The following is a 144179-nucleotide window of genomic DNA, read 5'->3' as shown; positions in this document are numbered from 1 at the left end:
TAGCCTATTATAAATAAGGTTTTTGGGGTACTTCTAGAAATTATCTTTTGGGCTTTCATATTGTGGCCTTTCTAGAGTTACGGATTATAGCCGGCTCTTTGTATCTCTTCTTCACGTTGGTTAGTGAATCCTCTCTCTCCTCGCCCGTGGACGTACCCATCTTGGGGAACCACGTACATCTTGTGTCTTTGTGATTTCTTGTTTAGTTTTCAATTTCTCGTTCTTAGCTTGCATTCATAGCGTTCGTTACAACAACTTTTCTTTCTATCTTGGAAAAGCAACAAAATCATTAACAGATTAAGGAGGGGTGCAGATAATTTATAATTAAAAAAAAAAAAGAGTAAGGAAGGGTACACAGAAAGAGGTAAGACAACCAGTAGTCATAGCATGATTGACTGCAAAAGACACTTCAAAGTACCCCAATGCACAACCACAGTTGATCATGTTCTTACTTAAACTTGCCGTGACCCCAAATAGCAAAAAAATAGTCGAGCAAGAAGGTCCGTAGACCCTATTTGAGGAAATATAACCATTGGCATGACCCTAGATAGCCAAAAAAGAGTCAGGCAAGAAGGTCTGTAGACCCCATTTGACAAAATACAACCAACTTAGTAGGTAGAAATCAGAGAGGAGAATTTGAGGGAATGTTACCTCAAGGTGGAACTTGTACTTTATAGGTATGACTTTTTCGTTGGCCAACAGCACAAGATTAATCATTTCAGACACTTTCATGAAACAAATTTGTTCATCTACTTTAGAACTATACACAACAAAAATTGATTATGGCAAACGTATCAATTTTCTCATTCAACTGGTTTTTCCAAGTACTTAGACAAATTAGAATCCAACCATACGAAGAGGATAATTTCGTTTATGAAAAGTAGGTAGAAAACCGTCCATTACACTACCACCCTTCCACCACCATTTCAACCACCACACCCCTCCACCAGCATCAGTACTTCACCACCTAGACTGCAATCACTTGACCTCCATTACCACCACACTTTCTTTCAACCACCACCTTTGCCACCAAACGTCAACCTTACCTCTTTTGATCTGATTTAAAATGAGGGTGATACGAGGAGTTTCCAAAAATGATTTGTTTCTCGACCTTTTGAGGGTAAAATTGTCATGTCTTCTAATATATATAAAAAAAAATTTGATGCAAACCACTTGGGTTATAAATTAGGTTCAACAAGCTTTCCAACGGTTCAAACCATGCACAAATCGAACTCAAGGAATGCTCATGGCGAGTCCACGAAGTTTGACTTAATGTGCAGCTTTTTAGTGCGCCTCGGGCGCAATTCCATGCGCTCCGGGCGGATACTTGAAATTTCAAACTTCGCGGGCTTGCTCCGGTAACTCCCGAACTCGGATTTGCGGGAGATTTGAACCGTTAGAAAGCTTGTTGAATCTACTTTTTAACCCAATTACTTTTTCAAAACCACCCATCCAAGGAGTGGTCCAACTATATGAAATTCCAAGTTGCTTCAAAGAAGAAGAATTGGATTGATGGCCGGCATCTGCAGTTGATAAGAAGTCCAGTCTGGTTGAAGAAGCTCTCTGGATGACCCGGATGGGATCCCCAGGCTCAGGGCTGAAGGCTCTATCTTTCGTTTCCTTCCAAATGAACCAGCCAATGGTGGCTGCTCTACTCAGAAAATCATAATTTTCCCATTGCCCAACTGACTTAACTTTCAGGGTTAATGTTCAAATTGAAGTCCCTTCCGGACCAAGCCGCATTTCTTTGTTCACATCCATTTTCGTGTTTCAATCGAACATTTACGTTCCATATATTTGGATTATTCGCAAAAAAGATGTCTTTCTCGATCAATCCCATTGTCTCTCGTTCTCCAGGAATCAAAATTGCCTCTTTGAAGTTGAAATTAGAATAGGGGTTACATAAGATAGTGAATCAACCTCTTTCGTGTCAAAAAAAAAAAAAATCAACCTCTTTTTCTCTTTGGTGGCTAGTTCATGCCGTGTTTTGCTTTTTTAACAAGTGAAAGCTCCATTGTTGATGTACTCTTTTTGTCATTGTTTGAGCGATGGGCACCGGACCAAGTTTTACCATTCTAAAGGAGTAGCAAAAGGTTTCTTCCTTAGATCAAGTACCTGTATAAAAACATTCAGGTGCTACTTTATCACTTCAAACACAGACTGATTAACTACCCTATAAATCCATCACTAGCAACTTGAACCTCGTTCGCAATAACCAGCACCCAACAGCAGCACTGAGAAATGGCCAGTGATGTACCGAAGAAGCAGAGATATTATTTGTAGCAGTAGCACTCAGCACAGCCTGAGAACCCTTGAACTAGTGCTCCATAGCACTTGAGAACTTGTTTCCTCCCTTGGTGGCACCAGCAACATCAATACCATCAGTATTTTTTGCATAGCATCCACACACAAGTGCTCACTCAGCACTCCACACGCGCTCACAAACCCATACCATGAAAACACACTCACATGCGCCCACACACACTTGCAGCAGAAATTGTCCAGAAGTTTCCAAAGACCAAACCGGATCCATCTGCTACATATGACCGAATATTAATTAGAGTGCATCAACGTCATAATGCAACATCCAGCCACAGAAGCAGAAAGTATGACTGACACTTCTTCTATACCAGCATCAAGCAGCGTTACCATGAAGCATCCAACTGTACAATGTACAACTGTAGCTTCCCAAACTAAACTTGCACCCCAATCTCAAACCTCCTTTGCATACTCATATTTTAAATCTGAACCGCCGGCCATTTCCTGTTAGTATTTGGACCTTAGCCAAACCGGCATACCCATACCAACTCAAGCCAGCATCCCATTAGTTTACTACTTTCAATAACCTAGGTTTTTATTGATGTATAAAATAGGCTTTGATCCTATTTAACATGATGGTGATGCGAGGATTTTCCAAAAATGATTTGTTTTTGGACCAATTGAGGGTGAAACTGTCATATCTTCTAACCTATAAACATTTTTTGATGCAAACCACTTGGATTATAAAGTAGGCTCAACAAGCTTTTCAACGGTTCAAACTATGCATAAATCGGAATTCGGGAGTGCTTGTGGCGAGCCTACGAAATTTGACTTATCGTGTTGCTTTTTAGTCCGGCGCCTCAGGCGCAAATGCCTGCGCCCCGGGCGCAATGCAATGCGCCCTGCAGCATCCTTGAAATTTCATCACAAGCCAAACTTTACGGGCATGCCCCGGTCACTCCCGAACTCGGATTTGCGCGTAGTTTGAACCATTAGAAAGCTTGTTGAATCTAATTTTTAACCCAATTAGTTAGGATGGAAAAATATTTGTTCGTTAAAATATATACTACTTTACCCTCAGTGGGAAGAAAAATTAATCATTTCGGTAAAACACTCGAACATGCTCATTTTAAATCAGACCGAGATCTGTTATATATCAATAAAAAGGTTTTTCCAAGTACTTAGAGAAATTAGAATCCAACCATACAAAGAGGATAATTTCATTTACGAAAAGTCGGCAGAAAACCGTCCATTACATTTCCACACCTTCACCACCATTGGTACGACCACACCCCTCCTCCAGCATCCCTTCACTGCCTAGACTGCTATCACTTGACCGCCATTACCACCACACTTTCTCTCTACAACAACCTTTGCCGCCAAACCTCAACTTTACCTCTTTTGATCTGATTTAAAATGAGGGTGATACAAGGAGTTTCCAAAAATGAAAAAAATTTTTTTTTTGGCCTGTTGAGGGTAAAATTTTCATATCTTCTAAACTATAAAAAAAAAAAAAAATTGGTGCAAACCACTTGGTTTATAAAGTAGGCTCAACAAGCTTTCCAACGGTTCAAATCATGCACAAATCGGACTTTGGAAGTATTTGTGGCAAGTCCGCGAAGTTTGACTTAATGTGCAGCAATTTCTTGCTCCTCGGGCGCAATTCCATGCGCCCCGGTGCATCCTTGAAATTTCAAACTTTGCTGGCTTGCTCCGGTCACTCCCGAACTCGGATTTGCGCGAGGTTAGAACGGTTAGAAAGCTTGTTGAATCTACTTTTTAACCCAATTACATTTTAAAACCACCCATCCAAGGAGTGGTTCAACTAGATGAAATTCCAAGCTACTTCAAACAAGAAGAATTGGATTGATGGCCGCATCTGCAGTCGATAAGAAGTCCAATCTAGTTGAAGAAGCTCTATGGATGACCCGGATGGGATCCCCAGGCTCATGGTTAAAGACTCTTTCGTTTCCTTTCAAATGAACCAGCCAATGGTGGCTGCTCTACTCAGAAAATCATAATTTTCCCATTGCCTAACTGAGTATGAACTTTGAGGGTTAACGTTCAAATTTAAGTCCATTCCGGAACAAGCCGCATTGGTTGTTCACATCCATTTTCATGTTTCAATCGAACATTTACGCATTGGTTTTTCCAAGTACTTAGACAAATTAGAATCCAACAATACAAAGATGATAATTTCATTTATGAAAAGAAGGTAGAAAACCGTCCATTACACTACCACCCTTCCACCACCATTGCACCCACCACAACCTTCCACCAGCATCAGTACTTCACCACCTAGACTGCTATCACTTGACATCCATTACCACCACATTTTCTTTCAACCACCACCTTTGCCACCAAACGTCAACCTTACCACTTTTGATCTGATTTAAAACGAGGGTGATACGAGGAGTTTCCAAAAATGATTTGTTTTTCAACATTTTGAGGGTAAAATTGTCATGTCTTCTAATCTATAATTTTTTTTTTGATGCAAACCACTTGGGTTATAAATTAGGTTCAACAAGCTTTCCAACGGTACAAACCATGCACAAATCGAACTCCAGGAGTGCTTGTGGCGAGTCCGCAAAGTTTGACTTAATGTGCAGCTTTTTAGTGCGCCTCTGGCCCAATTTCTTGCTCCTCGGGCGCAATTTCATGCGCTCCAGGCGCATCCTTGAAATTTCAAATTTTGCGGGCTTGCTCCGGTCACTTCTGAACTCGGATTTGCACGAGGTTAGAACCGTTAGAAAGCTTGTTGAATATACTTTTTAACCCAATTACTTTCCCAAACCACCCATCCAAGGAGTGGTCCAACTAGATGAAATTACAAGATGCTTCGAAAAAGAAGAATTGGATTGATGGCCGGCATCTGCAGTGGATAAGAAGTCCAGTCTAGTTGAAGAAGCTCTCTGGATGACCTGGATGGGATCCCCAGTCTCATGGCTGAAGACTCTATTTTTCGTTTCCTTCCAAATGAACCAGCCAATGGTGGCTGCTCTACTCAGAAAATCATAATTTCCCATTGCCTAACCGACTGTGAACTTTGAGGGTTAACGTTAAAATTGAAGTCCCTTCCGGACCAAGCCGCATTGGTTGTTCACATCCATTTTCATGTTTCAATCGAACATTTACGTTCCATATATTTGGATTATTAGCAAAAAAGAAAAGTATGCACTTTACCAAATAAGCCTGGATCCAATTACGATCTTGTTATAACAAGATGAGGTCTTTCTTGATCAATCCCGTTGCCTCTCGTTCTCCAGGAATTAGAATACCTCTTTGATGTTGAAATTAGAATATGGGTTACTTAAGATAGTGCATCAACCTCTTTTTCTCTTTGGTGGCTAGTTCACGCCATGTTTTGCTTTTTTAACAGGTGAAAGCTCCATTGTTGATGCACTCTTTTCGTCATTGTATGAGCGATGGGCACCGGACCAAGTTTTATCATTCTAGAGGAGTAGGAAAAGGTTTCTTCCGTAGATCAAGTACCTATATAAAAACATTAAGGTGCTACTTTATCACCGAGAACAAAGATTGATTAACTACCCTATAAATCCATCACCAGAAACTTGAACCTTGTCTGCAATAACCAGCACCCAACATCATCACCGAGAAATGGCCAGTGATGTACCGAAGAAGCAGAGATATTATTCGTAGCTGCAGCACTCAGCACAGCTTGAGAACCCCTGAACTAGTGCTCTTGAGAACCCCTGAACTAGTGCTCCATAGCACTTGAGCACTTGTTTCCTCCCTTGGTGGCACCGGCAACATCAATACCATCAGTAATTTTTGCATGGCATCCACACACAGGCGCTCACTCAACACTCCACAAGCGCTCACAAACCCATACCATGAAAACACACTCACCTGCAGCAGAAGTTTCTAAAGACCAAACCGGATCCATTTGCAACATATGACCAAATATTAATTAGAGTGCATCAACGTCATAATGCAGCATCTAGTCACAGAAGCAGAAAGTATGAGAGACATTTCTTCTATACCAGCATCAAACAACGTTACCACCAAGCATCCAATTGTACAAACATTAACTGCAGCTTCCCAAACTATACTTGCACCCCAATCTAAAACCTCCACTGCATACTCATATTTTAATTCTGAATTGCCGGCCATTTCCTGTTAGTAGTTGGACCTTACCCAAACCTGCATACCCATACCAACTCAAGCCTGCATCCTATTAGTTTACTACTTTCAAAAGCCTCTTTACTGATGCTTATACCCTATTTAACATGAGGGTGATGCAAGAATTTTCCAGAAATGATTTGTTTTTGGACCTATTGAGGGTGAAATTGTCATTTCTTCTAACCTATAAACATTTTTTGATGCAAACCACTTGGGTTATAAAGTAGGCTCAACAAGCTTTTCAACGGTTCAAACTATGTATAAATCGGAGTTCGGGAGTGCTTGTGGCAAACCCGCAAAGTTTGACTATCGCGTTGCTTTTTGGTCAGGCGCCTCAGGCGCAATTGCCTGCGCCCTGCTGCATCCTTGAAATTTCATCACAAGCCAAACTTTGCGGGCTTGCCCCGGTCACTCCCGAACTCGGATTTGAGTGTAGTTTGAACCGTTAGAAAGCTTGTTGAATCTAATTTTTAACCCAATTAGTTAGGATGAAAAAAAAATTGTACGTCAAAAGATATGACTCCTTTACCCTCAGTGAGATGAAAAATAAATCATTTCGGTAAAACACTCGCAACATGCTCATTTTAAATCAGACCGAGATCTATTATATATCAATAAAAAGGTTTTTCCAAGTACTTAGAGAAATTAGAATCCAACCATACAAAGAGGATAATTTTGTTTACGAAAAGTAGGTAGAAAACCATCCATTTACACTACCACCCCTCCACCACCATTGCTACCACCACACCCCTCCTCCAGCATCACTTCACCACCTAGACTGCTATCACTTGACTGCCATTACCACCACACTTTCTCTCAACAACAACCTTTGCCACCAAACCTCTACTTTACCTCTTTTGATCTGATTTTGAAATGAGGGTGATACAAGGAGTTTCCAAAAATGAATTTTTTTTTTTGGCTCAACAGGGTAAAATTTTCATGTCTTCTAATCTATAAAAAAAAAAAATTGATGCAAACCACTTCGGTTATAAAGTAGGTTCAACAAGCTTTCCAACGGTTCAAATCATGCACAAATCGGACTTCGGGAGTGTTTGTGGCGAGTCCGCGGAGTTTGACTTAATATGCAGCAATTTCTTGTGCCTCGGGCTCATTTCCATGCGCCCCGGCGCATCCTTGAAATTTCAAACTTTACTGGCTTGCTCCGGTCACTCCCGAACTCGGATTTGCGCAAGGTTTGATCTGTTAGATAGCTTGTTGAATCTACTTTTTAACCCAATTACATTTTCAAAACCACCCATCCAAGGAGTGGTTCAACTAGATGAAATTCAAAGCTGCTTCAAAGAAGAAGAATTGGATTGATGGCCGGCATCTGCAGTCGATAAGAAGTCCAATCTAGTTGAAGAAGCTCTCTGGATGACCCGGATGGGATCCCCAGGCTCATGGTTGAAGACTCTATCTTTCATTTCCTTCCAAATGAACCAGCCAATGGTGGCTGCTCTACTCAGAAAATCATAATTTTCCCATTGCCTAACTGACTGTGAACTTTGAGGGTTAACGTTCAAATTTAAGTCCATTCCAGACCAAGCCGCATTGGTCTGTTCACATCCATTTTCATGTTTCAATAGAACATGCACGTTCCATATATTTGGATTATTCACAAAAAAGAAAAGAATGCACTTTACCAAACATGCCTGGATCCTATCACGATCTTGTTATAACAAGAAGAGGTCTTTCTCCATCAATCTCGTTGCCTCTCGTTCTCCAGGAATTAGAATACCCTTTTTGAAGTTGAAATTAGAATATGGGTTACTTAAGATAGCGAATCAACCTCTTTTTCTCTTTGGTGGCTAGTTCACGCCATGTTTTGCTTTTTTAACAAGTGAAAGCTCCATTGTTGATGTACACTTTTCGTCATTGTTGGAGTGATGGGCACTGGACCAAGTTTAATCATTCCAGAGGAGTAGCAAAAGGTTTCTTCCGTAGATTAAGTACCCATATAAAAACATTCAGGTGCTACGTTATCACTGCAAACACAGACTGATTAACTACCCTATAAATCCATCACCAGCAACTTGAACCTCGTCTGCAATAACCAGTACCCAACAGCAGCACCGAGAAATGGCCAGTTATGTACCGAAGAAGCAGAGATATTTTTTGTAGCAGCAGCACTCAGCACAGCCTGAGAACCCCTGAACTAGCGCTCCATAGCACTTGAGCACTTGTTTCCTCCCTTGGTGGCACCGGCAAGATCAATACCATCAGTAATTTTGCATAGCATCCACACACAGGCACTCACTCAGCACTCCACACCCGCTCACAAACCCATACCATGAAAACACACTCACATGCGCGCACGCACACACCTGGAGCAGAAATTGTCCAGAAGTTTCCAAAGACCAAACCGGATCCATCTGCAACATATGACCGAATATTAGAGTGCATCAACGTCATAATGCAGCATCCAGTCACAATAGCAGAAAGTATGAGTGACGCTTCTTCTATACCAGCATCAAACAGCGTTACCATCAAGCATCCAACTGTACAAACATTAACTGCAGCTTCCCAAACTAAATTTGCACCCCAATCTCAAACCTTCACTGCATACTCGTATTTTAAATCTGAATCACCGGTCATTTCCTGTTAGTAGCTGGACCTTACCTAAACCTGCGTACCCATACCAACTCAAGCCTACATCCTATTAGTTTACTACTTTCAAAAATAGGCTTTGATCCTATTTAACATGAGGGTGATGCAAGAATTTTCCAAAAATGATTTGTTTTTGGACCTATTGAGGGTGAAATTGTCATTTCTTCTAACCTATAAACATTTTTTGATGCAAACCACTTGGGTTATAAAGTAGGTTCAACAAGCTTTTCATCGGTTCAAACTATACACAAATCAGAGTTCGAAAGTGCTTGTGGCGAGTCCGCGAAGTTTGACTTATGGTGTAGCTTTTTAGTGCGGCGCCTCGGGAGCAATTTCCTACACCCCGGGCACAACTCAATGCGCCCTGGCGCATCCTTGAAATTTCACCACGTGCCAAACTTTGCGGGCTTGCCCTAGTTGCTCCCAAACTCGGATTTGCTCGTGGTTTGAACCATTAGAAAGCTTGTTGAATATACTTCTTAATCCAATTAGTTTGGATGACAAATTATTTGTACATCAAACTGTATGACTATTTTACCCCTCAGTGGGTCGAAAAATAAATCATTTCGGTAAAACGCTTGCAACACACTCATTTTAAATCAAACCGAGATCTGTTATTTATCAATAAAAAGGTTTTTCCAAGTATTTAGAGAAATTAGAATCCAACCATACAATGAGCATAATTTCGTTTATGAAAAGTAGGTAGAAATCCGTCCCTACCACCCCTCCACCACCATTGCAACCATTTAACCACCTAGACTGCTATCACTTGACCACCATTACCACCACACTTTCACTCTACCACCACCTTTAATTTGCCACCAAACCTCAATCCCACAACTATCACATGATCGCCGTGTTGAAAGTCTCCATGTTTCGCAATCCGACAAGACAATTAACTTTATATTTTTGATCCAAGAAAATTTGAAAGACCATATAATTGGCGAAATTTGTAGGCGCCACCCAAAGAAATGGACATCGCCTATGCTTAGAGCATGTCTTTCTTGGAGCAATTAACCACCAACATTCTACTACTATGCCAATAAAACAACGTATCTTATAATCCTTTTAGACATTTTCATTACTACATGCATGCGTATTTTAGTTTCGTAAAACAATCTTATTCACACTCTTTAAGCCAATCGTAGAAGAACCGATTACTGCAAACAGATCATTTTCCTCATTTAGGGAATCATCTTGTTTTCTTTTTTCCACTCTGTCCCGAAGAATGAAGGGCTGAGCCAGTCCATGATCTCATTCTCATTTGTGGGCACCATTTGAAACCATCGTTTCCACTCGTTTTAGTTTTCAACTGTTTACGACAAATTGTTTTCATCAGTTGGGTGAGATGATCACTCAAAGATTAAGCATGAAATAAAACCAGCAAATTAAAAGCTAACATAAATCAAAATTCCGTCCATCCGTCCAGCATGATCCATATTTTTTAAAACCTTGTACAGTATTATGAAACCTACTGAAAATATGAAAACAATTTAATCCAATCTAAAACATATTTAGGATTACAAAAGGCCGGGCATCGAATAAGCCTAGCTAAAACTGCGACTTCTTGATGTCATTTCGGTCATCTTCTCATCGATCAACGATGTTACATTTGATTTCCTGCCCATTGTTACAGTCTTCTCACAGTACTTAGAAATTTATTTGCTCTTTGTACCAACTCGTTTTGGGGGACGAATGTGAGCAAATCCCCATAAAAGAGAGTCCAGAGAGGTTCAACCAAATAAAACCTTCATTCAAACCATGTTTTTCTTTCTCAACAGGTGAAAACTCCATTATGTAGGCATATCTTCTCTCCACCATTAGTAGGCAATGGGCACCACTCCAAGCTTCCTTGTTCCAGACAATTAGCACAAGGTTTCTTTTGTAGAATCCTTTCCCTGTAAATGCAGGGACTGCTTCCCATAACTGCAACTATCAACACACACGCATGCGCGCGAGCACACACACACAGAGAGAGAGAGAGAGAGAGAGAGAGAGAGAGAGAGAGAGAGAGAGAGAGAGAGAGAGAGAGAGAGAGAGAGAGAGAGATTCAAATTCCATCCATTGTTTCACCCGGGGAGCTAGCTCAACTGTTTCAATACATTTCGAGGAATATACATACATTCAATGTATTTCCTTGGAAGCAGAAGCTGGGAAAACCACTACTACATTGCATTTTTTCTTGAATTCTACAAAATTCTATGGCGAGTTAAATCTATAACAAAATCGCAGACGATTAATAAGAAACACGTTTACTGCCAGTCCACCATCAACACGTTGTGTTTGGCCAAGGGCATTCTTCCGTGTTTCGCTTTAAGGTCCCATACCGTGATAGATTTTGGGACTAATTTCCGACTCACGATGATTGGTCAATAAACATTATGTCTTCTTTTGATATAAGCATCTTGCCTTTGTCTCGTCTACCATTTACACGTGTCTGCTCAGGTTGGCCTCGCTGCAAGAAATGTACAATTTTCACCCGTAAGCTCACATGAATTAAATACACACTTGTTTCACACACCAATACGACATCCGGAATTCCACAATAACAGGGATGCAGTGTTTACCTTCCTCAATACAAATGATAGATACAGATAAGCTACTTCCCACTCATCCGGTGATAATGTACCTGGATATTGCAAGGCAAAACCAATAATATATGTTTCAAGTCTCAAGCACAAGACGCAAAATCCAAAGATAGTATGGCTTGAAAGTTGAAACAAAAAATCAGTATGAAGCTGGTACACGTGGCGCATGATACTAAAACCCAGAAGGAAGAAGGGAATTCAGTATTAAAATAAATTATTGGTCGTTAGTTTCTGAAGTTTACACGATTCCCAGCAACATAAAAGTTGAATTACAGAGACCGAAATCTCAAGACACTGAAAAAGGGAAGAGGAAAAAAGAAAAAGAACGAGAAACAAAGAGCATGTCAGACTTACTCGGGTCTTTGTTTCCATCTCCCAAGGCCCCAAGTCTCCGCATGAGCTCAACAAATTCTGGTCTCTTCAAGTATTCATCAACAAATTCATGCGAGTTTTTCACTAAAACTAGCTCCAAATCGTACTGCATAACTCAAAACAAGCAAACCTGCATCAACATTCTTACTATGCATCTTAATGCTAAAAATCAGAGACAATATCTTCAGTTATTCTTTCAAAGCAGGAACACATCTAAATAGTTCGAGAGAGTATGGAATGATAAAAATGGTGCATATAATAACACCTTAAGTTTCCTAATTCAAGTAGCGTTCAAGATTGCACTTCTGGCCTCACTGTGTGACTGACTGGAGTCCCTTTTTGTCCTTTCTAGAAGCATTGGGTAAGGCAGCCATCCAAAGGCAAAAGAACAAAACTAGTGCCTTTAGATTTCTCCAATCCCAAGTACACCCATTTTCCAACAGTAATTTCTTTGTTTAGAAGCAAGAGATGGGTGTTTAAGAAGACAGAAGGAATAGACTAACACAAATGAACAAGTGGGGTATTATGTTCAGCAGCCAGGATAGGGCAAAATGAAGCAAACATATTCATACCTCTTCTGCCAATGATTTGAAGATGTGAAATGGAACAATCCACTCCGGACAATCAACAGCATCCTACAAAAAAGGTTAACTGTTTCAATATATTTGTAGAACAACCAAACATAGATCGATACTTAATGTAGCAATAAAATGAATGGTCGAATGACAATAATATCCTGTAACATGGAGAGAAACCACAGATCTTGCAATAGAGTTGAGGGATAAAAACCTTTCTACTTTTCTTTCTATCTTGGAAAAGCAACAAAATCATTAACATATTAAGGAGGGGTGCAGATAATTTATAATTAAAAAAAAAAAAAAGAGTAAGGAAGGGTACACAGAAAGAAGTAAGACAACCAGTAGTCATAGCATGATTGACTGCAAAAGACACTTTAAAGTACCCAATGCACAACCGCAGTTGATCATGTTCTTACTTAAACTTGCTGTGACCCCAGATGGCTAAAAAAAAGTCGAGCAAGAAGGTCCGTAGACCCTATTTGAGAAAATATAACCATTGCCATGACCCCAGATAGCCAAAAAAGAGTCAAGCAAGGTCTGTAGACCCCATTTGACAAAATACAACCAACTTAGTAGGTAGAAATCAGAGAAGAGAATTTGAGGGAATGTTACCTCAAGATGGAACTTGTACTTTATACCAAAGGGACTTGAAGACTTAAATTTCTGAACCAGGAAACAAAAATAAATTCTATCATGTACAGTACCCGACAGCAGAAAATGAAAATGGTAATTTACTAGCGCCCAAATACCATATCACTACATCTATGAGAATATCACCTTGTCAGAAAATTCTTCATCAAAACGTATCCAGTAGACACTATTACCAAAAACCAGTCCTTCAGCTGCATATTCACAAGTGAAAGTAACACCCATCACAAATTGAAAAACCAGGAATTTCAATGCTTATGTAGAAATCAACAAAAGGCCTTTTGTCTCACACATGCATATTATTCTGTTCCAAGAACAAAAAGTTCATAAGCATTACACATTTTCAAAATTAACTCTGATTGTTAAGGCAATCACCATGACTAATGGGGTTTCTTTTCCAGGTCAGAAGTCACTCGGGTAGAGCAACTGCCAACAATTCACATCATGCCAAAAACCAGAAGGAAAAAGAGACTGGGGTTTCTCGCATAAAGCAACTGACCAATGGAGTTTCTTTTCCAGGCTCAGATCATGCTACATAGTCCAACGAAACAAAGAGGAGTGACTACATTAAGACTAGCTGCAGAGAGCAACTGCCAACAATTCACCATATATACCACTCAAATATTTAGACTCTTTTTCATTGCAGTAAATACTGGAAGGAAAAAGAGAGAACCAGAACAAAAAAAACACCTTCTCTTAGTTTTTTGATGATAACATTGGCATCAGGCATAGTTCCTATAAAAATGCCTCCTGGACGAAGCAATGCTGATACATTGGCCAAGGCCCGACGCGCACGTGCCTCAGTAGACCACGAGTAATGCATGGCAAACTGCAAAATTTCAAGTTTCCATAAATCTACTGGAGGCCAATTAACCATCGATAATCCATTAAACTCAAAAACTAAGAAAACAAAATGCAGAACTTGCATAATTGACTAGAGATATGGCATTAATTTCCAAGCACAAACAAACAAGGAATCTGATCTGTCAAATTGTTTGCAGAGAGATCATTTCCTGAAATTATTCCTAAAGTAAAAGCAAATGTATAACCCAAAAAGAAACAAACAATAGAAATTTTTAAAAAAAAAATCAATTTATCTTACATAACAACAAACGAATAGCTCACCTGGCAACTACATATATCAAATGGTGCATCTTCTTCCAAAACATTGTCCAGACGGATCTGATAACCAGAGAAAAATATCATAAATGAGATTGTATTATTCTCTCTTCCTCTTTCGCCAAGAGGAATCCAGCCTTCATATTACTAAGGTGCTGGTTCAGCACCATAAAGCAAAGCAGCTCGTAAGGCCACTAATTTTGGAGGTAAAGTTCACCAGCCAAGTGACTCCCGGAGTTCAACCTTAAAATTCTGTTAATCAATATCCCAAACACTTAGCTGGGCCATTCATCCCACGAAGTAGCACAAAGTTACCTCAAAACAATCTCCACACATAAGACGTGCAGGGAATGTGAACTTTTTACGACGTTGATGATGTTCTGCATCACCATTGTAGCGGGTACGGCAATCTTCTATCTGTCCACAATTGTTGAACATGATTTTTCATTTGTGAGCAAAATTGATCAAAATGATGGGTTGAAAACCTCATTCAATACTTCCCAAAAAAAAAAAAAGATGACAGAAAATGTATTCCCACAAACAAGTTATCAAAACTAATTCTATTTGTGGGATCTACCAGAACACAATGTGAATTTTTTCGAAGATGATGGTGTTATTACAAGTCCATCTATGTGCTTTTTTCCTTTTACCAGTAATCGGCCAGCTAAAAACTCACTGAGAGAAGACACAAAAAAGTAGCAAGTAATTCATGGCCAAGGAAAGCTTTCGCATTTTCCACTCCACGCTGGACCCCAAAGAAATGCACACAGGTCCAACTTGGTTAAATTTAATACCATAACAAGCTTCACTATCCACTGTCCGCTTAAGTAGAGTAACAAATGGAAAAACAGACATCGAAAGTTAATATCTTACCGAGCCTTCAGCTATATCAATGCCAACGTAATATCCAATATTTGCTTTGTCCCATTTGATTAGATCTCCACCCTAGCAAATGTTTACGAAGTCCAAGGGCCATGATTTCAAATACGTGCACAAAACACCTAGGTAGCTAAATATCAACAAGGATTTCTACAATGCAAGGGACTTGTGGTACCTTGCCACAAGCAAGATCAAGAACTGCGTCTCCACGGTGTGCATACAGTTGAATTAGGACACTTTTAATCTGTTTACCGAAACAGAAAATAGAACAGCCTTAATAGATAATAAATCAATCTACCATTGGTTTCAAAGAGAAAAATGTGTTCCACAAGATAGCATGCAGTACCCAGTTGTTAAGTTTCTTCAAATGAATAATAGGACTAGCTTCTCGCTCTTCTAGAGTTTGATTTGTCCGTGCACTATAATGGTCTGCCACTTTCCTGGCAAATATCTTTGTACTCTCATCCTCCAAAAACTGTGAATCGCCTGACCATCACACAAAAAACATTTCTTTACAAAAATTCAACAACTCTGTTTGCCTGCTAATCTATATCAAAAAGTCTAACTGTTGGAATAATGTTATCTATTGCTATTTGATACATTACAGTCAGAAACATTGGTCCATTAGCTAAAGGTAAGGAAAGAGAGGGATTCGAACCCTCGGTAAACAAAAGCCTACATAACAGTTCCAATGCTATGCCTTGAACCACTCGGCCATCTCTCCTACATAATGATTATGACCCAGAAACGGAGTGAATAGCGAGTCATTCCAATTATATTATTATTGGACAGGTATAACCAATCAATTCGAACTAGAAAGAAAGTTTTCATTAAAGTAAGAAAATGTAGCAAGATAATAGAACGTCAATTCTCCACCTTAGCTTAAATTTTAAATCACTCTTTCGTAAAAGCTTCCTCAAAGTGGAAACCCTGAACATAGTTGAGATTCAAACTTTCTTTAAAGTGGAAACCCTGAACATAGTTGAGATTCAAACTTTCTTTCAGTTTCTTCTGCTTTATTCTTAACATCCAAACGGACGGCAATCAAACTCAGATAACACTATCTTGGGCTTCCTAAAGCCTGATGATTCAATTTGGGCCGCGCTTCGTTGACTACTCGGGGTTCGACCCGGTCAGCTCACGGGAGTCGGAGGCGTGATGTGAAGTCTAGGTTATAAATACTTGCTATACACAACACCCGATGTATCTTTACACTTCACTTGTTTCATAGCAGACTGGTGTAAGCTGTGCATATACTCAACTTTTTAGTCGGGAATTGCATAAGAAAAAATCTGCCTTGCATTCTTAGTTTCTGTTCTTGTTTGTTGGTATGGCCGATTTCTCAACAGAATAACCAAAATTATCAAATAATACGTCTCCTAAAACCCTCAAATCAAAAATCATGGATAAAAAATGGACCGTAGATTACAAATCGAGAAATATACCATCTGGGTTGGGTCTGAATTTGGATTGAGGCGGTCCGAGAGAGGCCGATGATGAAGACTCTTCGTATCCTCTCTTCATCTCCGAATGACAGTAATAAAAAACGACCCCTTTTCAATCTACAGTAATAGAAGTCTGTGATTCAATCTGGATTGAATGTTTTTGGGTTTGATATTGGAGGGAAAATTATGAGGGAGGCTGAACCGAAGGGGCGAAAAAGTGCTCGGTGAATTCTCTGTGAGCATATATATACCGGAGCGTGATGAAAACGGAGTGAATTCCTTCCGCACTAAGATGGGCTTGATCCAGTGTAGCCAATTCTATTTTCAGGAAAATAAATTCACACTGATCACCTCCGATCAGGTACCGATCCGCATTCGATTAACGTGATATTCGACAGGGTTTATCTTCTTGACAATCTCTACAACTTGATCAGTTTGGATCAAGAAATAAATTCGGAATGAGATCACGATTTGACTAATTAAGCATCGCAGTTCCTATAATGAGAGCTTATGAGCTCGGTTTTTTATCAAGTGTGGTCAGTTCTATTTTTGGGAAAAAAAATTCACATAAATCATCTCCGATTATGTATTGATCGCTAATAGAATAACATGATCTTTAAAAAAGTTTATGTTATTGACAAGATCTACAACTTGGAAATTTTGGATTGAAGAATAAACCCTAAATGAGTTCCCAATTTACTAATTACAGGGTGCCACTTCATTTTAATGGACTTCTCATATTGAAGATGAGAAGTCTCTGCGAATACAGACCGACGCCGTTTTGATAAACCTTCCCGAAATATTCAGCCATGAGACATCGTTATTTCTATGTCCGACGCTTTCTTCCTCGCCCAAAGGTAAACAGTCGTCGTCTCCATATCTCTCTCTCTCTCTCTCTCTCTCTCTCTCTCTCTCTCTCTCTATATATATATATATATATATGTGTGTGTGTGTGTGTGTGTACATATTTTATCTCACTACATGTCTACATCCCTCGCATTTCAGGTATCGATTTGTACATTAAGCCGTCGATTTCATCATTCCATGTTACCTAATTTAATTCAGGTCGATCTTCTTTGTCGGTTTTGTCGGTGCTTGGATTTTTTGTTTTAATTTGGCGTTTATTGTTATTATTGCCGGTCTTTATCGCGAAAACTATCATTTTCCATTTCTTTAAGATGTACTTGTATGTGAATTTCGAAGTGTAAAAGCCCCTTGTTGATTATCTGGTGGAACATTGGCTGTGGCGCCAATTCTCTCATAACGGAGCTGGATGAAAATGTAGTTAACGGAGCTGGATGAGGTAGCCGCGTGAATTCAGATGGGTTTCCTTCAAATTTAAGACTAATCACCCCAAATCCTTTATTCAGTATGTCCAACATTAGTGTTCTACCAGTTTCCAAATTTTTGAGACTCAAGAATTGATGCAAGAATTTTTTATCCTCGTGTAAGAATTCTTTCTGTTAATTTTAAAACTCTCCGTTAACTACATTTTCTTTGCAATTTGTATTGGTTGTATGTACATTTACCTCCTTTAACGCCAAATCCTGTGTCCGTCCTTGGTTGTGTCTTTTTGTGCTTGGATTGAATTCGTTTTATGGAATTCTAGGTATATGAGTGACTTGGCAAATCTCTCTCTAAAGATAGATATCATGTTTCGTCTTGAGACAAACAGAAGCATTTGAGTCCTGGAATGATTTGGGAATGTGATTTTTATTCTTCATTATGTGGTAGTTGATGGTACTTTATGGCATTTTTATTCAAATTTTGTAATTAACTCTGTTTGTTATTCAGTTGCAAAAGAAGCAGCGACGCCAGATTCTGCTTTGAAGTTGCCATTGACTGCAGAAAATGTGGAGGGTGTGCTGGATGAAATCGACCCTATCTCATTGCAGACGGTGGTAAAGTGGCACTACATGAAATTGAGGGAAATGTTGTGAGGTTGAACCTACGAGGAGCATGTGGCTCCTGTCCAAGTTCTGTGACGACTATGAAGATGGGTATCGAGATTCAAGCGTCGTTTAATGGGAAAAAAATCCCTGAAATATATAGTTGCTTTGGAATCAATAGCATGAGGAAACTACATAGAGAAGGTAATAGTACATGTGCATTTGTCATTGTCCGATAAGTACTAATGCATCTGCATTGGTTTCATATAAAATGATATGGCTCGTGCTGACTGCTGAGTCTGCCCCTTTAGATAGAGACGTGAACGAACATAGTATAACTGGGGGAAATGGTGAGTGTAGACATGACACTAGCTGGGAATTGATATTCATTCCTAGCTATTCCTTAATCCTAGCTAGCAGCAAAAGCTTAGTCTGATTCGAAGTTTAATCCGGTCAAACGAATGGAGCCTCATTGATAATCTGGAAGAGTCACAAATACTTCTAGATATATGTGGTTCCATCATTTATTTTTTCGAATAATAGGGAGTAGTTTTTTGACTGATTTTACTTACTGATATGAGTCTTGATTTCTTCATGCGCGGGAGTAGAAAACTCGAGTCGTTGGTCCGCGGCGTCTGCCAGACCCACTGATTGGATTTCGATCATTGTATCTTGGGGATAGACGTCTAAAGATTCCGTTAGCACCGCAGCAGTGACAAATCTATTTTAGACAGTGTCAACCTAGTCTTGATCATTTTTATGTGGTTTTCAGATTCTGTTTTTCTTCGATTTTGCCGATTATGATTTCATTATTTTAGTATTATGGTAACACAAAAACTATACATCTTTTGCTAACAATTTGTGTGTGTGTGTTGTACCTGCATGAGAACATGACAAAAGGACAGTGTCACAGTGGTTGATTACCATCTTCCTTTGATCGCTTCCATGGTCTTGGAGTCTTCCCAGGGTCCGTAGGTAGCTCACAAAGGTCACCATTAAATGTTTTAGTTGTCACAGAAGTCACCATTCCTTAGCCCCTCATCGGTTGTTAGGCATTTGCACTTCTTCTATTTCATTTCCATGGCGCTTCACTGAACAGAGAAAAGCAACTAGAACAGAGCTAGTATCCGACCTAAAGCTCTTGAACTAGAGGAGGGGACTAGCATACTGAAAATAAATGTATCTATAAGCCTCATTTTAGTTTTTAGTACTACAAAAGCCAGCTTAAATGTCAAATGAATCACTTTTTTCATTCCCTAGTTAATAAACATCTAATATGCAATTTTGAATCTGGTTTTACTTTTGTCTATAACACACCCTTAACAAACATTTTTCAAAGAATCAGATCCTCTAAGATCTTTAACTTTAGTAGGAACCATGGGAAGGATGATAAGAATATGCTGAGTAATTTATAGACCCCCACCGGTCTAGAGGGCCTTGAGATAGATACAAATGCTTACATGGAGGGGCAGCTCTAGAATTTCAGTTCAACGGTGACAAAATCGTATAGAAATTTTTACAATGCAAAACTCTATATAAAACAAAGTTTTTCTTTGGTTAAAATTTTAATGGGTCCAAACGAATACCAACACACAGTTGGGGGTACAGTTGGGGGTGGGTTCGGTGGCTTTTCAGCAATGGTCCCTGCTGGTGGGGGTATGATAAAATTAAATTTGATGTGGGGGTTGCTGCTCGCAGCCGTCAAGGAGGAGTGGGGTTGGCAGGGAGAGATTCGGATGGGCGCTTTGTAGCTGCTCGATTTATGGCGCTGAATGAGATCTCTGCCCCATTAGTTGCTGAAGCATTCGCAGCTAGGGATTACGAGAACTCAATTTGAACATTATTCCGATGATCAAGGGGAAATTGGCTATTCATAGAGATATTGAAGTTATTGTGGAGGATATTAGGAGATTGGCATGTGACTTTCGGGTGTGTGAGTTTAGTTTTGTTAAACGTAGTGGAAATGGTGTGACTCACTATTTAGCTAGTAGGGGTTATGGTTGTGTAGGTGTTTCCACATGGGAGTCCTATCCACCAGATTGGCTATATCTACGCCTTTGTCTAAGGATGGATACGCCCTTTGATGTTTTTCTTCCTACCGTTTATCTATGACATTATCACGGAGCCAACCAAAAGAGGGCTAGAAACCCATGACTGAGGTGATTTATTCTGGTCAGAAGATTTTGCAAACAAGTTGGCCGCCTCGTTTGCCTTCCTAGAACACCAGGAAAATGAAAGAGATATCTCCATACCCGTGGCATGAATATCTGAAAACAATGGAAGCACATTCGCAAGGAGCTAGGCTCAGCTTCTATGACGCAAAATAACTTAACAACTTGTTTGTTGTCTCCTTGAACCTCAATGCTTGATAAGTTCATTGCCTTAGCACCTGCAAAATTGAAGAGACATGGGTTTCTTCGCAAAGCTCTAATCATGCAAAAAATCGCTCTTAAAGATGCATCACGGTTGATCTTAAAACCAGCCCTTCTTAGGAGTGGTCCAACTAGATGAACTTCCAAGCTGTTTCAAAGAAGAAGAATTGGATTGATGGCCAGCATCTGGAGTCAATAAGAAGTCCAATCTAGTTGGATTGCTCCAAAAATGATTCGTTTTTGTTTTTCGACCTGTGGAGGGTAAAATTGTCATGTCTTTTAATCCATAAACAATTTTTTATGCAAACCACTTGGGTTATAAAGTTGGCTCAACAAACTTTTCAACGGTTCGAAATATGTACAAATTGGAGTTCAGGAGTGTTTTTGGCAAGCCTGCGAAGTTTGACTTATTGTGCAACTTTTTAGGGCGCCTCAGGCGCAATTCAATGCACCCCGGGCTCATCCTTGAAATTTCACCACATGCCAAACTTTGCGGGCTTGCCCCGATCACTCCCAAACTCATATTTGAGCATGGTTTGAACTGTTAGAAAGTTTGTTGAATTTACTTTTTAACCCAATTAGTTTGGATGAAAAGTTATTTGTACGTCAAAATGATATGACTATTTTATCCTCAATGGGTTAAAATATAAATTATTTGGGTAAAACAATCGCAACATGCTCATTTTAAATCAAACGGAGATCTGTTATATATCAATAAAAAGGTTTTTCCAAGTATTTTGAGAAATTGGAATCCAACCATACAAAGAGCATGATTTCATTTATGAAAAGTAGGTAGAAAACCCGTCCATTACAAAGATTGTGGAAGTACTACCTCCCCTCCACCACCATTGCAACCACCACACCCCTACACCACCATCACTTCACCTCCTAGACTGCTATCACTTGACCACCATTACCACCTCACTATCTATCCACCACCAACTTTGCCACCAAACCTTAACCTTGCCTATTTTGATCTAATTTAAAATGAGGGTGATGCGAGGAGTTTCCAGAAATGATTTGTTTTTCGACCTGTTGGGGGTAAAATTGTCATGTCTTCTAATCTATAAACAATTTTTGATGCAAATCACTTGGGTTATAAATTAGGCTCAACAAACTTTTCAACGGTTTAAACCATGCACAAATCGGAATTCGGGAGTGTTTGTGGCGAGCCCGCGAAATTTTACTTATTGTTCAGCTTTTGAGTGCGCGCAATTTCCTGCTCCTCGGGCGCAATTCCACGAGCCTCAGGCGAATCCTTGAAATTTCACCACAAGCGAAACTTTGCGGGCTTGCTCCGGTCACTCCCAAACTCCGATTTGCACGTGGTTTGAACCGTTAGAAAGCTAGTTGAATCTACTTTTTAACCCATTTACTTTTTCAAAACCACCCATCCAAGGAGTGGTCCAACTAGATGAAATTCCAAGCTGTTCAAAGAAGAAGAATTGGATTGATGGCCAGCATCTGGAGTCGATAAGAAGTCCATTCTAGTTGAAGAAGCTCTCTGGATGACCCGGATGGCATCCCCAGGCTCATGGTTGAAAGACTGTATCTTTTGTTTCCTTCCAAATGAACCAGCCAATCATAATTTTCCCATTGCCTAACTGACTGTGAACTTTGAGGGTTAGCGTTCAAATTTCAGTGCCTTCCGGACCAAGCTGCATTGGCCTATTCACATCCATTTTCATGTTTCAATTGAACATGCACGTTCCATACATTTTGATTATTTGTAAAAAAGAATAGTATTCACTTCACTAAACATGCCTGGATCCAATCACGATCTTGTTATAACAAGAAGAGGTCTTTCTTGAGCAATCCTGTTGCCTCTCGTTCTCTAGTAATCAGAATACCCTCTTTGAAGTTGAAATTAGAATATGGGTTACTTAAGATAGTGAATCTCAACAGGCTACTTAATATGGGTTACTTAAGCTAGTTCATGCCATGTTTTTCTTTGAGCAATGGCCACCGCACCAAGTTTTATCATTCTAGAGGAGTAGAAAAAGGTTTCTTCCATAGATTAAGAAACCGTAAAAAAATTCAGGTGCTACATTATCACTGCAAACCCAGACTGATTAAGTACCCTATAAAGCCATCACCAACAAATTGAATCTCATCTGCAGTAATCGCCACCCAACAGCAGCACCGAGAAATGGCCACTGATGTACCGAAGAAGCAGAGATATTAGCTGTAGCAGCATCACTCAACACAACCTGAGAACCCCTGTACTAGAGCTCCAAAGCACTTGATCACTTGTTTCCTCCTTAGTGGCACCGGCGACATCAATACCATAAGTAATTTTTGCATAGCATGCACACATAGGCGCTCACTAAGCACTGGGAGTGTACACACTCGAGCACACAGACACACACCTGCAGCAGAAATTGTCCAGAAGTTTCCAAATACCAAACCGGATCTATCTGCAACATAAGACCGAATATTAGGGGAAATCTATAGAGGATAGTAAAGAGTTTTTTTTTTTTTTTTTTGGGGGGCGTGGGGGGAGGGGGAAAATTGCGCATTTTATACCAACCAACATAGAAATAAGGGGAGATGAACGCACTGTACAAAATCTTTACAAAGGAAACTCATCACTACTATCTGCCAAAAAAACTACTCCCTCCGTCCCTTTTTAAGTGTCCTGCTTCATAACTCCAACTTATTAAAAATACATCATCATTATACCTTTAACATCAACTTTTTCCTTCACTTTCCCTACTTACCCATCATCATTACACTTTTACTCACTAACTTTTCAAAATGGAATCTACTTTTAGGGACAAAATAGACAAATGCACCAACTTTTACCCATTAACTTTACAAAATGGACACTTATTAAGGGACAGCCCAAAATGAAATACTGGACTTTAAATAAGAGACGGAGGGAGTACAAAATTAAGTACCAAAAACTTTGCTTGAAATATTCCAGAGACAACATAGTCATTGGTTCTCAAGGGAGTGGGGGAAATACTCCCAAGTACACACACGAAGTCTGACATTATCCTCAATACAAGCAAGCACTGCATCAGCCCTTCATCTTCTACCAGCAAAAAACTTGAGAGTTCCTTTCCATCCATAGATGGTAGACCCCAACCGCCAAGACAAGCTTGAACAAAAAAGAACAGAAGCTCGTACCCTTACAATGATCGATAGCCCACTTAACAAGCTTTCTAACGGTTCAAACCTTGCGAAAATCGGAGTTCGAGAGTGTCCGAAGCAAGACTGGAAAGTTTGAGAAATTATGGAGTTCGAGGGAGCTGCGCCTAGGCGCCATTTCTTGAGCCCCGGGCGCAAGGAAATGCGCCTCAGGCGCATTGAAGAGCAGAAATTTGTCAAATTTTGCGGGCTTCTCCCGAACACCTCCGAACTCCGATTTTCGCAAAGTTTGAACCATTAGAAAGCTTGTTGAGTCTACTTTTTAACCCAAGTAGTTCGGATCCAATATTGTTTGTATACCAAATGATATGACTATTTTACCCTTAGTGAGTTGAAAAATAATCGTTCCGATAATTAATGCTGGCATCACCTTCATTTTAAAAGGGATAATGACCTGTTATATATCGATAAAGAGGGTATTCAAAGTACTAAAAGATAGTAGAATTCAGCCATAAAAATAATGAAGTTTTAGTTTATGAAAAATTGGTAGAAAACAGACCACTAAAAGGATCATGGGAGCACTACCGCCCCTCCGCCACCAACAATGTTGCCGTAGCACAATCCTTCCACCACCATGATCACTTGACCACCTACACCACCATCACTTCACCACCTCTACCACCACAATTCCACTCTGCAATAATGGTGGCCAACTGTGATGATCTCAAAAACATCCTAAAATATCTCAATAGTTAAGAAACGTATCTTCTTGTTCTTTTCATCCCAAGAAACAGCCCTACAAGCTAGACACACATAATACATCTAATTTTTTTTGTTATTAAGTCTAGATTATCCACTACCTAATGAGTTGAGGTTAGCAAAAATGATATACATAAATTAAAAGCTATAATGCATAACCAGAAAAAGCATTTGAACAGCTCATTGTTGCATCTATTGTTGTTCATTTCTTCTTCACTCAATTCCTATTCTTTTTTTAACATGAGATGGTGGAATCCACAACCCAAATGTGGAAATTGGTGGACTACATGTATGCAATTCATGTGCTATAGGATTCAGGAAATATTCACCATCCATTATTTCATTTGCTTTTTTGTTGCATGTTACTACTTGAGAAGTTATTATCGAAGGTGTGTAAAAAAATCCGGGTAAAAAAAGAAAATCTTTTTAGAAGAGGTTGTGGGCGGTTGGCTTTGTGCCTAGTTTGTAATGGAGCTTCAGAATTGATTGAGCATTTGCTTTTTCATTGTTTGTGGGTGAGAGCGGTGTGGTTTGGTTCCCATGTGAATCTTGATCGTTGAAGGGGGCCTCCTACCCTTAAATGGACATCCCAAGTGATTGCCTAGGGGAAATCTATAAAGGATAGTAAAGAGGTTTTTTTTTTTTTGTGGGAAGTTGCGCATTTTATACCAACCAACACAAAAACAATGAGAGATCAACCCACTGTACAAAATCTTTACAAAGGAAACTCCTCATTACAATCTGCCAAAAAAACTACAAAATTGAGATGGATGAGAGCTAGGCACTACATCTGTTCTACAGCCATATTTGCTTCCTTTCATATAAGTTCTAACGGCTGAATACAATTGAAAGAAACAACTCACAAATCTTACAGTTTGTCTCTACGTTACACTATCGGTGGAAAACATGGATGCCAAGTATGAATTGAATTGCCCGTATAAAATAAAGGAGATAGAGAAGAGAGAACTTAAAATACATTAAAACCAATGTGGATGGTCCTCTATTATTTATTGAAATCCAAAAATATTTTCCCAAGAGTCATGCCCGCAAAATAGTGGTGGTATGGACACCAAAATTTGGGGTTTTAAATGTACAAGCCCTGTCAAGCGTACTTCTTTGGATTATCCCGATGATTAAGCAGTTTTTATGTGCTTCGAAGAATTGTGGAAAGCCTTATGAATTCTCTAGACTCTTAAGAAATAAAAGAGTACCCTAGAACTGGAATGGAAGTATCGAATGCAAATTAGAATGAGCTGAGAGGCGTGAAAAAAAAATTTAGCCTCAGTGGCTCCCACAATATTTGAATTAGTCTACTTTCGAAAAAAAATTTATAAACTAAAATGTATTACTTTTATGATTCGATACAACCATATTTTTAATACGTCGAATACCCTCTTTATCGATCTAAAATAGGTTTCGGTCTGGTTTAAAATATAGTAGATACAAATGTTTTACAGAGAATGATTTATTTTTTTAGTCACTGAAGGTAAAATAGTCACATCTTTTTAGGTAAAAAAAAACATTGGATCAAAACTATTTGGATTAGAAAATAGACTTAACAAGCTTTCTAACGGTTGAAACCTTGCGAAAATCGGAGTTCGAGAGTGTCCGGAGCAAGACTGGAAAGTTTGAGAAATTATGGAGTTCGAGGGAGCTGCGCCTAGGCGCCATTTCTTGAGCCCCGGGCGCAAGGAGATGCGCCTCAGGCGCATTGATCATGAAGAGCAGAAATTTGTCAAATTTTGCGGGCTTCTCCGGAACACTTCCGAACTCCGATTTTCGCAAAGTTTGAACTGTTAGAAGCTTGTTGAGTCTACTTTTTAACCCAAGTAGTTTGGATCCAATATTGTTTGTATACCAAATGATATGACTATTTTACCCTTCGTGAGTCGAAAAATAATCGTTCCGGTAATTAATGCTAGCATCACCTTCATTTTAAAATGGATAATGACCTGTTATATATCGATAAAGAGGGTTTTCAAAGTACTAAAAGATAGTAGAATTCAGCCATAAAAATAATGAAGTTTTAGTTTATGAAAAATTGGTAGAAAACAGACCACTAAAAGGATCATGGGAACACTACCGCCCCTCCGCCACCAACAATGTTACCGTAGCACAATCCTTCTACCACCATGATCACTTGACCACCTACTCCACCATCACTTCACCACCTCTACCACCACACTTCCACTCTGCGATAATGGTGGCCAACTGTAATGATCTCAAAACATCCCAAAATATCTCAATAGTTAAGAAACGTATCTTCTTGTTCTTTTCATCCCAAGAAATAGCCCCACAAGCTAGACACACATAATACATCTAATTTTTTTTGTTATTAAGTCTAGATTATCCACTACCAAATGAGTTGAGGTTAGCAAAAATGATATACATAAATTAAAAGCTATAATGCATAACTAGAAAAAGTATTTGAACAGCTCATTGTTGCATCTATTGGTGTTCATTTCTTCTTCACTCGATTCCTATTCTTTTTTTAGCATGAGATGGTGGAATCCACAACCCAAATGTGGAAATTGGTGGATTACATGTATGCAATTCGTGTGCTATAGGATTCAAGAAATATTCACCATCCATTATTTTATTTGCTTTTTTATTGCATGTTACTACTTGAGAAGTTATGATCGTAGGTGTGTAAAAAAATCTAGGTAAAAAAGGAAAATCTTTTTAGAATAGGTTGTGGGCGATCGGCTTTGTGCCTAGTTTGTAATGGAGCTTCAGAATTGATTGAGCATTTCCTTTTTCATTGTTTGTGGGCGAGAGCGGTGTGGTTTGGTTCCCATGTGAATCTTGATCGTTGAAGGGGGCCTCCTACCCTTAAATGGACATCCCAAGTGATTGCCTAGGGGAAATCTGTAAAGGATAGTAAAGAGTTTTTTTTTTTTGGGCAAGTTGCGCATTTTATACCAACCAACACAAAAACAATGAGAGATCAACCCACTGTACAAAATCTTTACTAAGGAAACTCCTCACTACAATCTGCCAAAAAAACTATAAAATTGAGATGGATGAGAGCTAGGCACTACATCTGTCCTACAACCATATTTGCTTCCTTTCGTATAAGTTCTAACGGCTGAAGACAATTGAAAGAAACAACTCACAAATCTTACAGTTTGTCTCTACGTTACACTATCGGTGGAAAACATGGATGCCAAGTATGAACAGAATTGGCCGTATAAAATAAAGCAGATAGAGAAGAGAGAACTTAAAATGCATTAAAACCAAAGTGGATGGTCCTCTATTATTTATTGAAATCCAAAAACATTTTCCCAAGAGTCATACCCGCAAAACAGTGGTGGTATGGAGACACCAAAATTTGGGGTTTTAAATGTATAAGCACTGTCAAGCGTACTTCTTTGGATTAGCCCGATGATTAAGCAGTTTTGATGTGCTTCGATGAATTGTGGAAAGCCGTATGAATTCTCTAGACTCTTATGAAATAAAAGAGTATCCTAGAGCTGGAATGGAAGTATCGAATGCAACTTAGAATGAGTTGAGAGGCGTGAAAATTTGTTTTAGCCTCAGTGGCTCCAACAATCTTTGATTTAGTCTGCTTTCGACTAACTTTTTATAAACTAAAATCTATTACTTTTATAGTTCGATACAACCATATTTTTAATACGTCGAATACCCTCTTTATTGATATAAAATAGGTTTCGGTCTGGTTTATAATAAAGAGGATACAAATGTTTTACATAGAATGATTTATTTTTTTAGTCACTGACGGTAAAATAGTCACTTCTTTTTAGGTAAAAAAAAAAAATTGGATCAAAACTATATGTGTTAGAAAATAGACTTAACAAGCTTTCTAACGGTTCAAACCTTGCGAAAATCGGAGTTCAAGAGTGTCCGGAGCAAGACTGGAAAGTTTGAAAAATTATGGAGTTCGAGGGAGCTGCGCCTAGGCGCCATTTCGTGCGCCCCGTGCGCAATGTAGATGCTCCTCAGGTGCATTGAAGAGCACAAATTTGTTAAATTTTGCGGGCTTCTCCGGAACACTTCCGAAATCCGATTTTCGCAAAGTTTGAACCGTTAGAAGCTTGTTGAGTCTACTTTTTAACCCAAGTAATTCGGATCCAATATTGTTTGTATACCAAATGGTATGACTATTTTACCCTTAGTGAGTCGAAAAATAATCGTTCCGGTAATTAATGCTGGCATCACCTTCATTTTAAAATGGATAAAGACCTGTTATATATCGATAAAGAGGGTTTTCAAAGTACAAAAAGATAGTAGAATTCAGCCACAAAAATAATGAAGTTTTAGTTTATGAAAAATTGGCAGAAAATAGACCGCTAAAAAGATCATGGGTGCACTACCACCCCTCCGCCTCCAATAATGTTGCCGTAGCACAATCCATACACCACCATGATCACTTGACCACCTACACCACCATCACTTCACCACCTCTACCACCACACTTCCACTCTGTGATAATGGTGGCCAACTGTGATGATCTCAAAACATCCCAAAATATCTCAATAGTTAAGAAACGTATCTTACTTCTTGTTCTTTTCATCCAAAGAAACAACCCCACAAGCTAGACACACACAATACATCTAATTTTTTTGTTATTAAGTCTAGATTATCCACTACCTAGTGAGTTGAGGTTAGCAATACATAAATTAAAAGCTATAATGCATAACCAGAAAAAGCATTTGAATAGCTCATTGTTGCATCTATTGTTGTTCATTTCTTCTTCCCTTGATTCCTATTCTTTTTTGAGCTTGAGGTAGTGGAATCTGCAACCCAAATGTGGAAATTGATGGACTACATGCATGCAATGGGATTCAGGAAATATTCAACATCCATTATTTCATTTGCTTTTTTATTGCATGTTACTACTTGAGAAGTTATGATCGAAGGTGTGTAAAAAAAATCCGGGTAACAAAAGAAAAACTTTTTATAAGAGGTTGTGGGCGGTTGGCTTTGTGCCTAGCTTGTAATGGTTCTTCAAAATCGTTTGATCATTTGCTTTTTGATTTTTTGTGGGCGAGAGCGGTGTGGTTTGGTTCCCATGTGAATCTTGATCGTTGAAGGGGGCCTCCTGCCCTTAAATGGACATCCCAAGTGATTGCCCAAGGGAAATCTGTAAAGGATAGTAAAGAGTTTTATTTTACTTTTTTGGAAAGTTGAGCATTTTAGAGATCAACCCACTGTACAAAATCTGTAAAGACCCTTAAATTTTCTTATTTATTTTTAATGTTAATAAAAGAAAAGGGAAAGAGGTGAAAATGACATAAAAATTAGAGTTGAGGGTCAATGTGAGAGAAGGTGGAAAATCAGGGGTTTTTGTGCGATTTGTGCATGTGTGTGACGTGTGTATACCAGGGGGAGTTTTCTTTTTTTGTTCCATTTTCTAAATCTCATCTCTCTCCCGACTCACTCTCTCCTCTCTCGGTCTCTCTCACTCTTTCACCCAAAAACTCACCCAATCACTCAAAACCCATATCAATCAACTCCCAAACCATCTTTAATTTGCATATTCGGGTTCGTATCCCGTTGGGCAAAGCTTGGTTCGGTGTATTTTGTTCGATTTGGACTCCGGAAGCTAGGGCTTGCACAATCTTTTTGATTTCGGTTTGGATACTCGAGGTAGGGAATTCTACCTCTCTTTATATGTTAGTTGAGTTCTCCTATGTCTTATTGAGCATTTCCATGCTTTGTTTGAGCTTGTATTGATTGTTGTTTGGCCTGGATCAAAATCTGTTATCTGATGAAAAATCGCCAAATTCCGGATTCCTACCGGTAGGCCCGTCCTTTCTACCGGTAGAACGTTGTTGCGTTGTCAAAAAATTTAGCTTCCTACCGGTATAACTTTTCTCCTACCGGTAGGTTGTCTCAAATTTTCATCGTGCAAAAATGGTGGCCTTTCTGTTTCGTATCTGTACCGGTAGGACTTGATCCCTACCGGTAGAAGCAAAAAAATTTCCAAATCTCTACCGGTATCACCCAGTTCCCTACCGGTAGACACCAGTAAAAAGGCCAAATTTTCCTGTGCCGTTCTGCTTTTATTTTTCCAAGCCTTAAGCCTTTTCCATGAGTTCAAATGATTATTTTATTATATATGATTAAGGCTTGGGGCAATCATGCATGATGTCAGGATCATTGAGTTATCCAACTTGGATATGTCCGAATTTGTGAAATTTTTGAAATGGTAAATATGGGCCTCTTGCACAATATTTGTACGAACGATACACTTGAACTTGTGAACGACGCGCAAACATTCAGGGCCCATCGACGGGTGGGTGCCTGGCAGGGGATTTCAGGGTCCCATAATTAGCCTGGCAGGAGCTTATGCTCATAATAATTTTTCAAGGCCTAACCTTCAAGGTGGGTGCTTGGCAGGGGATATCGGGGTCCCAAAATTAGCCCGGCAGGAGCTTCGGCTCAGACACATAAATGACACGACATGCTGAGACACGATTTGAACGGATATGATTTATGGGTTGAATAAAAGAAAATTTGGAGATTTTGGGACACTTGTTCATGAAAGTTGTGCTTCCTCCGTTGTCTTGTGATCTTTTATCATTTGTTCATTCGTCTCGCTCATTTGCATATAGAGTTTGCGTAGACTTTTCTACTGGGCTAGTGTAGCTCAAGCCTTATATTATTTTCAGGTGCTAACCCGGAACCCTAGCTTGCATTGCTTGGCGTGCTTGGAGTGTGGTCATTATTTTTGAAAGCTAACCGAAGGAGTTACTTATTCATCGTTGTAAATTTATTTTGAAAGATGTATTCGTAACTTAAATTGTAATTCTTTTGATTTGGAATATTGTAACCCTTAATCCTCTTTCGACATTTGATACTTATGTTGATTTGGGGCCGTTGAGCCTATATTGTAATATTTTGGAAACTTTGTGAATTTGGAAGCTTAACTAAGGAAATGAGAACACAGTGATCTTTTGGGTACCGTACGGATATTTGTGAGTATTTTTATTATGTAAATCATTTATAATTATGTTTAAAATCGAGGACGTGACAACTTGGTATCAGAGCATAGGTTTAGAACACCTAGAGACCGTGGGGAGACGTTTTGTCTCATGGGTTCAAAATGTCGCGCCTTCTAACATAACTTGTGCATGCTTGTGTGACTAACATTCATGTGATTACGTGGCATTGCATTTTTCATTATCGTAGAGTGGTGTAGAGCTATTAACCCGTGTTGCGAAGTTGAGGGCTTCAACCCCGTAGTTTTAATGTTGTGGTTAATAGTTTCTTTTGTATATCATGTAGTAAGATGCCTCCGAAGACCCGTGTCAGACGAGTTGGGGCTGGGACCCGGGGTGGTCGAGGCCGTGGTCGTGGCCGTGGGGTACCTCTTGAGGACGAGGTTAGTCAGCATGGGGAGAACCCAGGTGGGAATTTGGGGGCTGGGATCGGTCGAGGTGCAGGAGTACCTCAAGCTCAAAATCAGTTTGCTAGGGATCTCGTCGCAGCACTTACAGCTGCAAATCTTCTAAACCAAGCACCTAGGGAGAATGTTGAGGATCGAGCTATCGTGGCGATGCGAGAGTTTAGCCGTAGAAACCCTCCAGTGTTCGATGGGACTAGTAGCGACCCTTTGGTGGCGGACCATTGGCTAGCTCAGATTCGTAAGCTTTTTAGAGCTCTCAATATCACAGAAGATAACATTAGGGTAGGTATCGTGGCGGTGCAACTAGTTGGGGAGGCCGGTGAATGGTGGGAATCCGTTCTTGAAAGTAGGAAAGATGCAAGGAGAGCGGCAAGGACCGCAGCTCAAATAGATGAGCCAGATGTTGAGAATTTGACATGGGCTGAATTTGAGGCGTTATTTGAGGAGCAGTATTTTCCAGAAACTAGCCGTGACCAATTGAGGGACCAATTCGAAAAGTTAGAGCAAGGAAGCATGACCGTGTCGGAGTACGCACAAAAATTCCAATCTTTATCTCGCTTTGCGCCAGAGTTGGTGGCGACGGAAGAGAGGAAATGTAGACGCTTTGAGAAAGGACTGCACAACACCGTAAGGAGGATGGTAATGGTACAACGCAAGACAAAATACGCCGAGGTAGTTGAGTGTGCGAGGAGCATTGAGATACCGAAAGAGGCGCAACGTAATAGAGGGGTTTGGGAACCACGACAACCAACCGTGAACACGAGTTCTTCATCGGGGAGCTTTGGAAGCCAAGGGAGGAAAAGGGCAAGGGAACCATCTCAGACACCGCAGGGTAGTTCGTCGAACTTTAGGCCGCCTTCTTCTTTGGGGGCTCGGGGTGTTCTGTCTAAGCCTTTGCCTGTGTGTTTTAAGTGTAATCAACCTGGACACGTTCGTGCTCAGTGTCCACGCCTCGGGGAAACTTGTTATATTTGTGGTAAAACGGATCATTTCGCAAGGAGTTGTCCTCAAGGGTCGGGAGCGCGCAGTGAGTCAGGTTCTGTGCAGCAGCCGGGAACGGGGCGTAATGTGGGCCAGCCGTTTAGGGGTACTCAGAGGCAGCAGCAGCCTTACTTTCGTCAGACTACGTCAGCTCAGAGTTCCGGGGTTGACAAGGGAGCGAGTTCTTCCGCGCCTGCTCAGGGTTCTGGTCAGAGAGGGGGTTTTGTGCAGGGTCAGGGTACCCAGGGGCGAGTTTTCAACATCACTTCTGCTATCCCACCTACCACTTCTCAGGTTCCGGAAACTTCTGTTGTGAGGGGTACTTTTCTTTTGTTCAACTCATTTGCTAAAGTACTCTTTGATTCTGGAGCATCGCATTCTTTCATTGCTGCATCATTTGTGTGTACTTTGGAATTGGAATCGGAAACTATTAGTCCTCCTTTGTTTGTCGAAACACCTCTAGGGGGTAGAACACCTCTTGACCGTATTTGTCGAGATTGTGAGTTGGTTATCCGTGATTGTCGTTTCATGTTCGACTTCATCATTTTAGGAATGTCGGGGTTTGATCTTATCTTGGGAATGGATTGGCTATCCAAATTTCATGCTACCATCGATTGTTTTAAGCGTCGAGTTCGTATTTGTCCACCCAAAGGTCCTTGTTTTGAATTCTTTGGGGAGCGTCGAGAACCATTGGAACCTTATTTATGTGGGCCTCGTGAGCTAGGGTCGGTTTATTCATTCTTGGCGAGTTTGACGTTAGATGAGGATGCCTTCATGCGTGGGGAGTTACCCTTAGTGGTTTGCGACTTTCCGGATGTATTCCCGGAAGAGTTACCTGGTTTACCTCCCGAGCGAGAGATTGAGTTCACCATTGATCTACTTCCCGGTACCGCTCCTATCTCCGTACCTCCGTATCGTTTCGCACCCGCCGAATTGAGAGAGCTAAAGACTCAGTTACAAGAACTGGAGAACCTAGGATTCATTCGTCCAAGTACGTCTCCGTGGGGAGCACCGGCTCTTTTTGCGCAAAAGAAGGATGGTTCACTCCGTTTGTGTATTGACTACCGTAAGCTAAACCGAGTCACCATTAAGAACAAGTATCCCATGCCTAGAATCGATGATTTGTTCGACCAACTTCGGGGTGCCACTTGTTTTTCTAAAATCGACTTGAGGTCCGGTTATCACCAATTGAGGGTTCGTAGAGAGGACATCCCTAAAACCGCTTTCCGCACTCGTTATGGCCATTATGAGTTCGTTGTTATGCCTTTCGGACTAACGAACGCTCCAGCTACATTCATGGACTTGATGAATCGTATTTTCCGTGCTTATCTTGATCGCTTCGTCGTCGTCTTTGTGGATGATATTTTGATCTATTCGCCTACGGAGGAGGAACACCAAGCCCATCTCACCATCGTTCTTGAACTCTTGAGAGAGCACCAGCTATACGCTAAACTTAGTAAGTGTGAGTTTTGGTTATCCGAAGTTAAATTCTTAGGCCACGTGGTTTCGAAGGGTGGAGTGTCTGTTGATCCCGGAAAGATAGAGTCGATTATGAATTGGCAGCGACCAAAGAACGTATTCGAGATTCGAAGCTTCTTGGGTTTGGCTGGGTACTACCGCCGTTTCGTTTTAGACTTCTCTCGTTTAGCGGCACCACTGACTAGATTGACACGTAAGGGGACCCGATTCGTTTGGAGTGACTCGTGTGAGACAGCCTTTGAGGAGTTAAAGAAGCGATTGACTACCGCGCCGGTTTTGATTGTGCCCGACCGTGGAGTTGGCTACTCTGTGTATTGTGACGCGTCTAAGGAAGGGTTGGGATGCGTGTTGATGCAGGCGGGACGAGTGGTAGCGTATGGGTCACGACAGTTGAAAACACATGAGCGGAATTACCCGACACACGATCTAGAACTTGCAGCCGTCGTATTTGCTTTGAAAAGTTGGCGTCATTACTTGTATGGTGAGAAGTTTGAAGTCTTTTCCGATCATAAAAGTTTGAAATATTTATTCTCTCAAAAGGAACTTAACCTTCGTCAACGCCGTTGGATGGAGCATTTGGAGGATTATGACTTTGAATTACAATACCACCCGGGGAAAGCGAACGTTGTGGCTGACGCATTGAGTAGAAAACCGACACATCTAGCGAGCCTAGCGATTCATGAGTGGAAAGCAATGAACGACTTGGGCTCCTACGCCATGCACTTTGAGGAAGTTCGGGAAGGGGTCACATTGTGTAACCTGACGGTACAATCGACTTTATCGACGAGAGTGATTGAGGCCCAGCAACATGATGAGGAAGCAGAGGAACTCCGTACTAGATTCCTTAGTGGAAACGCTCAAGAAGGGTGGATGATTCACGCCGACCGAAGCTTGCGCTATCAAGGAAAGTTGTTCGTACCCATTTCGTGTCGGGAAGAAATCTTACGAGAGTTTCATCATTCTCCGTTAGCCGTTCACCCGGGAGGAACGAAAATGTATCATGATTTGCGTAGACAATTTTGGTGGTCCGGAATGAAGAGGGACGTTGTGATTTTCGTGTCCAAGTGTCTCACGTGCCAACAAGTGAAAGCCGAACATCAACGACCCGCGGGGGAATTGCAACCATTACCAGTGGCCGAGTGGAAGTGGGAGCATGTGACCATGGATTTCGTTACAGGTTTACCGAGATCGCCAAGGGGGCATGATGCTATTTGGGTAGTTGTGGACCGTTTGACTAAAACCGCTCATTTCCTACCCATTCAGGTCACCGATTCCGTTGATGCGCTTAGCCGTTTGTATATTCGAGAGATCATTCGACTTCATGGGATTCCCGTGTCCATCGTGTCCGATCGAGATCCGAGATTTACCGCACGTTTTTGGCAGAGTTTACAAGCTGCTTTGGGCACTAATCTTCTATTTAGTACCGCGTATCATCCTCAAACCGATGGGCAATCCGAGAGAACGATTCAGATTTTGGAAGACATGCTTCGGGCTTGCGTGATGGATTTCCGGGGTAGTTGGGAGGACCACTTGCCATTAATCGAGTTCGCGTACAACAATAGCTATCAATCTAGTATCGAAATGGCACCGTATGAGGCTTTGTATGGAAGACCGTGTCGATCGCCTGTGTGTTGGACCGAATTGGGAGAGGCTACGCTTGTAGGACCGGATATGGTTAAGGAGACCTCCGAGAGCTTGAAAGTAATTCGTCGGCGCCTTAAAGAAGCTCAAGAGAGAACGACCGAACAAGTTAAGGTGATTCGCCAAAGATTGTTAACCGCGCAAAGCCGACAAAAGAATTATGCCGATCGTCGTCGTCGCCCGTTGTCTTTTGAAGAAGGGGTTCACGTATTCCTTAAAGTATCGCCGCGTAGAGGTTTGTCTCGTTTTGGGAAAAAGGGAAAGCTTTCGCCGCGTTATATCGGGCCGTTCGACATTATTGAGAAGATCGGGGAGGTTGCATATCGTTTGGCCCTGCCACCGAGATTATCGGGCATACATGATGTGTTTCACGTGTCTATGTTGAGGAAATACGAACCGGATCCGTCGCATGTGTTAGAATGGTCCGAACTCGAGTTAGAGGCCGATGCGTCTTACGGGGAAGAACCGGTCCGTATCCTAGATTCACGCGATCAAGTGTTGAGGGGTAAGACGATACCGTTAGTGCGAGTCTTATGGAGAAGTCAGGGTTGCGAGGATCAAACTTGGGAAAGGGAAGACGAGGTTAGAGAGAAGTATCCACATTTATTCCCGAAGTAACCCAATGTGAGTACTCGAGATTGAAGTATTTTGATACGTAATTGTTGCAGAATATTAATGGTTATACTTGTTGCACGTTTGAATGATGCATAACTTAGTGAGCATGGATATTAATTTCGAGGACGAAATTTTTTTTTTAGGAGGGTAGGATGTAAAGACCCTTAAATTTTCTTATTTATTTTTAATGTTAATAAAAGAAAAGGGAAAGAGGTGAAAATGACATAAAAATTAGAGTTGAGGGTCAATGTGAGAGAAGGTGGAAAATCAGGGGTTTTTGTGCGATTTGTGCATGTGTGTGACGTGTGTATACCAGGGGGAGTTTTCTTTTTTTGTTCCATTTTCTAAATCTCATCTCTCTCCCGACTCACTCTCTCCTCTCTCGGTCTCTCTCACTCTTTCACCCAAAAACTCACCCAATCACTCAAAACCCATATCAATCAACTCCCAAACCATCTTTAATTTGCATATTCGGGTTCGTATCCCGTTGGGCAAAGCTTGGTTCGGTGTATTTTGTTCGATTTGGACTCCGGAAGCTAGGGCTTGCACAATCTTTTTGATTTCGGTTTGGATACTCGAGGTAGGGAATTCTACCTCTCTTTATATGTTAGTTGAGTTCTCCTATGTCTTATTGAGCATTTCCATGCTTTGTTTGAGCTTGTATTGATTGTTGTTTGGCCTGGATCAAAATCTGTTATCTGATGAAAAATCGCCAAATTCCGGATTCCTACCGGTAGGCCCGTCCTTTCTACCGGTAGAACGTTGTTGCGTTGTCAAAAAATTTAGCTTCCTACCGGTATAACTTTTCTCCTACCGGTAGGTTGTCTCAAATTTTCATCGTGCAAAAATGGTGGCCTTTCTGTTTCGTATCTGTACCGGTAGGACTTGATCCCTACCGGTAGAAGCAAAAAAATTTCCAAATCTCTACCGGTATCACCCAGTTCCCTACCGGTAGACACCAGTAAAAAGGCCAAATTTTCCTGTGCCGTTCTGCTTTTATTTTTCCAAGCCTTAAGCCTTTTCCATGAGTTCAAATGATTATTTTATTATATATGATTAAGGCTTGGGGCAATCATGCATGATGTCAGGATCATTGAGTTATCCAACTTGGATATGTCCGAATTTGTGAAATTTTTGAAATGGTAAATATGGGCCTCTTGCACAATATTTGTACGAACGATACACTTGAACTTGTGAACGACGCGCAAACATTCAGGGCCCATCGACGGGTGGGTGCCTGGCAGGGGATTTCAGGGTCCCATAATTAGCCTGGCAGGAGCTTATGCTCATAATAATTTTTCAAGGCCTAACCTTCAAGGTGGGTGCTTGGCAGGGGATATCGGGGTCCCAAAATTAGCCCGGCAGGAGCTTCGGCTCAGACACATAAATGACACGACATGCTGAGACACGATTTGAACGGATATGATTTATGGGTTGAATAAAAGAAAATTTGGAGATTTTGGGACACTTGTTCATGAAAGTTGTGCTTCCTCCGTTGTCTTGTGATCTTTTATCATTTGTTCATTCGTCTCGCTCATTTGCATATAGAGTTTGCGTAGACTTTTCTACTGGGCTAGTGTAGCTCAAGCCTTATATTATTTTCAGGTGCTAACCCGGAACCCTAGCTTGCATTGCTTGGCGTGCTTGGAGTGTGGTCATTATTTTTGAAAGCTAACCGAAGGAGTTACTTATTCATCGTTGTAAATTTATTTTGAAAGATGTATTCGTAACTTAAATTGTAATTCTTTTGATTTGGAATATTGTAACCCTTAATCCTCTTTCGACATTTGATACTTATGTTGATTTGGGGCCGTTGAGCCTATATTGTAATATTTTGGAAACTTTGTGAATTTGGAAGCTTAACTAAGGAAATGAGAACACAGTGATCTTTTGGGTACCGTACGGATATTTGTGAGTATTTTTATTATGTAAATCATTTATAATTATGTTTAAAATCGAGGACGTGACAAAATCTTTACAAAGGAAACTCCTCACTACAATCTGCCAAAAAAACTACAAAATTGAGATGGATGAGAGCTAGGCACTACATCTGTCCTACAGCCATATTTCCTTCCTTTCGTATAAGTTCTAACGGCTATATACAATTGCAAGATACAACTCACAAATCTCACAGTTTGTCTCTATGTTACACTGTCGGTGGAAAATATGGATGCCAAGTATGAGTTGAATTGCTCGTATAAAATAAAGCAGATAGAGAAGAGAGAATTTAAAATGCATCAAAACCATTGTGGATGGTCCTCTATTATTTCAAGAACTCCAAAAACATTTTCCCAAGAGTCATGCCCGCAAAACAGTGATGGTATGGACACCAAAATTTGGGGTTTTAAATGTATAAGCCCTGTCTAGCGTACCTTTTTGGATTATCCTGATGATTAAACAGTTTTTATGTTCTTCGATGAATTGTTGAAAGCCTTATGAATTCTCTAGACTCTTGAGAAATAAAAGAATACCCTAGAGCAGGAATGGAAGTATCAAATGCAACTTATAATGAGTTGAGAGGCGTGAAAATTTGTTTTAGCCTCAGTGGCTCTGACAATCTTTGAATTAGTCTACTTTCGACTAACTTTTTATAAACTAAATCCGTTATTTTTATGGTTCGATACATCCAGATTTTAATACGTTGAATTTCCTCTTTATCAATATAAAATAGGTTTCGGTTTGGTTTAAAATAAAGGAGATACAAATGTTTTACAGAGAATGATTTATTTTTTTAGTCACTGAAGATAAAATAGTCACATCTTTTAAGGTAAAAATAACTTTGGATCAAAACTATTTGTGTTAGAAAATAGATTTAACAAGCTTTCTAACGGTTCAAACCTTGCGAAAATTAGAGTTCGAGAGTGTCCGGAGCAAGATTGGAAAGTTTGAAAAATTATGGAGTTTGAGGGAGCTGCGCCTAGGCGATATTTCATGCGCCCCGGGCGCAATGAGATGCGCCCCGGGCGCATTGAAGAGCAGAAATTTGTCAAATTTTGCTAGCTTCTCCAGAACACTTTCGAACTCTGATTTTCGCAAAGTTTGAACCATTGGAAAGCTTGTTGAGTCTACTTTTTAACTCAAGTAGTTTGGATCCAATATTGTTTGTATACCAAATGGTATGACTATTTTACCCTTAGTGAGTCGAAAAATAATCGTTTCGGAAATTAATGCTGGCATCACCTTCATTTTAAAATGGATGAAGACTTGTTACATATCGATAAAGAGGGTTTTCAAAGTACTACAAGATAGTAGAATTCAGCCACAAAAATAATGAAGTTTTAGTTTATGAAAAAATTGTAGAAAACAGACCGCTAAAAAGATCATGGGTGCACTACCACCCCTCCGCCTCCAATAATGTTGTCGTAGAACAATCCATCCACCACCATGATCACTTGACCACCAACACCACCATCACATCACCACCTCTACCCCCACACTTCCACTCTGCGATAATGGTGGCCGGCCAACTGTAATGATCTCAAAATATCCTCAAATATCTCAATAGTTAAGAAACGTATGTAACTTCTTGTTCTTTTCATCCCAAGAAACAACCCCACAAGCTAGACACATATAATACACATAATTTTTTTGTTATTAAGTCTAGATTATCCACTACCTAGTGAGTTGAGGTTAGCAAAAATGATGTGCATAAATTAAAAGCTATAATGCATAACCAAAAAAAACATTTGAACAACTCATTGTTGCCTCTATTGTTGTTCATTTCTTCTTCACTCGATTCCTATTATATTTTTAGCATGAGATAGTGGAATCCACAACCCGAATGTGGAAATTGATGGACTACATTCCTGCAATTCATGTGTTATAGGATTCGGGAAAAATTCACCCTCCATTATTTCATTTGCTTTTTTATTGCATGTCACTACTTGAGAAGTTATGATCGAAGGTGTGTAAAAAAATCCTAGCAACAAAAGAAAATCTTTTTTGAAGAGGTTGTGGGCGGTCGGCTTTGTGCCTAGTTTGTAATGGAGCTTCAAAATCGATTGAACATTTGCTTTTTGATTGTTTGTGGGCGAGAGCGGAGTGGTTTGGTTCCATGTGAATCTTTATTGTGGAAGGGGGCCTCCTGCTCTTAAATGGACATCCCAAGTGATTGCCTAGGGGAAATCTATAAAGGATAGTAAGAGTTTTTTTTTTTTGGGATGTTGCAGATTTTATACCAAACAACACAAAAACAAGGGGAGATCAACCCACTAAGCAAAATCTTTACAAAGGGAAACTCCTCACTACAATCTACCAAAAAAACTACAAAATTAAGTACCAAGAAATTTGGTTGAAATATTCCAGAGACTGCATAGTCTTTGGTTCTCAAGGGATTGGGGGAAATGCTCCCAAGTACACACACGAAGTCTAACATTTCCTCAGTACAAGCCAGCACTGCATCAGCCCTTCTGCTTCTACCAGCAAAAACTCTGGAGTTCCTTTCCATCCATAGATGGTAGACCCCATTCACCAATACTAGATTGAACAAAAAAGAACTGAAGCTTGTACATTTACAATGATCAATAGCCCACTTAATTTCACACTATCCCACACCTCCGAATTTCTCAAAATCTGGAATCTGTTAAGGATAACCTTCCAAATGCTGCTGGAATAGCTACATTCAAAGAACAAGTGTTGCAATATTTCATCACTTTGAGAGCACAACACACAACCACGATCAATCGTTATCCCCCATCTACAAAGTCTCTCCTTTGTAGCTAACCTCTTCAAGAAAGCTAACCATAAAATGAACGACCACCTTGAAATGCTTCTGGAAAAGCACACTATTGAAGCCTAGTGAACTGTCCCTCCTCTGTGCCTAAGAGCCTCCCAAGTATGCTTGCTTAGTATTGTATTGGCCAATAGGGGAAATAACCCAAAGTACTTCAACTTGTGATGAACCATGAGGGGAAGCTAGTGGATGGATTAATCAAGCAGGTGAAGTTTGCCTCAAGTTTTTCAAGGGTGAGGCTTTGGCAATCAGGCAAGCGTGTTTACTTGTTAAAGCAATGGGGATCAACCAAGAGGTGATAGAATCAGATAACAAGCAGGCGATTATGCTTAGCGTTTATGAATCAGTTCCACGATGGGATATAGCAGCTATAATTATGGATATCAAAGATTTGGCTCAAGAGCAGGGGATTTCTATCGACTTGGTTAGAAGATCGGTGAATCGGGTGGCACAGGAGGTGGCCTCCTTGGCAAAGACGAGCAAGATTCCTCTTGACTGGTGGGCTAGGCTAATCCTCCTTGTTCAGCTTTGTCTTTTTTAAGCTTTGATAGCTCTTTTTTGTAGACTTGAAGGCATGATCGGCGGATTTAAAAAAAAAAAGAAAAGGAAACTAATGGATACGCTCTCTCTCAAAAGGAAACTTTAATGCTAGTCTAGGCTTAGTTGTTTTTGATTCATGTCCTCCTTTTTGAGAATTTCAATTCAATGAGGATGTTTTTTCTTCTCCTTTTTTTTTGCCATTTGTTAAACCTAATGTCGCAAAATATCAAGATATATAACAAAGTAATACTACTGGAACTTCATCAAGGCCACAGAATACGTTTAGAACTATTTCTCCATTTTTGTTATATATATCAGAGACTCTTCTTAATAAAGGAATCGAATGGCTTTAGATTGTTGGGGATTTGTTCCATCATAATCATAAAACACTCACAATCAGAAATGGTAAGAAACACTAAAATCATGAACTCAAATAATCAAAGACACTACTTAGACAGGTATAGTAGGGAGAAATAGTCTGTGAGATGGATGAGAGCTAACAACGACATCTGTCCCACAGCCATGTTTGCTTCCTTTCGTATAAGTCCTAATGGCTTAATTCAATTGCAAGATACAACTCAAAAATCTTACAGTTTGTCTCTATGTTACACAATCGGTGGAAAACATGGATGCCAAGTATGAATTGAATTGCCCGTATAAAATAAAGGAGATAGAGAATAGAGAACTTAAAATGCATTAAAACCAACGTGGATGGTCCTCCATTATTTATAGAACTCCAAAAACATTTTCCCAAGAGTCACGCCCGCGAAACAGTGGTGGTATGGACACCAAAATTTGGGGTTTTAAATGTACAAGTCCTGTCAAGCGTACTTCTTAGGATTATCCCGATGATTAAGCAGTTTTTATGTGCTTCGATGAATTGTGGAAAGCCTTATGAATTCTCTAGAACTCTTAAAAAATAAAAGAGTATCCTAGAACTGGAATGGAAGTATCGAATCCAACTTAGAATGTGTCGAGAGGCGTGAAAATTTGTTTTAGCCTCAGTGGCTTCGACAATCTCTGAATTAGTCTACTTTCGACCAATTTTTTATAAACTAAAATCTATTATTTTTATGCTTCGATACAACCATCTTTTAATACGTCGAATACCCTCTTTATCAATATAAAATAGGTTTTTGTCTGATTTAAAATAAAGGAGATACAAACGTTTTACGGAATGATTTATTTTTTTACTCACTGAACGTAAAATAGTCACATCTTTTTCGGCACAAATAACATTGGATCAAAAACTACTTGGGTTAGAAAATAACTTAACAAATTTTCTAACAGTTCAAACTTTGCGAAAATTGGAGTTCGAGAGTGTCCGGAGCAAGACTGGAAAGTTCGACAAATTATGGAGTTTGAGGGAGCTGCGCCTAGGCACCATTTCGTGCGCCCCGGGCGCAATAAGATGCGCCTCAGGCGCTTTGAAGATCAGAAATTTGTCAAATTTTGTGGGTTTCTCCCGAACACTTCCGAACTCCGATTTTCGCAAAGTTTGAACCGTTAGAAAGCTTGTTGAGTCTACTTTTTAACCCAAGTATTCGGATCCAATATTGTTTGTATACCAAATGATATGACTATTTACCCTTGGTGAGTCGAAAAGTAAATCGTTCCTGTAATTAACGCTGGCATCACCTTCATTTTAAAATGGATAAAGACCTGTTATATATCGAAAAAGAGGGTTTTAAAATACTAAAAGATAGTAGATTCCAGCCATAAAAATAATGAAGTTCTAGTTTATGAAATATTGGTAGAAAACAGACCATTGAAAAGATAATGGGAGCACTACCACCCCTCCGTCACCAACAATGTTGCTGTAGCACAATCCTTCCACCACCATGATCACTTCACCACCACATTTCCACTCTGCGATAGTGGTGGCCAACTGTAATGATCTCAAAACATCCTAAAATATCTCAATAGTTAAGAAACATATCTAACTTCTTGTTCTTTTCATCTCAAGAAACAACCCCACAAGCTACAAGAACATAATACATCTAATTTTTTTGTTATTAAGTCAAGATTATCCACTACCTAGTGAGTTGAGGTTAGCAAAAAAGACATACATAAATTAAAAGCTATAATTCATAACTAGAAAAAGCATTTGAACGACTCATTGTTACCTCTATTGTTGTTCAATATTTCTTCTTCACTCGATTCCTATTCATTTTTTAGAATGAGATAGTGGAATCCTCAACCCAAATGTGGAAATTGATGGCCTACATGCATGCAATTCATGTGCTATAGGATTCATGAAATATTCACCATCCATTATTTCATTTGCTTTTTTATTGCATGTCACTAATTGAGAAGTTATGATCGAAGGCGTGTAAAAAAATCCTGGCAACAACAGAAAATCTTCTAGATGAGGTTGTGGGCGGTTGGCTTTGTGCCTAGTTTGTAATGGAGCTTCAAAATCGATTGAACATTTGCTTTTTGATTGTTTGTGGGCGAGAGTGGTGTGGTTTGGTTCCCATGTGAATCTTGATCTTGGAAGGGGGCCTCCTGCTCTAAAATGGACATCCCAAGTGATTGACTTGGGGAAATCTATAAAGGATAGTGAAGAGGTTTTTTTTTTTTTTTTTGGGAAGTTGCGCATTTTATACCAAACAACGCAAAAACAAGGGAGATCAACCCACTGTACAAAATCTTTACAAAGGAAACTCCTCACTACAATCTGCCAAAAAAACTACAAAATTAAGTACCAAGAACTTTGCTTGAAATATTCCAGAGACTGCATAGTCTTTGGTTCTCAAGGGTGTGGGGGAAATGCACCCACGTACACATACTAAGTCTGACATTATCCTCAATACAAGCCAGCACTAGATCAACCCTTCTGCTTCTACCAACAAAAACTCAAGAGTTCCTTTCCACCCATAAATGGTAGGCCCCAGCCGCTAAGACTAGTTTGAACAAAAAGGAAGTGAAGCTCGTACCCTTACAATGTCAATAGCCCACTTAATTTCACACTATCCCACCTCCAGATTTCTCTGAATCTGGAATCTGTTAAAGATAACCTTCCAAATGCTGCTAGAATAGCTACATTCAAAGAACAGGTGTTGCAACGTTTCATCACTTCGATAGCACAACACACAACCAGGATCAATCGTCATCCCCCATCTAAAAAGTCTCTCCTTTGTAGCTAACCTCTTCAAGCAAGCTAACCATAAAATGAATGACCACCTTGAAACACTTCTGGAAGACAACACTATTGAAAAGTACATCAACATCATAATGCAGCATCCAGTCACAGAAGTAGAAAATATGAGTGACACTTCTTCTATACCAGCATCAAACAGCATTACCATCAAGCTAAACTTTCACCCCAATCTCAAACCTCCACTGCATACACATAGTTTAAATCTGAATCGCCGGCCATTTGCTGTTAGTAGCTGGACCTTATCCAAACCTGCATTCCCATACCAACTCAAGCCTGTATCCTATTAGTTTACTACGTTCAATAGCCTCTTTATTGATACTTATAAAATAAGCTTTGATCTAATTTAAAATTGAGGGTGATGCAAGAATTTTCCAAAAATGATTTGTTTTTGGACCGGTTGAGGGTGAAATTATCATTTCTTCTGACCTATAAACATTTTTTGATGCAAACAACTTGGGTTATAAAGTAGGCTCAACAAGCTTTTCAACGATTCAAATTGTGCACAAATCAGAGTTCGGAAGTGTTTGTGGTGAGCCCACGAAGTTTGATTTATCGTACATCTTTTTAGTGCGGCGCCTCAGGCGCAATTGCCAGTGCCCTGGCGCATCCTTGAAATTTCACCACAAGCCAAACTTCGCGGGCTTGCCCCGGTCACTCAAAAACTCGGATTTGCGTGTAATTTGAAACTGTTAGAAAGCTTGTTGAATGTACTTTTTAACCCAATTAGTTTGGATGACAAATTATTTGTACATCAAAATATGACTATTTTACCCTCAGTGGGTTGAAAAATAAATCATTTCGGTAAAAGGCTTGCAACACGCTCATTTTAAATCAGACTGAGATCTGTTATGTATCAATAAAAAGGTTTTTTCAAGTATTTAGAGAAAGTAGAATCCAACCATACAAAGAGCATAATTTTGTTTATGAAAAGTAGTTAGAAAGCTGTCCATTACAAAGATTGTGGAAGCACTACCATCCCTCCACCACCATTGCAACCATTTCACCACCTACACTACTATCACTTGACCACCCTTACAACCACACTTTCACTCTACCACCACCTTTGCCACCAAACCTCAACCCCACAACTATCACATGATCGCCACATTGAAAGTCTCCATGTCTAGCAATCCCACAAGACAATTACCATTATATCTTCTGATCCAAGAAAATTTCGAAGTCATGATTTGAAAACTTACTATGGGATAGAAGTACAAATACTGGACACGAAAAAGACCATATAATTGGATAAAATAGTAGACGTCACATAAAGAAATGGACATCGCATATGCTTAGAGCATGTCTTTCTTGGAACAATTAACCACTCACATTCTACTAGTACGCCAATAAAACGTGACATATAATCCTATTAGACATTTTCGTTTACTATATGCGTATTTTAGTTCATAAAACAAAGTCATTCACACACTTTAAACCAATCGTAGAAGTATCGATTATTGCAAACAGATCATTCTCCTCATTCAGGGAATCATCTTTTCTTTTTTATGCCTAAGGCCTAGCTAAAACTGCAACTTCTTGACGTGGTTAGGAGTTATGGTTCGGCAGAAGATTTTTTATCATTTCAGTCGTCATCTCATCGTTCAACAATGTTACATTGGATTTTCTGACCCATTGTTACAGTCTTCTCAGTCTTTGAATTTTATTTGCTCTTTGTACCAATTCATTTTGGGGGACGAAATCCCCATAAAAAGAACCAATCAGAGTCCAGAGAGGTTGTTCAACCAAATAAAACCTTCATTCAAACCATGTTTTTCTTTCTTAATAGGTGAAAACTCCATTATTTTAGGCATATCTTCTCTCCACTATTAGTGGGCAATAGGCACCACTCCAAGCTTTCTCGTTCAAGACAGTTGGCATAAAGGTTTCTTTTATAGAATCCTTTATCCCTGTAAATGCAGGGACTACTTCCCATAACTGCAACTATCAACACACACACACACACACAGAGATTCAAATTTCATCCAACTGTTTAAAACTTTCAATACATTACGAGGAATATACATACATTCAAGTCTGATGAAAGCTTTATTTCCTTGGAAGCAGAAGCTGGGAAAACCACTACTATATTGCATTTTTTCTTGAATTCTACAAAATTCTATAGCGAGTTAAATCTATAACAAAATTGCTGATGACAATAAGAAACACGTTTACTGCCAGTCCACCATCAACACGTCGTGTTTGGCCTAGGGCATTCTTCCATGTTTCGCTTTAAGGTCCCATACTATGATAGATTTCGGGACTCACGATGATTGATCAATAAACATTATGTCTTCTTTTGATATAAGCATCTTGCCTTTGTCTCGTCTACCATTTACACGCGTTTGCTCAGGTTGGCCTCACTGCAAGAAACGTACAATTTTCACCCGTAAGCTCACAAGAATTAAATACATACACTTGTTTCACGCACCAATACGACGTCCGGAATTCCACAATATATAACAGGGATGCAGTGTTTACCTTCCTCAATACAAATGATAGATACAGATAACCTACTTCCCACTCATCCGGTGATAATGTACCTGGATATTGCAAGGCAAAACCAATAATAAATGTTTCAAGTCTCAAGCACAAGATGAAGAAACCAAAGATAGTATGGCTTGAAAGTTGAAAAAAAAAAAAATCAGTACGAAGCTGGTACACGTGGTGCATGATACTAAAACCCCAAAAGATGAAGGGAACTCAGTATCAAAATGAGTTATTGGTCATTAGTTTCTGAAGTTGACACGATTCCCAGCAACATAAAAGTTGAGTTATAGAGACTGAGAATCTCAAGACACTGAAAAAGGGAATAGGAAAAAGAAAAAGAACGAGAAACAAAGAGCATGTCAGACTTACTCAGGTCTTTGTTTCCATCTCCCAAGGCCCCAAGTCTCCACATGAGCTCAACAAATTCTGGTCTCCTCAAGTATTCATCCACAAATTCATGCCAGTTTTTCACTAAAACTAGCTCCAAATCGTACTGCATAACTCAAAACAAGCAAAGCTGCATCAACATTCTTACTACGCATCTTAATGCTAACATTCAGACAATATCTCTAGTTATTCTTTCAAAGCAGGAACACATCTAAATAGTTCAAGAGAGTATGGAATGATAACAATGGTGCATATAATAACATTTTAAGTTTCCTTATTCAAGTAATGTTCAGGATTGCACTTCTGGCCTCACTGTGTGACTGACTGGAGTCCCTTCTCATCCTTTCTAAAAGCATTGGGTAAGGCAGCCCTCCTCCCTCCAAAGGCAAAAGAACAAAAAATGTATCTTTAGAGGACAGTCTAGCTAGACAGTTGTCTCCAATCCCAAGTACACCCCTTTTTCCAACTGTCATTTCTTTGTTTAGAAACAAGAGATGGGTGTTTAAGGAGACAAAAAGAATAGACCAACATGCATGAACGAGTGGTGTATTATGTTCAGCAGCCAAGATGGGGCAAAATGTAGCAAACACATTTATATACCTCTTCTGCCAATGATTTGAAGATGTGAAATAGAACAATCCACTCCAGACAATCAACAGCATCCTGCAAAGGTTCACTGTTTCAATATATTTGTAGAACGAACAAACATAGATCGATACTTAGGGTAACAATAAAAGGGATGGTCGAATGACAATAATACCCTGTAACAACTACATGGAGAGAACCCACAGATTTTGCAATAGAGTTGGGGGATAAAAAACTTTTCTACTTTTCTTTCTATCTTGGAAAAGCAACAAAATCCTTAACATTTTAAGGAGGGGTGCAGATAATTTATAATTAAAAAAAGAGAGAGTAAGGAAGGGTACACAGAAAGAGGTAAGCAACCAGTAGTCATAGCATGATTGACTGCAAAAGACACTTCAATGTACCCCAATGCACAACAACGGTTGATCATGTTCTTACTTAAACTTGTCGTGACCCCAGATAGCTAAAAAAGAGTCGAGCAAGAAGGTCCGTATACCCTATTTGAGGAAATATAACCATTGCCATGACCCCAGATAGCCAAAAAAGAGTCATGCAAGAAGGTCTGTAGACCCCATTTGACAAAATACAACCAACTTAGTGGGTAGAAATCAGAGAAGAGAATTTGAGGGAATGTTACCTCAAGGTGGAACTTGTACTTTATACCAAAGCCACTTCAAGACTTAAATTTCTGAACCAGGAAACAAAAATAAATTCTATCACGTACAATACCCAACAGAAGAAAATGAAAATGGTAATTTACTAGCTCCCAAATACCATATCACTACATCTATGAGAATATCACCTTGTCAGAAAATTCTTCATCAATATGTATCCAGTAGACACTATTTCCAAAAACCAGTCCTTCAGCTGCATATTCACAAGTGAAAGTAACACCCATCACAAATTGAAAAACCTGGAATTTCAATGCTTATGTAGAAATCAACAAAAGGCCTTTTGTCTCACACATGCATATTATTCTGTTCCAAGAACAAAAAGTTCATAAGCATTACACATTTTCAAAATTGACTCCAATTGTTAAGGCAATCACCATGACTAATGGGGTTTCTTTTCCAGGTCAGAAGTCTCTCGGGTAGAGCAACTGCCAACAATTCACATCATGCTAAAACCCGGAAGGAAAAAGAGAATGGGGTTTCTCGCATAAAGCAACTGACCAATGGGGTTTCTTTTCCAGGTTCAGATCATGCTACATAGTTCAACGAAACAAAGAGGAGTGACTACATTAAGACTAGCTGCAGAGAGCAACTGCCAACAATTCACCATATATACCACTCAAAGATTTAGACTCTTTTTCATTGCAGTAAATACTGGAAGGAAAAAGAGAAAACCAGAACAAAAAAACACCTCTTAGTTTTTTGATGATACATTGGCATCAGGCATAGTTCCTATAAAAATGCCTCCTGGACGAAGCAATGCTGATACATTGGCCAAGGCCCGACGTGCAGGTGCCTCAGTAGACCAGGAGTAATGCATGGCAAACTACAAAATTCCAATTTTCCATAAAATCTACTGGAGGTCAATTAACCATCGATAATCCATTAAACTCAAAAACTAAGAAAACAAAATGCAGAACTTGCATAATTAACTAGAGATATGGCATTAATTTCCAATCACAAGCAAACAAGGAATCTGATTTGTCAAATTGTTTGCAGAGAGATCATTTCCTGAAATTATTCCTAAAGTAAAAGCAAATGTATAACCCAAAAAGAAACAAACAAAAGAAAATTAAAAAATTAAAAAAAAAATTTCAATTTATCGTACATAACAACAAATGAATCACTCACCTGGCAACTACATATATCAAAGGAGGCATCTTCTTCCAAAACATTGCCCAGACAGATCTGATAACCAGAGAAAAATATCATACACGAGATTGTATTATTGTTTCTTCCTCTTTCGCCAAGAGGAATCCGGCCTTCATATTACTAAGGTGCTGGTTCAGCACCATAAAGCAAAGCAGCTCATAAGGCCACTAATTTTGGAGGTAAAGTTCACCAGCGAAGTAACTTCCATAGTTCAACCTTAAAATTTTGTTAATCAATATCCCAAACACTCAGTTGGGCCATTCATCCCACGAAGTAGCACAAAGTTACCTCAAAACAATCTCCACACATGAGACACGCAGGGAATGTGAAATTTTTACGACGTTGATGATGTTCTGCATCACCATTGTAGCGTGTACGGCAATCTTCTATCTGTCCACAATTGTTGAACATGATTTTTCATTTGTGAGCAAAATTGATCTAAATGATTGGTTCAAAACCTCATTCAATACTTCCCAAAAAAAAAAAAGACAGACAGAAAATGTATTCCCGCAAACAAGTTATCTAAACTAATTCTATTTGTGTGATCTACCAGAACACAAATGTGAACTTTTTTGAAGATGATGGTGTTATTACAAGTCCATCTATATGCTTTTTTTCTTTTTACCAGTACTTGGCCAGCTAAAAACTCACTGAGAGAAGACACGAAAAAGTAGCAAGTAATTCATGGCCAAGGAAAGCTTTCGCATTTTCCACTCCACGCTGGACCCCAAAGAAATGCGCACAGGTCCAACTTTGTTAAGTTTAATACCATAACAAGCTTCGCTATCCACTGTCCACTTAAGTAGAGTAACAAATGAAAAACAGACATTGAAAGTTAATAGCTTACCGAGCCTTCAGCTATATCAATGCCAACGTAATATCCAATATTTGCTTTGTCCAATTTGATTAGATCTCCACCCTAGCAAATGTTTAAGAAGTCCAAGGGACATGATTTCAAATACGTGCACAAAACACCTGGGTAGCTAAATATCAACAAGGATTTCTACAAAGCAAGGGACTTGTGGTACCTTGCCACAAGCAAGATCAAGAACTGCGTCTCCGTGGTGTGCATACATATGAATTAGGACACTTTTAATCTGTTTACCGAAACCGAAAATAGAACAGCCTTAATAGATAATAAATCAATCTACCATTGGTTTCAAAGAGAAAAATGTGTTCCACAAGATAGTATGCAGTACCCAGTTGTTGGACTGTAGATGACAAATCAAGAAATATACCATTTGGATTGTGTCTGAATTTGGATTGAGGCAGTCCGAGGGAGGCCGACGATGAAGACTCCTCGTATCCTCTCTTCATCTCGAAATGACAGCAATAAAAACGGCCTCTTTTCAATCTACATGTTGAGGTTGTGGAATAGAAGCCTGTGATTCCATCTGGATTGAATGTTTTTGGGCTTTGGGTTTGATATTGGAGGGAGAATTACAAGGGAGGCTGAAACGAAGGGGCCAAAAAGTGTTCGACGAATTCTCTCTGAGCATATATATACCGGTACCGGAGCGTGATGAAAACGGAGTGAATTCCTTCCGTAGTTCGATCCAGTGTAGCCAGTTCTATTGTCCGAAAAAAAAATTTACACCGATCACCTCCGATCAGGTATCAATCGGCATTCGATTAACGTGATCTTCTACAAGATTCATCTTCTTGAACAATCTCTACAACTTGATCAGTTTGGATCAAGAAATGAATCCGGAATGAGATCACAATTTGACTAATTCCGGATAACAGTTCCTATAATGGGAACTTATGAGCTCGTTATTTTATCAAGTGTGGCCAGTTCTATTTTGAGACAAAAAAATTCGTATAAATCATTTCCGATTATGTACCAATAGCTGGTAGATTAACATCAACTTTGGAATGATTTATGCTATTGACAAGATCTACAACTTGAAAAATTTAGATTGCAGAATAAACCCTTGATGAGTTCACAATTTACCAATTATAGGGTGCCACTTCGTTTGAATGGACTTCTCAGTTTGGAGCTGCGAAGTCTCTATCAATACCGACCGACGTCGTTTTGATAAACCTTCGCGAAATATCCAGCTGTGCGACATCGTTTTTCAACATTCTCAAACTCGTAATTTAAAGACGCGATTTCTATGTCCGACGCTTCGTCGCTTCCTTACTCGCCCAAAGGTAAACTGTCGTCGTCCCTATTTATCTCTCTCTCTCTATATGTATCTCTCTATATATGTATATGTGTCTGTATGCATATTTTATCTCATTACATCTTCGGTCACGGACTGCTATCAATTCTCTTTAAAGTGAATCTGGCCTTGCATTTCAAGTATCGACTTGTACATTAGTACATTTAGGCCATCGATTTCATCATTCCATTTACCTAATTTAATTCAGGTCGATCTTCTTTGTCGGTGCTTGGATTTTTTGTTTTTTGGCATTTCTTGTTATTATCGCCGGTCTTTATCAAGAAAACGATCATTTTTAATTTTTAAGATGTACTTGTATGAGAATTTGGAAGTGTAAAAGCCCCTTGTTGATTATCTGGTGGATCATTGGCTATGGCTGATTCTCTCATAATGGAGCTGGGTGAGGTAGAAAGCTTTGATTTTTTCTTGCCAGGAGAAAAACCACTAGCCAATTCCTTTATTCAATGTGTCCAACATTAAATAAAGGAATTTGAGCCGTGAAGGTAGATATCATGTTTTTTGTCTTGAAACAAATAGAAGCATTTGAGTCCTGGAAAGATTTGAGATGTGATTTTTATTCTTCATAATGCAGTAGTTGATGGTACTTTATGGCATTTTTATTCAAATTTCATAATTAACTCTGTTTGTTATTCAGTTGCAAAAGAAGCAGCGACGCCAGATTCTGCTGTGAAGTTGCCATTGACTGCAGAAAATGTGGAGGGTTTGCTGGATGAAATCGGCCCTATCTCATTGCAGACGGTGGTAAAGTGGCATTACACGAAATTGAGGGAAATGTTGTGAGGTTGAACCTACAAGGACATGCAGCTCTTGTCCAAGTTCTGTGACGACTATGAAGATGGGTATCGAGATTCAAGCGTCGTTTAATGGGAAAAAAAATCCCTGAAATAGTTGCTTTGGGACCAATAGCATGAGGAAACTGGCCTTGAGCTGAATGAAGAAAACATAGAGAAGGTAATAGTACATCTGCTTTTGTCGATGTCTAATAAGTACTAATGCATCTGCATTGGTTTCATTTAAAATGATATGGCTCGTGCTGACTGCTGAGTCTGCCCCTTTAGTTAGAGACGTGAACGAACATAGTATAACTGGGAGAAATGGTGAGCGTAGACATGATATTAGGAATAGATATTCATTCCTAGATATTCCACTATAGATATTTAATCCTAGCTAGCAGCAAAAGCTGAGTCTGATTCGAAATTTAATCCGGTCAAATGAATGGAGCCTCATTGTTAATCTGGTGGGATTACTCCTGTAGTTCATATAATCCTCCCCATGATACTGCGTCTCCCACTGAGCATATGCACTTCCACAAATTTGAGGAGCTTATGGACTTCAGTTATTGGATGGATTAATTATTTGCGTGGAGTTGTGTCTATCTTTTGACACTTGTTTGGATGAATAGTACAAGTGCCTCTTTGTTCGTGACTATTTGGAAGAGTCAGGAATACTTCTAGATATATGTGGTTCCATCAATTATTTTTTCGAATAATAGGGAGTAATTTTTTGATTGATTTTACTTACTGATAAGTGATATGAGTCTTGAGTCTGCATACAAGGGAGTAAAAGACTCGAGTCGTTTGTCCGCCATACCCCCCGATTGGATTTCGATCATTGTATCTTGGGGATAGACGTCTAAGGATCACCAATGCAGTGACAAATCTATTTTAAAAACATAGTGTCAACACTAGTGTTGATCATTTTTATGTGGTTTTCAGGTTCTGTTTTTCTTCGATTTTGCCAAATATGATTTCATTATTTTAGTATCACGGTAACACAAAAAGTATACATCTTTTGCTAACTAATTTTGTTGTGTGTGTTGTACCTGTATGAGATTTTGCCAAATATGATTTCATTATTTTAGTATCACGGTAACACAAAAAGTATACATCTTTTGCTAACTAATTTTGTTGTGTGTGTTGTTGTAGAGACCCGTAAATTCATTTTATAATTTTATTGTTTTATAAATGGAAAAGTGATGGATTAATGAAAATGTTAGAGTTGGGGGTCAAAGTGTGAGAAGTTGAAAGCCATGGGTGTTTGTGTGATTTGTGCATGTGTGTGTGTGCCGTGTATACCAGGAGAACTTTTTCTTTTTTTCCCATTTTCTTCTTCTCAGCTCTCTCTCCATTTCTCCTCTAAGTCTCTCACTCTCTCACCCAATCACTCAAAACTCACAACAATCAAGCTTAACTCCATCGTCTACTAGTATATTCGAGCTTGTATCGCGTTGGACAAAGCTTGGTTCGGTGTATTGTTGCTTGATTTGGACTCCGGAAGATAGGGTTTGCACAATCTCCTTGATTTCGGTTTGGATACTCGAGGTAGGAAATTCTACCTCTCTTTATATGTTATTTGGGTTCTCTTATGTCTTGTTTGAGTATTTCCATGCTTTGTTTGAGCTGATATTGATTGTTGTTTGGTCTGGATCAAAATCTGTTATCTGATGAAAAATCGTCAAATTCTGGATTCCTACCGGTAGGCCCGTCCGTTATACCGGTAGAACGCTGTTGTGTTGCTAGAAAAATTAGCTTCCTACCGGTAGAACTTTTCTCCTACCGGTAGCCTGTCTCAGATTTTTCCTCGTGCAAAAATGGTGGCCTTTCTGTTTTGCATTTGTACCGGTAGGACTTATTCCCTACCGGTAGGATTGTTAATTTTTTTCCCACCTACCGGTAGTATTTTTATCTCTACCGGTAGAACTCTTACCAGCTGAAACTTGCACCCACTGTTTACAATTCCTACCGGTAGCTCCATGTTCCCTACCGGTAGACCACCAGTGAAAAGCAAAACTTCTCCTGTACCGTTCCACTTTTCTTTTCCAAGCCTAAATGCCTTTCCAGGGGCTACAATGATTTGTTTATTATATATGATGATGGCTTGGGTAAATGCATGGTACCATGATCACTGAGACATCCAACTTGGTTTTGTCCGAAAATGTAAATTCTTTTGTTGAAATGTTAAGGATGAGCTTCGAATTGCGCAATGTTTTACGAACGATACACTTGAACTTGCAAATGACGCGCGAACATTCAGGGCCCATCGACGGGTGGGTGCCTGGCAGGGGATATCAGGGTCCCATAATTAGCCTGGCAGGAGCTAATGCTCAAAATATTTTTTTTCAAGGCCTAACCTTCAAGGTGGGTGCTTGGCAGGGGATATCGGGGTCCCAAAATTAGCCCGGCAGGAGCTTCGGCTCAGACACATAAATGACACGACATGTTGAGACACGATTTGAACGGATATGATTTATGGGTTGAATAAAAGAAAATTTGGAGATTTTGGGACACTTGTTCATGAAAGTTGTGCTTCCTCCGTTGTCTTGTGATCTTTTATCATTTGTTCATTCGTCTCGCTCATTTGCATATAGAGTTTGCGTAGACTTTTCTACTGGGCTAGTGTAGCTCAAGCCTTATATTATTTTCAGGTGCTAACCCGGAACCCTAGCTTGCATTGCTTGGCGTGCTTGGAGTGTGGTCATTATTTTTGAAAGCTAACCGAAGGAGTTACTTATTCATCTTTGTAAATTTATTTTGAAAGATGTATTCGTAACTTAAATTGTAATTCTTTTGATTTGGAATATTGTAACCCTTAATCCTCTTTCGACATTTGATACTTATGTTGATTTGGGGCCGTTGAGCCTATATTGTAATATTTTGGAAACTTTGTGAATTTGGAAGCTTAACTAAGGAAATGAGAACACAGTGATCTTTTGGGTACCGTACGGATATTTGTGAGTATTTTTATTATGTAAATCATTTATAATTATGTGTAAAATCGAGGACGTGACAACTTGGTATCAAAGCATAGGTTTAGAACACCTAGAGACCGTGGGGAGACGTTTTGTCTCATGGGTTCAAAATGTCGCGCCTTCTAACATAACTTGTGCATGCTTGTGTGACTAACATTCATGTGATTACGTGGCATTGCATTTTTCATTATCGTAGAGTGGTGTAGAGCTATTAACCCGTGTTGCGAAGTTGAGGGCTTCAACCCCGTAGTTTTAATGTTGTGGTTAATAGTTTCTTTTGTATATCATGTAGTAAGATGCCTCCGAAGACCCGTGTCAGACGAGTTGGGGCTGGGACCCGGGGTGGTCGAGGCCGTGGTCGTGGCCGTGGGGTACCTCTTGAGGACGAGGTTAGTCAGCATGGGGAGAACCCAGGTGGGAATTTGGGGGCTGGGATCGGTCGAGGTGCAGGAGTACCTCAAGCTCAAAATCAGTTTGCTAGGGATCTCGTCGCAGCACTTACGGCTGCAAATCTTCTAAACCAAGCACCTAGGGAGAATGTTGAGGATCGAGCTATCGTGGCGATGCGAGAGTTTAGCCGTAGAAACCCTCCAGTGTTCGATGGAACCAGTAGCGACCCTTTGGTGGCTGACCATTGGCTAGCCCAAATCCGTAAGCTTTTTAGAGCTCTCAATATCACCGAAGATAACATTAGGGTAGGTATCGTGGCGGTGCAACTAGTTGGGGAGGCCGGTGAATGGTGGGAATCCGTTCTTGAAAGTAGGAAAGATGCAAGGAGAGCGGCAAGGACCGCAGCTCAAATAGATGAGCCAGATGTTGAGAATTTGACATGGGCTGAATTTGAGGCGTTATTTGAGGAGCAGTATTTTCCAGAAACTAGCCGTGACCAATTGAGGGACCAATTCGAAAAGTTAGAGCAAGGAAGCATGACCGTGTCGGAGTACGCACAAAAATTCCAATCTTTATCTCGCTTTGCGCCAGAGTTGGTGGCGACGGAAGAGAGGAAATGTAGACGCTTTGAGAAAGGACTGCACAACACCGTAAGGAGGATGGTAATGGTACAACGCAAGACAAAATACGCCGAGGTAGTTGAGTGTGCGAGGAGCATTGAGATACCGAAAGAGGCGCAACGTAATAGAGGGGTTTGGGAACCACGACAACCAACCGTGAACACGAGTTCTTCATCGGGGAGCTTTGGAAGCCAAGGGAGGAAAAGGGCAAGGGAACCATCTCAGACACCGCAGGGTAGTTCGTCGAACTTTAGGCCGCCTTCTTCTTTGGGGGCTCGGGGTGTTCTGTCTAAGCCTTTGCCTGTGTGTTTTAAGTGTAATCAACCTGGACACGTTCGTGCTCAGTGTCCACGCCTCGGGGAAACTTGTTATATTTGTGGTAAAACGGATCATTTCGCAAGGAGTTGTCCTCAAGGGTCGGGAGCGCGCAGTGAGTCAGGTTCTGTGCAGCAGCCGGGAACGGGGCGTAATGTGGGCCAGCCGTTTAGGGGTACTCAGAGGCAGCAGCAGCCTTACTTTCGTCAGACTACGTCAGCTCAGAGTTCCGGGGTTGATAAGGGAGCGAGTTCTTCCGCGCCTGCTCAGGGTTCTGGTCAGAGAGGGGGTTTTATGCAGGGTCAGGGTACCCAGGGGCGAGTTTTCAACATCACTTCTGCTATCCCACCTACCACTTCTCAGGCTCCGGAAACTTCTGTTGTGAGGGGTACTTTTCTTTTGTTCAACTCATTTGCTAAAGTACTCTTTGATTCTGGAGCATCGCATTCTTTCATTGCTGCATCATTTGTGTGTACCTTGGAATTGGAATCGGACACTATTAGTCCTCCTTTGTTTGTCGAAACACCTCTAGGGGGTAGAACACCTCTTAACCGTATTTGTCGAGATTGTGAGTTGGTTATTCGTGATCATCGTTTCGTGTTCGACTACATCGTTTTAGGAATGTCGGGGTTTGATCTTATCTTGGGGATGGATTGGCTATCCACGTTTCATGCTACTATCGATTGTCTCAAGCGTCGAGTTCGTATTTGTCCTCCCGAAGGTCCTTGCTTCGAATTCTTTGGGGAGCGTCGGGAACCATTGGAACCTTATTTATGTGGGCCTCGTGAGCTAGGGTCGGTTTATTCATTGTTGGCGAGTTTGACGTTAGATGAGGATGCCTTCATGCGTGGGGAGTTACCCTTAGTGGTTTGCGACTTCCCGGATGTATTCCCGGAAGAGTTACCTGGTTTACCTCCCGAGCGAGAGATTGAGTTCACCATTGATCTACTTCCTGGTACCGCTCCTATCTCCGTACCTCCATATCGTTTCGCACCCGCCGAATTGAGAGAGCTAAAGACTCAGTTACAAGAACTGGAGAACCTAGGATTCATTCGTCCAAGTACGTCTCCGTGGGGAGCACCGGCTCTTTTTGCGCAAAAGAAGGATGGTTCACTCCGTTTGTGTATTGACTACCGTAAGCTAAACCGAGTCACCATTAAGAACAAGTATCCCATGCCTAGAATCGATGATTTGTTCGACCAACTTCGGGGTGCCACTTGTTTTTCTAAAATCGACTTGAGGTCCGGTTATCACCAATTGAGGGTTCGTAGAGAGGACATCCCTAAAACCGCTTTCCGCACTCGTTATGGCCACTATGAGTTCGTTGTTATGCCTTTCGGACTGACGAACGCTCCAGCTACATTCATGGACTTGATGAATCGTATTTTTCGTGCTTATCTTGATCGCTTCGTCGTCGTCTTTGTGGATGATATTTTGATCTATTCGCCTACGGAGGAGGAACACCAAGCCCATCTCACCATTGTTCTTGAACTCTTGAGAGAGCACCAGCTATACGCTAAACTTAGTAAGTGTGAGTTTTGGTTATCCGAAGTTAAATTCTTAGGCCACGTGGTTTCGAAGGGTGGAGTGTCTGTTGATCCCGGAAAGATAGAGTCGATTATGAATTGGCAGCGACCAAAGAACGTATTCGAGATTCGAAGCTTCTTGGGTTTGGCTGGGTACTACCGCCGTTTCGTTTTAGACTTCTCTCGTTTAGCGGCACCACTGACTAGATTGACACGTAAGGGGACCCGATTCGTTTGGAGTGACTCGTGTGAGACAGCCTTTGAGGAGTTAAAGAAGCGATTGACTACCGCGCCGGTTTTGATTGTGCCCGACCGTGGAGTTGGCTACTCTGTGTATTGTGACGCGTCTAAGGAAGGGTTGGGATGCGTGTTGATGCAGGCGGGACGAGTGGTAGCGTATGGGTCACGACAGTTGAAAACACATGAGCGGAATTACCCGACACACGATCTAGAACTTGCAGCCGTCGTATTTGCTTTGAAAAGTTGGCGTCATTACTTGTATGGTGAGAAGTTTGAAGTCTTTTCCGATCATAAAAGTTTGAAATACTTATTCTCTCAAAAGGAACTTAACCTTCGTCAACGCCGTTGGATGGAGCATTTGGAGGATTATGACTTTGAATTACAATACCACCCGGGGAAAGCGAACGTTGTGGCTGACGCATTGAGTAGAAAACCGACACATCTAGCGAGCCTAGCGATTCATGAGTGGAAAGCAATGAACGACTTGGGCTCCTACGCCATGCACTTTGAGGGAGTTCGGGAAGGGGTCACGTTATGCAACTTGACGGTACAATCGACTTTATCGACGAGAGTGATTGAGGCCCAGCAACATGATGAGGAAGCAGAGGAACTCCGTACTAGATTCCTTAGTGGAAACGCTCAAGAAGGGTGGATGATTCACGCCGACCGAAGCTTGCGCTATCAAGGAAAGTTGTTCGTACCCATTTCGTGTCGGGAAGAAATCTTACGAGAGTTTCATCATTCTCCGTTAGCCGTTCACCCGGGAGGAACGAAAATGTATCATGATTTGCGTAGACAATTTTGGTGGTCCGGAATGAAGAGGGACGTTGTGATTTTCGTGTCCAAGTGTCTCACGTGCCAACAAGTGAAAGCCGAACATCAACGACCCGCGGGGGAATTGCAACCATTACCAGTGGCCGAGTGGAAGTGGGAGCATGTGACCATGGATTTCGTTACAGGTTTACCGAGATCGCCAAGGGGGCATGATGCTATTTGGGTAGTTGTGGACCGTTTGACTAAAACCGCTCATTTCCTACCCATTCAGGTCACCGATTCCGTTGATGCGCTTAGCCGTTTGTATATTCGAGAGATCATTCGACTTCATGGGATTCCCGTGTCCATCGTGTCCGATCGAGATCCGAGATTTACCGCACGTTTTTGGCAGAGTTTACAAGCTGCTTTGGGCACTAATCTTCTATTTAGTACCGCGTATCATCCTCAAACCGATGGGCAATCCGAGAGAACGATTCAGATTTTGGAAGACATGCTTCGGGCTTGCGTGATGGATTTCCGGGGTAGTTGGGAGGACCACTTGCCATTAATCGAGTTCGCGTACAACAATAGCTATCAATCTAGTATCGAAATGGCACCGTATGAGGCTTTGTATGGAAGACCGTGTCGATCGCCTGTGTGTTGGACCGAATTGGGAGAGGCTACGCTTGTAGGACCGGATATGGTTAAGGAGACCTCCGAGAGCTTGAAAGTAATTCGTCGGCGCCTTAAAGAAGCTCAAGAGAGAACGACCGAACAAGTTAAGGTGATTCGCCAAAGATTGTTAACCGCGCAAAGCCGACAAAAGAATTATGCCGATCGTCGTCGTCGCCCGTTGTCTTTTGAAGAAGGGGATCATGTATTCCTCAAAGTATCGCCGCGTAGAGGTTTGTCTCGTTTCGGGAAAAAGGGGAAGCTATCGCCGCGTTATATCGGGCCGTTCGACATTATTGAAAAGATTGGGGAGGTTGCGTATCGTTTGGCTTTACCACCGAGGCTATCGGGTGTTCATGATGTCTTTCACGTGTCTATGTTGAGAAAGTACGAACCTGATCCGTCGCATGTGTTGGAATGGTCCGAACTCGAGTTAGAGGCCGATGCGTCTTATGGGGAAGAACCGGTCCGTATCCTAGATTCGCGCGATCAAGTGTTGAGGGGTAAGACGATACCGTTAGTACGAGTCTTATGGAGAAGTCAGGGTAGCGATGATCAAACTTGGGAACGAGAAGATGAGGTTAGAGAGAAGTATCCACATTTATTCCCAGAGTAACCCAACGTGAGTATCCGAGATTGAAGTATTTTAATGTTTAACATGTTGCATAATATTGGTGATTGAGGTTTTGCATGCATAGGTGATATGTGTGTTAACTAGTTTTGGCATGAAAAATTTCGAGGACGAAATTTCTTTAAGGAGGGTAGGATGTAGAGACCCGTAAATTCATTTTATAATTTTATTGTTTTATAAATGGAAAAGTGATGGATTAATGAAAATGTTAGAGTTGGGGGTCAAAGTGTGAGAAGTTGAAAGCCATGGGTGTTTGTGTGATTTGTGCATGTGTGTGTGTGCCGTGTATACCAGGAGAACTTTTTCTTTTTTTCCCATTTTCTTCTTCTCAGCTCTCTCTCCATTTCTCCTCTAAGTCTCTCACTCTCTCACCCAATCACTCAAAACTCACAACAATCAAGCTTAACTCCATCGTCTACTAGTATATTCGAGCTTGTATCGCGTTGGACAAAGCTTGGTTCGGTGTATTGTTGCTTGATTTGGACTCCGGAAGATAGGGTTTGCACAATCTCCTTGATTTCGGTTTGGATACTCGAGGTAGGAAATTCTACCTCTCTTTATATGTTATTTGGGTTCTCTTATGTCTTGTTTGAGTATTTCCATGCTTTGTTTGAGCTGATATTGATTGTTGTTTGGTCTGGATCAAAATCTGTTATCTGATGAAAAATCGTCAAATTCTGGATTCCTACCGGTAGGCCCGTCCGTTATACCGGTAGAACGCTGTTGTGTTGCTAGAAAAATTAGCTTCCTACCGGTAGAACTTTTCTCCTACCGGTAGCCTGTCTCAGATTTTTCCTCGTGCAAAAATGGTGGCCTTTCTGTTTTGCATTTGTACCGGTAGGACTTATTCCCTACCGGTAGGATTGTTAATTTTTTTCCCACCTACCGGTAGTATTTTTATCTCTACCGGTAGAACTCTTACCAGCTGAAACTTGCACCCACTGTTTACAATTCCTACCGGTAGCTCCATGTTCCCTACCGGTAGACCACCAGTGAAAAGCAAAACTTCTCCTGTACCGTTCCACTTTTCTTTTCCAAGCCTAAATGCCTTTCCAGGGGCTACAATGATTTGTTTATTATATATGATGATGGCTTGGGTAAATGCATGGTACCATGATCACTGAGACATCCAACTTGGTTTTGTCCGAAAATGTAAATTCTTTTGTTGAAATGTTAAGGATGAGCTTCGAATTGCGCAATGTTTTACGAACGATACACTTGAACTTGCAAATGACGCGCGAACATTCAGGGCCCATCGACGGGTGGGTGCCTGGCAGGGGATATCAGGGTCCCATAATTAGCCTGGCAGGAGCTAATGCTCAAAATATTTTTTTTCAAGGCCTAACCTTCAAGGTGGGTGCTTGGCAGGGGATATCGGGGTCCCAAAATTAGCCCGGCAGGAGCTTCGGCTCAGACACATAAATGACACGACATGTTGAGACACGATTTGAACGGATATGATTTATGGGTTGAATAAAAGAAAATTTGGAGATTTTGGGACACTTGTTCATGAAAGTTGTGCTTCCTCCGTTGTCTTGTGATCTTTTATCATTTGTTCATTCGTCTCGCTCATTTGCATATAGAGTTTGCGTAGACTTTTCTACTGGGCTAGTGTAGCTCAAGCCTTATATTATTTTCAGGTGCTAACCCGGAACCCTAGCTTGCATTGCTTGGCGTGCTTGGAGTGTGGTCATTATTTTTGAAAGCTAACCGAAGGAGTTACTTATTCATCTTTGTAAATTTATTTTGAAAGATGTATTCGTAACTTAAATTGTAATTCTTTTGATTTGGAATATTGTAACCCTTAATCCTCTTTCGACATTTGATACTTATGTTGATTTGGGGCCGTTGAGCCTATATTGTAATATTTTGGAAACTTTGTGAATTTGGAAGCTTAACTAAGGAAATGAGAACACAGTGATCTTTTGGGTACCGTACGGATATTTGTGAGTATTTTTATTATGTAAATCATTTATAATTATGTGTAAAATCGAGGACGTGACAGTTGTACCTGTATGAGAACATGACAAAAGGACAGTGTCACAGTGGTTGATTACCATCTTCCTTTGATCGCTTCCATGGTCTTGGACTCTTCCCAGGGTCCGTTGGTAGCTCACAAAGGTCACCATTAAATGTTTCAGTCGTCATAGAAGTCACCATTCCTTAGCCCCTCATCGGTGGTTAGGCATTTGCACTTCTTCTATTTTGTTTCCATAGCGATTCACTGAACATAGAAAAGCAACTAGAGCAGAGCTAGTATCCAACCTAAAGATCTTGAACAAGAGGAGGGGATTAGCATCCTGAACAGAAACGTAGCTATAAAGCCTCATTTTAAGTTTTTAGTACTACAAAAGCCACCTTAAATGTCAAATGTATCATTTTTTCATTCCCTACTTAATAAACATCTAACATGCAATTTTGAATCTGGTTTTACTTTTGTCTTTAACACACCGTTAACAAACATTTTTCAAAGAATCAGATCCTCTATGATTATTAACTTCAGTAGGAACCATGGGAAGGAAGATAAGAATGTACTGAGTAATTTATAGACCCCCACCAATCTAGAGGGCCTCGAGACAGACACAAATGCTTACATGTAGGGGCGACCCTAGAATTTTAGTTCAATAGTGACAAAATCGTATTGAAAATTTTTACAACACAAAACTCTATATCAAACAAAAAATTTCTTTGGTTAAAATTTTAATGGCTCCAAACGAATACCAACACACAGTTGGGGGTTGAGAGGGGTCCGGACCCACAGAACCCATTTCAGCAATGGTCCTTGCCGTTGGGGGGATGATCAAAATTAATTTTGATGCGGGGTTGATGCTCGCAGCCGTCAAGGAAGAGTGGGGTTGGCTGGGAGAGATTCGGATGGGCGCTTTGTAGCTGCTAGATTTATGGCGCTGAATGGGATCTCTGCCCCATTAGTTGCTGAAGCATATGCAGCTAGGGAGGGACTTATTTTGGCATCTATGCTTGGGATTATGAGAGCTCAATTTGAAGGCAACTCTTTGAACCTTATTCGGATGATCAAGGGGGAATTGGCTATTCATAGAGATATTGAAGTTATTGTGGAGGATATAGGATATTGGCATGTGACTTTCGAGTGTGTGAGTTTAGTTTTGTTAAACGTAGCCGACAGGGTGTGACTCACTGTCTAGCTAGTAGGGGTTATGGTTGTGTAGGTGTCTCCACATGGGAGGCCTATCCACCAAATTGGCTATATCTATGCCTTTGTCTAAGGATGGATATGTCCTTTGATGTCTTTCTTCGTACCGTTTATCTATGAATCGGTTATATCCTGTTGGCCAAAAATAAAATGAATACCAACATGGAGAAATAGAGTACAATTTACAAAATGATGTGTTTCATCATTTCTTTCACTTCCAATAACACAGATTCCTCTTTCTTTCTTAATTGTATCTTCAGAAGTTACCAGAAAGATTCATCTCAAAACATTGTTTCTTCAGCCCAAAGGAGCTGAGCGTCCAAGAAGTCCAAGTGCTTTGACAAGAGTCTTTCTAAACCTTACAACATCAATATTAAAATTCTGCTTTATAAGGTACACAGCCCTACCAACCTCAAACCCTTTCGAGGTTATGGATTTCAGATCAACAATGACAGGGTGATCTTTGCCATACAAAGAGATGAGAGAGCTTTCCTCTGGTTCAATTTTGTAATCTATGTAATTCAAACCCATTCCTAGAGCTGGGATGCCAAAGTAAGTGTTCGATATCCAATCTATGCCCAGCCCCACCACTTGCATCAGGACAGCCCCTTCCGGCAAGAAGACAGCATTTGTAAGCCCAGCACCGTGGGCACCAACCAATATGCTGCACGAGTTTACTATCTCCACAAATTTTTCCATATTAGCCATCATATCAGGCTGTGCGATGACAACTCTGAAGCCCAATGCCTTCATCATGGTCACCATCTCATCTTCATTCATAAAGACCCTTGAGTTTTTGAGAGATATAAGTATCAACATGGGTTTTTCCGTCTGTGATGTCTGTGATGAATCTTGTATCTTTAGATTGTAAGAATCTTAGAGAAACATCTTGAAATCAAGCATGGAGTAACCTTTGGGGATTTCTGCTGTCTTAATGGCAAGATGGTCAACTGCTCCCGGAAAGCAATGCACGCTTACATTTGCTGTTGGATTAATGACTTCATAGCTTGACAAATGGGATAAAATTTTCTTATATTTACCCATGACCTGAAGTCTGAAATCGGTGACCATCTGATGTAGTACGTAGGAAGGGTATTTATGTCTTTTGTATTGAGTCTATATATAGGTGTTGGAGTCATTTCTTTTGGCAACTTTTTATCATTTTGAACAAATATTATCAAGAGCTAGTCTTTTTTGTATCCCATTTGGGTGTTTCTCTCTCTACATTATCTATGGGTATCTTTGGTTGCATCATTTGGTATCAGAGCTTCTAGGCTCGATCCCCACTGTTCATCTCGCCGGAGACTTCACCGGAAACCTAAATCTCGCCGGAATTCTCGCCGGAAACCTAAAACGGAGCCGAAAAATCTCGCCGGAGCTCCCAAATCACTCCAAATCCTCAGATCTATCCAACCTAACACCCTATACTTCAATTTCGACCCTATTTAGCCCTGAATCCAACCCAAAACCCTTCGGATCTGACCTGTTCGAACTTGAATCAGCCATTTCGGCACTGTTCAAGCTCGATCTACCCATTTTGGAGCTGTTTCGGAGCTGCTACAGTGATTCCGAGTCTGCTACAGTGATTTCGGAACTGTTCGGACCTGTTTGAACAAGACCCAGCCATGTTCGAGCTCAAATCTGCAATTTCGGAACTCAAATCGAAGTTTCAAACCCAGATCTGCCTGTTTCGGACCATTTCGGAGCTGTTTCGGAGCTGCTACAGTGATTCCGAGTTGCTACAGTGATTTCGGAACAGCTACAGTGATTTCGAGCACAGCTACATTGATTTCGAGACTGCTACAGTGGTTTCGGAGCTTGCTACAGTGATTTCCAGTCAGATCTGTGGGTTTTGAGAGTTTTCGGACTGATTTTTGCTGATTTCGGACAAGATCTAAGGTGGGTAAGTGTCAATTCCTTATTTTCTTTGCTGGATTGTTGCTAGATTGCTCCGTAGCTGTCGATTCGAGTATGATTATTGGTGATTACGTGTTTTTTGGGTTGTTCTATTGAAATTGGTGGCTGAGTTGATTGGGTTTTCATTATTTGGGGTGGATTTACTTGTTTGGAGTTGAATTTTGGTATTGTAATGGCTTATCGGGCTAGAGGTAGAAAAGGAGGTAGAGGTATAGGCTTTGTGGTGAACAATGGTGAGGAGAATGAGTTTGGCAACCAAAACCCTGAGATTCAAGAGTTGAGACAACAAGTTGCTACCCTAACGGCGATGGTGCAAGGCTTGCAAGTGTCGCGTGCGGGTAGTGGAGGGTCCGAGGACTCTCAAAGTCACTTTGACAATCCTTTTGGTGATCCGAATTGGCGTAGGCCACCTTCCACTCACTCTCCTTATAGGTGGGAGAAGAACATCAAGATTGAACTTCCCGAGTTCAATGGAAGTCTTAACTCGGATGAGTTTGTTGACTGGATTAATACGGTTGAAAGTGTGTTTGATTATGGAGACGTCTCCGAGGAGAAGAAGGTGAAGTTAGTGGCTATCCGCCTCAAAGGAAGAGCTTCCGCTTGGTGGGAGCAATTGCAAGGAACTAGGCTACAAAGAGGAAAGGGAAAGATTAGAGAATGGGAGAAAATGAAGAAGAAACTCAATGAACAATTCTTGCCTTTCAACTATATGCAAAATCTCTACAAGAATTTGCATAATCTCAAACAAGTTGGAAGTGTTGATGAGTACACGGAGGCTTTCCATCAACTTGTTGCTAGAGTTTATTTGAATGAAAGTGAAGATCAAATGGTTGCAAGGTACATAAGTGGGTTGACAATCACAATCCAAGATGCCCTCGCTATGCAAACTTTGTGGACGGTTTCGGAAGCTTACAATCGGGCCTTGGTGGCCGAAAAGCAAGAAAAGAGGAAGTTTTCGAGATCCGGGCAACAATATCAAGGCGGTTCCAAGTCTGGGCGGCCCTTTTACCCTTATGCTAGAGGTGGTTCTTCCTCTAGTGGTGGCCAAGGTGCTTCTTCCGGAGTTGGTACTCAAAACCGTGCGGATAAAACTTCAACACCCGCTCAAAATCAGTCTCAATCCGATGCTTCGGGGGCTCGAAATCAATTCCAAAGTGGGGGATTTCAAGTGTTTCAAGTGTGGGAAACCGGGTCACAAGTCTTCGGATTGTCGTAAGACTTTCGGAGGTCGTAACAAGGCACTTTTCATTGAGGAGGTTACGGAACAAGGTTGTGAGGATGATATTCCCGTTTATGACGAAGAAATATGTGAAGAAATTTGAGGTGATAATGAGGAAGAAGAAGGCTATGCGATGATGATAAAAAAGACTCTCCTTACTCCTAAAGATGTTGGTAATGAAGATTGGTTGCGTACCAATATCTTTTACACCACTTGCAATGTTGGTGGTAGAGTTTGCAACATGATTATTGATAGCGGAAGTTGTGAGAATGTAGTCTCTCAAGAGGTGGTGGACAAGTTACAACTCAAAGTGGAGGAGCATCCCCATATCCTTATACCCTTTCTTGGTTCAAGAAGGGTAATGAAATCAAGGTGACTAAAAGGTGCTTGATATCTTTCTCCATTCGGCAAAAGTACTTTGATGAAGTTTGGTGCGATGTTTGTACCTATGGATGCTTGTCATATACTACTTGGTCGCCCGTGGCAATATGATAGGCATTCCATCCATGATGGAAAGAAGAATACCTACACCGTCCTTAAGGAGAAGCGACAATTCACTTTGTTACCTATGAAGGAGAAGGTGACTACAAAGCCTCCTCCCACTACGTTGCTTGCTTCTAAAGGATTTCTCAAGGAAAGTCATGAAACCGGGTATGTTCTAGTGTTGGTTCCTATGGCGGATATGGGTGTGTCGTTTGTTCCCAAGGCGATTTCTAAACTTTTGAAGGAGTATGTTGATGTGTTTCCTCAAGAGTTGCCTCCCGTCTTGCCTCCTTTGCGAGATATTCAACATTGTATTGACTTGGTACCTGCGGCGCCCCTTCCGAACAAGCCTGCATTTAGAATGTCTCCAAAGGAGAGGGAAGAGATTCAAAGGCAAGTTAAGGATCTTCTAGAGAAAGACTACATAAGGGCAAGCCTTAGCCCTTGTGCGGTGCAGGCTCTTTTGATTCTGAAGAAGGATGGTTCGTGGAGGATGTGTGTGGATAATAGAGCTATCAACAAGATCACTATCAAGTACCGCTTTCCCATTCCAAGGCTAGATGATATGTTGGATTGCCTTGCCGGTTCAAAGGTCTTCTCAAAGATTGATCTAAGAAGTGGTTATCATCAAATTCGAGTTCGCTCGGGAGATGAATGGAAAATGGCTTTCAAGACCCCTCATGGCCTCTTTGAATGGCTTGTGATGCCTTTTGGTCTTACCAATGCTCCAAGCACTTTTATGCGGGTAATGACTCAAATGCTTCAACCTCTCTTGGGTATATGTGTAGTTGTGTACTTTGATGATATATTGGTGTATAGTCGGTGTTTTGAAGATCACACATTCCACCTCCAACAAGTCTTTGAAATCTTGAGAAAAGAGAAGTTTTATGGGAACTTGAAGAAGTGTAGTTTTGCTGTTGATAAGGTGGTATTTTTGGGGTATGTTGTGTCTTCAAAGGGGGTTCACATGGATGAAGACAAGATTAAGGCCATTGTGGAATGGCCAACGCCTACAAGTGTTCATGAAGTGAGGAGTTTTCATGGGTTAGCTACCTTCTACCGGAGGTTCATTGCCAACTTTAGTAGTATCGCGGCTCCTCTTACCGATTGCCTCAAGCAAAGGGTGTTTATATGGTCCCAAGAAGCCGCCGAGAGTTTTAAATTGTTGAAGTCCAAGCTTACGGAAGCTCCTATCTTGACCTTACCCGACTTTGACAAAACTTTTGAACTTGATTGTGATGCTTCGGGAGTGGGAATTGGTGGAGTCTTAAGCCAAGGTGGTCAACCTATTGCTTTCTTTAGCGAGAAGTTGAACGGTGTTAAACTCAAGTACTCTACTTATGACTTGGAATTCTATGCCATTGTCCAAGCCATCAAGCATTGGAGTTACTACCTTGCCTGCAAGGAATTTGTCCTCAACACCGATCATGAAGCTCTTAAATACATCAATAGCCAACAACACCTCAATAAACGGCATGCCAAGTGGGTGGCTTATCTACAACAATTCACGTTCTCTTTGAGGCACAAATCAGGGATTCTCAACAAAGTGGCCGATGGTTTGAGTAGAAGAGTGGCTCTCTTGGTGGAAATGAAGAACAAGGTTGTTGGGTTTGAAGAATTTCGCACTTTCTATGCCGAATATCCTTATTTTAGTAAGATAATCGATGCTTTGCAAAGGGGTAACAAGGTTGTCGATCCATGTTTCATGTTGAAGGATGGATTTCTCTTAAAAGAACTTAAAATGTGTGTCCCTACCTGCTCTTTAAGGGAGCAATTGTTGGCCGAAAGTCACAAGTTGGGTCATTTTGGCAAGGATAAGACTCTAGCATTGCTTCAAGAAGCATACTATTGGCCGGGAATGAGTAAAGATGTGGGGGGCTATGTGCAAAGGTGCCAAACTTGCCAACGGAGTAAGGGAACAGCCACTAATGCGGGATTGTATTTGCCTTTACCGGTGTCGGAAAGCCCTTGGAAATGCGTGAGTATGGATTTTGTCTTGGGGCTTCCTCCTAAGCAAAGGCGGAGTGATTCTATCATAGTGGTAGTGGATCGGTTTTCAAAAATGGCTCATTTCATTCCTTGTAAGAAGACAATGGATGCGACTAACATTGCCAATCTCTATTTCAAGGAGGTCTACAAGTTGCATGGCGTCCCTACTTCTATTGTCTCCGATAGAGATGCTAAGTTTCTTGCCCACTTTTGGAGGACCTTGTGGAGGAAGATTGGCACTAACTTATGCTTTAGTACTTCTTTTCACCCTCAAACCGATGGTCAAACGGAAGTGGTAAACCGGAGTCTTGGGAATTTGTTGCGATGCTTAGTTGGTGAACATCCAAAAAGTTGGGATGGAATTCTTCATTTGACGGAGTTTGCTTACAATTCTTCTCTAAACTGCACCATCCACACTTCCCCATTTGAAGCGATTTACGGGTTGAAACCTTCTAGTGTGGTTGACCTCGTTCCTTTACCAACCCCTAAGAGGGGACACTCCAAGGCGGAAGATATGGCTACGTTTATGAAGAATATCCACTCTCAAGTTAAGCTCAACATTGAGAAGTCTAATGCGAAGTATAAGGCAGCCGTCGATGCACACAAAAGGGAGGTTTTGTTCAAAGAAGGGGATCTTGTTTGGGTTATCTTGAGCAAGGATAGGCATCCTCACGGTGCTTACATGAAGTTGAACGATCGGAAAGTGGGTCCTTGTGAAGTCTTGCGGAAGATCAATGACAACGCTTATCAAGTCCGCTTACCCTCTCACTTGAGCATCTCCAACACATTCAATGTGCAACACTTGGTGCCCTATTTGCCGGAGGACACTACCGTAACTTGAGGACAAGTTTCTTTTAGTAGGGGAGTATGATGTAGTATGTAGGAAGGGTATTTATGTCTTTTGTATTGAGTCTATATATAGGTGTTGGAGTCCTTTCTTTTGGCAACTTTTTATCATTTTGAACAAATATTATCAAGAGCTAGTCTCTTTTGTATCCCATTTGGGAGTTTCTCTCTCTACATTATCTATGGGTATCTTTGGTTGCATCACCATCAAGAGGCGAGATTGGAAGTGGCAACTGCTGAGGAACAAAGGAATGATTAATTGGGTAAATTCATGGAATATGTTTCCCATGGATCCGCCGGATGAGAAAACTATGGTGGGGACATTATGAGTGTACTCACAAGGTGGAGGAGGGGTGGAGATGTTTCCCCAAAGTATCTACACTGACGAAATGGCCGTTCCTGTGATCCACTTATCTTCCTTCTTCGTGTATGGAATGATTATGCGATCGTCTTCAGGCATACCTTGATCGAATGGTACATAAACCTTCATTGTAAGTGTATCGATCCTTACTGGTCCACTTATCTTCCTTCTTCATGTATGGAATGATTATGCGATCGTCTTCAGGCATACCTTGATCAAATGATACATAAACCTTCATTGTAAGTGTATCGATCCTTTACTGGTCTATTGGACACACAAACTTCGGTGTGATAGTCATAATGGCAAGCTGATCCAGTTGCTTCCAGTTGAGTTTGATTCTTAATTCCTGTATGCATGCATGCAATTCCATTGGATAAACAAACTAGACTTGAATATTAGTATCTCAGATTTCTATTAGTTGAATCCATGTTTTGAAGCAAATTGAGAGAAGGGAGAATGACCAAGGATCATGTCATTAGAGATTTTCCCCCTGCTTGTAAGTAAGATTTATAGACTTCTGCTGATGTTGAATACTGAAAATGCAGAAGTCGAAGAAGAAGAAGGAGAAACCTTTCTGTAGTCTTTTCATGAGAAAATGCATGCGATGTTGTTCTTCTATGCGACTCCCGCCCGAATGCGTTTTCTTCCCTGACATTTCCAAGCAATGATATTGACCAAGTCAATGGTGGGTGAGAAATTTTTCTCTATAAACAAACCCCTGATTTATAAAAAGCTTGCAAATTCATTGAGTTCAAGAAGCATAATTACATTGATTTGATGGATTTCACATGATCTGATTTTGACAGTGTAGAGCAAGGAGAGGAGAAGCAAGCAGGAAAATGGAGTTGCGGTTAAAACCAGGCTTCTTGGCACCTTCTCCATCTTCCAACAATCTGAAAGCCTTCCCAAGGTTTTTGCATTAACCTACACAAGCATGAACAACCATGAATCTGTACAGGTAAAATTAGTTAAATCTCAGTCCCAAGGTTTACTGAGACACTTTTTTTATCAGCAAAAGATACATTCATAATTGATCTTTGAAATGAAGATAACCATGATTAATGGGATCCTTAGCATGACGGCAGCACAATAGGGAGAACGCATCCGAACTAAAAAATTAGATGATTTGATCGAGCATCTATAGGTATTGGATAGAGATGATTTTTTGTGGGGACACTCAAAACAATGTTTTACATTTAAGCTCCATTTGTTTTGACGTAAAATATTTTACCATGTAAAATGTGTTCAAAGAAAACAAACTTTAAAATTTTATTTTCCAGTGTTTGGTTGGCACATGAAAAATATTTTCCAAAATAATTTCATTTTCGCTCCATGTCTGACAATCATTTATTAAGGGCGGGATATAATTATGGATAAGTAATGCATGGAGTTAGTATATGAGTAATAATTGGGTGTGATAGTTTTCAATTTGGTTGGCAGTGACTCCTCTGAATTTCCTCTTCAGGAATGATGGAAAACAAAAATAACATTAGTGTTCTACTAGTTCCCAAATTTTTGAGACACGAGAATGGCAAACACTCTCTCTCACGGGTTTAAAGGTCTTGATGCAAGAATTTTTTATCCTCGTGTAAGAATTCTTTCTGTTAATTTTAAAACGCTCAGTTAACTACATTTTCATTGCAATTTGTATTGGTTGTATGTACATTTACCGCCTTTAACGCCAAATCCTGTGTCCGTCCTTGGTTGTGTCTTTTTGTGCTTGGGTTGCATATTTAATTTTTTTGGTAAACCTGGTTGCATTCGTTTTATGGAATTCTTGGTATACGAGTGACTTGGCAAATCTCTCTCTCTAAAGATAGATATCATGTTTCGTCTTGAGACAAATAGAAGCGTTTGAGTCCTGGAAAGATTTGAAATGTGATTTTTGTTCTCCATCATGCGGTAGTTGATGGTACTTTATGGTATTTTTATTCAAAATTTGTAATTAACTCTGTTTGTTATTCAGTTGCAAAAGAAGCAGCAACACCAGATTCTGCTGCGAAGTTGCCATTGACTGCAGAAAATGTCGAGGGTGCACTGGATGAAATCGACTCTATCTCGTTGCGAACGGTGGTAAAGAGAAGGTGGTAAAGTGGCACTACACGAAATTGAGGGAAATGTTGTGAGGTTCAACCTACGAGGAGCATGCGGCTCCTTTCCAAGTTCTGTGACGACTATGAAGATGGGTATCGAGATTTGAGCGTCGTTTAATGGGAAAAAAATCCCTGAAATAGTTGCTTTGGAACCAATAGCATGAGGAAACTGCCTTGAACTGAATGAAGAAAGCCTAGAGAAGGTAATAGTACATCTGCATTTGTCGTCGTCTAATAATTACTAATGCATCTGCATTCGTTTCATATAAAATGATATGGCTCGTGTTGACTGCTGAGTCTGCCCTTTAGTTAGAAACGTGAACGAACATTGCATAACTGGGAGAAATGGTGAGTGTAGACATGACACTCGGAATAGATATTCATTCCTAGCTATTCCTTAATCCTAGCTAGCAGCAAAAGCTTAGTCTGATTCAAAGTTTAATCTGGTCAGACGAATGGAGCCTCATTGTTAATCTGGTGGGATTACTCTTCTAGTCCATATAATCCTCCCCATGGTACTGCATCTCCCATAGAGCATATGCACTTCCACAAATTTGAGGAGCTTATGGACTTCATTTTTGGATGGATTAATTATTTGCATGGAGTTGCATCTATCCGTTGAGGCTTGTTATGAATGGGATCTATCCCCATTAGTTGCTGAAGCATATGCAGCTAGGGAGGGACTTATTTTGGCATCTATGCTTGGGATTATGAGAGCTCAATTTGAAGGCGACTCTTTGAACCTTATTCGGATGATCAAGGGGGAATTGGCTATTCATAGAGATATTGAAGTTATTGTGGAGGATATTAGGAGATTGGCATGTGACTTTCGGGTGTGTGAGTTTAGTTTTGTTAAACATAGTGGAAAATGGTGTGACTCACTGTCTAGCTAGTAGGGGTTATGGTTGTGTAGATGTCTCTACATGGGAGGCCTATCCACTAGATTGGCTATATCTACGCCTTTGTCTAAGGATGGATATGCTCTTTGATGGTTTTTCATCGTACCGTTTATCTATGAATCAGTTATCCTATTGGCCAAAAAAAGAAAGCGAATACCAACACAGAAATAGAGTACAATTTACAAATCGATGTGTTTCATCATTTCTTTCACTTCCAATAACACAGATTCCTCTTTCTTTCGTAATTGTATCTTCAGAAGTTACTAGAAAGATTCATCTCAAAACATTGTTTCTTCAGCCCAAAGGAACACAAATCCAAGTGCTTTGACTAGAGTCTTTCTAAACCTCACAACATCAATATTAAAATTCTGCTTTATAAGGTACACAGCCCTACCAACCTCATACCCTTTCGAGGTTATGGATTTCAGATCAACAATGACGGTGATCTTTGCCATACAAAGAGATGAGAGAGCTTTCCTCTGGTTCAATTTTGTAATCTATGTAATTCAAACCCATTCCTAGAGCTGGAATGCCAAAGCAAGTGTTCGATATCCAATCTATGCCCAGCCCCACCACTTGCACCAGGACAGCCCCTTCTGGCAAGAAGACAGCATTTGTAAGCCCAGCACCGTGGGCACCAACCAGCATGCTGCAAGAGTTTCCTATCTCCGCAAAATTTGTCCATATTGGCCATCATATCAGGCTGTGCGACGACAACTCTGAAACCCAATGCCTTCATCATGGTCACCATCTCATCTTCGTTCATAAAGACTCTTGACTTTTTGTGAGATATGGGTATAAACGTGGGGTTTTTCCGTCTATGACGTCTGTGATGAATCTTGTATCTTTCGATTGTAAGAATCTCTGAGAACTTCTTGAAATCGAGCATGGAGTAACCTTTGGGGATTTCTGCTGTCTTAATGGCAAGATGGTCGTGGTAGTGAAGCCCGACAACTGTTCTTGGAAAGCAATGCACACTTACATTTGCTGCTGGATTAATGACTTCGTAGCTTGACAAATGGGAGAAAATTTTCTTATATTTACCCATGGACTGAAGTCTGAAATCGGTGACCATCAAGAGGCGAGATTGGAAGTGGCAACTAGTGAGGAACAAAGGAATGATTAATTCGGTGAATTCGGAGAAGCAAGCAGGAAAATGGAGTTGCGGTTAAAACCAGACTTCTTGGCACCTTCTCCATCTTTTTTTTTTTTTTTGGGTAAGTAAAAAATTTTATAACACCAAAAACCACAAGAAGCTACAAAACCTCATAGGGGCATACCCCTAGCAAACCTATACAGTAGTTTCAAAAAACGAAAAAATACAGATTCCTATCTACACATATTGATCCCAAAAATTTGAGAATCTATAAGCCAATCATCACACAACCCCCTATTTTGGGCTGTAAACTTCACAGTAGTCCAAGAACTTAACCTGGCTCGAATGGCATCAAAAATGGCACGAACAACCTCAGGGATACCTTTGGAACTACCTTGAAAGATCCTGGAATTCCGTTCACCCCAAAGAAAATAAATTGAAGCAGCCAAAGACAGCTTATAAATGTAATTCCGGAAACCCTTACCCGCACGATTCTGCCCAGCCCATTCAAGCTCTTGAGATAGAGGCACAACAGCCTTACAAATGCCATTACGTATCATAATTTGCCCCCAAGTAGCAGCAGAGAAGTCACACTCAAAAAATAAATGATTATGAGACTCCATACCATTCAAACACAACACACACTGGGAACTCGCAGTTACACCCCAACTGACCAATCTGTCCCTAGTGGATAGCCTGCCCAGGATAGCAAGCCACTCAATAAAGCTCCACCGTGGCACACCTTGACTAAACCATACCAAGGGATGCCAAGGTTGGATAGGAGACCGATGTCTACATGCCTCCCAAGCAGATTTTACAGAGAAAAAACCATCAGCAGTTAAGGTCCAGGCAACCTTATCACACTCAGAGACGGTAGGCAAAAAGGTATCAGGAGTATTCCGTATAATGTTCAACACAGCTCTGTTCCTTTGCCTTGGCCAGTTCCATCCACCTTGACCAACAATAGAAGACACCTTAGCACGTAAGGCAAGACCTCTATTTGTCACCACAGCCTCCCCAAACCTCTGATATAAGGCACCTAAAGGATGCCAATTGTCTGTCCAAAGGAATGTATCCTGTCCATTGCCAATGATGTGTCTAATCCAGCCTTGACAGGTAGAGCGCAGCTTCAGCAGTTTCCTCATAACCCAGGAAGCCTCACTAGGACACTGAATACTCCATAAACTCTGTCCTTTGAGAATATATACATGAAACCTTCTCCATCTTAACCTACACAAGGATGAACAACCAAGAATCTGTACAGCACGCGGGTAAAATTAGTTAAATCTCAGTCCAAGGTTTACTGAGACAACTTTTTTCTATTATCAGTGAAAAAAGCATTTATTGTTGATCTTTGAAATGAAGATAACCATGATTAAGGGGATCCTTAGCATGATGCAGCACAATTGGGAGAACGCATCCAAACTAAAAAATGAGATGATTTGATCGAGCATCTATAGGTATTGGATAGAGATAATTTTTCCGGGGGACTCTCGAAAAAAATGTTTTTACATTTAGGCTCCATTTGTTTCGATGTAAAATATTTTACAATGTAAAATGTTTTCTATGTAAAATACAGTATTTTTTCAGAAAACAAACTTTAAAATTTTATTTTCCAGTGTTTGATTGGCTCATGATAAATATTTTCCAAAATAATTTCATTTTCGCTCCATGTCTGACAATCTTAGCACCTGCAAAATTGAAGAGACATGGGTTTCTTCGCAAAGCTCTAATCATGCAAAAAAACGCTCTTAAAGATGTATCACGGTTGATCTTAAAACCACCCCTTCTTAGGAGTGGTCCAACTAGATGAAGTTCCAAGCTGTTTCAAAGAAGAAGAATTGGTTTGATGGCCAGCATCTGGAGTCAATAAGAAGTCCAATCTAGTTGGGTTGCTCCAAAAATGATTCGTTTTTGTTTTTTGACCTGTTGAGGGTAAAATTGTCATGTCTTTTAATCCATACACAATTTTTTATGCAAACCACTTGGGTTATAAAGTAGGCTCAATAAACTTTTCAACGGTTTGAAACATGCACAAATTAGAGTTCGGGAGTGTTTTTGGCGAGCCTTCAAAGTTTGACTTATTGTGCAACTTTTTAGTGCGCCTCAGGCGCAATTCAATGCGCCCCAGGCGCATCCTTGAAATTTCACCACAAGCCAAACTTTGCGGGCTTGCCCCGATCACTCCCGAACTCAGATTTGAGCATGGTTTGAACCGTTATAAAGCTTGTTGAATTTACTTTTTAACCCAATTAGTTTGGATGAAAAGTTATTTGTATGTCAAATGATATGACTATTTTATCCTCAATGGGTCAAAAAATATATTATTTCGGTAAAACACTCGCAACACGCATAATTTCGTTTATGAAAAGTAGGTAGAAAACCCGTCCATTACAAAGATTGTGGAAGCACTACCACCCCTCCATTGCAACCACCACACCACCATCACTTCACCTCCTAGACTGCTATCACTTTTTTTTTTTTTTTTTGCTATCACTTGACCACCACACTTTCTATCGACCACCACCTTTGCCACCAAACCTCAACCTTACCCATTTTGATTTGATTTAAAATAAGGGTGATGCGAGGAGTTCCCAAAAATAATTTGTTTTTCGACTTGTTGAAGGTAAAATTGTCATGTCTTCTAATCTATAAACAATTTTTGATGCAAACCACTTGGGTTATAAATTAGGCTCAACAAGCTTTTCAACGGTTCAAACCATGCACAAATCGGAATTCGAAAGTGTTTGTGGCGAGCCCGCGAAATTTTACTTATTGTGCAGTTTTTTAGTGTGCGCAATTTCCTGCTCCTCGGACGCAGTTCCATGCGCCTCGGGCGCATCCTTGAAATTTCACCACAAGCCAAACTTTGCAGGCTTGCCCCAGTCACTCCCGAACTCGGATTTATACGTGGTTTGAACCGTTAGAAAGCTAGTTGAATCTACTTTTTAACCCATTTACTTTTTCGAAACCACCCCTCCAAGGAGTGGTCCAACTAGATGAAATTTCAAGCTGTTCAAAGAAGAAGAATTGGATTGATGGCCAGCATCTGGAGTCGATAAGAAGTCCAATCTAGTTGAAGAAGTTCTATGGATGACCCGGATGGGATCCCCAGGCTCATGGTTGAAAGACTGTATCTTTTGTTTCCTTCCAAATGAACCAGCCAATCATAATTTTCCCATTGCCTAACTGACTGTGAAATTCGAGGGTTAACGTTCAAATTTCAGTCCCTTCCGGGCCAAGCTGCATTGGTATATTCACATCCATTTTCATGTTTCAATTGAACATGCACGTTCCATATATTTTGATTATTTGTAAAAAAGAATAGTATTCACTTCACTAAACATGCCTGGATCCAACCACGATCTTGTTACTTAATATGGGTTACTTAAGAACACCCATATGGGTTACTTAAGATAGTGAATATGGGTTACTTAAGATAGTGAATCTCATGATAGGAGGAAGCTATGGTACACAGGGTATACCGTATGTCTAAATTATGACAATTTGTGATTTTCATTATGCCAATTTTTGGTTTTCTAATGCATATTTATGATTCTAGTTACGACTTGTACATTAAAATTTACCTGTTGAACAGGTCATTAGCAGGTTACCCATAATTAAAAAATATTGTTATTATGTAACCATAATTATTCGTACTGAAATCCATAACACTTGTACCCTAACCAAATATATGCGTACAATATCAAAAATTAAATAATGTTACCACAAATATTATAACAATACCATAAATTGGCATTATCTTACCACAATGAATCGTACCAAATTTTTTTGACTCGTATGATATTCCGTAACAAAATCAAAATATGTCGTACCAGAATCAACAATTGTTATACCCAAGCCAAAAATATTTGTAAAATGCCACAAATTTTAGAAAATAACCACAATTATTATGACAACACCTAAAATTGTCATTTTCTTAACACAACGTGTCATATCAAAAGAAAACATATTTAAATACCACAAATTTTATAACAAACCATAATTGTTATGACAATACCATAAATTGACGTTTTCTTACCACAATGTGTCGTACCAAAGGAAATTAATTAAAATATTTCGTAATAACACATGTCTAAAATACCACAAATTTAGTAATATAACCAAATTTGTTATGACAACACCATAAATTGACGTTTTCATATTCACAACGTGTCGTATAAAAAAATTCAATCAGAATGTTCAATTAACGGTAGTTATAATCAACAAAATATCATACCTCAAATTCAGTAATATAACCAAATTTGTTATAACAACACCATAAATTAACGTTTTCATACCCACAACATATCGTATAAAAAAATTCAATTGAAATGCTCAGTTAACAATAGTTATCATTAGCAAAATATCATACCGCAAATTCAGTAATATAACCAAATTTGTTATGACAACACCATAAATTGGCGTTTTCATAGCCACAACGTGTCGTATAAAAAAAATTCAATCGGAATGTTCAGTAAACGATAGTTATAATTGACAAAATACAATACCACTAATTATTTTCAATTCCCGCCACATTATTTTTTCAAATTTTAAAATTTTAAAATTTCTACCATATTGTCTTAATTTTCGATTCCCTCTACACTAATTTTTCAAATTCTTATTTGTCCCTACACAATACCTCAATAATTTAAACTAAAAATGAAGTTTTTGCACAAAATTTTCATCCAAGAAATTCACCAAAAAGTAAGTACTATACCCAAATTTTCGAATACAACTACAATTTTCTCTCAAAATATTAGTCTAAATCAAATTCTTTTTCTACAAGATTTAATTCAAAAAATCAAAATTCCTTTGTGGAAAAATGAGAGGTCACGAAAAAAATAATTATCCAACTGTCTCAAATGCATACACTTTCAACACTAATATGGAGTACAAAAAAATAAGTGTGAATATCAAAAAATGGAGTGTGAAAATTACTCTCCTTTTTGTAATTGGTGAAATTAATTATATTAATACCCAATCTTATCAATATTTAGGGCGGTGCACTTAACAATTGGCACTATATATTTAACACATGGATCGGTGTCAAACCTTCACCCTATGCGTACCAATCCAAATTTAATGGTGGTCCTTGGAACTAGGCCGTGGAAGTAAAATCTAAATAATTTTGTAAATTTATTGTCATTGTACTTTCTTTCAAAAAAAATTATTATAGTCGACATTTTGATTTACACCAATGACATAGCTATAATATGATCTACAAGTGCAGACCCATCACTAGGACAGAGGCATTTGAGGCCTCTGTCTTCTCAAATTTTGAGCCTGAACATAACGCCCTTACATACAAGAAAATATTATATAATTAATAGCCTTTAGAATTACAAATTCTCAATTGTGTACCATAGTGATAAGGTGTTGGAGTTTGACATTTATCTAAAAGATCTGGAGTTCAAGTCTTAAATCCTTCGTTCCTATTTTTTTTTAAAAGAATGCTATTACTTTTTAGAATAAATCACATAGTTAGTCTTTGAAGTTTCATACTTCAACAAATCTCATCGTTCAATTTCAATACAACATTAAAATATAATAATGCACCATCTGAGCCCCACGTAAGGTGTTTATTTTATTTTATCAAAATCGTCTATCTTTTACATAATATTAATTAGATCATTCGTATCAAGAATGAAGTTGATGGCTTATAGCTAGACACTTAATTGGATGGAAAATATCATTCTATTATTCAATTTGCGTGCCGATGATGGAGCTTCCTAAACTTGATTGAGACAAAAAATTACGTAGGTGACTTAATCAACAAACATAAAAAATTCAACGGATTTGATCGTCATTATTGTGTCACAGTCGCATGACTATATTACATTCAACTACAATAAAGGACTAGGTTTCATACCAAATATAAATTGACTGTACAATCTAAATGTAGTTAGTGAGTGTATTTTTAAAATGATCGATCAGGACTGTTAGGATGTTAAGTTATATAATATTTAATTTGTGATATTTTAGACATGTATTTTGTTTGGGTATAATAATTATTGATTGTGCAACGATATATTTTGGTCTTGTATCTAGTATCTTTTGATCGATTTCTTTTGGTACGACACATTGTGGTAAGAAAGTGTCAATTTTTTGTGTTGTCATAACAATTGTGGTTATGTTATATAATTTGTAGTATTTTACACATGATGGAGAAGAAGAGAAAGTCAATGAAGAGAGAACAACTTGTTACCTGCTAAGCCATTTTTTTATTTTATTAATTGGTTTAATAAATGGGTGGTCCGGATTATTTACTTTGAAATCCAATGGTTTAAAATCATGATGCGTACGGTACACCCCTTAACAAAGGGTGTGTACCATAGGACTACCCCTCATGATAATAGTATTCACTTCAAATTAATAGTATTCACTTCAAATTCTAGGTCTTTCTCTATCAATCCCGTTGCCTCTCATTCTCCAGTAATCCGAACACCCTCTTTGAAGTTGAAATTAGAATATGGGTTACTTAAGATAGTGAATCACATGATCAACAGGTTACTTAATATGGTTTACTTAAGCTAGTTCATGCCATGTTTTTCTTTGAGCAATGGGCACCGCACCAAGTTTTATCGTTCTAGAGGAGTATCAAAAGGTTTCTTCCATAGATTAAGAAACCGTAAAAAAATTCAGGTGCTACATTATCGCTGCAAACACAGACTGATTAAGTACCCTATAAATCCATCACCAACAAATTGAACCTCATCTGCAGTAATCACCACCCAACAGCAGCACCGAGAAATGGCCACTGATGTACCGAAGAAGCAGAGATATTATCTGTAGCAGCATCACTCAGCACAACCTGAGAACCCCTATACTAGAGCTCCATAGCACTTGATCACTTGTTTCCTCCTTAGTGGCACCGGCAACATCAATACCATAAGTAATTTTTGCATAGCGTCCACACATAGGCGCTCACTAAGCACTGCGAGTGTACACACTCTCGCACACAGACACGCACCTGCAGCAGAAATTGTCCAGAAGTTTCCAAATACCAAACCGGATCCATCTGCAACATAAGACCGAATATTGGGGGAAATCTATAAAGGATGGTAAAGAGTTTTTTTTTTTGTGGGGGGTGGGGGGAGGGGGGAAATTGCGCATTTTATACCAACCAACACAGAAATAAGGGGAGATCAACGCATTGTGCAAAATCTTTACAAAGGAAACTCCTCACTACTATCTGCCAAAAAAACTACTCCCTCCGTCCCTTTTTAAGTGTCTTGCTTTGTAACTCCAACTTATTAAAAAGACATCATCATTATTATACCTTTCACATTAACTTTTTCCTTCACTTTCCCTACTTACCCATCATCATTACACTTTTACTCACTAACATTTCAAAATGGAATCTACTTTTAGAGACAAAATAGACAAATGCACCAATTTTTACCCACTAACTTTACAAAATGTACACTTATTAAGGGACAACCCAAAATGGAATACTGGACTCTAAATAAGGGACGGAGGGAGTACAAAATTAAGTACCAAGAACTTTGCTTGAAATAATCCAGAGACTACATAGTCATTGGTTCTCAAGGGAGTGGGAGAAATGCTCCCAAGTACACACACAAAGTTTGACATTATTCTCAATACAAGCCAGCACTGCATCAGCCCTTCATCTTCTGCCAGCAAAAAACTTGAGAGTTCCTTTCCATCCATAGATGGAAGACCCCAACCGCAAAGACAAGCTTGAACAAAAAAGAACAGAAGCTTGTACCCTTACAATGATCAATAGCCCACTTAACAAGCCTTCTAACGGTTTAAACCTTGCGAAAATCGGAGTTTGAGAGTGTCCGGAGCAAGACCGGAAAGTTTGACAAATTATGGAGTTTGAGGGAGCTGCGCCTAGGCGCTATTTTGTGCGCCCCGGGCGCAATGAGATGCACCTCAGGCGCATTGAAGAGCAGAAATTTGTCAAATCTTGCTGGCTTCTCCTAAACACTTCCGAACTCCGATTTTCACAAAGTTTGAACCGTCAGAAAGCTTGTTGAGTCTACTTTTTAAACCAAGTAGTTCGGATCCAATATTGTTTGTATACCAAATGATATGACTATTTTACCCTTAGTGAGTCGAAAAATAATCGTTCCGGTAATTAATGCTGGCATCACCTTCATTTTAAAATGGATAATGACCTGTTATATATCCATACAGAGAGTTCAAAGTACTAAAAGATAGTAGAATTCAGCCACAAAAATAATGAAGTTTTAGTTTATGAAAAATTGGTAGAAAACAGACCGCTAAAAAGATCATAGGAGCACTACCGCCCCTCCGCCACCAACAATGTTGCCGTAGCACAATCCTTCCACCACCATGATCACTTGACCACCTACACCACCATCACTTCACCACCTCTACTGATAGGCGTGTGATATCGTAGATATAAGCGCCTAAGTAAGGGAAATTAGCGCGTTAGACGTGCATTTAATTCTCATTTTCCATTTAATGCGTGCACGTGGTTGGGTTTTGTGTTTAAGCTTGATTTGCAGGAAATTGAGATGTTTTGGCGGTAACGAGAAGTATTCGGAAAGGCCATGATGGAGTTAGAGCGCTAGGAAGGCTTTGGAGACTAAGTGTTGAAGTAGAACTCGAGAGAAAGTGATCAGAATCTCCATGAGCGCTATAGGGGAATGAGTTCAGCGCTCAGAAGGGGCAAAGCGTGTTGCACAAAGTGATCAGAGAGTTGGCGAGCGCTACACCCTTTTTGGTGTAGCGCTACCGAGAGGTTAAGAGAGAGGAACGGCCAAAGCTAGGTCAACGGAGTCAACGCCTTAAAGGATTCGCGAGCGCTATACCCTTTTTGGTATAGCGCTACCGAGGGTGTTAATTGGCTATGGAACGGTGGCGTTTTGGGTCGTTGCGGGTCCGATTCCGATTTGTTTTAGGATTTTAATTGCAATTAAGGGATGAATATAAAAGCCCTCTTAACTCTAGTAGCTAGGGCAACAGAGATACGTACGATTTATTTTTCTCTTTGTTTTTAACTTTGGCTGCTGTTTTCAGGAGATTAATTTCAGATTCAAGTTTGATTCAAGTTCTTTACGGATTTTCCAGTATTTAATTGGTGTTCTTCTTTGGTAATCGAATCCGTTACTCTTCCGCAAGTCCTTGGTATTGTGTTATTATTTTTATTTCAATTGTTTGAAGCATGTTTAGATCTAGGGTTAAAAATTATTGCTGCATTCAATAAAGTTATGAGTGAGTAGATTCATAGAGTGCGGCCACCGGGCGAAGGCGTCCCGTGGCTAGTTCAATTAATGTTTTTACCTCGGGTTCGAATTAATTTAATTTTTAAGCAGTTTTAGAAGACGAAAACTCTTCTAACAAACAAAACCCAGGCATCGCCGGAATTCGAATGCGCACAGAAACTGGTGACAGGTGGTGCGCATTTGTTAGGGATCCTTTTTCCTATTCTAAAATCAACAAATTGAATAATTGTGGCCCGAGTAAACATTAGTTAGGCTAGTTGCGGACGCTGGGCTCCCACGGTTGTACTCTCCGTTTTAAATCCATCTTTAATTAATTCAGTTTGGTAAGTTAGTTAGTAAATCAACCTGTTTAAACGAGGGGTGGCTACCTAAGAGCCAGGTTAAACTAGAATTCAACACTTTTGAGTCAAACACCGTCTGTCTGTCTCTGTGGTTCGACTCCGGTACTTCCGGATATTGTGCTACACCGGTCGAGGGTCCTACGCTTGGGACACGTCTTTATTTTAATTCACCCGGTCGGTCAAGCATCTACCACCACACTTCCACTCTGCGATAATGGTAGCCAACTGTGATGATCTCAAAACATCCTAAAATTTCTCGATGGTTAAGAAACGTATCTTACTTCTTGTTCTTTTCATCCAAAGAAACAACCCCACAAGCTAGACACACACAATACATCTAATTTTTTTGTTATTAAGTCTAGATTATCAACTACCTAGTGAGTTGAGGTTAGCAAAAATGATATACATAAATTAAAAGCTATAATGCATAACCAGAAAAAGCATTTGAACAGCTCATTGTTGCTTCTATTGTTGTTCATTTCTTCTTCCCTCGATTCCTATTCTTTTTTGAGCTTTAGGTAGTGGAATCCACAACCGAAATGTGGAAATTGATGGACTTCATGCATGCAATAGGATTTAGGAAATATTCTCCATCCATTATTTCATTTGCTTTTTTATTGCATGTTACTACTTGAGAAGTCATGATCTAAGGTGTGTAAAAAAAATCCAGGTAACAAAAGAAAAACTTTTTAGAAGAGGTTGTGGGCGGTTGGCTTTGTGCCTAGCTTGTAATGGTGCTTCAAAATCGTTTGAACATTTGCTTTTTGATTGTTTGTGGGCGACAGCGGTGTTGTTTGGTTCCCATGTGAATCTTGATCTTTGAAGGGGGCCTCCTGCCTTTAAATGGACATCCCAAGTGATTGCCCAGGGGAAATCTGTAAAGGATAGTAAAGAGTTTTATTTTATTTTTTCGGAAAGTTGCGCATTTTATACCAACCAACACAAAAACAATAGGAGATCAACCCACTATACAAAATCTTTACAAAGGAAACTACTCACTACAATCTGCCAAAAAAACTACAAAATTGAGATGGATGAGAGCTAGGCACTACATCTGTCCTACAGCCACATTTGCTTGCATTCATATAAGTTCTAACGGCTGAATGCATTTGCAAGATACAACTCACAAATCTTATAGTTTGTCTCTACGTTACACTATCGATGGAAAACATGGATGCCAAGTTTGAACAGAATTGGCTGTTTAAAATAAAGCAGATAGAGAAGAGAGAACTTAAAATGCATTAAAACCAATGTGGATGGTCCTCTATTATCAACAAGGAATTAGAAAAACACGAGAGACTGGAATATTATTGCAAACACTGACTAACTCCAACTGACTTCCACTGACCTGGTTATTTACAGAGGGGATGCACTCCTTTTATAGGCGTAAGGAGGTAACCAGATGCGTCATGCATGATATAAATTTACAGACATAATGACAGACTACTATTACACTTTAGACTTTAGGTTTACTTTAGACTTTAGCAAACCTAATCGTACTACCATTATTACATCAACAGTACTTACTAATAATTTACACCAACAGTACTCAATAGTAAACACTAATAATTTATTGAAATTCAAAAACATTTTCCCAAAAGTCACACCCGCAAAACAGTGGTGGTATAGACACCAAAATTTGGGGTTTTAAATGTAGAAGCTCTGTCAAGCGTATTTCATTGGATTATCCTGATGATTAAGCAGTTTTTATGTGCTTCGATGAATTGTGGAAAGCCTTAGGAATTCTCTAGACTCTTAAGAAATAAAAGGGTACCCTAGAGCTGGAATGGAAATATCGAATGCAACTTAGAATGAGTTGAGAGGCGTGAAAATTTGTTTTAGCCTCAGTGGCTCTGACAATCTTTGAATTAGTCAACTTTCGACTAACTTTTTACAAACTAAAATCTATTACTTTTATGGTTCGATACAACCATATTTTTAATACGTCGAATACCCTCTTTATCGATATAAAATAGGTTTCAGTCTGGTTTAAAATAAAGTAGATACAAATGTTTTATAGAGAGTGATTTATTTTTTTAGTCACTGAAGGTAAAATAGTCACATCTTTTTAGGTAAAAAAAACATTGGATCAAAACTATTTGGGTTAGAAAATAGACTTAACAAACTTTCTAACGGTTCAAACCTTGCGAAAATCGGAGTTCGAGAGTGTTCGGAGCAAGACGGGAAAGTTTTACAAATTATGGAGTTCGAGGGAGCTGCGCCTAGGCGCCATGTCGTGCGCCCCGGGCGCAAGGAGAAGCGCCTCAGGCTCATTGAAGAGCAGAAATTTATCAAATTTTGCGGGCTTCTCCCGACCACTTCCGAACTCCGATTTTCGTAAAGTTTGAACCGTTAGAAAGCTTGTTGAGTCTAATTTTTAACCCAAGTAGTTCAGATCCAATATTGTTTGTATACCAAATGGTATGACTATTTTACCCTTAGTGAATCGAAAAATAATCATTCCGGTAATTAATGCTGGCATCACCTTCATTTTAAAATGGATAAAAACCTGTTACATATCGATAAAGAGGGTTTTCAAAGTACTAAAAGATAGTAGAATTCAGCCACAAAAATAACAAAGTTTTAGTTTATGAAAAATTGGCAGAAAACAGACCGCTAAAAAGATCAAGGTGCACGACCACCCCTCCGCCACCAATAATGTTGCCGTAGCACAATCCATACACCACCATGATCACTTGACCACCTACACCACCGTCACTTCACCACCTCTACCACCACACTTCCACTCTGCGATAATCGTGGCCAACTGTGATGATATCAAAACATCCTAAAATTTCTCAATAGTTAAGAAACGTATCTTACTTCTTATTCTTTTCATCCAAAGAAACAACCCCACAAGCTAGACACACACAATACATCTAATTTTTTTGTTATTAAGTCTAGATTATCCACTACGTAGTGAGTTGAGGTTATCTAAAATGATATACATAAATTAAAAGCTATAATGCATAACCAAAAAAAGCATTTGAATAGCTCATTGTTGCATCTATTGTTGTTCATTTCTTCTTCCCTCGATTCCTATTCTTTTTTGAGCTTGAGGTGGTGGAATCCACAACCCAAATGTGGAAATTGATGGACTGCATGCATGCAATAGGATTCAGAAAATATTCTCCATCCATTATTTCATTTGCTTTTTTATTGCATGTTACTACTTGAGAAGTCATGATTGAAGGGGTGTAAAAAAAATCCAGGTAACAAAAGAAAAACTCTTTACAAGAGGTTGTGGGCGGTTGGCTTTGTGCCTAGCTTGTAATGGTGCTTCAGAATCGTTTGAACATTTGCTTTTTGATTGTTTGTGGGCGAGAGCGGTGTGGTTTGGTTCCCATGTGAATCTTGATCGTTGAAGGGGGCCTCCTGCCCTTAAATGGACATCCCAAGTGATTGCCTAGGGGAAATCTGTAAAGGACAGTAAAGAGTTTTATTTTATTTTTTTGGAAAGTTGCTCATTTTATACCTACCAACACAAAAACAATGGGAGATCAACCCACTTTACAAAGGAAACTACTCACTATAATCTGCCAAAAAAACTACAAAATTGAGATGGATGAGAGCTAGGCACTACATCTGTCCTATAGCCATATTTGCTTCCTTTCGTATAAGTTCTAACGGCTATATACAATTGCAAGATACAACTCACAAATCTCACAGTTTGTCTCTATGTTACACTATCGGTGGAAAATATGGATGCCAAGTATGAGTTGAATTGCTCATATAAAATAAAGCAGATGGAGAGGAAAGAACTTAAAATGCATTAAAACCATTGTGGATGGTCCTCTATTATTTAAAGAACTCCAAAAACATTTTCCCAAGAGTCATGCCCGCAAAATAGTGGTGGTATGGACACCAAAATTTGGGGTTTTAAATGTATAAGCCCTGTCTAGCGTACTTTTTTGGATTATACTGATGATTAAACAGTTTTTATGTGTTTCGATGAATTGTGAAAAGCCTTATGAATTATCTAGACTCTTAAGAAATAAAAGAGTACCCTAGAGCTGCAGTGGAAGTATCGAATGCAACTTATAATAAGTTGAGAGGCGTGAAAATTTGTTTTGGCCTCAGTGGCTCAGACAATCTTCTAATTAGTCTACTTTCTACTAACTTTTTATGAACTAAAATCCATTATTTTTATGGTTCGATACATCCATATTTTAATACATTGAATTCCCTCTTTATCGATATAAAATAGGTTTCGGTTTGGTTAAAAATAAAGGAGATACAAATGTTTTACGGAGAATGATTTATTTTTTTAGTCACTGAAGGTAAAATAGTCACATCTTTTAAGGTAAAAATAACTTTGGATCAAAACTATTTGCGTTAGAAAATAGATTTAACAAGCTTTCTAACAGTTCAAACCTTGCGAAAATCAGAGTTCGAGAGTGTCTGGAGCAAGACTGGAAAGTTTGAGAAATTATGGAGTTCGAGGGAGCTGCGCCTAGGCACCATTTCGTGTGCCCCAGGCGCAATGAGATGCGCCTCAGGCGCATTAAAGAGCAGAAATTTGTCAAATTTTTCGGGCTTCTCCCGAACACTTGTGAACTCCGATTTTCGCAAAGTTTGAACCGTTAGAAAGCTTGTCGAGTCTACTTTTTAACCCAAGTAGTTCAGATCCAATATTGTTTGTATACCAAATGGTATGACTATTTTACCCTTAGTGAGTCGAAAAATAATCGTTCCGGTAATTAATGCTGGCATCACCTTCATTTTAAAATGGATGAAGACCTGTTATATATCGATAAAGAGGGTTTTCAAAGTACTATAAGATAGTAGAATTCAGCCACAAAAATAATGGTTGTGTTTGGTTGAGAGTTTAGTTTAGTTTAGTTTTGGTAGTGGGTGGAGAGAGAAATAGAGTAATGATTGAAGATAGGGGTAATGATTGGAGAGAGATAGAGAGAGATGTGAAAGTAATAATTGGAAAAATAGGGTAATGATTGGAGAAAGAAGTAGGATAATGATTGAAAAACAAAACTAAAACAAAACTAAAATGGCAAACGAACAAAACAGACCGCTAAAAAGATCATGGGTGCACTACAACACCTCCGCCACCAATAATGTTGCCATGGCACAATCCATCCACCACCATGATCACTTGACCACCAACACCACCATCACATCACCACCTCTACCCCCACACTTCCACTTTGCGATAATGGAGCTTCAAAATCGATTGAACATTTACTTTTTGATTGTTTGTGGGCGAGAGTAGTGGAGTGATTTGGTTCCCATGTGAATCTTAATCGTGGAAGGGGGCCTCCTACTCTTAAATGGACATCCCAAGTGATTGCCTAGGGGAAATCTATAAAGGATAGTAAGAGTTTTTTTTTTGGGAAGTTGCGCATTTTATACGAAACAACACAAAAACAAGGGGAGATCAACCCACTAAACAAAATCTTTACAAAGGAAACTCCTCACTACAATCTACCAAAAAAACTACAAAATGTAGACACCCCATTCTGGACCATCCAGATAATGCCATTTTACGGTCTTTTGTTGCCCCAATGATGATGAAAGGTCGAGAACAGTCTGAGGACGATGGTGTGTTTGAGCTTTGAGCGTTCCGAACCTCATTCAAACCCACTTCAAAAAACCCTTCAAATCAGAGCCAAACAGCCCCAGCAAAATCCAAACTGGCGTCTGTGCTGACGTACGCCAGTTAACTGCCACATGTCGGTCATCGACCGTTGACTCAGTTATTACTGGCGCACGCCAGTCAATTCATAGCGCACGCTAGTCAAGCCCAGTCAAATCAACTTTATTCAGCCACATGGACGAGACTTTGGTGCCACCCTGACGTGGGCTACAGTCTCCCTGATGATTACATTCGGCAGGGATGTTCCCCCTCTCTCCTACACCCTCCATCAAGCCAAGTCCCATGCATTTAATGCATGGGAGGCTCCCCCTATTAACCCAACCAGCCAAATCAGGCCTTAACCCAACTGATCTCAGTCCCTCTCTCTCTCTATAAATACCCCCCTTGCATTCATTTGCAAGGGGTTAACCACTTTGAAGAGTTCTAACTTTCTTTTTCTCCCCTCTCTTGCTCTCTATCTCTCCTCCTCCATTGAAAGAGAAAGGAGAGAACCTCACTTCCATACACCTCACTGTCATCCAGTCACCAACCTCCATCTTCAACCTTTAAGCTCAATACCACCTTCAAGCCTCAACACAAAGAGGTATACCACCGTCGCGTGGCTTTCTATTTTCGACTCCTGAAGGGAACCAGTAGGGTCCAGGCTAGTAATCAATACTAGTCCTGGCCTCAAACTGGTAAAATATAACAATCGTATGAGACGATTAATGGCGCACGCCAGTAACATCATGCCATACGCCAGTCATGGTAGTATGTGCACTACTAGCGTGGGGATCATGGATCATCATTTTTGCTTACTTGCATTTCTGTCAATCACCTTAGCATGCTAATAACCAGTCTACTGCTTTCTGTACATTTAGAGCTGCTTAGCTGTAATAGTTGATGCTTACTCCTTATCTGTTTAGAAGGCCTCTGGGATCCTTCTGGTCATGTTCCAGAGCCCAGCTGATGCAAAGCCAAGTGCTGGGTAAGAAAACAAACTGGCGTACGGCAGGGTTTTCATGATCCAGTGACTGGCCCTTGCGTCTAGCTTAGTTTTGGCCTCTTTGGTATGTCCCCACACTATTTTTGGGGTATTCTGTTTTTCTTCATGGCTTGAAGCCATTCTATCTGTCTGTAACTGTATATGTTCTATTCTATTAAACTGCGTGGTTTGCTTGGGTGTGAGCTGGTCCCTTTCCAGAGCCCAGAGGATTGTAAACAAAGACTGTGAGACCAGATAAGTGGAGTACGCCAGTTTAGGTGTGGCGTGCGCAAGTCTGATCAGCATGCAGTGGCTCAGCCAGTGCATGCTGGTGCGGAGCCTGCTCATCCCTCTTTTAAGCAGCGTACTCCAACTTATTCAGGCTGCTCTCAGTGCTTGTTCTCAATCTATGTTTATTATCGCAAGCGAATCATCCATAAGCATTTTGTCGCATAAATTGCAACTTGTTACAATTTTTAATCTCCATTAATTGTTCCCCCTCCCTAACTAGCTAAAAAAATGACTAAATGAGAGAAAAATGCAAATGCTTTTACAAAAATGCCCGAGTAGAGACCGATTTCCGGATTGGGCGAGAGGGGTGCCATAAAACCCTTCCTCTCTCGTAACCTGGCTCCCGAACCTCAGATATCGAAGGTGACGACGGACCGGTCTATGCCTTTTCAAAATCAAACAAATGTGGCAAACGTTTTCGAGTTCGGTTCCTTGGGTGCATCCCGCTAAAACCCGAGTGGCGACTCTGAATCGAAGCGTTTTGCCGCGCTTTTTCCAAAAAGGCCCGCACCCAAATTTCAAGTCAATGAAATTTTCCTGGGCGCGTGCCCACACAAAATTAAGTACCAAGAAATTTGGTTGAAATATTCCAGAGACTGCTTAGTCTTTGGTTCTCAAGGGATTGGGGGAAATGCTCCCAAGTACACACACGAAGTCTGACATTTCCTCAGTACAAGCCAGCACTGCATCAGCCCTTCTGCTTCTACCAGCAAAAACTCGAGAGTTCCTTTCCATCCATCGATGGTAGACCCCATTCGCCAATACTAGATTGAACAAAAAAGAACTGAAGCTCATACAATTACAATGATCAATAGCCCACTTAATTTCACACTATCCCACACCTCCAGATTTCTCAAAATCTAGAATCTGTTAAGGATAACCTTCCAAATGCTGCTGATATAGCTACATTCAAAGAACAAGTGTTGCAATATTTCATCACTTTGAGAGCACAACACACAACCACGATCAATCGTCATCCCCCATCTACAAAGTCTCTCCTTTGTAGCTAACCTCTTCAAGAAAGCTAACCATAAAATGAACGACCACCTTGTAACACTTCTGGAAAAACACACTATTGAAGTCTAGTGAACTGTCTCTCCTCTGTGCCTAAGAGCCTCCCAAGTATGCTTGCTTAGTATTGTATTAATTGGCCAATAGGGGAAATAACCCAAATTACTTCAATTGGTGAGGAACCATGAGGGGAAGCTAGTGAATGGATTAACCAAGCAGGTGAAGTTTGCCTCAAGTTTTTCAAGGGTGAGGCTTTGGCAATCAGGCAAGCGTGTTTACTTGTTAAAGCAATAGGGATCAACCAAGAGGTGATAGAATCAAATAACAAGTAGGCGATTATGCTTAGCGTTTATGAATCAGTTCCACCATGGGATGTAGCAGCTATAATTATGGATATCAGAGATTTGGCTCAAGAGCAGGGGATTTCTTTCGACTTGGTTAGAAGGTCGGTGAATCAGGTGGCACAGGAGGTGGCCTCCTTGGCAAAGACGAGCAAGATTCCTCTTGACTAGCGGGCTAGGCTAATCGTCCTTGTTCAGCTTCGTCTTTTTTAAGCTTTGATAGCTCTTTTTTGTGGACTTGAAGGCATGATCGGTGGATTTAAAAAAAAAAGAAAGGAAACTAATGGATACGCTCTCTCTCAAAAGCAACTTTAATGCTAGTCTAGGCTTAGTTGTTTTCGATTCATGTCCTCCTTTTCGAGAATTTCAATTCAATGAGGATGTTTTTTCTTCTCCTTTTTTTTTGCCATTTGTTAAACCTAATGTCGCAAAATATCAAGATACATAACAAAGTAATACTACTGGAACTTCATCAAGGCCACGGAATACGTTTAGAACCATTTCTCCATTTTTGTTATATGTATCAGAGACTCTTCTTAATAAAGGAATCGAATGGCTTTAGATTGTTGTGGATTTATTCCATCATAATCATAAAACAATAACAATCAGAAATGGTAAGAAACACAAAAATCATGAACTCAAATAATCAAAGACACTACTTAGACAGGTATAGTAGGGAGAAATAGTCTGTGAGATGGATGAGAGCTAACAACGACATCTGTCCCACAGCCATAATTGCTTCCTTTCGTATAAGTCCTAATGGCTGAATACAATTGCAAGATACAACTCAAAATCTTACAGTTTGTCTCTATGTTACACAATCGGTGGAAAACATGGATGCCAAGTATGAATTGAATTGCCCGTATAAAATGAAGGAGATAGAGAATAGATAACTTAAAATGCATTAAAACCAATGTGGATGGTCCTCCATTATTTATAGAACTCCAAAAACATTTTCCCAAGATTCACGCCCGCGAAATAGTGGTGGTATGGACACCAAAATTTGGGGTTTTAAATGTACAAGCCCTGTCAAGCGTACTTCTTAGGATTATCCCGATGATTAAGCAGTTTTTATGTGCTTCGATGAATTGTGGAAAGCCTTATGAATTCTCTAGAACTCTTAAGAAATAAAAGAGTATCCTAGAACTGGAATGGAAGTATCGAATCCAACTTAGAATGAGTTGAGAGGCGAGAAAATTTGTTTTAGGCTCAGTGGCTTCGACAATCTCTGAATTAGTCTACTTTCGACCTATTTTTTATAAACTAAAATCTACTATTTTTATGCTTCGATACAACCATCTTTTAAAACGTCGAATACCCTCTTTATCGATATAAAATAGGTTTTGGTCTGATTTAAAATAAAGGAGATACAAACATTTTACAGAATGATCTATTTTTTTACTCACTAAACGTAAAATAGTCACATCTTTTTCGGTACAAATAACATTGGATCAAAAACAACTTGGGTTAGAAAATAACTTAACAAACTTTCTAACAGTTCAAACCTTGCGAAAATTGGAGTTCGAGAGTGTCCGGAGCAAGACTGGAAAGTTCGACAAATTATGGAGTTTGAGGGAGCTGCGCCTAGGCACCATTTCGTGCGCCCCGGGCGGAATAAGATGCGCCTCAGGCGCTTTGAAGATCAGAAATTTGTCAAATTTTGTGGGCTTCTCCCGAACACTTCCAAACTCCGAATTTCGCAAAGTTTGAACCGTTAGAAAGCTTGTTGAGTCTACTTTTTAACCCAAGTAGTTCGGATCCAATATTGTTTGTATACCAAATGATATGACTATTTTACCCTTAGTGAGTCGAAAAGTAAATCGTTCCTATAATTAACACTGGCATCACCTTCATTTTAAAATGGATAAAGATCTGTTATATATCAAAAAAGAGGGTTTTTAAAGTACTAAAAGATAGTAGATTCCAGCCATAAAAATAATGAAGCTTTAGTTTATGAAATATTGGTAGAAAACAGACCACTGAAAAGATAATGGGAGCACTACCACCCCCCGCCACCAACAATGTTGCCATAGCACAATCCTAGCTTCCACCACCATGATCACTTGACCACCATCACTTCACCACCACACTTCCACTCTGCGATAGTGGTGGCCAACTGTAATGATCTCAAAACATCCTAAAATATCTCAAAAGTTAAGAAACATATCTAACTTCTTGTTCTTTTCATCTCAAGCAACAACCCCACAAGCTAGACACACATAATACATCTAATTTTTTTTGTTATTAAGTCTAGATTATCCACTACCTAGTGAGTTGAGGTTAGCAAAAATGACATACATAAATTAAAAGCTATAATTCATAACTAGAAAAAGCATTTGAACAACTCATTGTTACCTCTATTGTTGTTCAATATTTCTTCTTCACTCGATTCCTATTCATTTTTTAGAATGAGATAGTGGAATCCTCAACCCAAATGTGGAAATTGATGGACTACATGCATGCAATTCATGTGCTATAGGATTCAGGAAATATTCACCATCCATTGTTTCATTTACTTTTTTATTGCATGTCACTAATTGAGAAGTTATGATCGAAGGCGTGTAAAAAAATCCTAGCAACAACAGAAAATCTTCTAGATGAGGTTGTGGGCGGTCGGCTTTGTGCCTAGTTTGTAATGGAGCTTCAGAATTGATTGAACATTTGCTTTTTTATTGTTTGTGGGCGAGAGTGGTGTGGTTTGGTTCCCATGTGAATCTTGATCGTGGAAGGGGGCCTCCTGCTCTGAAATGGACATCCCAAGTGATTGACTTGGGGAAATCTATAAAGGATAGTGAATAGTTTTTTTTTTTTTTGGGAAGTTGCACATTTTATACCAAACAACATAAAAACAAAGGAGATCAACCCACTGTACAAAATCTTTACAAAGGAAACCCCTCGCTACAATCTGCCAAAAAACTACAAAATTAAGTACCAAGAACTTTGCTTGAAATATTCCAAAGACTGCATAGTCTTTGGTTCTCAAGGGTGTGGGGGAAATGCACCCAAGTACACATACTAAGTCTAACATTATCCTCAGTACAAGCCAGCACTGGATCAGCCCTTCTGCTTCTACCAACAAAAACTCAAGAGTTCCTTTCCACCCATAGATGGTAGGCCCCAGCCGCCAAGACTAGTTTGAACAAAAAGGAACTGAAGCTCGTACTATTAGCGGACCGAATCAATTGAGATCCGTCAGAATAATTATAGGAGCAATCTCTTCCCATAATTCTAGGATTATTATTCTATTTCCATAGTTATTGTTTCCTAGTTGGTTGTATTCTTTTCCTATATATGTGTGGCTGTGTTCCACCAATTAATCAAATGAGAATCAATCATATTTATCACAAAGCACCTCTTATCATGGTATCAAAGCAGGGTTCATGTTCTTGCTCTTTCTCTTTCGCATAAGACGACACACTGGAAGAATACAGCAGTTTCAACCTTCAATCCATCTTTACAGACATGGTTGAGGCTCAAGAAAAGGTTCAGAAATTTATTTCTGATCTCTCTTCCCCTTATTTTCTTCATTCAGCCGACCACCCCCGTACCCCCCTTGTTGATATTGCTCTAACCCATACCAACTATGGGTCCTGGAGCCGTTCTATCACGATGGCCCTTTGTGCCAAAAATAAACTGGGTTTCATTGATAATACCCTACCTTGCCCCACAGATCCCGATATTCAACCCCTATGGAAACGAGTTTCCACGATGGTCCTCTCATGGTTGTTGAACAGCATCAGCAACACAATTACTCCAAGCCTAACCAGTTGCCGCACGCCGTATGAACTATGGCGTGATCTTGAATCCAGATTCACTCAAGGGAATAATTCACACTATCCCACACCTCCAGATTTCTCTGAATCTGGAATCTGTTAAGGATAACCTTCCAAATGCTGCTAGAATAGCTACATTCAAAGAACAGGTGTTGCAACGTTTCATCACTTTGATAGCACAACACACAACCAGGTTCAATCGTCATCCCCCATCTAAAAAGTCTCTCCTTTGTAGCTAACCTCTTCAAGCAAACTAACCATAAAATGAACAACCACCTAGAAACACTTCTGGAAAACAACGCTATTGAAAAGTACATCAACGTCATAATGCAGCATCCAGTCACAAAAATAGAAAATATGAGTGACACTTCTTCTATACCAGCATCAAACAGCATTACCATCAAGCATCCAACTGTAGAAACGTTAACTACAGCTCCCCAAACTAACTTTCACCCCAATCTCAAAACACAGCATACACAAATTTTAAATCTTAATCGCCGACCATTTGCTAATAGTAGCTGGACCTTATCCAAACCTGCATACCCATACCAACTCAAGCCTGTATCCTATTAGTTTACTACTTTCAATAGCCTCTTTATTGATACTTATAAAATAAGCTTTGATCTGATTTAAAATTGAGGGTGATGCAAGAATTTTCCAAAAATGATTTGTTTTTGGACCGGTTGAGGGTGAAATTATCATTGGGCGCCACTATTCGCAGCCCTTTATTTTCTCCCGTAGCCCATTACATTTCGGTAAATGGTTGTTGAAAATCATAAATAACATTTCGGTAAATTGCTGTTGAAAACAAGATTATATTTCGGTAACTACATGTCGAAAATATGTTCGACTTTCGGTAAACAACTGCCGAACATACATTTTCGGTAAATAGCTGTTGAAAAAAATATTATATTTCGGTAATTGGATGTTGAAAATATATCTCAATTTCAGTAACTAACTGTCTAGTATAATTGGAAATTTTTAACGGGCTATGGGAGAAAATAGAGGGCTGCGAATAGCAGCGCCCTTATCATTTCTTCTAACCTATAAACATTTTTGGGCAAATTTTCGTAGTCGTCCCACTAGTTTACGGTTGTCTCAATTTCGTCCCTCTAGTTTCAATTGTCTCAATTTCGTCCCTGTAGTTTGTTTTACAATCCAAATTAGTAAAATTGTTAACACCGTTAATGAAACTTCTGGAAAAATATGATTAAAAAATTAAGTGCTCTAATTTTCAATCCGGTTGAACCGGTGCGAAGATCTTATTTTTTTGATCATTTTATCCTAGATGGTCGTAATGAATTTTTTGCTCTAAGACCTTTCAGGGCTCTCTTAGGGTGCTCATTGAAAGGCTTTAGAGCCAACAAGGAGTGACTACATTAAGACTAGCTGCAGAGAGCAACTGCCAACAATTCACCATATATACCACTCAAAGATTTAGACTCTTTTTCATTGCAGTAAATACTGGAAGGAAAAAGAGAGAACCAGAACAAAAAAACACCTCTTAGTTTTTTGATGGTAACATTGGCATCAGGCATAGTTCCTATAAAAATGCCTCCTGGACGAAACAATGCTGATACATTGGCCAAGGCCCGACGTGCACGTGCCTCAGTTGACCAGGAGTAATGCATGGCAAACTACAAAATTCCAATTTTCCATAAAATCTACTGGAGGCCAATTAACCATCGATAATCCATTAAACTCAAAAACTAAGAAAACAAAATGCAGAACTTGCATAATTGACTAGAGATATGGCATTAATTTCCAATCACAAGCAAACAAGGAACCTGATTTGTCAAATTGATTGCAGAGAGATCATTTCCTGGAATTATTCCTAAAGTAAAAGCAAATGTATAACCCAAAAAGAAACAAACAATAGAAGATTTTAAAATTTTAAAAAAAAATCAATTTATCGTACATAACAACAAACGAATCGCTCACCTGGCAACTACATATATCAAAGGGGGCATCTTCTTCCAAAACATTGTCCAGACAGATCTGATAACCAGAAAAAAATATCATAAATGAGATTGTATTATTGTCTCTTCCTCTTTCGCCAAGAGGAATCCGGCCTCATATTACTAAGGTGCTGGTTCAGCACCATAAAGCAAAGCAGCTCATAAGGCCACTAATTTTGGAGGTAAAGCTCACCAGCCAAGTAACTTCCAGAGTTCAACCATAAAATTTTGTTAATCAATATCCCAAACACTCAGTTGGGCCATTCATCCCACGAAGTAGCACAAAGTTACCTCATAACAATCTCCACACATAAGACGCGCAGGGAATGTGAACTTTTTACGACGTTGATGATGTTCTGCATCACCATTGTAGCGTGTACGGCAATCTTCTATCTGTCCACAATTGTTGAACATGATTTTTCATTTGTGAGCAAAATTGATCTAAACGATTGGTTCAAAACCTCATTCAATACTTCCCAAAAAAAAGACGACAGAAAATGTATTCCCGCGAACAAGTTATCAAAACTAATTCTATTTGTGGGATCTACCTGAACATGATGCCAGTGAATCCCAAGATAATTTTACTGCCCTTCTACATAATTTTGGAACTCCCAACTAAGTCATGGAATTATTCTCATAACCAACTTTGACCAAATAAGTGCTGATATTCAAGTGACTTTTGGTATCTTCTACTTGAGAGTTGAAAGGTCCTCTTGGAATTTGTCGTTTTCTTTTATGTTTCAGGAATTTTCTAGTCCTTTTTTTGTGTTTAAAGGCCAGTTATGTACTGATATGAATTAGCTTGATAATTGAAGTGAAATTTCAGCCTTTGGCTAGTTCCTATTACGACTCTTATCCCGTGGGTGAATTCCATCGGGTGGCGAGTGTGATACTTCTAAGATCTCACTTGTATTACCTTCTCAAATCCATATTTCCGACATCAGTTTTGGTATCAGAGCTTTGGTTTCAATGGCGAGTCGTCGTCGCAAACAAAATGTCGATGAACCTCAAGCTCGTGAGAGAGACCTTCGTGATGTCGAGGTGGATGACTTGAGGAGACAAGTGCAGTAACTCCAGTAGCGTTTACAACGCTATGAGACTCTGGAATGTGTTGATTCGCACCACAGTTCAAAGGATGAAGCTTCAGATGAGGAGGAGGTTAACCCTTTTCACCGTGCTTCTAGCAACGCATCGAGTGGGGGGGCTCCTCGTTATCAACTTCGACGAAACCATTATTTCCAGCAAGAATACGGAGTCAAAGTTGAAATACCAGAGTTTGAAGGAAGAATGCATCCTGATGAATTCTTGGATTGGCTCAACACTGTTGAAAGAATTTTTGAATACAAAGATATTCCGGAAGACCGAAAGGTTAAATTGGTTGCCATCAAGCTGAAGAAACATGCCTCGCTTTGGTGGGAACATCTTAAGAAGCAACGAGATCGAGACGGGAAGAGAAGGATCGAGACATGGGAGAAAATGAAGAAAGAGTCGGAGGAAATTCCTACCTGATAATTACCGTCAAGACGCTTTCTTGAAATTTCACAATTTTGAGCAAAAGGAGTTGACTGTTGAAGAGTATACAGCAGAATTTGATCAATTACAAATGCGTTGTGATAGTTTGGAGCCAGAAGAGCAAACCATCGCCCGATATCTTCAAGGACTTCGGTCAGAAATTCGCCATGTGGTTCAACTGCAGCCCTATTGGACCTACAATGATGTCGTCAAGCTGTCATTCAAAGTGGAAAAGCAATTAAAGGAGTCCCGTGGATCAACTTCGCGTACTTGGAACAAGGAAAGCAACTCTAATCGAGCAAATGCATCCACAACCAACAAGGAGGCTGTTTTCAAACCAAATCCAAAAAAAGAAACTGCAGCTGGAAGTTCTAACCCAAGAAGTTCTAATCCTAGTTCCCGTCGCTGTTTCAAGTGTTAAGGATTTGGACACATCGCTGCTGATTGTCCTAATCGCAAGGTGGTGTCTCTTGTTGAAGAAGAGATGGAAGAAGAAAAAGAAACAACTGTATTCAGCGAGCCAGAGGATGATGATGAAATCACCTATGCAGATCAAGGAGAAAGCTTAGTCATTCAAAGGAGTTTAAATGCAGTGCTTGTGGAGGAAGACAGTTGGCTCCACAATAACATATTTCATACCAAGTGTACCTCTCATGGCAAGGTTTGCAATGTGATCATTGACGGAGGAAGTTGTGAAAACGTAGTGGCTACTAAAATGGTGCAAAAACTGAAGCTCAAGACGGTGGCGCACCCACAACCTTACAAACTCTCATGGCTTTGTAAGGGGAATGAGGTACGAGTTAATAAAAGATGCTTGGTTCATTTTTCTATTGGCAAAAATTACAAAGATGAAGTTTGGTGTGACGTCGTTCCAATGGATGCTTGTCACCTACTTCTCGGCCGCCCTTGGCAATATGATAGATAGGTGATTCATGATGGCTTTAAAAATACTAATTTTTTTTGAAAAAGAAGGAGTAAAAATCACATTAGGTCCTTCCAAGCCGAGTGCACTCCTAAACCATCTAACGGGGAAGGAAATAATTTACTCTCTAAATCAAAGTTTGTTGAGGCTTTGGAAGAATCTAATGAGGCTTATGCTCTTGTGGTGATGGAGGAAAATGTAGAAACTTTGGAAGTTCCTTTCGTGGTCCAACCCCTTCTTCAAGAATTTCAGGATGTTGTCCCGGAAGACATTCCACATGGTCTCCCACCCATGAGAGATATACAACATTCCATTGATTTTATACCAGGTGCAATGATCCCAAATAAGGCAGCTTATAGAATGAATCCAAAAGAACATGATGAGCTCAAGAGGCAAGTTGAAGAGCTTATGGCAAAGGGCTTAGTGAGAGAAAGTATGAGCCCTTGTGCAGTCCCTGCACTTCTTGTTCCAAAAAAGGATGGTTCGTGGCGCATGTGTATTGATAGTAGAGCCGTGAACAAAATTACTATCAAGTTCCGTTTCCCTATTCCTCGGCTTGATGATCTTCTCGACCAACTTTATGGTGCTACAGTTTTTTCCAAGATAGATCTTCGAAGTGGTTATCACCAGATACGATTGAGGCAAGGAGATGAATGGAAGACAGCATTCAAAACAAGGGATGGTCTTTTTGAATGGACGGTGATGCCTTTTGGACTTTGTAACGCTCCTAGTACTTTTATGCGTCTTATGAATCATGTTTTTAAACCTTTCATTGGAAAGTTTGTTGTTGTATATTTTGATGACATTTTTGTGTATAGCAAAGATGGAGAGCAACACTTAAATCATCTCCGCGAGGTTTTCAAGACGCTAAGGGAACAAAAATTATATGCCAACTTGAAGAAGTGTCATTTTTTCACAAATGGCCTGGTCTTCTTAGGCTATATTATGTCCAGTGGAGGTATAAAGGTGGATTCCAGCAAAGTTGAAGCAATCACCAGCTGGCCCACTCCCAAAACAGTCCGTGACATCCGCAGCTTTCATGGTCTTGCGTCTTTTATCGACGATTCATCAAGGAGTTCAGCACTATTATTGCCCCCATCACTGAATGCTTGAAGGGAGAAACATTCCGTTGGACAGATGAAGCACAAAAAAGCTTTGAAGTGATTAAGGAAAAGATGACAAAGGCTCCTATTTTGGCCCTTCCAGATTTTGAAAAAATGTTTGAGGTTGAGTGCGATGCTTCTGGTGTTGGTATTGGAGCTGTCCTAAGTCAAGAAGGTAAACCCATTGCTTTCTTTAGCGAGAAATTAAACAACAGTCGCAGAAAATACTCTACTTGCGACAAAGAGTTTTATGCCATAATTAGAGCACTGGATCATTGGAGCCATTATCTCTTATCCAAAGAGTTTATACTCTTCTCGGATCATGAAGCTTTGAAATATATAAATGGCCAGCATAAACTCAGTAGCAGACATGCTTCTTGGGTTGAGTTTCTGCAAGCTTACACTTTTCATATCAAACATAAGGCAGGCAAGCAAAATCAAGTAGCAGATGCTTTAAGCCGAAGGCATTCCTTGCTTTCCACAATGCAAGTGAAGGTCTTAGGCTTTGAAGTTCTCAAGGAGCAGTACAAAGATGATAAATATTTCAATAAACTATGGGAAGAGTGCTCTAAGGGACCATTCAATCGGTTTTTGTTGCAAGATGGCTTTCTTTTTAGGGACAACCAGCTATGCATTCCAGAAGGTTCCTAAGAGAAGCTATTATCAAGGAAGCTCATGATGGTGGACTCGCTGGACACTTTGGTAGGGATAAAACTCTTTCTCTTGTTGCGGAAACCTTTTATTGGCCGAAAATGTTGAAGGATGTTGCACGATATGTGGAGCGATGCCAAATTTGTCACCGTGCCAAAACTCATGCTCAAAATACTGGGTTATACACGCCATTACCAGTCCCTAGAGCTCCTTGGGAAGATGTGAGTCTAGACTTTGTTCTTGGGCTGCCAAGAACCCAAAGAAAGAAAGACTCAATTATGGTTGTCGTTGACAGGTTCTCAAAAATGGCACACTTTGTTCCATGTAACAAGACCTTGGATGCATCTCATGTGGCTGATCTTTACTTCCGGGAGATTGTAAAGCTTCATGGAATTCCTAAAACCATGACTTCAGATAGAGATTCTAAGTTCATGAGTCACTTTTGGCGTACACTTTGGAGAAAGCTTGGAACTACCTTACAGTTTAGTTCTTCTCATCACCCGCAGACGGATGGACAAACTGATGTTGTTAACAGGAGCTTGGGAAATCTGTTAAGAAGTTTAATTGGCAACAACATTCGTCAATGGGATCTTATTCTAGCTCAAGCTGAATTTGCCTACAACCGATCCACAAGCAAATCAACGGGTACTAGTCCTTTTGAAGTTGTTTACGGAAGGAATCCTATCAGTCCACTGGACCTAGTTCCACTTCCTGTAACTCATCATTTCAGTGGAAATGCTGAAGAGCAAGTCAAATATATCAAGAAGTTACATGAGCAGGTGCGAGACCGTATCATAAAGCAAAATGAAAAGTATCGGAAAAGTGCTAATAAGCATAGGAAGGCTGCTGCTTTCAAAGAAGGAGATTTGGTTTGGGTTCATCTTCGCAAGGAACGCTTTCCGCCAGGGCGTTATGGCAAGCTCAAGCCTCGAGCTGTTGGTCCTTTCAAAGTTCTCAAAAGAATTGGAGAAAATGCATACCAAATTGAACTTCCAGAAGAGTACGGTGTTTCAAAAACCTTCAATGTATCAGATCTTTCTCCCTTTCATGAGGACGGAATGGCAGAAGAACTCGAGGGCGAGTTGCACGCAGTGGAAGCGAATGATGCCGGTGAATCCCAAGATAATTTTACTGCCCTTCTACATAATTTCGGAACTCCCAACTAAGTCATGGAATTGTTCTCATAACCAACTTTGACCAAATAAGTGCTGACATTCAAGTGACTTTTGGTATCTTATACTTGAGAGTTGAAAGGTCCTCTTGGAATTTGTCGTTTTCTTTTATGTTTCAGGAATTTTCTAGTCCTTTTTTTGTGTTTAAAGGCCAGTTATGTACTGATATGAATTAGCTTGATAATTGAAGTGAAATTTCAGCCTTTGGCTAGTTCCTATTACGACTCTTATCCCGTGGGTGAATTCCACAGGGTGGCGAGTGTGATACTTCTAAGTTCTCACTTGTATTACCTTCTCAAATCCATATTTCCGACATCAGAACACAAATGTGAACTTTTTCGAAGATGATGGTGTTATTACAAGTCCATCTATATGCTTTTTTTCTTTTTACTAGTAATTGGCCAGCTAAAAACTCACTGAGAGAAGACACGAAAAAGTAGCAAGTAATTCATGGCCAAGGAAAGATTTCGTATTTTCCACTCCATGCTGGACCCCAAAGAAATGCGCACATGCAGGTCCAGCTTGGTTAAATTTAATACCATAACAAGCTTCACTATCCACAGTAAATATTTAGATCTCCACCCTAGCAAATGTTTAAGAAGTCCAAGGGACATGATTTCAAATACGCGCACAAAATACCTAGGTAGCTAAATATCAACAAGGATTTCTACAATGCAAGGGACTTGTGGTACCTTGCCACGAGCAAGATCAAGAACTTAGTCTCCGCCGTGTGCATACAGTTGAATTAGGACACTTTTAATATGTTTACCGAAACAGAAAATAGAACAGCCTTAATAGATAATAAATCAATCTACCATTGGTTTCAAAGAGAAAAATGTGTACCACAAGATAGTATGCAGTACCCAGTTGTTAAGTTTCTTCAAATGAACAATAGGACTATCTTCTCGCTCTTCTCGAGTTTGATTCGTCCATGCACTATAATGGTCAGCCACTTTCCTGGCAAATATCTTTGTACTCTCATCCTCCAAAAACTGTGAATCGCCTTACCATCACACAAAAAACATTTCATTACGAAAATTCAACAACTCTGTTTGCCTGCTAAGAAAATGTAGTAGCAAGATAATAGAACGTCAATTCTCCACCTTAGCTTAAATTTTAAATCACTCTTTCATAAAAGCTTCCCCAAAGTGGAAACCCTGAACATAGTTGAGATTCAAACTTTCTTTCAGTTTCTTCTGCTTTATTCTTAACATCCAAACGGACGGCAATCAATCTCAGATAACACTATCTTGGGCTTCCTAAAGCCTGATTCAATTTGGGCCGCGCTTCGTTGACTACTCGGGTTTCAACCCGGTCAGCTCACGGGAGTCGGAGGCGTGATGTGAAGTCTAGGTAATAAATACTTGCTATACACAACACCTGATGTATCTTACACTTCTTCACTTGTTTCATAGCAGACTGGTGTAAGCCGTGTATATACTATATACTCAACAATATAGTTGGGAAACAGCATAAAAAAAAATTCTGCCTTGCATTCTTAGTTCTATTCTTGTTTGTTGGTATGGCCGATTTCTCAAAAAGTAACCAAAATTATCAAATAATACGTCTCCTAAAACCCTCAAATCAATAGTCATTCGATAAAAAAATAAAAATAAAAAAATGGACTGTAGATGACAAATCGAGAAATAATATACCATCTGGATTGTGTCTGAATTTGGATTGAGGCGGTCCGAGAGAGGCCGACGATGAAGACTCCTCGTATCCTCTCTTCATCTCCAAATGACAGCAATAAAAACGGTCCCTTTTCAATCTGGAACGAAGGGGCCAAAAAGTGTTCGACGAACTCTCTCTGAGCATATATATACCGGTACCGGAGCGTGATGAAAACGGAGTGAATTCCTTCCGTAGTTCGATCCAGTGTAGCCAGTTCTATTTTCAGAAAAATAAATTTGCACCGATCACCTCCGATTAGGTACCAATCGGCATTCGATTAACATGATCTTCCACAGGTTTCATCTTCTTGACAATCTCTACAACTTGATCAGTTTGGATCAAGAAATGAATCTGGAATGAGATCACAATTTGACTAATTCCGCATTGCAGTTCCCATAATGGAGCTAATGAACTTGTTATTTTATCAAGTGTGCCCAATTCTATTTTGGGACAAAAAAATTCGTATAAATTATCTCCGATTATGTACCAATCACTGATGGATTAACATGAACTTTGAATGGTTTATGCTATTGATAAGATCTACAACTTGGAAAATTTAGATTGCAGAATAAGCCCTAGATGAGTTCACAATTTACCAATTATAGGGTGTCACTTCGTTTGAATGGACTTCTCAGTTTGGAGCTGCGAAGTCTCTATGAATACCGTCTCTATGAATACCGACCAACGTCGTTTTGATAAACCATCGCGAAATATCCAGCTGTGCGACATCGTTTTTCAACATTCTCAAACTCGTATGTTAAAGACGCGATTTCTATGTCCGACGCTTTCTTACTTGCCCAAAGGTTAACTGTCGTCGTCCCCATTCATCTCTCTCTCTTTATATATGTATCTCTCTGTACATGTATATGTGTTTGTATGCATATTTTATCTCACTACATCTTCGGTCACGGACTGGTGTCAATTCTCTTCGAAGTGAATCTGGCATCGCATTTCAGGTATCGACTTGTATATTAGTACATTTAGGCCATCGATTTCATCATTCCATTTACCTAATTTAATTCAGATCGATCTTCTTTGTCAGTGCTTGGATTTTTTGTTTTTGGCATTTCTTGTTATTATTGCCGGTCTTTATCAAGAAAACGATCTTTTTTAATTTTTAAGATGTACTTGTATGAGAATTTGGAAGTGTAAAAGCCCCTTGTTGATTATCTGGTGGATCATTGGCTATAGCTGATTCTCTCATAATGGAGCTGGGTGAGGTAGAAAGCTTTGATTTTTTCTTGCCAGGAGAAAAACCACTAGCCAATTCCTACTTAATAAACATCTAACACGCAATTTTGAATCTGGTTTTACTTATTGTCGGTAACACACCCTTAACAAACATTTTTCAAAGAATTAGATCCTCTAAGATCATTAACTTCAGTAGGAACCATGGGAAGGATGATAAGAATATACTGAGTAATTTATAGACCCCCACCAGTCCAGAGGGCCTCAAGACAGACACAAATGCTTACATGCAAGGGCGGTTCTAGAATTTTAGTTGAACGGTGACGTATAGAAAATATTTACAACGCAAAACTCCATATAAAACAAAGTTTTTCTTCAGTTAAAATTTTAATGGGTCCAAACGAATACCAACAAACTGTTGGGGGTGGAGAGGGGTCCGGACCCACAGAACCCATTTCAGTAATGGTCCCTGCCAGTGGGGGATGATAAAAATTAATTTTGATGCGGGGGTTGATGCTCACAGCCGTCAAGGAGGAGTGGGATTGGTAGGGAGAGATTTGGATAGGCGTTTTGTAGCTGCTCGATTTATGGCGCTGAATGCCCATTAGTTGTTGAAGCATTTGCAGCTAGGGAAGGACTTATTTTGGCATCTATGCTTGGGATTAGGAGAGCTCAATTTGAAGGCGACTCTTTGAACCTTATTCGGATGATCAAGGGTGAATTGGCTATTCATAGCGATATTGAAATTATTGTGGAGGATATTAGGAGATTGGCATGTGACTTTTGGGTTTGAGTTTAGTTTTGTTGAACTCAGCGGAAATGGTGTGACTCACTATCTAGCTAGTAGGGGTTATGGTTGTGTAGGTGTCTCCACATGGGAGTCCTATCCACCAGATTGGCTATATCTACGCCTTTGTATAAGGATGGATATCTCTTTGATGTTTTTCTTCTTACCATTTATCTATGAATCGGTTATCTTGTTGGTAAAAAAAAAAGAGTGCAATTTACAAATTGATGTGTTTTATCATTTCTTTCACTTCCAATAACACACAGATTCCTCTTTCTTTCTTAATTGTATCTTCAGAAGTTACTAGAAAGATTCATCTACAAACATTGTTTCTTCAGCCCAAAGGAGCTGAGCGCCCAAGAAGTCCAAGTGCTTTGACAAGAGTCTTTCTAAACCTCACAACATCAATATTAAAATCCTGCTTGATAAGGTACACAGCAACCTCATACCCTTTCGAGGTTATGGATTCCGGATCAACAATGACAGGGTGATCTTTGCCATAAAGAGAGATGAGAGAGCTTTCCTCTGATTCAATTTTGTAATCTATGTAATTCAAGCCCATTCCTAGAGCTGGAATGCCAAAGTGTTCGATATCCAATCTATGCCCAGTCCCATCACTTGCACCAGGACAGCCCCTTCCGGCAAGAAGACAGCATTTGTAAGCCCAGTACCGTGGGCACCAACCAGTATGCTGCACGAGTTTACCATCTCCACAAATTTGTCCATATTGGTCATCATATCAGGCTGTGTGACGACAACTCTGAAGCCCAATGCCTTCATCAAGGTCACCATCTCATCTTCGTTCATAAAGACACTTGACTTTTTGCGGGACATAAGTATCAACGTGGGTTTTTCAGTCTGTGACGCCTGTGATGAATCTTGTATCTTTAGGTTGTAAGAATATCTGAGAAATTTCTTGAAATTGAGCATGGAGTAACCTTTGGGAATTTCCGCTGTCTTAATGGCAAGATGGTCGTACACGTGGTAGTGACGCCCGACAACTGCTCCCGGAAAGCAATGCACACTTACATTTGCTGCTGGACTAATGACTTCATACCTTGACAAATGGGAGAAAATTTTCTTATATTTACCCATGGACTGAAGTCTGAAATTGGTGACCATCAAGAGGCGAGATTGGAAGTGGCGACTAGTGAGGAACAAAGGAATGATTAATTCGGTGAATTCATGGAATATGTTGTACACGTGGTAGTCTTTTCATGAGAAAATGCATGCGATGTTGTTCTTCTGTGCGACTCCCGCCCGAATGCGTTTTCTTCCCTGCCATTTCCAAGCAACTAGTAAAAGTGCACGTGCATCGATAATTTACTACGAAACTGCATGTATTGGGGTTTGCCTTGACTTTGATTAGACAATGAATAGTGTGTTCACAACTACAGGATCAGTTGATGTGAGTTTAAGTTTGCCTAGACACCTATGTATAAAAGGGGGAAAAAATTATATCTGACTTTGACCAAGTACCTTGGAGCAGGAAACTTTCGCAACCGTAGAGAATATATTCTGGGAAGGGTCAAGATAATCTTCGAAGCCTTTTGGAATTCAAAACAGGTTCAAGCATATATGTATTATGTTTGGACCAAAAATAGTTTCGAAACAAGGTTAATTTGTGAGATAATCCCTTTGAGGTCATATAAACATTGGTATCAACTAATCGTACGCTTGCACAATCTGTAAAGAATCCCCATAACCAGAGGCATGTAGAGCACCACCCTCGCGTCTTCTGCCTGCAAAACTGATTGCACCACCTCAACTTTCCACTGGCACGTTACCGGATCAATCAAGTCATGACCCGCATCTCCCTTCCCTCCGTTGATACCCCCAGCGGTATATATCTCCCCTTATTTGGAATCCACGGATCAGTTGCCACTCACACCCTCCTGTCGTTACCCACTCTCCACCGCACTCCATCCAACAGAACATCTCTCCAATCTAAAACACTATGCCAAGTCCAGGATGGATTGGCGCCCAGGTTTGCATCCAAAAACGAAGAGTGCGGGAAATATTTAGATTTCACAATCTGTGAATTCATTTCACCCAGTCCCATGAAACAAAACTTACCTACTTCGACACCATTTTTTGGATTCATTGCACGCCCCACAATCTCCATCCTCCATGGCGGGACTGAACCAACTGACTCTTTTTGACATGAACAAAACTTCCAATCTTGGCCAGCTCTAGAAATTCGGATGGAATAATTGAGCGATTGCCGCTACGGCTTGAGAATTAGGCGCCTATAATGATGGTTTGGAACTCAAAGTCTGTTGGCGAAGCGGCAGTTGGCTTTGAGTCTTTAATAATCAGTAGATTGGAAGGGTTGTGTTTTTTCGGTGGGCTCGTCTTTAATAGTCAGTACATTGGAAGGTTGTATCTTTTCGGTTTAGGATGGGAAGGTTGCCTTCATTAGTCGTAGAATTGCCTTCAATAGTCGTGTTATCGTGTATGCTCCGAACTTGCGTGAATAAACTTGGGCCAGGTGTGTTAATAATTAGGCTTGGTAGGGACATTTTCAGAACTTTTAAAAGTAGAAAACAGGTGATGACTTTCTGAGGAACAGTCCGGATCCAACGAGGGATCCCGCACGGTCTTACCATACAGGACTCTTCTTTCCCGATCAAATTGCAACGATCCGAGCCGTTCAAAGTGATCAGAACGTGATTTTAAGAGTACTAGAGAGAAATCAACAAAAAAATGATAGGGAAGGACTTGATCTGAACAGTTTTCTATTGAACGGTTCAGTAAAAAACTGCTAGGATCAAGCTCTTCTCCATCATTTTTTTTGCTGATTTCTCGGGGCTACCCTTAAAATCACGTTCTGCACACTTTGAGTGCCTCGGATCCTTGCAATTCGATCGGAAAAGGAGAGTCCCGCATGGCAAGACCGTGCGGGATCCCTCATTGGATCCTAGGTGTTCTGAGGAAATCCCGTGGGAACCAATAAGAGTGCAAAAATGGAACCAATTCCACAGTAAGTTGTTAATGTTTTTGGTACGGTAATGAATCAATTAGAACTAAGTAAAAGATAAGGCATTTTGTCGAACAGCTTTGGCACATAGTGTATAACAATGGCATTCAACAAGTTTAATAACTTAAAGGAACATCTTAAGAGTACCCTGGAGTCTCAACTTCTATGGTGGAAGTATGAACAACATATGACGTCGATGCTTCTATTGCCCTTTTCCTTTATAAAACAATCCCAAGTTCACCCCAATTTGAGGTGAAAGTACATAAACACCCCTTCAACTATCATTCTTTCTCGTAAACACCCCCTCACATTTTAAAGCGCCCATGAAGACCCCCTCACCTATTGCTGTTACCCAAGATACACCCTTTCGTCTCAAAACTGTTTGCTGGGAGGTCACATATCAGCAAATTGGGTATTTTTTGGACAAAAATGCCCTTTGATAATCCATAGTCCGCCATTGTCGCCACCACAATCTACAATCCACCACTGACTTCACCACATCCACCATTGTCGCCACTATAATCCCAAACCACCGCCAGGCACCAATCACCACCACCAACCCCCCCACACTCGGTCTCCAACAGTCACAACTATCACAAACTACAAATCACCAATTTCAGAAATCCCCAAAATCAAACCCTAACCCCAATTTCAAAAATCTCTGAAATCACTAAGTCAAACAAGAAAACTCCAGGCGAGGAATGTCGTTCGATTGACTCGATTTTGTGTGGCTGTCGGCGACGTCGGCAATTGTCGAACGAGGAGCAATGGCTTCTCTGAATCTTTCTCTCGCTTGCATAGAGATTATATAACTATTCACCGTTTATTATGATTCATTGAGTATAGTAATCAAAGGATTGACTATGGAAATGGAACAAATCCTTACGATTTTTGCAGCCATTGATCTATCAAGCAACAGACCCCCTCGTAGCAGGCATGGGCGGCGCTGGTGTTGTTCCAAAACTTGCTCCAGATCTCCTCCCTGCTGCTACTCAAGCTCCCCACCTCCGCCCCGAAAACCAGCACCGACACCGTGGTTAATGTAAATGCCGTGGTTGATGAGGTAATGGTAGCCCAGCTTGGCATACTTGAGGTCACCGCTGGACGAAGTCCAGCAAGCGTCTCCGGACGTGGATGGAGAAGGTGAGGGAGCCCAGGTTTGGGCCCAAGGACTCAATGACTCGCTTGTTTACTATCTTGGTGGATAGCATGTCCTGTTCTCCCCCCAATCACCCTCCTCCTCCTCCTCCTCCTTTTTCTCTCTCTCTCTCTCTCTCTCTCTCTCTCTCTCTCTCTCTGGAGCAATGGTGTAAATAATTTCAAAATTTTTTAAAATAATTTTCCTTTAAAGGCATAATAGAAAAGGGTATCTTAGTCATTTTCTTCATTCTGTTAACAGAGTAAGCATTTTTTTTTATTTCCAGTAGTTGAGGGGGTCTCTATGAGTGCTTTTAAATGTGAGGGGGTGTTTACGAGAAAGAATGATAATTGAAGGGGTGTTTATGTACTTTCACCTCAATTTGATTCCTCTGAAAGATTGGAAGAACTTGATGCATGGTTAGGAACACACACACACACACAGAGGAGAGAGAGAGAGAGAGAGAGAGAGAGAGAGTTGCAATGCTCTCACAGGAGTCGGCAATCGATGTCCTCTCCTCTTGATGCAAAGGAAGAGAGGGCTTTTCTTTTGCGTTTAGTAGCCGCTGCTTCCGGTGTAGTGTTTCATTAGAAAGAAATGCTCCATGGGCTGCCGCTTTCCAATAGCGGGGAACTCTTATGGGTTCTGCGGGAAATAAAAGTGTGGGAAACACTTTATACCCTGGGTTGTATTGTGTCGAGTGGGAAGAGGTGTAGGACAAGGCTGGTATTAGTTGCAAGTGTTGGGGGCATTTGTGGAAAGCAAAAAGGAGAAAACAACTTCGTACATTTAAAAAAAGTAGTATATAGATATACAACAAAGATTGATTATGGCAAACGTATCAATTTTCTCATTCAAAGAATCTTCTCACGTCTTCCATTCTATCTCGGAGAGAATAAATAGCCAATTCACTCACCATTTCTATTTCAGTTGAACGTGTCCCATTTTCGGGAGATGCTTCGGTTCTACCATCTTTTTGGGGACACCGTAATTTTTGGACATAATGAAATTATTAGAAGCATAACAAAAACCAATTAAATGTATAACCAAGGCATAACAAAAAAGTGAGATATCTATAGAATGAGTCATTGGTCCAGTGAAAAAAAGGACAGGTGGGGTTTTGATACAGTTCTAGAGGTTATTGCTATGCCTTTTTGGGGTTATTGGTTATGGCCTTATGTGGTATTATTATTCTTCTTGTACTTTTGGTTTTAGTTATGCCTTTTATGGTTTTTGTTATGCTTTTCAATTGTTTCCATTATGCCCATGTTGTTATGACTCACATGTACGTTATGCCATTTAATGGTTTAGTTATACCTAATTTGGGTTTAGTTATACCCGTTTGGCCAATGTTACGCCATTAAATTCACATGTTGTGCCTTTTTGGATTTCTTGTTTTGCCATTTTGAGGTTTTGTTACGCCAATTTGTTGACCTGTTGGGGATACCGGTTTGACCGGTCAGTTTTGGTCAACTTGCATGCCTGGCTAAATCTCATCCGTCGGATTGGGGAGTTCTGGTTATGCTTTGTAATGGTTCTATTTATGCCTTGTTATGGTTTGGTTATGTTTGTAATGGGTTTTGGTTATGCTCCTTATAGTTTTGTTATGCCAAAAGTTACGATGTCTCCAAAAGGAGGGTAGACAACGAAGTATTTCCCTTTTCTTTTTGATTACTTTGAAATGAGAAGATTATTCTCATTTCCAAACACGTATGGATTCAATCACATTAGCAAAACAAAAAAGAAAATTAAGGTCCTTTTCAAAAAACATATTTTTCCAAGTTGAAATTTGCTCATTAAGAATCTTAGTTAAAGGTAGCAAATCCAAGAGGTGGATGAACAAAATGGGACTCTCGATCCGACTTTTTTTTTCCTGGTAACTAGTTCATGCCATGTTTTGGTTTTTTAACAGGTGAAACCGTAGAAGCTCCTCATTTTAAAGTACTATTCTCTTCACTGTTAGTGGCCAACTGGGCACCACACCAAGTTTTCTCGTTCTAGACAAGTAGGAAAAAGATTTCTTCTGCAGATTTAGTACCTATAAATCAGGTGTTACTTCCATCACTGCATGCACAAGACACATCAACACATATTCAAGTCTTATGAGTTGTATTTCATTGGAAGGAGCGGTTCCGAAAACCAATATATATCACATTACATTTGTTCTTCAATTCTAGAAAATTCTCAATAGTGAGTCCAATCTATGCCATTATCACGGAGGATACCAATAAATGAAAGCCTATTCATTCATCAGGCCAAGCTTTTGGTCTCACTAACTATGTCTGTTGGAACTATGGCTCATATGTTGAAGTATGAGAGGTACCGAGGAGTTCTAGGAATAGGCGTGTTGGATGTCACCGAGAGAAGTCGAAAAAGGACTGCTAGTGAATGCGGTAGGGCTACTGGGGTTTTCTGTATCCCTACGGATGGGACTAGCTGTGAACCAAGGATATGGGTAGGGCTACAAGAGATATCTATAGGGCTACTGGATAGGCTTCAGATTATGGTTTGAATAGTGCGGGTATATAAGACTCTATTGTAAAACCCTAAAAACTATGACTGTGATCATCAATAAGAAAAGGCTGCTCTCTCACTCCCGTGGACATACTCGGTTTTGGGGAACCATGTATATCTCTGTATTGATTCTTTACTGTTTATACTCGCAAATCGTTTGCGTGTGTGTGACGATCCTAACAAGTGGTATCAAAGCTTCAGGCTATTTCGGATCACACGGAAGAACGATGTCGACGAGTTCATCTGTTACAAAGTTTGATGTGATGAAGTTCGATGGAACTTCAAATTTCGGATTGTGGCAACAGAGAGTAAAAGATCTGTTAGTGCAGCAGGGATTGTATAAGGGGTTGAAGTTGAAACCAAAGGCCATGTCTAACGACGATTGGGAAGAACTCCAGATGAAGGCAGTGAGTACGATTCGTTTGGGTCTTGCAGACGAAGTTATGTATCATGTGATTGGTGATGAATCGCCGGCTGGGGTCTGGGGTAAACTGGAGAGCAGGTATATGTCAAAGTCTTTGACCAACAAACTGTTCCTGAAGCAGAAACTATTCGGGTTGAAGATGATTGAGGGTTCTGACCTTATTCAACATATTAATACGTTCAATCAGATTGTTAGCGACCTACAAAGGATTGACGTGATGTTCGACGAGGAAGACCAGGCGCTGATGTTGCTTTGTTCTCTTTCGGTTTCTCTGGAGAATCTGGTTACGACTCTACTCTAAGGGAAAGAAACCCTAGAACTAGAGGAAGTTACTGCAGCTTTGCTTGCATTTAACCAACGTAAGCAACAGACTGAGGCTATTCAAGGTGAAGGGCTGATGGTGGCGAAAGGATACGAGGAACGTGGTAGAAAATCAGAGAAAGGTAAAGCAGGAGTGCGCGGGGGGTCGAAGTCAAGGGGCAGGACTCCTGAGCCGAAGGAGTTGAAGTGTTACAAGTGCCATGAGGTGGGACACTCACTACAAGAAATTTAGGATCTCCCAACGGTTTTTTAGCAACGGTTAAAAAAACCGTTGGAATACATGGTGTATAGTAATGGATAACAAAACGTTACTAGAAACAGGGTTTATAGGAACGGTTTTCATGTGACCGTTAGTAGATTACAACACTATAGCAACGGTTTTCATTAACCGTTGCTAAAACTGGACTATAGCAACGGTTTTCATTAACCGTTGCTAAAAACTGACCTTTGGCAACGATTTTCAATAACCGTTACTATAAACTGGTCTATAGCATCGGTTTTCATTAACCGTTAGTAGAAACCGGATTTAAAAAAAAAAGAATTAAAAAAAACCGGTTAGTATAGTATAAATATTAAAAGGTGTATAATTTTTCACAAGTTATAGGCTAGCATAGTTGGTTCGCGCACGCGCGCGCACACACGAGGTCGGAGGTTCGATTCTCAGGAGGAGCAAGAATATTTCGCCCGCCACGCGGGCGCCACGTGGGCTTGGGCGCAATGTAGGCTGCCACACGGGTGCCACGTCAGCGCCACGCGGGCAACATGTGGCTGCCACGTCAGCGCCATGCGGAGGCTTACGTCACACAGTGGTTGGTTTTTAAAAAAATGAAAATTGCCTTTAGCAACGGTTATAACCGTTGCTAATGAAACCGTTGGTAAAAAAAAATTTGTACCAACTCTCGTCAAAACCGTTGCTATACCTCTATAGCAACGGATATATTGCAACGGTTTGGCCGAACCATTGGTATAGCCTAAACGGGTCTCTACCAACGGTTTTTGGGTTTTTTGGCAACGCTTTCGACCGTTGCTATAGAATGATTTTCTTGTAGTGACTTCAAGAAAGACTGTCGTTACAGGAAGAAGAATAAGGGAAATGGAATGGAAAGTAAAGCTGGATCATCAACCTCTACAAACATAGTAGAGCAGGAATCACATGATGGTGATATGCTTTCGATTTCAGCAACTTCGGATCACCTGGCAGACTCATGGATTCTGGATTCAACATGTTCGTTTCGTGTGATGCCTAACAGGGAATGGTTTGACACCTACAGGTCAGTAAATTGTGGTAATGTTCGAATGGGTAATGATGCATCATGTCAAGTCATTGGAATAGGCACAATTAAGATCAGGATGTTTGATGGTGTTGTGAGAACCTTAGGTGATGTTAGGCATGTTCTAGATTTGAGGAAAATTTTGATTTCGTTAGGAACCTTAGACTCTAATGGCTTTGAGTATAAAACAGGAGGTGGATTCATGAAGGTAACGAAGGGTGCTTTGGTGATTATGAAGGGTACTAAGATTGTTGGTAATATCTATTGTTTGATAGGAAGTACAGTTGTAGGTGGAGTTGCTACTGCCACCACAATTGAGGATACTGATGATACTTTCTTGTGGCATATGCGGTTGGGACATATGGGGGAACGTGGGATGCTAGAGTACATAAGAAGGACCTGCTGAAAGGAGTGAAATCGTGCAAGTTAGATTTTTGCAAGTTTTGTGTTCTGGGAAAACAGTGTAGAGTGCAGTTCAAGCAATCTTTGAACAGAACGAAAGGGATTCTTGACTACATACATTCAGACGTTTGGGGGCCAGTGAGGGTAGCTTCTAAAGGAGGATCTCTGTATTTTGTGACCTTTATTGATGATTTTTCGAGAAAAGTCTGGGTGTACTTCATGAGACTCAAGTCTGAAATTTTTGAGAAATTCAGGGTGTGGAAAGCTGAAATGGAAAACCAGACAGGGAAATAGATTAAGTGCCTCAGAACAGATAATGGAAAAGAGTTTAAGAATGGGCCTTTTCTGAAGTTTTGTAAGGAGCATGGGATTCTGTGACACTTTACAATTCGAAAGACACCTCAACAGAATGGGGTGGCAAAAAGGATGAACAGAACCATAGCAGAAAGAGCACTGTGTATTAGGTTGAATGCAGGGCTTCCAAAGGTTTTTTGGGCAGAGGCAGTGAGTATGGCATGTTTCATTATCAATAGGCCGCCGAGTACTGCTCTGGGTGGAAAGGTAGTAGAAGAGGTGTGGACAGAAAAGGAGGTAGACTATTTAGTCCTGAAGATCTTTGGGTGTCTAGCCTATGTTCATATTCCCAGTGATGAGAGGTCAAAGCTTGATGCAAAGTCCAAACAATGTATCTTTCTTGGATATGAGAAAGGGGTTAAGGGATACAAGCTTTGGGATCCAAAATCAAAGAAAGTAGTATTCAGTAGGGATGTGGTATTTGATAAGGCTTTTATGGTCAAGGCACATCAAGATGTTCAGAAAACTGAGACAGGGGAAAATAGTAGCAAGCAACAGAGCGTACAGATTGAGCTGGAGAGTGTTGACACAGGCTTGCAGCCAGTGGAACAGCTTGATCAGCAACAACAAGAAAGTATAGCCACAAGGAGACCTGATAAGCACCCGAGAATGTAATGTACGGTGCGCTAGTGTCTAGTTTTAGTTTAATTTAAGTACTAATTAGTTATTGTTAACGATGTTTGCTTGTAGAGTGTTCTAGTTCTGTTTTGTAGGTGAATTGCCAAATAAAGGAATTTTTAAGGCTAAGGCATGACTTAGGCCAAGGCAGAAGCAAAACAGCTCAGGCAGAGCCAAGGCAGAAGTTACCCAGCCAAGGCAGAGCAAAATTGGCAAGGCAAGGCAAGATCAGGCGAGGCAAGGAAGGCCAATCGCTGGAGATAACAGCCTCGGCATCTATGGGATATAATCCTTTACATCGATGCCGAGCCCCTTAGCACCCCAGTTCCTTACCTACCTCGGCATCGATGGGATGTATGAGCTTACATCGATGCCGACCACCTTAGCAATGCAGCTTAAGCCCATTGCCATCGATGCCGAGGGCCTTAGGGGCGAATCTTCAGAGCATCTCGCAGTATATTCTGCGCGTGGAGCCCCGGAGTATAAAATGCATGTCATCATTTTTGTACAAACAAGTAGAATAGATTGAGTAGTACAACTTTTAGATCTAGAATAGATTTTGAATCTCTTTGCATTGTTCTTGAGTGTTCTTCATTTTCAGCTTTGAATATTTTAATTTCTGCCTTTGGTTGTTAGTTTTTGATATTGTCGCTTTAATTAAAGTTGTTGCTTTACTCCCAATCTATCTTAATCTCTAGTTTATTTCAAGTCTTGTTATATCATTATGTTAAGTAGATTTTCACTTGCTCCTATCTCAATAGATATGGGTGAGTAGTTTTCCAAGGTTAGGTCATGGGGTGATTAGCACCTCATGGCTCATGTAGAATTGCGTTTTTCACCATAAAGTTTAAACCTTTTGGTTTCGATCATTGATGTGGGGTTCGGGTTTATTTGTTAAATCGCTAAGGTGTTAATCTCCTTGATCATGTGTAGGTAGGAGCATTGCCTACCTACCACACATGATACTTGGATCTCTGACGCACGAGGCATTTGCTAAATAAATTCTACAGCTAACTTGGTGATCGAACCATTCTATTTTCCGATTCGGTAACCTTAATTGTGTATCCTGAATTGCGTATTTGGGTAAGAAATGCAATTTTAACTTGAGTCGTGAGTGTTAGTAATTCCTAGACCTAACCTGTCTTTTATCTTAGTTTATTAACTTTTCAATTTAGCCCCTTTTAATTTCCACTACGCACGTAAAACCAAGTTAGCTGTCTAAAAGCCGAAAGCCCTTGCTTGCATCTACAAATCCAGCAAAGCCGTATTAATTATTCCCTTGGGTACGATCCCGGATTTCCGGATTATCATGCTTCAACTGACGTATTAGGCCCTACGCTTGGGGCGTTATCTCTTATATCAGAGCGAACGAAGCATTTTTGGCGCCGTTGCCAATGATTTCTTATTATGGCTTTCTTGGAGGTTCGACAAACCACTGTAAGTATCCCGCTTTCATTTAATAGTAGTAGTAGTAGTTTAGTAGTTTATGGTTTAGTAGTTTGTATTTAGTTTGGTGGATACCTCTAACTTGGTTATACTAAACCTGAGGTGTAACGAAGCCAGGCTAAATATCAAGTTAGTTCTTAGTTAGTTTAGAGTAGTTAATTTAGTTAGTTAACTTAAATTTGATTGCATTGCTTAGCCGAGGTGGTGGCATAACCCCTCGCATATTCTGTTGTCTCCTTGAACCTCAATGCTTGATAAGTTCATTGCCTTAGCACCTGCAAATTTGAAGAGACATGGGTTTCTTCGCAAAGCTCTAATCATGCAAAAAATCGCTCTTAAAGATGCATCACGGTTGATCTTAAACCACCCCTTCTTAGGAGTGGTCCAACTAGATGAACTTCCAAGCTGTTTCAAAGAAGAAGAATTGGATTGATGGCCAGCATCTGGAGTCAATAAGAAGTCCAATCTAGTTGGATTGCTCCAAAAATGATTCGTTTTTGTTTTTCGACCTGTTGAGGGTAAAATTGTTGTGTCTTTTAATCCATAAATAATTTTTTATGCAAACCACTTGGGTTATAAAGTAGGCTCAACAAACTTTTCAACGGTTCGAAATATGTACAAATTGGAGTTCGGGAGTGTTTTTGGCGAGCCTGCGAAGTTTGACTTATTGTGCAACTTTTTAGGGCGCCTCAGGTGCAATTCAATGCGCCCCGGGCTCATCCTTGAAATTTCACCACATGCCAAACTTTGCGGGCTTGCCCCGATCACTCCCAAACTCATATTTGAGCATGGTTTGAACCGTTAGAAAGTTTGTTGAATTTACTTTTTAACCCAATTAGTTTGGATGAAAAGTTATTTGTACGTCAAATGATATGACTATTTTATCCTCAATGGGTTAAAATATAAATTATTTGGGTAAACACTCGCAACATGCTCATTTTCAATCAAACGGAGATCTGTTATATATCAATAAAAAGGTTTTTCCAAGTATTTTGAGAAATTGGAATCTAACCATACAAAGAGCATAATTTTGTTTATGAAAAGTAGGTAGAAAACCCGTCCATTACAAAGATTGTGGAAGTACTACCTCCCCTCCACCACCATTGCAACCACCACACCCCTACACCACCATCACTTCACCTCCTAGACTGCTATCACTTGACCACCATTACCACCTCACTATCTATCCACCACCACCTTTGCCACCAAACCTCAACCTTACCTATTTTGATCTGATTTAAAATGAGGGTGATGCGAGGTGTTTCCAGAAATGATTTGTTTTTCGACCTGTTGGGGGTAAATTTGTCATGTCTTCTAATCTATAAACAATTTTTGATGCAAACCACTTGGGTTATAAATTAGGCTCAATAAGCTTTTCAACGGTTTAAACCATGCACAAATCGGAATTCGGGAGTGTTTGTGGTGAGCCCGCGAAATTTTACTTATTGTTCAGCTTTTTAGTGCGCGCAATTTCATGCTCCTCGGGCGCAATTCCATGCGCCTCGGGCGAATCCTTGAAATTTCACCACAAGCGAAACTTTGCGGGCTTGCTCCGGTCACTCCCGAACTCGGATTTGCACGTGGTTCGAACCGTTAGAAAGCTAGTTGAATCTACTTTTTAACCCATTTACTTTTTCAAAACCACCCATCCAAGGAGTGGTCCAACGAGATGAAATTCCAAGCTGTTCAAAGAAGAATTGGATTGATGGACAGCATCTGGAGTTGATAAGAAGTCCAATCTAGTTGAAGAAGCTCTCTGGATGACCCGGATGGGATCCCCAGGCTCATGGTTGAAAGACTGTATCTTTTGTTTCCTTCCAAATGAACCAGCCAATCATAATTTTCCCATTACCTAACTGACTGTGAACTTTGAGGGTTAACGTTCAAATTTCAGTCCCTTCCGGACCAAGCTGCATTGGCCTATTCACATCCATTTACATGTTGATTATTTGTAAAAAACAATAGTATTCACTTCACTAAACATGCCTGGATCCAATCACGATCTTGTTATAACAAGAAGAGGTCTTTCTCGATCAATCCTGTTGCCTCTTGTTCTCCAGTAATCAGAATACTCTCTTTGAAGTTGAAATTAGAATATGGGTTACTTAAGAGAGTGAATCTCAACAGGTTACTCAATATGGGTTACTTAAGCTAGTTCATGCCATGTTTTTCTTTGAGCAATGGGCACCGCGCCAAGTTTTATCATTCTAGAGGAGTAGAAAAAGGTTTCTTCCATAGATTAAGAAACCGTAAAAAAATTCAGGTGCTACATTATCACTGCAAACACAGACTGATTAAGTACCCTATAAAGCCATCACCAACAAATTGAACCTCATCTGCAGTAATCGCCACCCAACAGCAGCACTGAGAAATGGCCACTGATGTACCGAAGAAGCAGAGATATTATCTGTCGCAGCATCACTCAACACAACCTGTGAACCCCTGTACTACAGCTCCATAGCACTTGATCACTTGTTTCCTCCTTGGTGGCACCGGCAACATCAATACCATAAGTAATTTTTGAATAGCATCCACACATAGGCGCTCACTAAGCACTGCGAGTGTACACACTCGAGCACACAGACACACACCTGCAACAGAAATTGTCCAGAAGTTTCCAAATACCAAACCGGATCCATCTGCAACATAAGACCGAATATTAGGGGAAATCTATAAAGGATAGTAAAGAGTTTTTGTTTTTGTTTTTTTTTTTGGGGGTGGGGGGAGGGGGAAAATTGCGCATTTTATACCAACCAACACAGAAATAAGGGGAGATCAACGCACTATACAAAATCTTTACAAAGGAAACTCCTCACTACTATCTGCCAAAAAAACTACTCCCTCCGTCCCTTTTTAAGTGTCCTGCTTCGTAACTCCAACTTATTAAAAAGACATCATCATTATTTCTTTAACATCAACTTTTTCCTTCACTTTTCCTACTTACCCATCATCATTACAAAATGGACACTTATTAAGGGACAGCCCAAAATGAAATACTGGACTCTAAATAGGGGATGGAGGGAGTACAAAATTAAGTAGCAAGAACTTTGCTTGAAATATTCCAGAGACAACATAGTCATTGGTTCTCAAGGGAGTGGGGGAAATGCTCCCAAGTACACACACGGAGTCTGACATTATCCTCAATACAAGCCAGCACTGCATCAGCCCTTCATCTTCTCCCATCAAAAAACTTGAGAGTTCCGTTCCATCCATAGATGGTAGACCCCAACCGCCAAGACAAGCTTGAACAAAAAAGAACAGAAGCTTGTACCATTACAATGATCAATAGCCCACCTAACAAGCTTTCTAACTGTTCAAACCTTGCGAAAATCGGAGTTCGAGAGTGTCCGGAGCAAGACTAGAAAGTTAGAGAAATTATGGAGTTCGGGGGGGATGCGCCTGGGCGCCATTTCGTGCGCCCAAGGCGCAATGAGATGCGCCTCAGGCGCATTAAAGAGCAGAAATTTGTCAAATTTTGCGAGCTTCTCTCGAACACTTCCAAACTCCGATTTTTGCAAAGTTTGAACCGTTAGAAAGCCTGTTGAGTCTAATTTTTAACCCAAGTAGTTCGGATCCAATATTGTTTGTATACCAAATGATATGACTATTTTACCCTTAGTGAGTCGAAAAATAATCGTTCCGGCAATTAATGCTGGCATCACCTTCATTTTAAAAAGGATAATGACCTGTTATATATCGATAAAGAAGGTTTTCAAAGTACTAAAAGATAGTAGAATTCAGCCATAAAAATAATGAAGTTTTAGTTTATGAAAAGTTGGTAGAAAACAGATCACTAAAAGGATCATGGGAGCACTACCGCCCCTCCGCCACCAACAATGTTGCCGTAGCACAATCCTTCCACCACCATGATCACTTGACCACCTACACCACCATCACTTCACCACCTCTACCACCACACTTCCACTCTGCGATAATGGTGGCCAACTGTGATGATCTCAAAACATCCTAAAATATCTCAATAGTTAGGAAACGTATCTTCTTGTTCTATTGATCCCAAGAAACAGCCCCACAAGCTAGACACACATAATACATCTAATTTTTTTGTTATTAAGTTTGGATTATCCACTACCTAATGAGTTGAGGTTAGCAAAAATGATATACATAAATCAAAAGCTATAATACATAACCAGAAAAAGCATTTGAACAGCTCATTGTTGCATCTATTGTTGTTCATTTCTTCTTCACTCGATTCCTATTCTTTTTTTAGCATGAGATGGTGGAATCCACAACCCAAATGTGGAAATTGATGGACTACATGTATGCAACTCATGTGCTATAGGATTCAGGAAATATTCACCATCCATTATTTCATTTGCTTTTTTATTGCATGTTACTACTTGAGAAGTTATGATCGAAGGTAGGTAAAAAAATCCGGGTAAAAATAGAAAATCTTTTTAGAAGAGGTTGTGGGCGGTCGGCTTTGTGCCTAGTCTGTAATGGAGCTTCAGAATTGATAGAGCATTTTCTTTTTCATTGTTTGTGGGCAAGAGCGGTGTGGTTTGGTTCCCTTGTGAATCTTGATCGTTGAAGGGGGCCTCCTACCCTTAAATGGACATCCCAAGTGATTGCCTAGGGGAAATCTGTAAGGGATAGTAAAGAGTTTTTTTTTTTTTGGGAAGTTGCGCATTTTATACCAACCAACACAAAAACAATGAGAGATCAACCCACTGTACAAAATATTTACAAAGGAAACTCCTCACTACAATCTGCCCAAAAAACTACAAAATTGAGATGGATGAGAGCTAGGCACTACATCTGTCCTACAGCCATATTTGCTTCCTTTCGTATAAGTTCTAACGGCTGAATACAATTGAAAAAAACAACTCACAAATCTTATAGTTTGTCTCTACATTACACTATCGGTGGAAAACATGGATGCCAAGTTTGAATTGAATTGCCCGTATAAAATAAAGGAGATAGAGAAGAGAGAACTTAAAATGCATTAAAACCAATGTTGATGGTCCTCTATTTTTTATTGAAATCCAAAAACATTTTCCCAAGAGTCACGCCCGCAAAACAGTGGTGGTATGGACACCAAAATTTGGGGTTTTAAATGTACAAGTCCTGTGAAGCGTACTTCTGTGGATTATCCCGATGATTAAGCAATTTTTATGTGCTTCGATGAATTGTGGAAAGCCTTATGAATTCTCTAGACTCTTAAGAAATAAAAGAGTACCCTAGAGCAGGAATGGAAGTATCGAATGCAAATTAGAATGAGTTGAGAGGCGTGAAAAAAAAATTTAGCCTCTGTGGCTCCGGCAATCTTTGAATTAGTCTACTTTCGACTAACTTTTTATAAACTAAAATCTATTACTTTTATGGTTCGATACAACCATATTTTAATACGTCGAATACCCTCTTTATCGATCTAAAATAGGTTTCGGTCTGGTTTAAAATAAAGTGGATACAAATGTTTTACAGAGAATGATTTATTTTTTTAGTCACTGAAGGTAAAATAGTCACAATTTTTTAGGTAAAAAAAACATTGGATCAAAACTATTTGGGTTAGAAAATAGATTTAACAAGCTTTCTAACGGTTCAAACCTTGCGAAAATCGGAGTTCGAGAGTGTCTGGAGCAAGATTGGAAAGTTTGAGAAATTTTGGAGTTCGAGGGAGATGCGCCTGGGCGCCATTTCGTGCGCCCCAGGTGCAAAGAGATGCTCCTCAGGCGCATTGAAGAGCAGAAATTTGTCAAATTTTGCGGGCTTCTCCCGATCACTTCCGAACTCCGATTTTCACAAAGATTGAACCGTTAGAAAGCTTGTTGAGTCTACTTTTTAACCCAAGTAGTTAGGATCCAATATTGTTTGTATACCAAATGATATGACTATTTTACCCTTAGTGAGTCGAAAAATAATCGTTCCGGTAATTAATGCTGGCATCACCTTCATTTTAAAATGGATAATGACCTGTTATATATCCATAAAGAGGGTTTTCAAAGTACAGAAAGATAGTAGAATTCAGCCATAAAAATAATGAAGTTTTAGTTTATGAAAAATTGGTAGAAAACAGACCACTAAAAGGATCAGGGAGCACTACCGCCCCTCCACCACCAACAATGTTGCCGTAGCACAATCCTTCCACCACCATGATCACTTGACCAGCTACACCACCATCACTTCACCACCTCTACCACAACACTTCCACTCTGCGATAGTGGTGGCCAACTGTAATGATCTCAAAACATCCTAAAATATCTCAATAGTTAAGAAACGTATATCTAACTTCTTGTTCTTTTCATCTCAAGAAACAACCCCACAAGCTAGACACACCTAATACATCTAATTTTTTTGTTATTAAGTCTAGATTATCCACTACCTAGTGAGTTGAGGTTAGCAAAAATGATATACATAAATTAAAAGATATAATGCATAACCGGAAAAAGCATTTGAATAGCTCATTGTTGCATCTATTGTTGTTCATTTCTTATTCCCTCGATTCCTATTCTTTTTTGAGCTTGAGGTAGTGGAATCCACAACCCAAATGTGGAAAATGATGGACTACATGCATGCAATAGGATTCAAGAAATATTCAACATCCATTATTTCATTTACTTTTTTATTGCATGTTACTACTTGAGAAGTTATGATCGAAGGTTTGTAAAAAAAATCCGGGTAACAAAAGAAAAACTTTTTAGAAGAGGTTGTGGGCAGTTGGCTTTGTGCCTAGCTTGAAATGATGCTTCAAAATCGTTTGATCATTTGCTTTTTGATTGTTTGTGGGCGAGAGCGGTGTGGTTTGGTTCCCATGTGAATCTTGATCGTTGAAGGGGGCCTCCTACCCTTAAATGGACATCCCAAGTGATTGCCCAGGGGAAATTTGTAAAGGATAGTAAAGAGTTTTATTTTATTTTTTTGGAAAGTTGTGCATTTTATACCAACCAACACAAAAACAACGAGAGATCAACCACTGTACAAAATCTTTACAAAGGAAACTCCTCACTACAATCTAACAAAAAAAACTTCAAAATTGAGATGGATGAGAGCTAGGCACTACATCTGTCGTACAGCCATATTTCCTTCCTTTCGTATAAGTTCTAACGGCTATATCAAATTGCAAGATACAATTCACAAATCTCACATGCAGTTGTCTCTACGTTACACTATCGGTGGAAAATATGGATGCCAAGTATGAGTTGAATTGCTCGTATAAAATAAAGCAGATAGAGAAGAGAGAATTTAAAATGCATTAAAACCATTGTGGATGGTCCTCTATTATTTCAAGAACTCCAAAAACATTTTCCCTAGAGTCATGCCTGCAAAATAGTGGTGGTATGGACACCAAAATTTGGGGTTTTAAATGTATAACCTCTGTCTAGCGTACTTTTTCGGAATATCCTAATGATTAAACAGTTTTTATGTGCTTCGATGAATTGTGGAAAGCCTTATGAATTCTCTAGACTCTTAAGAAATAAAAGAGTACCCTAGAGCTGGAATGGAAGTATCAAATGCAACTTATAATGAGTTGAGAGGCGTTAAAATTTGTTTTAGCCTCAGTGGCTCTGACAATCTTCGAATTAGTCTACTTTCGACTAACTTTTTATAAACTAAAATCCATTATTTTTATGGTTCGATACAACCATATTTTAATACGTCGAATTCCCTCTTTATCGATCTAAAATAGGTTTCGGTTTGGTTTAAAATTAAAGAGATACAAATATTTTACAGAGAATGATTTATTTTTTTAGTCACTGAAGGTAAAATAGTCACATCTTTTAAGGTAAAAATGTGTTTGGATCAAAACTATTTGTGTCAGAAAATAGACTTATCAAGCTTTCTAACGGTTCAAACCTTGCGAAAATTGGAATTCGAGAGTGTCCGGAGCAAGACTAGAAAGTTTGGAAAATTATGGAGTTTGAGGGAGCTGCGCCTAGGCTCCATTTCGTGCGCCCCGGGCGCAATATGATGCGACTCAGGCGCATTGAAGATCATAAATTTGTCAAATTTTGCGGGCTTCTCCGGAACACTTCCGAACTCCGATTTTCGCAAAGTTTGAACCGTTAGAAAGCTTGTTGATTCTACTTTTTAACCCAAGTAGTTCAGATCCAATATTGTATGTATACCAAATGGTATGACTATTTTACCCTAAGTGAGTCGAAAAATAATCGTTCCAGTAATTAATGCTGGCATCACCTTCATTTTAAAATGGATGAAGACCTGTTATATATCGATAAAGAGGGTTTTCAAAGTACTACAAGATAGTAGAATTCAGCCACAAAAATAATTAAGTTTTAGTTTATGAAAAATTGGCAAAAAACAGACCGCTAAAAAGATCATGGTGCACGACCACCCCTCCACCACCAATAATGTTGCCGTAGCACAATCCTTCCACCACCATGATCACTTGACCACCTACACCACCATCACTTCACCACCTCTACCACCACACTTCCACTCTGCGATAATGGTGGCCAACTGTGATGATCTCAAAACATCCTAAAATATGTCAATAGTTAAGAAACGTATCTAACTTCTTGTTCTTTTAATCCCAAGAAACAACCCCACAAGCTAGACACACATAATACACCTAATTTTTTTGTTATTAAGTATAGATTATCCACCACCTAGTGAGTTGAGGTTAGCAAAAATGATGTGCATAAATTAAAAGCTATAATGCATAACCAAAAAAAGCATTTGAACAAGTCATTGTTGCCTCTATTGTTGTTGGTTTCTTCTTCACTCGATTCCTATTATATTTTTAGCATGAGATAGTGGAATCCACAACCCGAATGTGGAAATTGATGGACTACATTCATGCAATTCATGTGCTATAGGATTCGGGAAATATTCACCCTCCATTATTTCATTTGCTTTTTTATTGCATGTCACTACTTGAGAAGTTATGATCGAAGGTGTGTAAAAAAATCCTAGTAACAAAAGAAAATCTTTTTTGAAGAGGTTGTGGGCGGTCGGCTTTGTGCCTAGTTTGTAATGGAGCTTCAAAATCGATTGAACATTTGCTTTTTGATTGTTTGTGGGCACGAGCGGAGTGGTTTGGTTCCCATGTGAATCTTTATCATGGAAGGGGGCCTCCTGCTCTTAAATGGGCATCCCAAGTGATTGCCTTGGGGAAATCTATAAAGGATTGTAAGAGTTTTTTTTTTTTTGGGAAGTTGCGCATTTTATACCAAACAACACAAAAACAAGGGGAGATCAACCCACTAAACAAAATCTTTACAAAGGAAACTCCTCACTACAATCTACCAAAAAAACTACAAAATTAAGTACCAAGAAATTTGGTTGAAATATTCCAGAGACTGCTTAGTCTTTGGTTCTCAAGGGATTCGGGGAAATGCTCCCAAGTACACACACGAAGTCTGACATTTCCTCAGTACAAGCCAGCACTGCATCAGCCCTTTTGTTTCTACCAGTAAAAACTCGAGAGTTCCTTTCCATCCATAGATGCTAGACGCCATTCGCCAATACTAGATTGAACAAAAAAGAACTGAAGCTCGTACAATTACAATGATCAATAGCCCACTTAATTTCACACTATCCCACACCTCCGGATTTCTCAAAATCTTGAATCTGTTAAGGATAACCTTCCAAATGCTTCTGGAATAGCTATATTCAAAGAACAAGTGTTGAAATATTTCATCACTTTGAGAGCACAACACACAACCATGATCAATCGTCATCCCCCATCTACAAAGTCTCTCCTTTGTAGCTAACCTCTTCAAGAAAGCTAACCATAAAATGAACGACCACCTTGAAACACTTCTGGAAAAGCACACTATTGAAGCCCAGTGAACTGTCCCTCCTCTGTGCCTAAGAGCCTCCCAAGTATGCTTGCTTAGTATTGTATTGGCCAATAGGGGAAATAACCCAAATTACTTCAACTGGTGAGGAACCATGAGGGGAAGCTAGTGGATGGATTAACCAAGCAGGAGAAGTTTGCCTCAAGTTTTTCAAGGGTGAGGCTTTGGCAATCAGGCAAGCGTGTTTACTTGTTAAAACAATGGGGATCAACCAAGAGGTGATAGAATCAGATAACAAGCAGGCGATTATGCTTAGCGTTTATGAATCAGTTCCACGATGGGATATAGCAGCTATAATTATGGATATCAGAGATTTGGCTCAAGAGCAGGGGATTTCTATCGACTTGGTTAGAAGATCGGTGAATCGGGTGGCACAGGAGGTGGCCTCCTTGGCAAAGACGAGCAAGATTCCTCTTGACTGGTGGGCTAGGCTAATCCTCCTTGTTCAGCTTTGTCTTTTTTAAGCTTTGATAGCTCTTTTTTGTAGACTTTAAGGCATGATCGGCGGATTTAAAAAAAAAAAGGGAAACTAATGGATACGCTCTCTCTCAAAAGCAAACTTTAATGCTAGTCTAGGCTTAGTTGTTTTTGATTCATGTCCTCCTTTTCGAGAATTTCAATTCAATGAGGATGTATTTTCTTCTCCTTTTTTTTTTGCCATTTGTTAAACATAATGTCGCAAAATATCAAGATACATAACAAAGTAATACTACTAGAACTTCATCAAGTCCACAGAATATGTTTAGAACCATTTCTCCATTTTTGTTATACGTATCAGAGACTCTTCTTAATAAAGGAATCGAATGGCTTCAGATTGTTGGAGATTTATTCCATCATAATCATAAAACACTCCCAATCAGAAATGGTAATAAACACTAAAATCATGAACTCAAATAATCAAAGACACTACTTAGACAGGTATAGTAGGGAGAAATAGTCTGTGAGATGGATGAGAGCTAACAACGACATCTGTCCCACAGCCATATTTGCTTCCTTTCGTATAAGTCCTAATGGTTGAATACAATTGAAAGATACAACTCAAAAATCTTACAGTTTGTCTCTATGTTACACAATCGGTGGAAAACATGGATGCCAAGTATGAATTGAATTGCCCGTATAAAATAAAGGAGATAGAGAATAGAGAACTTAAAATGCATTAAAACCAATGTGGATGGTCCTCCATTATTTATAGAACTCCAAAAACATTTTCCCAAGAGTCATGCCCGCGAAACAGTGGTGGTATGGACACCAAAATTTGGGGTTTTAAATGAACAAGCCCTGTCAAGCGTACTTCTTAGGATTATCCCGATGATTAAGCAGTTTTTATGTGCTTCGATGAATTGTGGAAAGCCTTATGAATTCTCTAGAACTCTTAAGAAATAAAAGAGTATCCTAGAACTGGAATGGAAGTATCGAACCCAACTTAGAATAAGTTGAGAGGCGAGAAAATTTGTTTTAGCTCAGTGGCTTCGACAATCTCTGAATTAGTCTACTTTCGACCAATTTTTTATAAACTAAAATCTACTATTTTTATGCTTCGATACAACCATCTTTTAATACATCGAATCCCCTCTTTATCGATATAAAATAGGTTTTGGTCTGATTTAAAATAAAGGAGATACAAACGTTTTACAGAATGATTTATTTTTTCTCACTGAATGTAAAATAGTCACATCTTTTTCTGTACAAATAACATTGGATCAAAAACTACTTGGGTTAGAATATAACTTAACAAACTTTCTAACAGTTCAAACCTTGCGAAAATTGGAGTTCAAGAGTGTCCGGAGCAAGACTGGAAAGTTCGACAAATTATGGAGTTTGAGGAAGCTGCGCCTAGTCACCATTTCATGCGCCCCGAGCGCAATAAGATGCGCCTCAGGCGCTTTGAAGATCAGAAATTTGTCAAATTTTGTGGGCTTCTCCCGAACACTTCCGAACTCTGATTTTCGCAAAGTTTGAACCGTTAGAAAGCTTGTTGAGTCTACTTTTTAACCCTAGTATTCGGATCCAATATTGTTTGCATACCAAATGATATGACTATTTTACCCTTAGTGAGTCGAAAAGTAAATCGTTCCTCTAATTAACACTTGCATCACCTTCATTTTAAAATGTATAAAGACCTGTTATATATCGAAAAAGAGGGTTTTTAAAGTACTAAAAGATAGTAGATTCCAGCCATAAAAATAATGAAGTTTTAGTTTATGAAATATTGGTAGAAAACAGACCACTGAAAAGATAATGGGAGCACTACCGCCCCTCCGCCACCAACAATGTTGCCGTAGCACATTCTTTCCACCACCATGATCACTTGACCACCATCACTTCACCACCACACTTCCACTCTACGATAGTGGTGGCCAACTGTAATGATCTCAAAACATCCTAAAATATCTCAATAGTTAAGAAACATATCTAACTTATTGTTCTTTTCATCTCAAGAACAACCCCACAAGCTAGACACACCTAATACATCTAAATTTTTTGTAATTATGTCTAGATTATCCTCTACCTAGTGAGTTGAGGTTAGCAAAAATGACATACAAAAATTAAAAGCTATAATTCATAACTAGAAAAAGTATTTGAACAACTCATTGTTACCTCTATTGTTGTTCAATATTTCTTCTTCACTCGATTCCTATTCATTTTTGAGAATGAGATAGTGGAATCCTCAACCCAAATGTGGAAATTGATGGACTACATGCATGCAATTCATGTGCTATAGGATTCAGGAAATATTCACCATCCATTATTTCATTTGCTTTTTTATTGCATGTCACTAATTGAGAAGTTATGATCGAAGGCGTGTAAAAAAATCCTAGCAACAACAGAAAATCTTCTAGATGAGGTTGTGGGCGGTCGGCTCTATGCCTAGTTTGTAATGGAGCTTCAGAATCGATTGAACATTTGCTTTTTGATTGTTTGTGGGCGAGAGCGGTGTGGTTTGGTTCCCATGTGAATCTTGATCGTGGAAGGGGGCCTCCTGCTCTGAAATGGACATCCCAAGTGATTGACTTGGGGAAATCTTTAAAGGATGGTGAAGAGTTTTTTTTTTTTTTTGGGGGAGTTGCGCATTTTATACCAAACAACACAAAAACAAGGGAGATCAACCCACTGTACAAAATCTTTACAAAGGAAACTCCTCACTACAATCTACCAATAAAACTACAAAATTAAGTACCAAGAACTTTGCTTGAAATATTCCAGAGACTGCATAGTCTTTGGTTCTCGAGGGTGTGGGGGAAATGCACCCAAGTACACATACTAAGTCTGACGTTATCCTCAATACAAGCCAACACTGGATCTGCCCTTCTGCTTCTACCAACAAAAACTCAAGAGTTCCTTTCCACCCATAGATGGTAGGCCCCAACCGCCAAGACTAGTTTGAACAAAAAGGAACTGAAGCTCGTACCCTTACAATGTCAATAGCTCACTTAATTTCACACTATCCCACACCTCTAGATTTCTCTGAATCTGGAATCTGTTAAGGATAACCTTCCAAATGCTGCTATAATAGCTACATTCAAAGAACAGGTGTTGCAACGTTTCATCACTTTGATAGCACAACACACAACCAGGATCAATCGTCATCCCCCATCTAAAAAGTCTCTCCTTTGTAGCTAACCTCTTCAAGCAAGCTAACCATAAAATGAACGACCACCTAGAAACACTTCTGGAAAACAACACTATTGAAAAGTACATCAACGTCATAATGCAGCATCCAGTCACAAAAATAGAAAATATGAGTGACACTTCTTCTATACCAGCATCAAACAGCATTACCATCAAGCATCCAACTGTAGAAACGTTAACTACAGCTCCCCAAACTAACTTTCACCCCAATCTCAAAACACAGCATACACAAATTTTAAATCTTAATCGCCGACCATTTGCTATTAGTAGCTGGACCTTATCCAAACCTGCATACCCATACCAACTCAAGCCTGCATACCCATCCCTCTTTATTGATTTGTTTTTGGACCGGTTGAGGGTGAAATTATCATTTCTTCTAACCTATAAACATTTTTGGGCAAATTTTCGTAGCCGTCCCTCTAGTTTTATGGTTGTCTCAATTTCGTCCATCTAGTTTCAATTGTCTTAATTTCGTCCCTGTAGTTTGTTTTACGTTCCAAATTGGTAAAATCGTTAACACCGTTAATGAAACTTCTGGAACAATATGATTAAAAACTTAAGTGCTCCAATTTTCAATCCGGTTGAACCGGTGCGAAGATCTTATTTTTTTGATCATTTTATCCTAGATGGTCGTAATGAATTTTTTACTCTAAGGCCTTTCAGGGCTCTCTTAGGGTGCTCATTGAAAGGCCTTAGAGCAAAAAAGGAGTGACTACATTAAGACTAGCTGCAGAGAGCAACTGCCAACAATTCACCATATATACCACCACTCAAAGATTTAGACTCTTTTTCATTGCAGTAAATACTGGAAGGAAAAAGAGAAAACCAGAACAAAAAAACACCTCTTAGTTTATTGATGATAACATTGGCATCAGGAATAGTTCCTATAAATATGCCTCCTGGACGAAGCAATGCTGATACATTGGCCAAGGCCCGACGTGCACGCGCCTCAGTAGACCAGGAGTAATGCATGGCAAACTACAAAATTCCAATTTTCCATAAAATCTACTGGAGGCCAATTAACCATCGATAATCCATTAAACTCAAAAACTAAGAAAACAAAATGCAGAACTTGCATAATTGACTATAGATATGGCATTAATTTCCAATCACAAGCAAACAAGGAATCTGATTTGTCAAATTGTTTGCAGAGAGATCATTTCCTGGAATTATTCCTAAAGTAAAAGCAAATGTATAACCCAAAAAGAAACAAACAATAGAAGATTTTAAAATTTTAAAAAAAATCAATTTATCGTACATAACAACAAACGAATCGCTCACCTGGCAACTACATATCAAAGGGGGCATCTTCTTCCAAAACATTGTCCAGACAGATCTGATAACCAGAACAAAATATCATAAATGAGATTGTATTATTCTCTCTTCCTCTTTCGCCAAGAGGAATCCGGCCTTCATATTACTAAGGTGCTGGTTCAGCACCATAAAGCAAAGCAGCTCATAAGGCCACTAATTTTGGAGGTAAAAGCTCACCAGCCAAGCAACTTCCAGAGTTCAACCTTAAAATTTTGTTAATCAATATCCCAAACACTCAGTTGGGCCATTCATCCCACGAAGTAGCACAAAGTTACCTCATAACAATCTCCACACATAAGACGCGCAGGGAATGTGAACTTTTTACGACATTGATGATGTTCTCCATCACCAGTGTAGCGTGTACGGCAATATTCTATCTGTCCACAATTGTTGAACATGATTTTTCATTTGTGAGCAAAATTGCTCTAAACGATTGGTTCAAAACCTCATTCAATACTTCCCAAAAAAATGACGACAGAAAATGTATTCCCGCAAACAAGTTATCAAAACTAATTCTATTTGTGGGATCTACCTGAACACAAATGTGAACTTTTTCGAAGATGATGGTGTTATTACAAGTCCATCTATATGCTTTTTTTCTTTTTACTAGTAATCGGCCAGCTAAAAACTCACTGAGAGAAGACACGAAAAAGTAGCAAGTAATTCATGGCCAAGGAAAGATTTCGTATTTTCCACTCCATGCTGGACCCCAAAGAAATGCGCACAGGTCCAGCTTGGTTAAATTTAATACCATAACAAGCTTCACTATCCACAGTAAATGTTTAGATCTCCACCCTAGCAAATGTTTAAGAAGTCCAAGGGACATGATTTCAAATACGTGCACAAAATACCTAGGTAGCTAAATATCAACAAGGATTTCTGCAATGCAAGGGACTTGTGGTACCTTGCCACGAGCAAGATCAAGAACTTCGTCTCTGCAGTGTGCATACAGTTGAATTCGGACACTTTTAATATGTTTACCGAAACAGAAAATAGAACAGCTTGAATAGATAATAAATCAATCTACCATTGGTTTCAAAGAGAAAAATGTGTACCACAAGATAGTATGCAGTACCCAGTTGTTAAGTTTCTTCAAATGAACAATAGGACTAGCTTCTCGCTGTTCTCGAGTTTGATTCGTCCATGCACTATAATGGTCAGCCACTTTCCTGGCAAATATCTTTGTACTCTCATCCTCCAAAAACTGTGAATCGCCTTACCATCACACAAAAAACATTTCATTACGAAAATTCAACAACTCTGTTTGCCTGCTAAGAAAATGTAGTAGCATGATAATAGAACGTCAATTCTCCACCTTAGCTTAAATTTTAAATCACTCTTTCATAAAAGCTTCCCCAAAGTGGAAACCCTGAACATAGTTGAGATTCAAACTTTCTTTCAGTTCCTTCTGCTTTATTCTTAACATCCAAACGGACGGCAATCAATCTCAGATAACACTATCTTGTGCTTCCTAAAGCCTGATTCAATTTGGGCCGCACTTCATTGACTACTCGGGTTTCAACCCGGTCAGCTCACGGGAATCGGAGGCGTGATGTGAAGTCTAGGTAATAAATACTTGCTATACACAACACCCGATGTATCTTACACTTCTTCACTTGTTTCATAGCAGACTGGTGTAAGCGTGTATATACTCAACAATATAGTCGGGAAACAGCATAAAAAAATTCTGCCTTGCAAATAATAATACGTCTCCTAAAACCAAAATTATCAAATAATACGTCTCCTAAAACCCTCAAATCAATAATCATTCGATAAAATAAAATAAAAAAAATTGGACTGTAGATGACAAATCGAGAAATAATATACCATCTGGATGGTGTCTGAATTTGGATTGAGGCGGTCCGAGAGAGGCCGACGATGAAGACTCCTCGTATCCTCTCTTCATCTCCAAATGACAGCAATAAAAACGGCCCCTTTTCAATCTACAAGTTGAGGTTGTGGAATAGAAGCCTGTGATTCAATCTGGCTTGAATGTTTTTGGGTTTTGGTGGAGGGAAAATTACAAGGGAGGCTGAAACGAAGAGGCCAAAAACTCTTCGACGAATTCTCCTCTGTGAACATATATATACCGGTACCGGAGCATGATGAAAACGGAGTGAATTTCTTCCGTAGTTCGAACCAGTGGAGCCAGTTCTATTTTCCAAAAAAAAAAATTACACCGACCACCTCCGATCAGGTATCAATTGGCATTCGATTAACATGATCTTCTTGACAATCTCTACAACTTGAACAGCTTGGATCAAGAAATGAATCCAGAATGAGATCACAATTTGACTAATTCCACATTGCAGTTCCTATAATGAGAGTTTATGAGCTTGTTATTTTATCAAGTGTTGCCAATTCTATTTTAAGACAAAAAAATTTGTATAAATCATCTCGGATTATGTACCAATCACTGATAGATTAACATGAACTTTGGAATGGTTTATTCTATTGACAAGATCTACAACTTGAAAATTTTAGATCGCAGAATAAGTCCCAGATGAGTTCACAATTTACCAATTATAGGGTGCAACTTCGTTTGAATGGACTTCTCAGCTTGGAGCTGCGAAGTCTCTTTGAATACCGACCGACGTCATTTTCATAAACCTTCGCGAAATGTCCAGCTGTGCGACATCGTGACGTTGTTTTTCCGCATTCTCAAACTCATATGTTAAAGACGCGATTTCTATGTTCGACGCTTTCTCCCTCGCCAGAAGCTAAACACTCGTCGGCCCCATTTATCTCTCTCTCTATATATATATATATACAGTCGTCGGCCCCGTGTATCTCTCCCTCCCTCTCTCTCCCTCTCCCTCTCTCTATCTCTCTATAGATATATGTATGTATATGTGTATGCATATTTTATCTCACTACATCTTCAATCACGAACGGCTGTCAATTCTCTTCGAAGTGAATCTGGGCACGCATTTCAGGTATCGACTTGTACATTAGTACATTTAGGCCATCGATTTCATCATTCCATGTTACCTAATTTAATTCAAGTCAATTTTCTTTGTCGGTGCTTGGATTTTTTTATGGCGTTTCTAGTGATTATCGCCAGTCTTTATAACCAAAACTATCATTTTTCATTTCTTGAAGACGTACTTGTATGTGAATTTAGATGTGTAAAAGCCCCTTGTTGATTATCTGGTGGATCATTGCTGAATCTCTCATAACGGAGCTGGATGAGGTAGAAAGCTTTGGTTTTTTCTTGCCAGGAGAAAAACCACCAGCCAATTTGAGCCTTGTGAATTCAGATGGGTTTCCTTCAAATTTAAGACTAATCAGGAATCACCCCAAGTCCTTTATTCAATATGTCTAACATTAGTGTTCTACCAGTATCCAAATTTTTGAGACACGAGAATTGATGCAAGAATTTTTTATCCTCGTGTAAGAATTCTTTCTGTTAATTTTAAAATGCTCCGTTAACTACATTTTCTTTGCAATTTGTATTGGTTGTATGTACATTTACCGCCTTTAACACCAAATCCTGTGTCCGTCCTTGGTTATGTCTTTTTGTGCTTGGGTTGCATTCGTTTTATGGAATTCTTGATATACGAGTGAATTGGCAAATCTATTTCTCTTAAGATAGATATCATGTTCCGTCTTGAGACAAATAGAAGCGTTTGAGTCCTGGAAAGATTTCAAATGTAATTTTTGTTCTTCATTATGCGGTAGTTGATGGTACTTTATGGCATTTTTATTCAAATTTCGTAATGAACTCTGTTTGTTATTCAGTTGCAAAAGAAGCAGCGACACCAGATTCTGCTGTGAAGTTGCCTTGAACTGCAGAAAATGTGGAGGGTGTGCTGGATGAAATTCCACCCTATCTGTATGGGGCCGAAATATCCGAAGGATCACAGGGGTTCACCAGGTCCAGTAGGGGGAATGAAGGTTCACACACTGTTTGACCCGTCATCTAAGCTGTCTCAGTTCACCCGTAAATAAGTTTGGGATTTGGCCCGGTATGCCAATATTTACCCGAAGGATATACGGAACCACGAGTACCTCACCGAACGTCATAAGCTGTATCCGAACGGACTTACGCTTGCGTTCGCTCGGGGTTCTCACCAAACGCACCGATAAGAATATCCCCTTGTTCGGATAAGTTTCTCTTCAGTAAGGGCACCAAACGCTCGGTTACTTTCGTGTGGCCGAAGTAGGTCCCGCCGAGTACAGGCGGTCGTGGAACCTTCCATAAATATCTACTGATAAGTAGGTTGTCTTTTCTGATATTCGAAGTGACATCTCTGAACGATATGACCTTTCTGACATCGACCCATGTGGCTCTGAAAGACTAGGGAAGTGGTGTTTATTAAATGGCGCTGCTGTAAGGCGCCAACCGAGCAGAATGTGACACGTGGAAAGTAGAGCTAACTTGCTCAGCACACTACCCCCTCGCCTATAAATAGGGGAGCAATACTGCTGAGAAAGGGGATCCCTAACTGAAAAGAGGAATAGCACCTTCTTCTCTCCATCAGCATATTTTTCTTACTAAACATTTCCTTCTCTCTCCACCTACTGACTTGTTCGTCGGAGCCTCTTCCCGGAGGAACAAACCCCTCCGGTTCTGCAGGTATATCAAGACCGGCGTCATCCCTCACGGCAACTACGTTGGAAAGGTTCACGAAGAAAAACCCACCCCCACACTATCTCATTGCAGACGATGGAGCCTCATTGTTAATCTGGTTGGAGAAATGGTGAGTGTAGACATGTAGGAATAGATATTCATTCCTAGCTATTCCACAAATATATATTTAATCCTAGCTAGCAGCAAAAGCTTAGTCTGATTCGAAGTTTAATCCGGTCAAACGAATGGAGCCTCATTGTTAATCCGGTGGGATTACTCTTCTAGTCCATATAATCCTCCCCATGACACTGCATCTCCCACTGAGCATGCACTTCCACAAATTTGAGGAGCTTATGGACTTCATTTTTGGATGGATTAATTATTTGCGTGGAGTTGTGTCTATCCATTGACACTTGTTCGGATGAATAGTACAATTGTCTCTTTGTTCGTGACTATTTGGAAGAGTCACGTATACTTCTAGATATATGTGGTTCCATCATTTATTTTTTCGAATAATAGGGACTAGTTTTTTGATTGATTTTACTTACTGATATGAGTCTTGGGTCTTCATACGTGGGAGTAAAAAACTCGAGTAATTGGTCCGCCAGACCCCTTGATTGGATTTTGATCATTGTATCTTGGGGATTGACGTCTAAAGATTCCGTTAGCACTGCAGCAGTGACAAATCTATTTTAAGGACATAGTGTCAACGCTAGTCTCGATCATTTTTATGTGGTTTTTAGGTTTTTTTTTTCTTCGATTTTGCCAATTATGATTTCATTATTTTAGTATCACTGTAACACAAAAAGTATACATCTTTTGCTAACTTCTTCTTTTTTTTTTTGTGTGTGTGGAGTACCTGCATGAGAACATGACAAAAGGACAGTGTCATAGTGGTTGATTACCATCTTCCTTTGATCGCTTCCATGGTCTTGGACTCTTTCCAGGGTCCGTAGGTAGCTCACAAAGGTCACCATTAAATGTTTCAGTCGTCACAGAAGTCACCATTCCTTAGCCCCTCATCGGTGGTTAGGCATTTGCACTTCTTCTATTTCGTTTTGATAGCGATTCACTGAACATAGAAAAGCAACTAGAGTAGAGCTTGTATCCAATCTAAAGCTCTTGAACTAGAGGAGGGGACTACTGAACATAAAAGCCTTTAGTTTTTAGTACTACAAAAGCCAACTTAAATGTCAAATGTATCACTTTTTTCATTCCCTACTTAATAAACATCTAACACGCAATTTTGAATCTGGTTTTACTTATTGTCGATAACACACCCTTAATAAACATTTTTCAAAGAATCCTCTAAGATCATTAACTTCAGTAGGAACCATGGGAAGGATGATAAGAATATACTGAGTAATTTATAGACCCCCACCAGTCCAGAGGGCCTCAAGACAGACACAAATGCTTACATGCAAGGGCGGCTCTAGAATTTTAGTTGAACGGTGACAAAATCGTATAGAAAATATTTACAACGCAAAACTCCATGTAAAACAAAGTTTTTCTTCGGTTAAAATTTTAATGGGTCCAAATGAATACCAACAAACTGTTGGGGGTGGAGAGGGGTCCAGACCCACAGAACCCATTTCAGTAATGGTCCCTGCCAGTGGGGGATGATAAAAATTAATTTTGATGCTTTGACAAGAGTCTTTCTAAACCTCACAACATCAATATTAAAATCCTGCTTGATAAGGTACACAGCAACCTCATACCCTTTCAAGGTTATGGATTCCGGATCAACAATGACAGGGTGATCTTTGCCATAAAGAGAGATGAGAGAGCTTTCCTCTGATTCAATTTTGTAATCTATGTAATTCAAGCCCATTCCTAGAGCTGGAATGCCTAAGTGTTCGATATCCAATCTATGCCCAGTCCCATCACTTGCACCAGGACAGCCCCTTCCGGCAAGAAGACAGCATTTGTAAGCCCAGCACCGTGGGCACCAACCAGTATGCTGCACAAGTTTACTATCTCTGCAAATTTGTCCATATTTGTCATCATATCAGGCTGTGCGACGACAACTCTAAAGCCCAATGCCTTCATCATGGTCACCATCTCATCTTCGTTCATAAAGACTCTTGACTTTTTGCGAGACATAAGTATCAACGTGGGTTTTTCCATCTGTGACGTCTGTGATGAATCTTGTATCTTTAGGTCGTAAGAATATCTGAGAAATTTCTTGAAATTGAGCATGGAGTAACCTTTGGGAATTTCTGTTGTCTTAATGGCAAGATGGTCGTGGTAGTGACGCCCGACAACTGCTCCCGGAAAGCAATGCACACTTACATTTGCTGCTGGATTAATGACTTCATACCTTGACAAATGGGAGAAAATTTTCTTATATTTACCCATGGACTGAAGTCTGAAATTGGTGACCATCAAGAGGCGACATTGGAAGTGGTGACTAGTGAGGAACAAAGGAATGATTAATTCGGTGAATTCATGGAATATGTTTCCTGTGGATCCACCAGATGAGAAAACTATGGCGGGGACATTACAAGTGTACTCACAAGGTGGAGGAGGGGTGGCGATGTTTCCCTGAAGTATCTGCACTGACGAAATGGTTGTTCCCGTGATCCACTTATCTTCCTTCTTCGTGTATGGAATGATTATGCGATCGTCTTCAGGCATACCAGATCGAATGGTACATAGACCTTCATTATAAGTGTATCGATCTTTACTGGTCTATTGGACCCACAAACTTCGGTGTGATAGTCATAATGGCAAGCTGATCAGGTTGCTTCCAGTTGAGTTTGATTCTTAATTCCTGTATGCATACATGCAATTCCATTGGCGAAACAGATTAGACTTGAATATTAGTACGTCAGGTTTCTATTTGTTGAATCCATGTTTTGAAGCAAATTGAGAGAAGGGAGAATGACCAAGGATCATGTCATTGGAGATTTTCCCCCGGCTTGTTACTAAGATTATAGACTCTCTGATTTTGAATACTGAAAATGCAGAAGTCGAAGAAGAAGAAGGAGAAACCTTTCAGTAGTCTTTTCATGAGAAAATGCATGTGATGTTGTTCTTCTGTGCAACTCCCGCCCGAATGCGTTTTCTTCCCTGCCATTTCCAAGCAACTTGTAAAAGTGCACGTGCATCGATAATTTACTACGAAACTGCATGTATTGGGGTTTGCCTTGACTTTGATTAGACAATGAATAGTGTGTTCGCAACTACAGGATCAGTTGATGTGAGTTTAAGTTTGCCTAGACACCTAGGTATAAAAGGGGAAAAAAATTATATCTGACTTTGACCAAGTACCTTGGAGCAGGAAAATTTCGCAACCGTAGAGAATATATTCTGGGAAGGGTCAAGATAATCTTCGAAGCCTTTTGGAATTCAAAACAGGTTCAAGCATATATGTATTATGTTTGGACCAAAAATAGTTTCGAAACAAGGTTAATTTGTGAGATAATCCCTTTGAGGTCATATAAACATTGGTATCAACTAATCGTACGCTTGCACAATCTGTAAAGAATCCCCATAACCAGAGGCATGTAGAGCACCACCCTCGCGTCTTCTGCCTGCAAAACTGATTGCACCACCTCAACTTTCCACTGGCACGTTACCGGATCAATCAAGTCATGACCCGCATCTCCCTTCCCTCCGTTGATACCCCCAGCGGTATATATCTCCCCTTATTTGGAATCCACGGATCAGTTGCCACTCACACCCTCTTGTCGTTACCCACTCTCCACCGCACTCCATCCAACAGAACATCTCTCCAATCTAAAACACTATGCCAAGTCCAGGATGGATTGGCGCCCAGGTTTGCATCCAAGAACGAAGAGTGCGGGAAATATTTAGATTTCACAATCTGTGAATTCATTTCACCCAATCCCATGAAACAAAACTTACCTACTTCGACACCATTTTTAGGATTCATTGCACGCCCCACGATCACCATCCTTGATGCAGCTGTGAATTCATGACGAATATAGTAATTATTTAATTAGCTCTTGATTAGGAAATTTTGTGATTTCATATTCTTAGTCTAGAATTATTTATTTCCGTACTTAGGTAGGTTGATGTGATTTTCCTTTTATTTAGTATCTTAGTTAATAAGGAAGTAGTTTCTTAATTTCAATTTACCTTTTTAGTATTACTAGGATTGATTATAAGTAGAGTTGTAAGTCTTAGGATTATGGAGTTTTTGATGATTAATGAAATTATAAAGAGTGTTCTCTTTTATGCCAAATTCTTTGGTATTCTACGGAATCAACAAAGTGTTTGATGCCTTTATTCCTGGGTATTCTTTGACTAAACAAGTTTAGAGAAGGATTTCGATTTCCGGGTATTCGTTACGAATCAACGGATTCGGACTCAATTTAGTAGTTCCGTTCTTCATTAGCTTCCGCTACATTCTTTGGTATTCTACGGAATCAACAAAGTGTTTGATGCCTTTATTCCTGGGTATTCTTTGACTAAACAGGTTTAGAGAAGGATTTCGATTTCCGGGTATTCGTTACGAATCAACGGATTCGGACTCAATTTAGTAGTTCCGTTCTTCATTAGCTTCCGCTGCATCAATCCTCCATGGCGGGACTGAACCAACTGACTCTTTTTGACATGAACAAAACTTCCAATCTTGGCCAGCTCTAGAAATTCGGATGGAATAATTGAGCGATTGCCGCTACGGCTTGAGAGTTAGGCGCCTATAATGATGGTTTGGAACTCAAAGTCTGTTGGCGAAGCGGCAGTTGGCTTTGAGTCTTTAATAATCAGTTAGATTGGAAGGGTTGTGTGTTTTTCGGTGGGCTCGTCTTTAATAGTCAGTACATTGGAAGGGTTGTATCTTTTCGGTTTAGGATGGGAAGGTTGCCTTCATTAGTCGTAGAATTGCCTTCATTAGTCGTGTTATCGTGTATGCTCCGAACTTTCGTGAATAAACTTGGGCCAGGTGTTTTAATAATTAGGCTTGGTGGGGACATTATCAGAACTTTTAAAAGTAGAAAACCGGTGATGACTTTCTGAGGAACAGTCCGGATCCAACGAAGGATCCCGCACGGTCTTACCATACGGGACTCTCATTTCCCGATCAAATTGCGACGATCCGAGCCGCTCAAAGTTATCAGAACGTGATTTTAAGAATACTTGAGAGAAATCAGCAAAAAAAATGATCGGGAAGGACTTGATCCGAACAGTTTTCTATTGAACGGTTCAGTAAAAAA

The 144179-nt window shown here is 39.9% G+C and overlaps 3 protein-coding genes, 5 long non-coding RNA genes, 1 other non-coding gene and 1 pseudogene across 12 annotated transcripts; 3 read left to right on the top strand and 7 right to left on the bottom strand.

Annotated features, from left to right (window-relative positions):
- Nucleotides 1-11056: 11056 nt before the first annotated feature.
- Nucleotides 11057-16953, bottom strand: LOC131307244 (mRNA cap guanine-N7 methyltransferase 1). The gene is made up of 13 exons (XM_058333656.1): nt 16639-16953; nt 15540-15679; nt 15369-15437; nt 15188-15259; nt 14630-14731; nt 14321-14377; nt 13886-14024; nt 13325-13389; nt 13160-13210; nt 12542-12604; nt 11952-12075; nt 11577-11638; nt 11057-11464 (listed from the first exon to the last, which is right to left on the bottom strand). The coding sequence occupies exons 1-13, from the start codon at nt 16715-16717 to the stop codon at nt 11366-11368; spliced, it is 1122 nt and encodes a 373-aa protein (XP_058189639.1). The 5' UTR covers nt 16718-16953; the 3' UTR covers nt 11057-11365.
- On the bottom strand, nt 15831-15917 carry TRNAS-GGA (transfer RNA serine (anticodon GGA)). Its single transcript has one exon. It is a non-coding gene; the product is annotated as a tRNA-Ser (tRNA).
- Nucleotides 16954-17457: 504 nt separating the features above from the next.
- On the top strand, nt 17458-19264 carry LOC131307250 (uncharacterized). Of its 2 annotated transcripts, XR_009194056.1 has the most exons (3): nt 17458-17495; nt 17644-17963; nt 18433-19264. It is a non-coding gene; the product is annotated as an uncharacterized LOC131307250 (long non-coding RNA). The 2 variants fall into 2 exon arrangements; XR_009194057.1 differs by lacking the exons at nt 17458-17495; nt 17644-17963 and adding an exon at nt 17596-17643.
- Nucleotides 19265-47341: 28077 nt separating this feature from the next.
- On the bottom strand, nt 47342-106358 carry LOC131307247 (mRNA cap guanine-N7 methyltransferase 1-like; annotated as a pseudogene).
- LOC131307249 (uncharacterized) lies at nt 52753-108704 on the top strand. 3 transcript variants are annotated; one of them, XR_009194055.1, is made up of 3 exons: nt 52753-52929; nt 53377-53693; nt 65070-65203. It is a non-coding gene; the product is annotated as an uncharacterized LOC131307249 (long non-coding RNA). The 3 variants fall into 3 exon arrangements; XR_009194054.1 differs by lacking the exon at nt 65070-65203 and adding an exon at nt 108571-108704 and having other exon boundaries at nt 52770-52929; XR_009194053.1 differs by having other exon boundaries at nt 52770-52929; nt 65111-65244.
- On the bottom strand, nt 65107-75610 carry LOC131307246 (xylan glycosyltransferase MUCI21-like). Its single transcript, XM_058333657.1, has 2 exons — nt 75514-75610; nt 65107-65720 (listed from the first exon to the last, which is right to left on the bottom strand). Exon 2 carries the CDS (start codon nt 65626-65628, stop codon nt 65107-65109), a length of 522 nt encoding a protein of 173 aa, XP_058189640.1. The 5' UTR covers nt 65629-65720; nt 75514-75610.
- Nucleotides 71473-74777, top strand: LOC131307248 (uncharacterized). Its single transcript, XR_009194052.1, has 4 exons — nt 71473-71949; nt 72062-72309; nt 72436-72582; nt 73591-74777. It is a non-coding gene; the product is annotated as an uncharacterized LOC131307248 (long non-coding RNA).
- On the bottom strand, nt 98834-105419 carry LOC131307251 (uncharacterized). The gene is made up of 3 exons (XR_009194058.1): nt 105276-105419; nt 99207-99263; nt 98834-98902 (listed from the first exon to the last, which is right to left on the bottom strand). It is a non-coding gene; the product is annotated as an uncharacterized LOC131307251 (long non-coding RNA).
- Nucleotides 107522-109195, bottom strand: LOC131307252 (uncharacterized). The gene is made up of 2 exons (XR_009194059.1): nt 108851-109195; nt 107522-108750 (listed from the first exon to the last, which is right to left on the bottom strand). It is a non-coding gene; the product is annotated as an uncharacterized LOC131307252 (long non-coding RNA).
- Nucleotides 109196-135426: 26231 nt separating this feature from the next.
- On the bottom strand, nt 135427-136601 carry LOC131307240 (mRNA cap guanine-N7 methyltransferase 1-like). Its single transcript, XM_058333655.1, has 2 exons — nt 136251-136601; nt 135427-135638 (listed from the first exon to the last, which is right to left on the bottom strand). Exons 1-2 carry the CDS (start codon nt 136327-136329, stop codon nt 135442-135444), a joined length of 276 nt encoding a protein of 91 aa, XP_058189638.1. The 5' UTR covers nt 136330-136601; the 3' UTR covers nt 135427-135441.
- Between the last annotated feature and the right edge of the window lie 7578 nt (nt 136602-144179).

This window comes from Rhododendron vialii, chromosome 11a (genome assembly GCF_030253575.1).
Source record: "Rhododendron vialii isolate Sample 1 chromosome 11a, ASM3025357v1".
Taxonomy (NCBI): Eukaryota; Viridiplantae; Streptophyta; class Magnoliopsida; order Ericales; family Ericaceae; genus Rhododendron; species Rhododendron vialii.
The sequence above is the reverse complement of the archived record's forward strand: the minus strand, read 5'-3'. Positions and strand labels throughout refer to the sequence as shown.

Coding starts and splice junctions, on each gene's coding strand:
- LOC131307244 (XM_058333656.1), bottom strand. CDS start 16,717: ATGAAGAGAGGATACGAAGAGTCTTCATCATCGGCCTCTCTCGGACCG. Junction 15,260..15,368: donor TTGATCTTGCTTGTGGCAAG/GTACCACAAGTC, acceptor AACATTTGCTAG/GGTGGAGATCTAATCAAATG. Junction 11,639..11,951: donor AGATGGAAACAAAGACCCGA/GTAAGTCTGACA, acceptor TGCAATATCCAG/GTACATTATCACCGGATGAG.
- LOC131307246 (XM_058333657.1), bottom strand. CDS start 65,628: ATGTTGATACTTATATCTCTCAAAAACTCAAGGGTCTTTATGAATGAA.
- LOC131307240 (XM_058333655.1), bottom strand. CDS start 136,329: ATGAAGAGAGGATACGAGGAGTCTTCATCGTCGGCCTCTCTCGGACCG. Junction 135,639..136,250: donor ATTCAGACACCATCCAGATG/GTATATTATTTC, acceptor TGTGATGGTAAG/GCGATTCACAGTTTTTGGAG.